This window comes from Pseudopipra pipra, chromosome 3 (genome assembly GCF_036250125.1).
Source record: "Pseudopipra pipra isolate bDixPip1 chromosome 3, bDixPip1.hap1, whole genome shotgun sequence".
In the NCBI taxonomy this organism is placed as follows: domain Eukaryota; kingdom Metazoa; phylum Chordata; class Aves; order Passeriformes; family Pipridae; genus Pseudopipra; species Pseudopipra pipra.
The window spans coordinates 7,882,162-8,024,971 of NC_087551.1; the positions used below are offsets into that span (position 1 = coordinate 7,882,162).

General features: G+C 40.5%; 4 protein-coding genes and 2 long non-coding RNA genes across 9 annotated transcripts; 4 read left to right on the forward strand and 2 right to left on the reverse strand.

The window, feature by feature from the left end:
• Positions 1-5,030: 5,030 nt before the first annotated feature.
• LOC135410813 (uncharacterized) lies at positions 5,031-7,498 on the reverse strand. 2 transcript variants are annotated; one of them, XR_010428885.1, is made up of 3 exons: positions 6,613-7,498; positions 5,446-5,517; positions 5,031-5,316 (listed from the first exon to the last, which is right to left on the reverse strand). It is a non-coding gene; the product is annotated as an uncharacterized LOC135410813 (long non-coding RNA). The 2 variants fall into 2 exon arrangements; XR_010428884.1 differs by having other exon boundaries at positions 5,446-7,498.
• A 65-nt stretch (positions 7,499-7,563) lies between these two features.
• Positions 7,564-47,186, forward strand: PPP3R1 (protein phosphatase 3 regulatory subunit B, alpha). Its single transcript, XM_064647607.1, has 6 exons — positions 7,564-7,870; positions 32,409-32,448; positions 41,017-41,193; positions 42,639-42,698; positions 43,467-43,651; positions 45,021-47,186. Exons 1-6 carry the CDS (start codon positions 7,868-7,870, stop codon positions 45,066-45,068), a joined length of 513 nt encoding a protein of 170 aa, XP_064503677.1. The 5' UTR covers positions 7,564-7,867; the 3' UTR covers positions 45,069-47,186.
• Positions 47,187-48,632: 1,446 nt separating this feature from the next.
• Positions 48,633-53,639, reverse strand: PNO1 (partner of NOB1 homolog). The gene is made up of 7 exons (XM_064647606.1): positions 53,399-53,639; positions 53,143-53,292; positions 51,292-51,375; positions 50,582-50,642; positions 49,996-50,113; positions 49,400-49,470; positions 48,633-48,948 (listed from the first exon to the last, which is right to left on the reverse strand). Exons 1-7 carry the CDS (start codon positions 53,591-53,593, stop codon positions 48,881-48,883), a joined length of 747 nt encoding a protein of 248 aa, XP_064503676.1. The 5' UTR covers positions 53,594-53,639; the 3' UTR covers positions 48,633-48,880.
• Positions 53,640-53,655: 16 nt separating this feature from the next.
• On the forward strand, positions 53,656-60,333 carry DNAAF10 (dynein axonemal assembly factor 10). The gene is made up of 8 exons (XM_064647605.1): positions 53,656-53,882; positions 54,685-54,785; positions 55,827-55,957; positions 56,407-56,508; positions 57,257-57,372; positions 57,724-57,858; positions 58,583-58,680; positions 59,425-60,333. Exons 1-8 carry the CDS (start codon positions 53,691-53,693, stop codon positions 59,630-59,632), a joined length of 1,083 nt encoding a protein of 360 aa, XP_064503675.1. The 5' UTR covers positions 53,656-53,690; the 3' UTR covers positions 59,633-60,333.
• A 15,912-nt stretch (positions 60,334-76,245) lies between these two features.
• On the forward strand, positions 76,246-89,986 carry C1D (C1D nuclear receptor corepressor). Of its 3 annotated transcripts, XM_064647610.1 has the most exons (6): positions 76,246-76,437; positions 77,078-77,249; positions 84,600-84,746; positions 86,034-86,100; positions 86,565-86,620; positions 89,432-89,986. In XM_064647610.1, exons 3-6 carry the CDS (start codon positions 84,600-84,602, stop codon positions 89,606-89,608), a joined length of 447 nt encoding a protein of 148 aa, XP_064503680.1. In that variant the 5' UTR covers positions 76,246-76,437; positions 77,078-77,249; the 3' UTR covers positions 89,609-89,986. The 3 variants fall into 3 exon arrangements, with proteins under 3 accessions (XP_064503680.1, XP_064503678.1, XP_064503679.1); XM_064647608.1 differs by lacking the exon at positions 77,078-77,249; XM_064647609.1 differs by lacking the exons at positions 76,246-76,437; positions 77,078-77,249 and adding an exon at positions 83,542-83,645.
• A 23,738-nt stretch (positions 89,987-113,724) lies between these two features.
• On the forward strand, positions 113,725-130,657 carry LOC135412466 (uncharacterized). Its single transcript, XR_010429662.1, has 4 exons — positions 113,725-114,030; positions 119,954-120,105; positions 129,147-129,308; positions 130,258-130,657. It is a non-coding gene; the product is annotated as an uncharacterized LOC135412466 (long non-coding RNA).
• The last annotated feature ends 12,153 nt before the right edge of the window (positions 130,658-142,810 follow it).

Here is a 142,810-nt window from a genome sequence, read left to right on the forward strand (position 1 = left end):
AGAGAAAAATCTCCATTTCTTTCTTGTGGGAAATTTGTTGTGGGAGAGTTCAGGAACAGCATGATGGATCAGAAGCTGTTGTTAAATTTACTGAAGTTATAAATCCATTCCACATCACAAAGTAGATGGTACTTTGCCAAATAGGTAGGAGGCAGAAGCATCATGACTTACAGTGTACCACAGTAACAAGCTGCACCACATCCCTGGAAAGTGCCCCTTTTAATTAGACAGTTTTCTGCAACGTGAAGGCCCAAAGACTTAAATCACTCAAAATCTTCAGATTAACACATATTAACAGCAAATCCAGCCAGATTATAATTCCTGTTAGGGATTCCCTAACCTCTGTGCCAAGCAAGAGCTCCCAGCAGGTCTAGCGACTCCACACATGCAAAAAAATTTGCAGTATGTTACCTGCTCTTTCTCTAAGGAAGAGAAGGATCAGGAGGCTAAACCTATTTATGATTCCTTGGCTAACCATAACCACAAGTGCAAAACATTCAGTGACAGAATCTATCCCTTCTGGCATTGGGATGAAAGAATAAAACCTAGGAAGCTCAAACACTTGTGATTCAGGACCTGAACCTGCTTTATGTGGACAAATCATGGAATCCCGATCCAGCAGTGTGAGCATAACTTCACTCTTCTACTGAAACTTCACCCACCACTAAAGAGCTGAGGTGATTTTCTAGTCCTGTGCCACACATCCAGAATACCTGAGGACTGCCATGGTAGGAAAAAGGCAGAATCCAATGTTGGTGCAATCACTGACAGACAGGCGCAGTTGACAGATGAGGTACTTTACACCTTGAGAAAAGAATATCACCAAAAATAGTTTTGCCATGTCTAAAGTAGTAAAACCTGCCACAGCTATAAAAACACAGGTAGTATTTTGTATTAGCACCCAATTAGTTCCTTAGAAGTTCTTAGATACTCTTCTGAATTCCCCTAGGAAAAAAAAAATCCTATCCTGTGGTGAACAGACTTAGTTGGCATACAGGGTTATACTCCCTCCTATTTTTCAAATTCAAATGACAAACCTCACAGTCCTCCCAAGAGCCTGCATGGAGCTGAGGCACAGAGTGGAGAATCCCAGATGCACAGTGACTACCTCAGTGCTGTATCATTGCCTCAGCCCAGGGGTCCTTAAATATCTACAGGAATACATATGGTCATGCTGCATCATGTTTTCCTTGAAAGAAAGCTCTAGCAAGCTACTTAATTTTTCATACTGATCCGTGCACTGCAAATCAAAACAGATTACATGAGCACCAAGATCATAGCAGTCAAAGTGTATGGAAAAATGCGCAGCTAAGACGGATGCAATTTAACATACCACAGACAGCATTTGTTAATGCAATTATTTTTCTCTTCCATGGCAACAAAAGGGGTTAATAGACACAGAACCTCACACTAATTAGCTCCTTATAATACATACTGATATGCTAAAAGGTACTCCACATGACAACAACATCTATTTTGATTAGTTTAGAAAGAGTCAGGTATTCAAAATCTGTCCCCAACTCAAACTGTTAGGGGATCAGCAATCAAGCAATTACTCACTTTTCTCTCTGCCACAAGGAAAAGAATGAATAAATTAAGGCCTTTTGGCATTGTTTCCATTCAGACTGTTGTTTCACCATTAAATTATCACTCTAGTTTGCTGCCTGAGTCATCACCTTCAGAATTTGTACTGGCCCAAGACTGAACCAGTCAGCCAACACATGACCAGTGATAAAACAGTAATTCCAGAGATTGTTTCCACAAGATTGGAGTTACATACATTAATAGCTCATTAACAGCCTGGGCAGGCCAATCTCTACAGCCTTAATCAGTTACTGCAGGAAGATAAGAACTTCACAAATCAGACCAATACGTGTTGATCTCTAGCAGAGTTAAGCAAAATAAATAAGCCTTTGCAAGGCTGGTAGAGAAACATATCGGTGAAAAAATCAAACACTATACTTGTACAACACTTGCCTCCAGTTGTTGCAAGGTCTTTGAGCAGTCAGCCCATAACAGCTCCCCAGAACAGATGTCTTCCGAAAAAAAGCAGCCAATTATACCAACCTGCAGCTGGATGCCACCAGGAAATCTTATGAACTGCTAGGCAAATGAGATGACTACATGAAATTATTATGCAAACAGCAGTCTCAACAAAAAAAAAAAAAAGGCAACCTTTTAGTCTCAATCTTTCTTGCAAATTGATTCCATACATTTGTTCTGCAGAGAGCTATCTGATAAAGTGATGATTATAGGCACAGGGTCAAAGACACAGAAAAGATTTTTATCCCCAGTTTGTCTTAGCCAGGGCTGGCAGTAAGTCTAGGAAATCAGAAGGCCACTCTTCATAACACAGTTAAGAAAAAACCAAAAAGTTCCTTGCAATGATTTTCAATTTGTGGCTTCAAGTCCTTGGGGGCTATTAGCTACCACTGAGAGCTGAGAAGAAACAACCCTACAATCAGGTCATTTAATTCACATCACCTTGGTCAGCAAGATCCACAGATCAGAAGCATTTACAACCATTCTCTCAGTAAATGCACCTAACCTAGAGGCAACTGTACATCTTCACCTGCTCTAGCAATTTGAAATCCAGCATCTCACAGTGATGCAAAACGAGCCAGGGTAACTAAAACTCACCCTATTAACCTACAGCTTCACAAGGCTTCTGTGACCCACAGCTTTACTCTGGTCTTTCATTAGACCAGTTTTTTCAGCTGTGCCTTACTGGATATGAAAAGTATCATCTCCCTCTCCTCCCAGGTCTTGGCAATTTATATATGCTCTCACAGATATGCAAAAAATAAGGACAGAGTCCCTTTGATTTCTTTCAAATGAAAAGACAGATATAGGAGTAAGAGAGATACAATGAGATGCACATTATGTTTCCAACCGTTTGTCAGTTCTAGTCAGTATTGTATCTTTAGAATTGCTTATTATTCTACCTGTTATTACAAATGAAACAAGACGAATCAATATGGAATCAATAGGTTTTACAGACATTAAGAGTTCAGGACCTGCACTAATAGGGCAATTCAAACATCCTGAGAAAGGACAATTTTCATTTCTATCTTAAAAGGCTTCCTCTTTTGCTGATAAAGTACAGTTTCCCTTGCCCACTCTAACTGAAAACACTTTCCCTCAAAGCCAGCTCATAAGGGGTTGCTTTCCTTTCTTCCTTTTACAGAATTACAGAAGAATAAGAGTTTGTTTATTTTTAGAAAGCACTACTGGAACACATATGAACACACACATGTGCTTAGAAATCGTGTATTTTTGAGCTTTGTTGCACTGTCCCAGGAATTTACCTGCCTTGCTGGGAAAAGCTGCTTACAGTCTGTTAAGGGTCAGGACAGAAGATTATTTAATTAGGCAGCAGCCCTCACCCTGGGTTAACAGAGAGGTGAATGCTTCATACAAACTGCATCCAGCAAGGTTTGTGAGTAAGGGATGTTTATATGAAGACCAGCACAAGGCAAGACAAAGCAGGATACACTTGGGGGATCAAAGACACGTTATATTAAAAAAAACTTAGAGACAGTTAAGGCTTCACAAATAGCACTTTCAAAGACAAATGCTATGAAAAGAACTGTAGCTGGAACCCAGACACATAAGCAGGCTGTGTCCCATACCTTAGGTGAAGCACATCATTATGGTTAATAACACTGAAGATCCCAAACAGGTACAGGGTTTACATATTTATTTATCTGCAGCTAAATCAGCTTCCAATTACGAGGAGATACAGAAGTTCTATAGAGTGAGAGTGGTAAAATGCTGGAACGGCTTGCCCAGAGAGGTGGTGGATACCCCATCCCTGGAAACGTTCAAGGTCAGATTGGACAGGGCCCTGAGCAATCTGATGTGGTTAAAGGTGTCTATGCTCATGGCAAGGGGATTGGTCTAGGTGGCCTTTAAGGTCCCTTCCAACTCAAACAATTCCATGATGTTATGATCCTAGTTGCAATGGTTGTAACTACGCTGCAGGTGAGCTTTACTAATACCAGAAAGTGACAAAACACAGTGTTGTCTGAAACTTACTCTAAAAAAACCATTCACATATCCATATTTGCAAAAATATTAGAAATACAGATAATATAATGCAAAGTATTAAATGGAAGTCATGGTTTTCTGTAGACTCTTACCTACTAACAAATTTCATCTTTCATTTTTAACTTCTTTAGAAGTCAGATATAAAAGAAAAGCAACTTGGGCACATTCACTCAACAGAAAAGGGAATTAAAACCAAATTAGCTCATCCTTGTACTGCATCTAGAGGTTCAAAACTACCAGCAGTGACATAACAGCACTAAAAGATAAAAAATGTGTTTTCACGTGTTCTCAGCTTTCTCTACTTGGAACACAAAAAGGTAAAAATTAAGGTATTATATTCTTCATTTCTGTTTATTTTATTCTTATTACATTATGCAATAGAAATTGTAGCTGCACACAACTTAGCTGATTTTACTCCAGGTTTACAGCTGCGAGACACAGCTGCAATGACAGAGATGTAAGCAGCAAGACCATTTTACATCAGAATTTCTTTTTCTTTTGGAGATCTTAAGTTATTGTTTTTTGGCTAGAGAATAGCCAGTTTTAGTACAAGCTTTCAGCGAAATCTAGGAATATTTTATTCCTAGATATCTTATCAACTAGATTTTTTTTCCCCAAAAAGAAGAGACATCCTAGCCATCTGTATCTGTTAATAAAACAGGCAGAAAATTCCTTCCCTGGATCAGACTATTTTCTGATGTATAACCTGTCACTGTGGCCAGGCCCAGGTCCTTACTGGAAAGGCCTATTTTGCTGATTTGTTATTAACTTAAAGCTTACACTTATTTTTCAGTGTTTGTTTTGTTTTTTCCCTGTACGAAACCATTCAGTTTCACTAATCACCACCTTCTTCATGTACTTATTTTTGCCAGAGTTTTCTGTGCAGTCTCCCTGATCCACGCTTGGTTCTTCCTGTTCAAGCCTCCCCCCTCCTTGCTGTGCATCAGTTTGGGAACAGAACATTCGTCAGTCATTAACAATTTCTAAGAACTGCTCGTTTATTGCTGTGCTTTGCTTCAATCTTTCAGATGAGAACAACTTCTGATCTGTTCTTGAACTCCACGGTCACCCTTCATTTATCCAGGTTCCTGAGCAGCCATCCATATGGGATATTCCCTATTCATCTTAGCAGTTGTGCATCAGCATTCGATTTCAAGATTTCAGGTTCCTCCATGAACTCTTAAGGTAACCTTTGCTAATCTTAGATCAGCTCAGACTCCCACAAATAGGGCAACAGTGACAAGGCAGTTCCTTTTCCAGAAGGAGCTGAAGGGAGAGGAAATTACCATTTTAGACTGACAAGCTCATGCTCTCAGCTATGGTCCAAAAAAATTAGCCTGGTTTTAAAGCAATAATCCAGTCTTCCCTTCCCCCACAAATTATCTCGTTATTCACCTTGAAGCTGGCAGAATTAATTTGAATTTTCCTGGCAAAGTGTCTAGCTGTTGGAAGCCAAATAGCAAATGCCTGAAAAACAACATCAACATGGTACCAAATCTTCTTTTTGGCAGTTTTAACACAACAATATTTTATATGTAATTATTATTTTCACATCACCACTTCATTTGTCACAGTGTTATGCGCTGTGTCATGGTGCTCCAAAATAAACACATTCAGCAGAGAGAGCACAGAAAGGGAAAAACAGCAAAGGGAATGTGAAATCAATCCATCTTTATTCACTATTTTATTTTATCCTTCACAGAGGTTTTTAAAGGCGTCATTTGGCCTACTTAAAACTTCATAATATATAGAGATCACTCCCCGAGGGTCAGCCTTACTTATGCAAGCAGTTGCATTGCCCTAAATCTTACCTCAAAGGGGTTACTAAGACTACATCTTTAATCTGAGTTTGCATTCAGCTGTATCAGTTGCTTTATTTTTTAGACTGTCCAAGGTACAAAGCACTAACTACTGTCATGAAACCACAAAGATACATGCATACACTTCTAAGAATTATCTCATCCCTGCACAACTCCTTTAGTTTTGTATAATTAACTATTAACAGTACTGAAACACAGTACTCTAAAAATCTGTTAAGTATGGGGGTTGGACTAGATGATCTCCAGAGGTCCCTTCCAACCCTAAATATTCTGTGATTCTGCGATTCTTTACTTAACAGCTTCAAGCCTGGATAGCGTCTTGCAATATAACATTAAAAACCTAAGGAAAATAACAGCCAGGACACAGGGAGAGCAGGCACCTCTCAAAGCTACATTTCCAAAGGCTCCTTGTGCTTGTGCTGAGCTTTCTCCCTGCCAAGATTTTTTTTTTCCCCTTTTGCAGAAAGCAGAAGTCACACGAGGAAGAAAGCTTAAGAAGCAAGGGCTCCGGCAGCACAGCTTATAAAAGTACATATATATATGTGACATAAATATATATACAGCTTATGGCTGAGGGGGACCAGCCTAAGCAGAGGGTGTGTGGGAGAACAAGGACAGCTCTGGCAGCTTTCAGGAGCCTTTCCCCGGGAAGAGGCCCGAAGGAGCAAATGTGACTGTTGTTAACAGCAGTAGCTGTAGTAGAGCAATAAACCTCAGGTTTATTAAGGTGTTTCAGCCTTACTATTCAGAGGTTTATTCTCTGCTCCTTTGTTCATACTTAGGAATCCCCATCCTTGGGGCTTTTCAAGACTTTTCATGCCTTTGCTGTGGCCACACAGTTGCAGCTGACCTGACCCAGGACCGGAAATTGTCACACGATCGATCATTTGTGAAATCATACAGAAAAAACCAAAGTATATATTATCACCCAGAATCAGTTCTGGGTTAGTAGCAAAAAAAAACCCAAATAAAAAACAAAAACCAAAACACCGAAAAAACAAACCAAAACAAACCAAAAAAACTCAGGTTTTTTTTTTTTTTTTTCTGTAGCAACACTCAACACACAAGGCCTTGTAAAGAGGATCTGCCGGCAGCAGAGCAGTCCCTCAAAATGCCTTTTCCTTGCACTCTTATGAAGAGCAGCTGAGGGAGACGGGTTTGTTTAGCCTGGAGAAGAAGAGGAGGCTCAGGAGGGACTTCATACAACAGACTGAAAAGGGGTTGTAGTGAGGTGGGGGCCGGTCTCTTCCACCATGCCTGCAGTGAGAGGACCAGAGGACACGGCCCCAGGCTGAGAGAAGCCAGACAGATTAGACATTAGAAATTCAGATTAGATAGATTCAGATTAGTTATCAGAAAAACAATTTTTCAGTGTTCGGGGTGGCCAGGCATTGGCACAGATTGCCCCAGGGAGGTGGTGAAGTCACCATCCCTGCGGGGTGTTTAAGAGACATCTGGATCTGGCGCTGGGTGATGCGTTTTAGGGGTTGAGTGATTTAGGGACTACAGTGATTTATGGGTTACAGCAGTCGGCAGCGGTACTGGGTTCACGGTTGGACTCGACGACCTTAAAGGTCTCCTGCAACACTGATGATGCGACGATTCCGCCGTTACCCCCCCCTCCGCCATTTTGCCCCCCCCAACCTCCCCCCTTCCCTCGCGGTGACGTCACGGCCCGGCCCCGCCCCGACGCGGCGGAGTGCCCGGATGTGGGAGGCCCCGCCCCCGCCGCCCCGCGCCAGCGCCGCTCGCGCCCCCTCCCTCTCTCCCTGCCTCCCTCCCTCCCTCCGTCCCTCCCTCGCTCGCTCCGTGCGCGGGTCAGCGGAGCCTCTGCCGCAGTGCCGGGATTTGGGAGCGGGGAGCGGGGCCGCCAGCGGGATCGGAGGAGCGGGACCGGGGAGCGGCAACGGCGCCGGCGACGCCGGACGACGCACAGCGAGGGCCGGGGCTCGGCGGATTCATCAGCGGGGGAAGACGCCTGACGCCCACCCGCCGCCATGGTGAGGGACCCTCCTCTCGCTTCCCCCCTCCCTCCCTCCCTCGCTCGCTCTTCCCACCTCCCCCGCTCTCGCCCCGCCGGAATATTCCAGACCGGGCCGGGCGGGCCCCCCACCCCCGCGGCCCCGGCGCTGCCCTGCCCCTGACCCGGCTCCTCCCGCCCCCGGGCCGGCCACGTCCTCCTCGCCGGGCTCCCCTCCCTCCCTCCCGGCGCTCCCCGGGGGCGGGCGCGGCCCCCGCTTGCCCCCGCTTCCCCCCGCCGCCCACGGAGCCCCGCAGCCTTCCCCGCCTCCTGCGTCCGCCGCCCCGGCAGCGCTGGGGCTCGGCCCTTCCCTTCCCCGGCACCCCGGGGGGTTCGCGTTCTCCCCCCCCCCACCACCGGGGGGCTGCACCTCGTCCGCTCTCCAGATGCACCGGGAGCTGTTTGGAAAACGAAACCCCGGTGCCGTGCGGGGGTTGTTTGGCAGCTCCGCGGGGTTCTCCCCCCCCGCCCCCGGTGCAGCAGCAGCGCTGTGCTGTTGGTGTGCAGGGCCCGCAAAGCTGTGAATGCACGTAGCCCACGGGCTGGGTGATGTGCTCTTTAACGGGGATGGTGCTGGGAGCTGGCGCTTCCAAACGGGATGGTTTGAGGTGAGGTATGCCGTGTGTCCAGGTGTGCGAGTGGGACAGTCGCTCTGTTTTTTCGATCATGACGGTTTAAATTTCCCTTTTTACTGCCGTAAAATTTAACCCGGAGATACAGTATGGAGTCCTGTAGTATTTTACGTCGACACTAGGGGTTGTCTCCTGCTTTTCGCCGCTGCCAAGAAATCAACGCCCTTTTTTTTTTTTTTTTAATAAACATTTGTTTTAGCCTAAATTATCCGGTGCCCTGGCTGCAGGAAGACCCTGGCAATATTTTGGTTTTACAGCTGGAGAAGTGCAAGCGGTTTAAATTTTTTTCGTTCTTAACCCTTTCACAGCAAGACCAGCTGTTCATCACATTTCACATTAGACCTCGCAGGGCCTGGGGGTCAAAAATGGGTTTCCTTTTGTTTTTAAGCGGGGCATTGCAGAGTTTCCTTTAAAAATTAAAGTTGTGGCAGAAACTAATGCGCCATGTGCTCAGGCTGTTTATTTGTGTACGCTTTAATATTTGTTAGATGTGCATTCAGAGAGATGTTTTGAAATGTGTAAAGGTTTCGTTCCAGTTGGGAGTGCATTAAGACCATGATTAAAAAACGCTTGTATTTTAAGAACAAGGTATTAATAAAGCTGAGACTTAAAAAGAAAAAGAAATTATTATAATTTAGGCCATGGTTGCAATACTGCTAATTACTGTGAGCGTATAGATCATCATGGACAGTGATCATCTCCCATAGAACAGTTGTGCTCCTCCTGCCAGTAGCTGGGACTTCTGTGAAAATTTTGTTCCCAAAGACTTGCCTGATGAGAGAGACTAACATACACAAAAAGAAGGAAAATGTTGTTTAATCGTGATGCCCGTGTGTGTGTTAATGACTTGTAATGAACTTAACTTTCAGGTACGATTACCTTTGATTAGTTTTTCCCTCCATCCTGTCATTTTTTGGTGGTATAATGTTGATTATTACTTTGTTACTTCATGAATAGTATTTGTGTATGATCCATTGCAATGTGGAAATGCAGATACTGTGAAAAAAAGGTGTGCTGGATATTATCTCTACCAGTAAATGTGCTTGTTTTCTCACAGAAGCATAACAACGCTGGCAGATTTTTCCCTGTGGTTGTATCACTACACTGGTTTGGGTAACACCTGATCTTAGGTGCCTTGTGATCTGAAAACTGACTAAACATTTTAACAAAAACACTCCCAACGTTTCATTTCAGTTGCCATTGTCATTACTCAGTGGATGTTTTCACTGAAAGAGTTCAGTTTTAATGACAGAGTACATCTTGCTTAAACCTTTGTGTTATTAGAACAGAGTAATTTGTTTTTCACAGCTTGGAGCAACATTTCTTCTGTGTTCTTACAGGACCAGAGATCTGACAGTTATGGTAAAAAAAAAGGTGAATGTATTGTTGTGTTCATAGTAGGTGGCTTAAGATAAAAACATCTAGTGAGTCAAAGAATGTAGTTCTGGATGCTTTGGTATAGCCAGTTCTAAAATAATCTGTCAGAGCATACGATGATGAGTCCATTACATAATGCCAGAAGTAATGTTGATAAGCTATTTTTGTCAGAGTTGACTTAGCAAGTTTTTCCTTTGAGTAGTGTTTTCTAGGAAAAGGTAAACAGCACAGACAGAAGATATTAAACAATCTTAGTTTTGGATAGATAAATTGTGTTTTCTTGGGATGGTCTGTGTTCTGGTTCATATCCAGCTCTTGAACTTTACAGTTGTAGTACAGAAGCCACAGAATTCTACAGGAATCACCACAAACATATTACACAGTGCACCCATCTTAGCTACACTATTCCCTTGTTTTGACTCACTTCACTTGAGCAGTAGTGCCTCTGGTGAATTTTCTCCAGCCAGAACTGATTTAACACTGTTCCTAAATTACTGGAGTCAAGAACCACCAAACCATTTTTTTTTTTGCAATAAAACAAAGAAAAAGAACCCCGGAAGACCATCTTAAATAATTGTTTGCTATTTAGCAGGGAGGTTATTAAGTACTTTGATTCTTAGCTGAACAAAAAACTGGTTATTCCGTCACGAAATCATAATTTCACTGCTATCATGACAAATATCTGGATAGTCAGTTCAGTCTTGTAACAGCTGGCAGGAACTGAAAGGCACTCACAGGGTCTGTCTTCCAGCCCACTGATGGGCTTCTGCCACAGGTGGAATAAATGGTCTAGGGTTCAAACTGTGAGGTTCATGTGCAAGTGTGAAGTTTTTTGCAGGCTTATTTAAGCCAGGTAGTTTAATGGAAGATTTTATTTTGGAAGTGATTCTCAGAGGCCAATTTGAATATGCAAGTTTCCTTAACAATGTGATCTAAAAAGGAAGATAGGGCCTGTTGATGCAGAAGGAGAGAGACTTTTTAAAAGTAATTCTATTTTTTTCACCATTTCTGTGGTAGAAGTAGAATTCTGGTTTTATATGATTAAACTATTTAACAATAGGGAGGAATAAAAATTGAGTAGTTGAAGGGAGAATGGTTTGTGGTGGGCATACCTCAGAAACTTCAGTGTGTTCATCATCTAACGAATGCATCTGGCTTAGCAATGAAAGGGAAACTTTAAGGGAGTGAGATTAATAATGTCTAAATTGTGGGTTTTATTCATATCTTAAAGGAGATGGGACTGTCTTCTGTCAATCAGTGCCAAAAAAGGTAGATTCAGTAATTCTGGTATTCCTGAGGAAGCAAGATGAGGCAGAAATGGGCATTTTGTGCCAAACCATTTCTTCGTCTGCTTCTGCCTCCTCACAGTCAAGTTGTAAGGGAACACAGTGGGTCATCTGGTTCAACTTCCCTGCTCAAGCAGGGTCATTCAGATGGTTCTGGAATATCTTCAGTGAGGGAGGCTCCACACCCTCTCTGGACAACCTGTTCCAGTACTCAGTCACCCTCACAGGACAGGAGTTCTTCCTCATATTCAAGTGGAACTTCCTGTGCATCAGTTTCTGCCCTTTGCCTTCTGTCCTGTTGCTTGGCACCACTGAGCAGAGCCTGGACCATCCTCTGAAACCCTCCCTTGAGATACTGATACACATTAGTGAGGTCTCCTCTCAGTCATCTCTTCTAGAGGCTGAACAGGCCCAGTTTCCTCAACCTTTCCTCGTAAGAAAGACACTCAGTCCCTTAATTCTTTGTAGCCTCTGTTGGACCCGCTCCAGATCTGTGTCTCTCTTGTCCTGAGGAACCACCATTTCCATCTTTTGTGTCAGAAAGACCTACAAAAGGTTGAATCCAGCAATGAAGACCTTGCAGCTTTCCTGTAGCTGGCTGTTGAATCAGTGCTCACCTGGCAGTGTTACAGAAGGAATAGCTTTTTTTAATTGTAGGTGTGCTTAATAGTGTTCTCCTACTGTAATTCATAAATTACACTTGCATAAGGTTTTTTCAACATTGCTATGATTTCCCTTCTAGTTAAAAGAATTATTTTGCTTTCCTTCCCCTTTTTTACTGCCTGTGTTTAGCTGTGTTTCACTAAAGAAAATTGTACCCTCTCCTAAAACGTGTTAAGTCTGAATGGTAGTTGAGCATGAAATTCTTATGACTTTGGTTTAATTACGTGAAATGGTGACAGAAAATTGTATTCATAGAAAAATATTTTTTGTGATTTGAGCTAATATATGACTTCTTGAAAGCAATTTTCTCTTAATTTCCTTGCCTTTCCTCTTCCCTCCCAAGCCTGTTCTCCCTGCTCTGTGGAATACCATTTGTGAACTTGTAATTGGGAGAAAAAATGCATTGTGCTGTTCTTTGTTCACTGGTAGCCAGTTCATTTAGTGACACATTTCCCAATTTTCCATCCTTCTCCTCTTCTGGACTATATATTTTCTATTTTCCTGAGCTTGTTTATTCCTTTGTATTCCCTACAGAAAGACCATGGGGGCAAAGGGAGCTGGCTGTTCCCGTGCTTCCTACATGTTGTTTCTTTGCCAGAATCAGCAGAAACAGGGAAGGTGCTACTGTGCAATGTCCTTGTCACGATCAAACTCCTCTGCTTCTGGAGGAGCAAGCACTGTGAGGATGGGGGAGTAAAGACTGAAGTGATGGGGAAGGAATGATGAAAGACATGGATCTACATCAAAAGAGGAATGAAAAGTGTTTGTGCTTAAAGGTCACGCAGTTGGAACCTCTGAGTAGGATGCCATTAGAAAATAGGCATGTTGTTTGACTTGCAGGCCAATGGTAATTAAAATATAAAAAAGTTGGAACTCCTGGAAACAGTAAGAATTTTATTGGCTGACTTGATTATATAAATTACTTAAACATGTTCTTTCTTTCCCAAAGTCTGTAAGAACGTATCTTGCTGTGCTCTTGTGAGCTGGTAAATATTGTCCCTGTTCTGCACATGAAAAAGGATTGAGGTCATGGCAGGGTAATAACTTACCCAGGGTCCCTTTTATTGTTTAGAAGCTAACATTAGGATGTGATACTGGAAATGGATGATGTGTTTGTAGCTCTGAAAAGAAATATGTCTGAATCAAATTAACTGCTACAAATTTTGAGGTCTTGAGCTGTGTATTGTCCATTGGGCTTGGGGCATGGGATGGTGTGCAACCATTAAAAGCTTGGTCACACACTACCTTCTTCCAACAGCTTTGTAACACCGTGTTTGCCACTTAAAGCAACTTCCTTTAGAGATTAGACCTGGAAATGGGCCTTTAATGTCCCATAAAAGCTACTGTTTCTTCTATGTCAGTAGCCTAAAGTAATCTTGACACCAGCAGTGTCAGAAAGATCGGCTGCAGAGATTGCCTTAATGTGCTGAGTGAAGTGGGAAAGACTTGGACACGAACCAAGGTCTTTTAATCTGGAACAGACAGATCTTTCCGTGTACCAGTTCAGGTATTCTGGGGAAATACAGGACTAGAAGCAATATGTTCTGCCTGATGTATAATGTAGCTATATTATTTTGGTCACTGTGTGAAATACTGTATTTCCTTAGTAATACTGAGGTGACTTTAACCAGGGTTAAGCTTAAACTATGGCTTGTCTTCCTATTCAGAGTTGGTTTTTTTTGTTTGTTTGGTTTGGTTTGTTAAGTTTCAGGTGTGTCTAAGAATAAACCCCATGTCTTTCAAGTGAGGTGATTTTTGGAGTGTCCATTCTTTTTAATCTTAACATTTTGTGTAGCTTGAAAGTTTGGGTTTGGTAGCTGTACTTCATTAGGCTTTTTCCACAAACAGAAAGACCACTTTTTGTATATTGCTGCTAGATTGTACCTACCACAGCCACAGGCAATTCAGGTTGTTGATGCTGCAAAACATGCTGGAGACTATATCTGACTCACTTGTAACTTGACAGTCACTTGGCCCTGCTATTGATACTCCCTTCCACAATAAAGGAAGAATCCCTCAGGATATAAATAATCCTTAACTGCATTAAAGAAGTCCAGGAAACCCTTTAAATGCTGTGGATTAAAGGACAACGTTTCTCCTGAACTGCCAGTAAAAATCTTGGCTTCTGAGCTGTAAACAGGTTGTGCCAGTTGGTGAATATTTGCAAAGTCTGTGTTGATGAACGTTTTTAGGCAAACTTAAGGCAAAGAACAGGAACTCCCCCAGTAAGCTGATACTGTGCTTATTCAGCCAGCTTGAAGTCCACAACACTTTATAACATTGTCTAAGTTACGTAAAGTAGAAATTTAAAAAAAAAAAAAATGTGTTAAGGCATTTATTGATGAAATTCTGTCAGAATTTGGGAGGGGCAGGAGAGGAAGGAATGGGATAACAGATAGGAAGCCCAGAAATGAAAGCCAAGGAAGACACTGAGCTACTGGAAAAATAGATTTGGCTGTGATTCTCACAAGAATATAATCCTTGGATCATTTTTAAATGCTGTGGAACTTTTTCTTCCTCCAGTATATTTGTGACAAATATGGAAGTTTTTTACCCTTTATTTTCAGCATCTAGAAGCCACAAGACTATTTTTCTACCTCTTTTCTGTCGTCACCCTGTGAGTAGCCCTCTGTGTATGTTTTCAGGTGTTTTGGTTTTTTGGGATAGGTGGTAAAAACCAAAAAAACTGTTGTTTCACTGCTGAATGTAGGTTCTGAATAGCATCACTGAAGTTGAAAGAAGTCACTTGAATTCCCTCTGGTCAATGATCCTATGACTTGCAGAGAGGACTTTAAAAGGAGTTGTTTTCAGGTTCTTTTTTTTTTTTTTTCAATTGAACTTCATGGATATGATTTCAGCCCTGAACTTGTGAAGGAGAACTCATGTACTCGGCAGGCATGAACAGCTTTTCAGTGCTGTATGTGTAAGATGTTCCCTTGGGGAAGTTTAATTTAGTATTGAGCCACTGCTAACAGGCTTAGCACCTTGGTATCTGAGCAGTCATGGGTCAATTTTGTTGGTAATGCTGAAGTGTCACTTCACAGATTTTTTTAGATTAAAGCTTTATTGAATGTGGATCTGCTAACAAGTCTAGGAAAAAACCCCATGATAAATAGAAGAACTTCTAAACAGCAATAATAAAAATGCTATATGAATAAATAGAATTGATTTTTATATTTGGCTTAAATAGGCTATCTTGGTACTCTAATCACTGTTCTTCATAGGGGTGTCGAGCATAATATCTGTTCTTTACTTATTCTTAAACTTTTTCAGTGATCCTTATAAAAACAGTGTTAGTTTTCCTGAAACATTTTATTCAAAACAGTTTGTTCATTTTAGTAATAAGATTAAAGCGTTTGCATTAGGTACCACTTTTTTTTTTTAAATTTCAGACAGTGCATTGAAAAATCAGATTAATAATACATGTAATTTGTAAAATATGATAGGTTAGTAAGTTTGTAGTCTTGGATATTAGAGTGCACCTCTAGTGTTGGTGCAGCTGAGTTTGCCAAAGGTCAGTTCTGAAAAATTCTCTTTTGAGAGGCCTTGAAAAAAATGGAACAGTGAGTTAGAAGGTGACAAAATGTCCCTTCATGGTGAGAAAACAAAAAGTCATATGAGTAAAAGGGACTAAAACTGAGTGGAAGGAGAAGATGGTGATTTAGGATTTAGGCATTGCATGATGTAGTAATACTTCACTGCTCTGTAGCAGGGGGCAGAGCATCTGAAGATTCCAGGAAAATTGTTTTGAGGGAGAGAGTGTGCACGGGGTTTAGCAGAGGTTTTATCTTGGCTTCTTTCTAAGAGCTGTTGCTCAGCTTCTGTGCAGTGTGTGTGAAGTCCATCCACGTTACCCAGTGTTCCCCAAAGAGCTGTTAAAACTCTTGTTTTAAAATCAGAAGCGTTCTTTGGTTCGCAGTTCGTATTACTGGTGTACAGATGTATGCACATTTATTATCTGCTGCCTTTAAGGTTTGCAAACAGTACCTTTTGGAAAGTATGGCATATGAGGAGATGAGATGAGGAGTAGCAGAAAGATGACGGCCTGTGGTTCAGAGGGCAGGTTGTGTTTACATGCACAGTTGGGGCGGTCTTTGGGGGGTTGGATGCACTTACTTGTATTGTGCCTTGGACTGGAGTCTTGATTGGGAGCAACTGGGAATTATTGCTGGAAGTCACTGGTGCTCTGCAGGGGTGCATCTGCTTGACTTATTTTGGGACCTGCAGACCATATAAGTAGTAGTAATTTTTCTAATGCTGCATTGTGTGTACTTTTATGCTTGCTTTTATGTACATTTATGACTTTAAAAAATTTACAACTCTTCAGGAACAGCTGTTTCTGGTTGTATTGCCAGTTACAGCAATTAATGAGCTTTGACTTCTGTCAGGATGAAGGGATCTTTTCTTTAGCAAGTGCTACGAACCTTTCACTTACAGATGTTGGCAGTATTTTGGTAATGAGATTTTAGATAATTCTTCAAACATTTGACATGATTGTTTATAAGCTACTGAAACTAGGTTGGAATTCTAATTTAATCTTTTGAGTACCCTTTTATTAGCTTGTAACAAAGTGACAGATGTCTCTATTTGATACTCAGTATTTACATTCCTGTATATAAATACAAGAAACAAGTCAGTTCCTGCCCTGAAGAACTTTACCTAAAATATTCTATCTTTTAAATAACATTTGAATATTACTTTATATAACCAACTCCTGAATGGACATCATCTCAGCATTATGATAAGTCAGTAGTTTCTCCATGACACAGGTTATATAAAGAAAACTCTTTCGAGGTTTTGGAATACTCCATAGCAGTGAAAACCTTAATTGAAAGCATTGTGGTATTTTTTATGTTTTACTGTATTTCATTTTGCTTTCCTTTCATTGGGAAGTCTGTGATAATTAGAAGACGTTGGAAATTTGCAATGCATCTTTTTTCAGAAAACCAATTGCTAATTTTTCTGAAGTTCTAGAGTGTTGGCAATTAAGTGTTCACTTAGAATAGAAGCTGGTAATGCCCAGAAGACCTGTTTAATGTTGTGTAAAATTCTTAATATTGTAATTACAGTGGTTTTGATCCCTCTGTATTGTATCAGAGTTTTGGTAGGGCCTGTTTTCAAACCATATGGCTCATCTTTATTCTTTTCTGAATTCTTCATGAATCCTTGAATGGCATAAACTAAACCTGAGTTTGTTAAAATGTCTCAGTTTAATAGGTGGCACCAATAAGTTCTGATTAAGTTATTTTCCTTTAGTAAAAAAACAAAACAAAGAAAATAACTAAGATTAGTGTTAACTATGGTTAAGAATACCAGAGTACAAATAATCTCTATTTTTCAAATTCAGTATCTGTGCAATAATTCCCCTTCAGTACAGTCTGCTTCTTCCTTTGATTTGCACATCTTTCCCAGTTCTGCATCTTTGACACCTTGATTGTTTTCTGTTCTTGTCAGTTTGTGAAATCAAATCCCATTTTTGAACTGTCTTTTCTGTTTTGGGATAACGTGTCATTTTCACAACTCTTCACAATGTTCTTCAACCTCTTTTGTGATGGATCCTGAATGACACTTTGCCTACTTGGTGATCTTTTTTACTGTGCTGTTTCCCCTTTCTCCCCTCTTGTTGTGCAGGCTTAGAACACTCACCTCCTTTCAAACTCATATTTCCCTTTTTCACACTAAGTGATACTGAACTGTTTATAAGTTTGTTACATGGGAAGAAGGGCTGGCAACAGCACCTATTTCTGCAGCCTGTTTGTGCAGTACTGTGTGCTGGCCTATGTGACTTTCCTGTTTTAAGCCCTTGTGGTAGAGCCTGTGTGAACTGCTGGTACTTTCTGAATTGGCACTTAAACTTCCCTGCTCAAGGGTGTTTTAATAAAACTGTTAGTAAACTGTTGTGTGCAGTAGAGCTGCATTGTCTTTCTTTTTCCTCCAGGCCTTCTCAGATTCATTTAAAATACATCTGCAACTGTTCCCAAAGCCTTACCCTTTACACTTAACACGTTACTGAATACACTGGTAAAACCTAAAAACTTAGGATAATCAATTGGTAGAGAAAGATGTACAGGTCATGTTGTTCTTGACTGTTTCCAACCTGCTTCTTGAACAGGAAATTATATTCAACTGCAGTGTAGTCTTTTACACTAAGGAGCATAGTACTGTTATATGTTGCAGCATAATCTGTTAATGTATCTTTGCTGTTTTCTTTCCTCTCTACAGATACCACTTGCAGTGAATCTGCTGTGTCTAAACCCCCTAAAATATGAAGCCATCTAAACTTACTTTCTACCTGTTAGTGATCTTTGCTTGCTCAACTTGGTTAACAGTTTGTGGCAAGGGACCTTTATGAACTACATGAGGAGCAAATACATTAATTAATGCGTTTGTTGGCTGCTGTTGGAGGATAATATGGTCCATTTTATTTCCGTGTACGTTCTCATCTTTTATGTTTGTCTCAGCCTGATACAGATGTGAGATACATCTGATGAGGCACAAGAATCTGTGGCCATTTCTTGCGGAAATTAGGAAGGGGATTTGTTTTCTTCACTTGGGGTTCTGTGACTGCTGTAGCTCCTTTTCTGCATTTTGGAAAACCCTCTTCAAAGAGAAGTTCTCTTACTCCTTTGTAATGCTCACAGCGTTGCAGAAGAGTAGGAGGAGGAAACTAATATAATGATTGGGTTTTTTTCTTGCCTATAGAGTTCAGGCTTTCAGTGTTACGTGTGATCTTATTGGTACAAGCAAATTCAGGAAGTTCAGAAACTTCAAAAGACTGTGCTGTCCTAAGCTTTACTCATTCCTTTTATTTGGAGTGTCACAAATCGTATTTTAAAGAGGTAGTTTTTGATTCTACAGATGTTGATAGCACTTGCTTTTAGCTTTTTGAAGACTACTCAAAAAATAAGTTTAAGTTTGCAAGCATAGTAACAAGTACTGTACCTTTAAGTGACCAGTTTCCACAAATGACTAAAGAGAGAAAAGAAAGCCTGTGTTTTACACTCCTCATCGATCCAGCAGCAGGAGTGCTTGACTGGAAATATTACAGAGAATATAATTCTTTAACTATTTCTGTTAATTTTGCAGGGATATTGAATACCAGTTAACTTGGCAGAGTTTTTACTGGGATTGTTCTGGAGAGCTGTTTGCTGAAGCTCCCTAGTTCTTTTTGGTTTTATAGTACCTGGAAGTACAGAGAATTAAATTGGCCTAATTGAAGGCAGCCTCATGAGAGTGTGTCTATAGATAGCAAATTATATTTCAATATAGCTTTAGGTCATTTAATGTCTTCTTGTAAAGTAACTTTTCTGTTTCTATTTATATGTAGGTCAGCCAGTGATTAATTCTGTTTTGTTGGATGGACCACTCTTCTATTGCTTTGTGTTGAAGTGTTTGGAGCATTGTCTGTTTTCTGGGGAAAATCTGTTTTATTTCCAAATTGTTGCAGAGAAAAGCAGAAGCTGAAAGAGCTTTAATTACCTACTAAATATTTTACCTGCATAATGAATGTTTTGAGTCTTTTGGGTAGTTTTATCTTTCTTCATTTGACAGAGTATGAGATGCTAAATAATAGCTTGAGTATGATCCATTTTAATTCCTGGTGAAAACTGTGCAACTTTGTAGTCCCTCCAGGTTCTCAGTGATGCTTGCATACTTAGTGTTAATGTTTTGAGTGAAGTTTTATTTCCTTTGTTCTGTGTTATTTTACTTTCCAAATCTGAAATTGTTGTTCTTTCACAGGAGTGTGACACAATTTACTGTGTGCAGTTGTTTGGATTTTCTGTGTTCATATTCACCATTGAAGGGAAAAAAAATTCCTTCTTATTAATGAAGTGATTAAATTGGAGAAGACCATAAGTGTCTGATATCCAGTTTATGTCCATCAGTGTCCCAAAGAACAAGATCAGTGTATATGCTTTGTTTTTTGTTTCTCTTTAATATCCTGTTAACTGTAAGTTGATGTAATTTCTTTGTCATTAAGATGTTCACCCTTAACTGTGATAATCCCATGACACCTTAGTCACTTGTTACAAACTTCAGTCACTTTTTATGCTTTCTCCCATACTCTTCAGACAAGCTTTTGCACTACATACTTACCAAGTTGCCTTCTTTGAAATACTCTAAAACTCTTCAATGCTACTTTTGTTATGCATAAAGATTTGTGGTTGTTTTTTGTTTGTTTCAGGTTTGTGGGGTATTTTTTTGTAATTTGTCATTGATATGTCTGTTCCCTTGCAGTCTTTTGTATTTTCTACCTTTCTGTGTACTTAGATTACAAATTTTCTGGACAGCCTGATTTCATTTTCACTGGAGTGGGGTTAGTCCATGTAACAGCACAGTCATGGGGTGGATTGATTTAGAAACTTAATTGCAGTTATCTTTAAAGTTGAGAAGAAAGCTGCTGTTGCCTCCTCCTTAGCTCCAGGAGTTGAATAAACTCCAGTGAAGAGGCTTGTGCAATACATTAACATAAGTGGAACAGATAAATTAGTACCTTGTAAATATTTTGTGACTCCTCCAGAGGCAATGGAGGAGCAACCTGTCTTACCCCAAAGACTTCCCAATGTGAACTCTTGATTACATCAGAACTTACTGTGATTTAGTGGTGGCAGAACTTTATTGTTCCCCTGCTAAAGGCTGAGTTACTTCAGAATCTTCCTGGGAAACTCCTTTCCTTGGCTTTTGGAGAGTTCATTATTCATTTATGCACTTAAAATTACAGGGTTCTGAGAATTTTGGAGAGTGATGCAAGCTTTAGAAATGCAGCTCTGAAGTGATTGCATAAGCAGGCTGGGTTGTTGCCTCTAAAGAGTAGCAGCTGGGAACCGCCAAAAGCAAAATTGTGAATTGTACCTTAGCTCATAAAGTTAACACTTCTGTTCCTGTCACTGCTTTTCTCTGAAGTTTTATTTACAGATTGCTGTGTTTATGCAAGTTTTTGCAGTGAGAGCTCTTATTGTTTTGTATGAGAGCTTGTGGTTTCTCGTACACATGAGATTTTGCTTTTCTCCTTCAAATAAGATTAATTTGTTAGTTTTCTGTATGTGGCACAATCAATTCTCTGCCTCACCTCGTTTTAAAAACTCACTGTGTTTGTCTCTGGCACTGTTTATTTACTCTTGTCTACCTGACATACTGCAAGCTCTATTAGGGAGATCATAAAATAGAACAGAAAATGTGAATAGTCACACCTATTACAGAGGTAACTATTGAGTTAAGTTTAAAGTCATCTCGTTATTTTGGTTTTTATTATGTCTTCCTCAAACTTGTGTGAGGTTGTTTGTGGGGATAGATACGTATCTATGAATGGTATTATCAGTGTATGCTTTGACTTGGCTTCTTCTGTCCTCCAAAGATAGGAAAAAGACTTTGCAGTAAAACTGTTTTTATCTTTGATCGTACTTTCTTCTTAAGCAGCTTGGCAAACTGCTTTCTTTGGTGTTTCTACTGGATCTGTATGTCTTATTCTGTCTTGGATGACAATTTTTTTTTTCTGGGAGACACCTTTTGTTTGTCTGCTGCTAAGTAAATAGTGTTGTGTGTCTGTATATCAAACCAAATATTTTATCATACCTTCAAGATCATGCAAGTTTGGATTTTTGCTGAAAACTCAGCGGTTGTGAATTCAGATAGGAAAAGCTATGGCATTTATGTATATGAATATAAACTATAAAATCCCTGCTGTAACTGGACAAACTTTATGGATTGCTTTTCAGTCCTGAACACTTGAAATTCAAAAAATTAAAAATTTAATTGACTGGGGCTATTCTATTTGAATAAAATATTATACTTGAAATTGGTTTTATGTCTGTGTTTCCTTTAATATTAATAAAGCCAAACAGTGTATTGAAGATAAAGGATGAATCCTCTTATAATTATAGCCTTGATTCCTTTAGTTTTCCTGTCTGGTCGAGTCTTTGGCATCAGTACCCATCTCTGGTTTCAGGTTTGCTTCTTGCTTCATTGGTTTAGGGCTTCCCTATGATATCCTAGAATAGTTACTTGACTGTGATGGCCTTAAGCCATTAATATCTCACATTGGAGGAGCCCCGTGGACAGTGAAGGATTTAAATAAAGCATAGCAGAAGTGACTGGCCAACTGCCAGCCAGGGGACAAGTGGTTTCCCTTAAAATGACTGACAGAGCTTGAGCAGAGGCATGACTGGATTAGATGGTGACTAAGGAGTAAACTGCAGGCTTTTCCTAAGGCTTGTGCAGTCTTTCTTGCCTCCTGAGGTGGATGTGGTAGAACCTGGCGTACATGTTAGAGGGAAGAATCTTCTAAAGAATTATCACTTGTTTTCTCGTGAGCAAATGGAATAAGTATATCCAAAATAAAGATTGTTTTTTTTTAATAAGACTTTCTGTTTTAAATGTGGCAAAGGGAATTTTGACACCTACTCTGCATACTTGCAATGAACAACAATGTCAGAGTGCTGTCACAGCTTTAACCCGACTTGATCTCTACTGTAATCCCAAATCCGGCAATCCCCTTTGCCTTGGTTCATTATCTCTGATGTCTGCAATTTAAATGCCATGTTGAAGAATTAGGTATTAATCTTTTTTTGAGTTCCTTCAGTACTGAAGGTCAGAGTGTTTTCTTTAGAGGCAGGATTAACAAGTTTAGGCTGCTTTGGGGGTAACACATTTAAAACTTGAAATCTTCTCCTTTTTAAGGTAAGTTAAAAGAAGCTGTGTTTAATTTTGTTTTTTTTTCCAGCAGTGCCCTTTTTTGACTACAAAATGCTTGTAGCCTTCCTTGATGTTTGCTGTTGATTAGCATTCAGGTGAGGTATTGAGTTAGAATATTAACAACAGCTGTAAGAACTTTTGTACTTCAATAGTTTTCACTTTTGAGTTAAGATCATACATAACAACTGAGCACTGATACAAGTTAAGTGGTTTTTCAGAACTCTAATAAACTTTACAAGAGATGTAACTGAAAGTGTTGGGCAAAAAGTTATCAGGGGTAAATTTTCAAGGGATAATGATCACACTCATCTGCAGGTACAGGGGAGAACACAGTTTATCCTGTAGGCTCCAGAATGGAGATTGTATTCAAACACGAAGGTGGAACGGAAGAGTGGATTGGCAGTCTTATGTCACTGGTATTAAACAGCTAAGTGGAATTGTAACGGAGATGGTGAGGGGTTGTGGATGTATCATGCTAGAAAGTTGTATCCTCTTGAAAACTGTGCCTGCCAGAAAATGGAAAATTCCTCTACCTCTTCAAAGGAAACCTTGATTGGACAATAATGTGTTAACTAATTACAATGTTTGTTTTTAATCCCAAATGAAACTGGTATGTTTTTTCCAACTCTTTTAGATGATTTTTTTTGTTCAAAGAGAAAAGATTATTAGACTCCTAGAGCATTTGACACTTCAGTTATTACATTTTCTGGGCCATTAAAAACGTACTTCTCGGTTTTTCAACTCCTATGGGATCAAGGTTTGGCTAACGTTTGTGTATGTGAAGAAAAAAGTAGAGGAGAACAGGTTAGCAATCCCTTGGCAAATTAAGATTTGAAAAATTACATTTTTGTGTTAAGGTGCAGGAATTAGATGATGGCAGTTTTCAGTTTCTCTGTATTTGACACTCTTGGTTTAGAATCTTCAACATAGGGAGCTTCAAAGATGGGGCTATAGCTGAGTCAGATAAGTCAAATCATTACTGAAATTTCTAAATGAAATAAAGGAACCTTCCTGCAACCTTTTTTCCTCATGCCCTATGTTTTTTTCCAGTTACCAGTCATAATTGATACATAATAGCCAATATGTCCCAAAACCACTTGGAATAACTTAAAAGCAAGTTCAAAGGGGTTTTTTTTGTTTGTTTTGGTTTTTTTTTTCCTTTGTGTGTGTGGGGTTTTTTGTGTGCTTTTTTTTTTTTTTTTTATTTATTTAGGGTGCATCCTAAAGCTTGGTGACTGTTGAATTCTTTATCTCTGTATAGCCAGGGACCTCTTAACAGCTCAAAGGAAGGTACAAAATAATCATCGAATCATTAAGGTTGGCAAAGCTGTCCAAGATCATCAAGTCCAGCCTTTGAGTGAATCCCACCATGCCCACTAATCCATATTGCAAGATACCGCAAAGTGCCACATCCGTTCGCTTTTTTGAACACTTTCCAGGACAGTGACTCCACCACGTCCCTGGGGAGCCTGTTCCAATGTTTAACCACTCTTTCAGTGAAGAAATTGTTCCTGTTACCTGACTTGGGCCTCCCCTGTGCAACTTGAGGCTGTTTCCCCTATCCCTGGTTGCCTGGGAGAAAAGACTGACCCCCACCTGGCTACAACCTCCTTTCCAGGGGTTGTGTAGAGAGTGATAAGGTCATCCCTGAGCCTCCTTTTCTTCAGGCTAAACAACTCCAGCTCCCTCAAGTGCTCCTCATAGGATTTGTGCTCCATACCCTTCACTAGCTTTGTTGCCCTTCTCTGAACTCGCTCCAGCATCTCGATGCCCTTCTTGAAGTGAGGGGCCCAAAAGTGAGCACAGGATTGCTCGGCGCAGCCTCACCAGTGCTGAGTACAGGTGACAATCACTGCCCTAGTCCCACTGGCCACACCGTTTTTGATACAGGCCAGGATGCCATTGGCCTTTTTTGGCCTCCTGGGCTCATGTTCAGCCACTGTTGACCAGCACCCCCAGGTTCTTTTTCTCTGGGCCACTTTCCAGCCACTCTGCCCCCAGCCTGGAGCGCTGTGTGGAGTTGTTGTGACACAAGTGCAGGGCCCACCTGGCACTTTGCCTTATTGAACCTCACACCATTGGCCCATTGCTCCAGCCTGTCCAGATGCCTCTGCAGAACCTTCCTACCTTCCAGCAGATTGACACTGCCACCCTACTCAGTTTAGTCTGCAAACTGAGGGTGCACTCAATCTTTTCATCCGGATCAGTCACAAAGATATTAAATAGGACCTGCCCCAAAACTGATCCCCAGGGAACACCACTAGTGATCAGCCTTCAGCTGCATGTGACTCCATTCCCCATCACTCTCTGGAGTCGGCCATCCAGACAGTTTTTTACCCAGTGAAGAGTGCACCCATGAGCAGGCAGTGCTTCCAAGAGAACTGGGGAAACAGTGTCAAAGGCTTTGTCTGAAGTCCAGGTAAACAACACCCACAGCCTTTTCCTCATCCACCAGGTGAGTCAGCCTGTCATAGGAAGAGGTGAGGCCGGTCAAGCAGGACCTGCCTGTCATGAACCCCTGCTGACTGGGCCTGATTCCCCTGGTTGTCCTGCATGCACGGTGTCATTGCACCCAAGATAATCTAAGTATCAAGATTTAAGGTCACTGCATAAATTTCATAGTTTGTTCTTGTTGCTATATCTTGTCTTCAGTGACCCAGGAGAAAATAACTATAATCCACTGCTACAATGTACACCTTGTTGCTGGTTGATTAAAGAATTAAAGAAACAAATGGTGGATACTCTTTCATCAAAATGCTGTTCATTCCTTTGTAAGCAGACCATTGCAAGATTTATTTGGTAAAGACCATATTCTGTATTTCTTTTATGACCCAATGCCATTCTGTGAATTCAATATATGATGGAAGTTCTAGCTGTTGGAGTTGTGTTAATAATAAAAATCAGTGATTTTAATAGTAGTTTTTACTCAAAGAAGTGCAGAGGAGCACAGCTCTTTCGTAAAGAAATGCCCGAATCCTTTACTGTCACACTTGTGGTCTGTGCTGCTTGCCTGGTACCATTACTGCTGCTCTTTGTTTTTCTTCCTTGTCTTTTCTTTCCTTATTTATTTACTTTTCTTTAATCCCTTAGTTTTCTGTATAACCTACAAGAATTCCTTGCTTGTTTTTATCCAGTTTAATTCAGTCTGTTGCACGTGTCTGCAACTGAATGTTCACACCAAAGAGTAACAAGGTGTCCAGATTTGACAGTCTAGTGCCAGAAACTATTTTGGACTTTTGGACAGTCAAGTTGGTGGCTATAAAATGTCATGGGATTCTTCCACAGCTTTGGTTGCAGCAATTAATGGAGTATAAGCAGAGCTGAAGTGGTGAACATTGTGTAGTTGTGGAGACTCGATAAATTGTCATCTGAGTTGGATTCAGCTTGTAAGCCTTGCCTCTTAAACTGCTGTCATGCTATCCCTGCTTCAGGGTGAATGGATTTGTTGGTGACCTGGAAATATAATGTAAGACTGGCAAGTGTAGTACAGCATACTGCTAGGAGATATTTAATTTTGGAACTTACTGAATGTGAGGTGGGTGTCAGGCATTTTTATCTATTTCTTTAATTCTTTTTTTAGGTCATGAACTTAGAAATTTAGAAACTAGGCTGAGAATTTGGGGTCAACAATGAAACTGTTGCTGCTCTTAAGTTGCTTGGAACTTCCACAGGCATTCTAATGTTATACTCTCTCATTTCTTGGCTTCACTTAATTCTTTTGCATCACAATATTTTAACATTTGTATGATCGTAAGAAACTGAGAGGTGGACTTATTTTCTTTGTATTTGAGTAGAAGTCTTGTGCTGGAGAGCTGCTAATTCCAAGGAGGAAGTGTTTGGGAGAGTTGCTCTCTCTGTGCCTGAATGCTTCTATGCAGAGTACCTAGTACCTAGTAGTTGCTTTGCATAAAACAATATAGAAGTCACCAAGTTGTTTTAATGTTACTTTCTAAATTTTGGCAGTTTGCACTATTATCAGCTCTTATATTAAGTCCAGTCTTGTTTTTGGGTAACTGTTGGAATATCTCAGTTCTTAGCACATTTCTGTAGTGTCTGTAATAAAAAGCCTAAAGGGTGACTTAATTACTCCATGTCAGACACAAATGCCAAGTTCCCTACTGATCTTATCAATGACATCTCCTTTACAAGTTTCCTTTTGTAATGTATAAATTGGATATTCCTGTTAAATAACTGGAAGATAATCAGTGACATGTTTTTCTTGATTCACAGACTCCTCTTGGGCTGACACAACTTCTCTGTATTGGGTAGTTTGTTTGAGTGTGGGTTTTTTTTTCTTCTAATTAGATTTAACAAAAGAAGGCCAAGTATAAGTATATTAATACTGCTTCTGAACAGGGTAGATAAGTGTTTTTCTTGCTGGTTTTTCCACTCAAATCTTATTCTTGCTTTTCTTGTTTTAAACTGTATTTCTTGTGGTGTCTACAGAAACTTTGGGTATGTCTTTCATCTGTGCTTTGGTAAACTCCTTTTAGGCTTTAATTGTTCTGGTAAGTCACATATGAAATGTATAAATTACAGTAGGTGAGATCTTGCACATTTTTGTGACCAACATTAATTCAGAAATTCTAATAATAAAGTGTCTTAAAGCCTCCTGGGCTTTGTGTGAAATTCATTTTAAACCAGTGTGGATGCATCTCTGGATCTGTCTGTGACATGCTCTATTCATGCAAAAGTGTTGTAGAGCTTGTTAACATATATCATCCTTTCTAGTTTGCCAACTTGCCTGCTGTTTGTTGATGAAGGATACAGTGCCAGCCTCTGACAGCCAAAGCTCTACTAACACATTAAACAATGATCATTTAAAAAAAACCCAAAACCAAACTCTTCACCAAGCTGGCAGTTCCTCATTGTTAAAGCTTTGTGAAAATGGCAATACATGGAAAATGAGCTCATAGGAGGACGAGAAGGAGGAAGAATTCTCTGCAACAGGTAATTTTCATCAATCATTAATTTTGGTGGTATGGGAAAGAATGAGAAAAGATGGGGAAGCATTTGGTGTGTTTGTGGAACAGGGAGAAGGGTCTTATGCATAGGCTCTTCTTAAATATTGACTGCCAGCTTCTTCCATCTCTTCTTAACACTTCCATTCTCTTCTAGTTGTAGAAGTGGATGATGGAAACCAGCTTTTTGTGTAACTTGAGAGTTGAGCTGATTATCTTGATAATACCCCCAGCTGACATGGCTTGGTTAACTGCTTCACTTGCCCCCTGTAGTTTCTTATTTGTGATAACAAAGATAATTAGTAAGGTAGAAGGTGTAGGAGCAGATGCACAAAGCACAACATACAAGAGTTGCTGACACCCCATGAGATGCTCCTGCACCAAATACACAAATGCAGAAACATCTGGTGCAGAGGTGTGACAAGGCAGTTTGCATGTTTAAGGCCATTTACAAGGATGAGCTATGTCACTGCAGAAAGTAAATCTTGGACAGCTACTGTACATGTACTCAACAGATTAAAGACCACTCTTACCCCTTGTTGAATTAATTCATTGTCTGGCTGTGGAAACAAATAGGAATCTTTGAAACAATGTAACTTTTTAAGCTGTCCAGGAGTTAATTTTCATTTGTAGTCACTCGCAAACCCCCACTGGAGAACTAAATTTGAGATTAGTCCTAAGGTGACATTGTGGCTTGCTGGCATTCAAACACAATTTCTGCTTATATAAAAGCAGAAAACTAATTAAAGACTGACACTGTAAGTCTCTGAACTACTGACCAAAAGATGTGCATCATGCACAAAAGTAACATACAATCAAACAGACCTAGAAACAGTGTTCTACTAATGTGTGCTGAAGAAGTGCTTTGCAGTGGCATGTCTTACTGTGTACAAGCTGTTCTGTATAAGCAGCTTCAGCTAAGAATTGAGACTCTGTTGCTAATTTTGCTAATTGCTAATTTCCTCTTTTATTTTCTATCCACAGATCATGTCTTTCACTAAGAGGAAACTTGTCAAGATAATTGCCCTTAACTATCATACCTTGGAGGAGCACGTACAAAACTGATCTTAAGAAGAGAGAGTGTTTCATATTTGAAATAACTGCCAGGGAAAGAAAAATCAAGAAACACATTTTTGAGGATAAACTACAGAAGAAATAAAGACTTAAGTCTGTTAAGAGGCTATCTTTAATCAGTCAAAAGGCACAGCTGGTGAAAGGAGAAAAGAGTACTCAGTTGAGAAGAAAATTGCAAGGAACACTTTTGTTCTTAAAGGAGCACAATACGTGTCATGTAGACTTCTGAACTACTTTAGTGATGTGTTCTGACTTCTCTCGGGGAAACAGGTGTTCCTGCAGTATTCAGAACTGGGTCAGCCTTCTGTTAGTAAGTTCTGGCCTGTTCCTTGATCTGTGTTTATTTCTGTCTACAAGTTGTGATTTTGTGGCTGTTTAAGCAGGAATAACTCATAGGGCTCAAACAGCATGCAAGAAAATTGCAAGATTATTCTAAAAGGATAAGGCTGTTCAAAGTATCTGTAGTGTTCCATCCCCTTGTTCTAATGGGGCAGGTGGAGAGAAGAGCAGCAGTCTGGTGGTGATGCCCAGATGCCGCTGAGGAAGGCGTGTTTTACACTAGGCGTAGGTGCCGAGTAAATCTCTTGTGGAGTGTTGACTCTGTAAAAGCTGCATTTCTTCAACGAACCATGTGTCACTCATTTCTAAATGTGCTGATATGCTGTATAGGAGAGGATAATCTCACTTTGTGTGAGGTATACTAAATGTATCTGGTAGGAAACACTAATATTATAATGAGGTTTTAAAACTGACGATCTTATGGGTTGTATCAGAACCTTGTTACTCTTGTATAAATCAACTACTTTATCAGAGATAAAATGACATCTTCGGACATTTTACAGTGGCTTTTGTCTTTATAAATGAGTATCATTATCTGAAAACTATAAATAAAGTTTCAGTGCAGTGTTATTTTACTGAATAAGGTGTATAATTATGGTTATGTTTTGCAGTAACTGTCAAATTCTGTTAGTGCGTCTAATCACTGTGGTATTTTTCAGCATTCTTTAGAATGCCGTCTCATCCTAGTGTTAAACTTGGGTAATTCTTTTTATTAAAACTGTTCAGATGAAAATGTGTACCTGGTTTCTTTCCCTTTTCTTAAAGGGCTCTTTAGGTACTTGATGAAGTCTTGTAGCTGTGCTTCCCTCCCTGCTTTCATACCATGTTAATGTGGTTATAGCTCTAACCTTCCATTTTACTTATTCCCTACTACTCTTAAACAATTCTTTTTTCTTAAGCAACAAAGTGCTCAGCCTACTTAGTGCTTGTGTTTCAGGGCTTCTGTCTCATGTGTACACAGACTGATTGTATTTGGGGACAAGTGACCTTCTTGTACAGGTGCTCAGAATATGATGAAAAATTCCTGCCCCCAAGACTAAATAATTCATCATCATCTCTGAAGATCAAGGCTTTGGTATAGAGCAACACCTTTGTGTTTGTCCGGGTCACAGCTGTGCAAACAGGAATCTTGGCATGAATAGCTCAGATATCTGCACCAAAAAAACCTGCAACCAGCAGCTTTTTAAGTTTTAGTAGACTTCTGGATCCTCTTGTCAAGATGAAAATTCAGCACATCAGTGCCAGGTAACTACTTTTTAAAATACTTTAAGTACTATATGGCAAATATGGAATAATAATGTAATTTTTACATTGTCACTTACTAGATTTTTCTGCTTTTTTAGGTATCCAAGATCCAGCCCTGGATAGGTAAGTATTCTTAACACTTTTTTTTAGCAGTAACTTATTTCACAGAAAAGCTAAGCTGAAGTTTATTTCACTTTTTTCTCTGCTCTCCAAATATTTTTTAGACTACTCCATTTACATAACTTGATTATGGCTTAGCATGTGCATCTAGATGCATAGTGAGGCTCCTTATAAATGTTACACTTAGTTCATGAACTGAAAATGATTCCCTTTTTTTTCATTTTTTCCTGCTCAGTTTTCAAAAGCATTTTATGTTTCTTTAGGCAGATTGATTGATTACTAGAAATTAACTTTTCCCAACACCTGAACAAGGATGTAAATGCCCAGAACAGTCTTCTAATGTAATTATGATTGTTTATTTGTGTGCATGTGCATAAATGCACTGGTTTTAATTCAACTTTCTCCTTTAATTTGCAGCCTTCCAGTCTGGTGTTTTTCTTGCCTCTTCATGACCTCGTGTCTTGAGCAGCCTAGCTGGATCCCCTGGTTCCTGTTTCTTTTTGTTTCAAAATTCTGCTTTTCCCCCGTTTTAAATCCCCTACCCTTTCATATTCATATACAGACACTTGCCTTTTGCTGTCTGTTTTGGTCTTTGCTGTTTTTCCTGAGACTTTGGTTGGGTTCCATCCAAGATTTTCCATGTGACACTGTTCTCCTGGATTCCCTGCAGAATACCTCAGTCATGCTTCTGAATTTTTAGGGACCTGATGGTCCTCATCTACGTTTCTTATTCTGCTACTTTGTCTTGCTCTGAGTAGGCATTGGGGAAGAAGTTAAGGCTATATCTGTTACTGCTCTTCTTATAAAGGAAATGCATGAACTTTTTTAAAGAAGCTACAGAGCTTGTGGATTGTGGGGGATAAGCAAAGTGAAAGTGTACTGGAGGTAAAAAAAATGCTAACCCCCTCCCCCCCCAGCAACACATCTCCTCTCAGACATGTTTAGATTCACGAGATGTTTGTTCTGCCCCTCTCTGACCTAATTAGGAAATGCAGCCTCATGCTTCCAGGCTAAATGTAGTTCTTCCTTTTTTTTCCTCTTCTGTCAAGTAATCTCTATTTCTGTTCTTCAATTTTGTATTATTTTGATGAGCAAGTGCTCAGCTGTGGAATCCCTTGTGCCCTACACTGTGAGAGAATCACTGCTGAATAGAACGTGTCTTAGACTCATCTGAAATATGTTTTGTTTTCTTGTGTAAAACACTCCCTTAAAAAGATTTTTTTTTGAAATGGTTATGAATCCCTTCAGTTATCTGGTCACTCCCTTGCTAATGGTTTCAAACAAGTCATTAAGTATGTGTGTATTGTGATCTCTGGCTCGAAGTGAACCATTTGGGGGAAAACAGCAACTTTTAGTGTCTTTTGGCGTTCATGTGTCGGCAGTTCATGTTGATTTCAGTGTGTGCAAATTTCAAGTGTTGGTACTCTCAAAGTTTTAATTTTTTGTGCTATTGCTGCGTTGTAGTTTAGCAAGGATTAAAAATCGTAGTTTGACTTTCCATTCGGCTACAAAACAGGAACATATTAACATAGTACATTACAAAAATAATTAAATGTAAAGCAGTCATGTCGGAATTTCTGGTCATGTAAAACACCTCTTTTGCTTCGTTCTTCCTGTGTGAATCCTTTTTGGGGGGAATGGGCATGTGGCTCAGGGGAAAAAATATACTACACTTTTCTTCTGGTAATTGAGTAAGATTTGTCATCGGAATTCATAAGGACATGTCTGTTTTTATGTAGAAAATAAAATAGTAAAGCAGGCTTTGTCACATTTTGAAATTAAATATTTTTAAGTTCAAAAGTAGCATTTGCTCAGTATATAAATGTTTGGTTTTTTGAGTTTAGAATATGGGATTGAAGTTCTTACTGTAATTGTGTGCACTGACATTTTCATGGGAATTCTCATCTGGGAGATCTCTCAATGGTTTCATATTTCTTTGTATGTTTTGGTAACATAGATCTATCCAAATAAAACACTGTCCATGGTTGGTGGGTCTAAAAGATATATCTTTTAAGAACAATGTAACTTGTATTGCCCGAGACCTTTACGGTGCTGAAACTTTAAATAGTTCCTCAGAGCTAATTTGGGAATAATTGCAACTTTGTTCTGTTTTTCTTGTTGTGTTTCAGGGAAATGAGGCAAGCTACCCCTTGGAAATGTGCTCACACTGTAAGTTTTTTTTGCTTGCTAACATTGTAATGTTAGATGGAGATGGATATGTACAGCTGTCATGTATGTTATGCAGTTTATTTACTAACTGAAAGAGTAAAAGGGTTAAAGATACCTTTGGAAATGATACAGCTTTTGCTGTTTCATTGTAAACTCAAAAATCAGTCCATCTTTAAAATAAAAATCACTTAAAGTGTTTTTTTTTGGTTGTTTTTTTTTGTTGTTTAGTTTTGTTTGGTTTTTGTTTGTTTGTTTTGCTTTTTGGTTTTTTTTGTTTTGTTTTTTTTTTTCCCATTAGAATATGAAACAAACTTCTGATAGTTCTGATGTCTGTAGGGTGAAGTGTTATAACTGGTAATTTCAACCCCTGGGGCTTTTCCATCAGTCCTGGTGCCAGTTCCTCAGAGATGCGGAGCAGCTCGTGTTGCAGTCAGTACTGTGTTAGCAGTGAAGTATGTTGTAGGGTGCCTAAACTGGCTTTGTGCCCTGAGAGGAGAGAGAGGTTGAGACTAAAAGAGCAGTTTTTTCCTGTGTATGCTTGCAGCCAGGCAGGTGGGTGAGAAGCCACTTAGTGTTACTTGCTTTTGGCCACGTGAGAATAAAAGTTCATTGCTCCCTCTCAAGGGGTTTAGTCTACCCTGTAAAAATAACAAAGTATTTCTTGCCTAAGGCTGACCAAAGAAAGGGTTGTCTTGTGAAATGTCCCTGTGGTGTTGTGCTAAGGGCACCTATTCTTAGCTGCTTTTTCTTCAGCCCTAAAACATGTGTAGACCTGTGTATGCATCTTATTGGACCACTTGATAAAATTCCTCATCTTGGGTGAATCGGATTTTGTTTTTAAACAGGGAAATTCAAGATAGGGACTGTTTCCTAGATTGGTTTCACAGTGTTCGTCATAACTGACCTCAAACCATTACATGAAATAAATAATCACTGGGGAATCTTTGTCTAAATACATTTTTTCAGAGAAAGGAGGCTTTAGCTGGTAATTTGTGAGTCCTCTATGCCTAATACATATAATTTGAGTCATCAGTTTGTAAACACTTGAGAATCTTTGTCCACAGCAGTGCATGGCTGTGATATGCTCCCAGTATTACTATTTTGTTAAATATGGATATGTGATTGGAGTTTCATTTTTGATGAAGACTTCTGTAATGTTTTCATATGTATCAATCTTAGATTACTGCTCCATTGGTTTCTGAAGAGGGTTTTTTTTTTCAGCTAGTCATGTCTCTATCAGAGTTCTAAGTAGTGTGTTGCCATCATTAACTTCTGATTCTAGACCAAGCTGTATTTGTTGGTAGCAACTGGCAGCCTAAAGGTTTATTACTGAGCTTGTTTACCTCTATTTATTGCAGAAAAAGTGAGGATTTTTGCATTATATCTGTGGTTAAAATGTGTGTTGAGTATATGGTTGTTTAGATCATGGGAGAAATCAGAAATGTATTTATGCTGTTTGCATGGTGGCATTGGTTTGTAACCTCTGCCTGGTGGTGCACTTGCTGCTTTGGTGTCTTATTTTATAAGAATAATTTTGTGTTTAAATTACATGAAGCAAATTCAGGATACCACGCAGAGGATGCACACCGTTGAATAGTCAAGTATATTCTTTATCCTTTTATTTTTAAAACATTAGTTCTTTTCAGTGGGTGAATTAGTGTTGTTGGATTCCTTAACATGGTTTATTTTTGTGTCTCTGCTGTGCCATGTCCCAGAAATTACTAAAAACCTAGTGCCGTTTGACATGGTGAAAATTTGATGTTAAATTTGATGTCAAATTATCCACAAGCAAATTTTATCATAACAAAAAAGATGTGGAGAAAACTACTTTGTAGTAGAGTAAAAAATACTTCACAGTATAGTATTTTTTGTATAAACACTATATTGTAGTGTGGTTTGATTTTTAGGGTGAGGAGACTAGTATCTCTTTTCTAACTTAGGAAATTGTAAATGACACATCTGAAGTCATGAAAAGGATTAGGCCAGCTGTGTGTAAGCATATACAAGACAAGTGGTTGAATGTGTTCTCAAGGGCGTCATCTTTTTGAAATCCGATCTCCAAGACTGAAATGGCTGACTTGGTTGCTGCTCTGAAACGTTATATTCGTGAATCAGATGAGACTGTAGATAGGGGTGAGAGTTTTGCTGAAGGTCTGTTTTATTTTGAGATCTCTGCAATCCATTCTTATGAGAAGAAATTAACCTGGAAACATTTAAAATTTATTTCAGAACATGTTTTATTTACAAAAAATATTTCCCCCAACACCTTAGCAATATTCTTGTTTATAATGATCTCATGTTTGAAGAATACGTGGAAATTGGGCTCTCTGTGACCACACTCTGGTCTGGTTTTTGTTAGTTAAAACTTTGAGCCAGTATTTTAAGAGTATCTGAAAAATCAGCTTTTTAAATAGAGGTTTAAACATTTAGGTAAACACTTAGATTCTAGAAGTGCTCAACACCTCCTTCCTAAGAGATGTACAGCCTTTCCAATAGGGTCTGAAGCCTTTGCAGATGACTCTGTGTGTGTTGTGTACTCTGCAGCAAAAGATGCACCGTGTTTCTTAATACATAAACAGTTATCCTGTTAAAGCATCACTTGAATGCAGTTGATTTCAGAGGTCTGTATTTTTATGGATGCCCCATCCCCTGGAAGTGTTCAAGGCCAGGCTGGATGGGGCTCTGAGCAACCATGGCAGGGGAGTTGGAACTAGAGGATCTTTAAGGTGCTTTCCAACCCAAACCATTTTATAATTCCGTGATTTTTAAGGTATCCTTTACTTTTGACTCTCACATTAATAGGAAGCTAGTTTTCTACCTTTACGTTGACTAGAAAAAATATCATTAAATTTTTCTTTCAGACTACATTCTTCAACATAGAGCACACTGAAATTGGCTTTTAATGAAGCTTTTTGAGTTGCTGCTTGAATGGTTTTTAGAATCCTATCTGAGCATCAGTTATGTGCATAGCAATTTGAAACAATTATTTTAAAACATAACAGATCATCCTCTGCTGTTGTGTTGGGGGAAGGAGTGGGGTACTCAGTGTAGACCAGCATATTAGAAAGTGAACAACTGGGGGATAAAACTCCTGCACTAAAGTGGGAGTTAGGCAGAACACTTGCATGTAGTTTCTTGGAAGCACTGGAGTCCTTACATTTTAACCTGATTCATCACATTTTTAGATGTATGCAAATGAATTCAAGATACGAAGCAGGTGTTGGCTCTAGAATTTTAATACTTGGATGAAAGAGGAATGAATCTTTTGAAATTACCAATAGCTCTTTAGCAAAAATTTCTTAAAACTGGAAGTGTTTAACCCTCCCACACACCCCTTTTGTTAATTTACAAGGTGAAGGAAACTCAGAATTGATTAGAAAAAAAACATAAACAATTCCGTGTGTTTTAAAACAGTGAATAATTTAATGTTTCAACAGGGCTACCAGCAAGGCCTTTTAAAGAAAACCACTTAGCAGCTATTATTTCCAGCCACGTGTTAAGTTTGTGAGCTCAGGCATCAGTGCCGAGCTGATGGGATACTGTCCCATTCCACGGAAAAGCGTAGGAAGCACAGAGCCAAGTGTCAGCTGGTGAGCACAGCACAAAAAAGGCCAACTCGAGTGGGAGGGAGGGGAGCACTCACTGCGGCCAGAGCTCGGGGCAGCTCCGACCTCGGGGATGAGTCACCGGCAAACTCTGCCTCAAACAATGTAAACGAAGCTTGATCCTCCTCATTCTGCTCCGTGGTGTTATCGCCCCTTTTACCCAACCACGGGTTTGGACTGCCTTGGATTTCCCTAGTGTTTTCATCTCTGTCCTGTTCTCCTGAGCTTGTCTTGTGAAATTCTGTCTGCTACTGCCACCATCAGTCCTTCCAGCTCAGAAACCTTCCCTGGATCTGAACTATGTCGTGCATTTCCAGCAGAGCTTGAGGGTGTTTGTGTGGGCACTGGGTTCTCTGCAAGGAGCCTGCAGAGAAGAAGGAAAGTCTATTTTGTTCATACACTGGAAATTTAATTCAGTGCTCTGTTCTTCGGTGAGAGCTATGTGGAATTTTAAGCAAGTCTGTTGATAAATACCAAAGAAAAAGAGGTCTTGTAAAAAGAGGCACATCCATCATAGATGAAGACTCTTGTATATATGCGCATTCTGGGAGATAATCTCAACAAAAAATGAAGAGGATATTATTGAAATCTGCTGGTATACATAAATTTATACTGTTTTCCTTTTAAAAAGCCAAAGGAGAACAAAGAAACAAACACTAAATCCCAGAAATCCTACATAGTTTTTAGGTAAATTCAGCCTAAGCAGGGGGAGTCAGCAGAAATAAAGGCTGTGAACTGAAGGAAGAATAGACAGAAACTATGCAAATTTAAGTCATGTTGTACTGTAATGCATTCATCCCTTATTTTATATTCATATTCTTTCATTTCTTTAAGCTGTTTTATGAAGACAAAGATACTACTGAAATACAATTTTTTTTTCAAGTGTATAAGCTTTTTAAAATTCAGCTTGTGGAAAGGATTTAACAGTAGGTGAGGTGCTTGCAATATATTTAAGGAAAATAATTAAATTCTGATACGAAATCCTCAGGCAGTCAGTTATGAAACACTGCATCTGCAGATGTTTATCCATATATGTTCATTATGAACAGAGGTTTTTATGCTCACGAACTATTAAAGAAATTTTTCCTATTCCTGTAATTACTTTGCTTTTTCATTATTTCCTCCTCCAAGTACTGTCATCCGTGGTGTGTCATTTGCCAGAGACAAAACATTGGAAGAGTTTGCTGTTTGGTCAGCTTTTGGCAGAGATACTAATTTTTTCAGTACTGCTCTTTGACTTGTTTTTTTCCCCCTCCCCAAGAGTAGAACCTCTCTCAGTAGAACCTCTCCAGTGCAGGCAAACCCTTTGCTTGAACGTTTCAAGGTTTGGAATGAGAAATTTATAATCCCCTTTCCAGTAGAAACTGCTGCTAAATATCTATACTTGGACTGTGTGTCACAGTTGAACTGGTACAAGCTATGAAATTGGATGTGTGTATATGTGGACAAAGAGTAATTAACATTTTCAAAGTATCAGGACTCTTTACTTTCCTAATTTAGGCAACTGTTGCTTTGTTAGTTCAGCAGAACATTAAACATTCTTGAGAAATATTCTTACATGCCTCTCCAACCTCTTCCCCTTCTCGTCATCTGATTCTTATCTTTATCATCTGTGATCTTGAAGGCCCTGACTGCAGTCTTTAGAACAAAAAAATAAATCCGTATTTTATCTGCTTTTAAGTGTTGCTGGTTCTTAAATTTAAGTACCTGGCTAATTGCAAATGCAAGGCTGGTTAACCCAGCAGTGGTTCTTGTGCCCTGCAGATGTTGGCAGAGATTGTCCGAGTAGCATTGATTGTTATCATTGCGTGTGTCGGATCAGTTTCTGAATGTCCAAATAAAATGTTCTTTTTTAAAATTCATATTGGTAGGTCCTGCTAGAGATAACGTTAGCTCAAGATAAAATACCTTCCTGACAACAGTTCGTTTTCTTAGCACATCTTGTGGGGGAGATCTTGTGATGGCAGAGTTGGTCTTGTCTATCTTTTGTGCCAGCTCATGCCAATTTAAACTGTAGCAGTGTTCGAGTGACTTGTATGTTTGATAATTAGCTCCACTTCGTAGCAGGACATTGACAGAACTCTGGGTCTCACTTTGAGTCTTTGCTTATATATTTGTGAGGAAAAATAGCATGGACTTGAGCTCCCAAAGCAGGAAATATAACTGGTGTTGTGAAATAAAACTTGCTTTAATGCTGCTTCTGGGTTGTGAGAAAATGATGCAATCTAATGACTGCTAGTCTGCAGCCCTGCCTCAGGCAGCTGCTTCTTTACATCCTGATTTGTAAAAATATCATTGCTGTGTTTTGATGTTTAGGATTTTTTTCAGTGTAATTTAGAAATGTTTCAGAACTTGCAGTTTATTAACTCATTTGCTTTTGTGACAAGGGGGAAAGGATCCAGCTGTGTTAATGCTTCTGTCATTTTTCTGCATTGTGACTTTGTGAAATTGAAGAACAATGAAGTATTTCAGGTTGCTTAGGAGGCTTTAGCACTGACTGAAATGGAAAGATTTAGTCTTTCTATTAATATTGGAAGTGAGATTCCACTGATTTGGTAGGAGGATGACAGTGCATTATATACACCATAGGCACTACTACCAGTTTGCTGTTTAGTTTTTTTAAAATGAAGTAATATAGGTATAAATTATATTTATTCATACACTCATTTTACATTGGAAAATGTGCTTACAAATGTAGTGTAACAAGCCACCCTTGATATTTTTATGCTTTTGCAAGTGCTTGTGCTATGAGGATTTTTTTAGGATATCAACTCTTCCTATGGGAGTTGCAAGCCTGGAGCAGAGCTTGCAGTAAGATTGGTTCTCCCTTTCACAGCTTGACAAGGTGCTGGCTTTGCATAAAACTGGGATAGGTCCCCTAACTGTCCAGTGGCAGGACTGGGAGTGAGGGTGGATAGAGCCTACCAGTGCCAAGATTGACTCCATTTAGTTTCAGGAGTTTGAGGAAGAATGGAAACAAAGGAGTTTCTGTGAGCAGAAGCAAAAGTTGGCAAATACCTTCAGTGTATCTGCGAGAGGAAGCATTTTGTGCTGTTGGAACTCCTAAAATTGCCAGTGGAACTCTGCTTTGCCACTCCCTTTTAATACTGCCTTCTGTTAGTCACATGATTATGTTCTACATGCAGGTCACCATGTGGTGCTCCAGCTCCTCCCGTGTGATCCGGAGGGTTCCTGTGTAGCTGAGCAATGTGCTTTTGCCCCTGCAGTGTTGTGCTGCTCAGGGCACACCTTCAGTCATGTTCGAGGCTTCTGAGCAAACTGGGGCTACAAGGGAAGTTTCACTGCAGTTGAGAGGTTAATTAATTGAAATAGCACACTGGGAACTGAGGAAAGCAGGTGATGTTTAGTCTTATTTTTATAGCCCTAGAGGCAGAATCAGATCTGTCACTTGCTGGCACAGCAAAGGGAAGATTGTTCTGGGACTATCGACCCTTTTTTGCCCTCTGCCTCTGCAGTTGCAAGCCTGACTTGACTGCAGAATGTCAGAATTTACTACTCAGGCAAAATAAGTCTTGACAGAAAATCATGTGCTTCTGGACTTGGTGTGCTCTCTGCCTTTCATTCTGCAGTAGTGCAGTTGAGAGGATCTCTGGATTTGCATCTCATTCGTTTTAGACAAGGATATCAAGGAATTGAAATGAAGCTGGTTACTGTTTTGGTCTTTGAATCGGCTGCGGTTTCCAAACATCCAGCTCTGCATCTTGGCTGACCTTATGTAGAAAGACTCAGAGCTGTTTGGCTTTATGCAAAAGCCTAAGAAGGTATTAATGTGACGTGAAGTGGATCAGGTGGTGGTATGTGCCTTGTAGAAGTGAAGATACAATTTTTGTTACTATTGGACCAAAAACACTAAATGGAGCTAAGAAATATTGAGGAGGCCGCTCATATTAGGGAGAAAATTGGTCGGGGGAGTTTGCCAGCCTGGAGTTCTGTGAGGTGTGTTTGCTGTGGTTTGCTGTGTGCTGGTCTCTTCCTAGGGCTTCCTAAGGACCTCAGTTCCTCCTTCATAGCCAAACATGGTGAGCAACAGCTGAACTAACTTGAGTCTCATAAATCAAGCTGCTGATAGGATATTTTCAGGTTGTTATGGGTAAAGTTTTTCAAGCTTTTCAGCAGCAGCAAAGTACAAGATTGGTTTTGGTTGTTTTTACGGATTCACAAATTTAGTGTATCCCTGGCAAAATCAGACGTGTAGAGTACTGGGTGTATGGTTGAACTGAGATTCTCCATAAATTTGAAGAGGATAGATGAAGAGGTAGTGCTGCAGAACCTGAATTTACTTTAATTTCTGAGACAAAAAAATAACTGTATGCAGGTCATGGCTGCAGGTGTATCTGTTTCCTGTTTAAGATGGAGAGAAAAAAATATCTTAGGCCAGTCAGAGGGATATTTTGAGTAGGTGAGTCAACTGGTCAACAGTGGGAATGTGTTAGCGAGCTCAACTTATCACATAACCCAGGAAATCTCACATTTGCTGTGCTGAAGAAGCACTGGTTTTGCCTAATAAGTTGAATATAATTGTCTTTCTAACATCTTATGTTAGTCTAGTGTAAAGGTAATGCTAGCTCCTTCAGAGAATACTCATTCTCTTCTTTAATTTCTTCTGTTATTTGTAAGAGCTGTCTGATTAAGAACTTGCTAAGCATCCTAAATCCTTCAAAATGTTGTGTCAGCATGTGGTATTCAGTGAGTCACAGGGCTAACTGTATTATGGCTGGTGCAGGGAGGAAAAAAGGTAAGGCTTATTTAAAATAAAATGGTAAGGCTTGTGTTTGTCTTCAGAATTTTATGTTATCTTTACTGCCTTCCATGAGAGTGTTTAATAGCTGTAATAAAGTAGGAGAAAATCTTGTAGGAAAGCAATGAAACATGTGTTGTGTTTAACTGCTAAGGTTTACTGAAGCCTTTCTGAGAATAAGTGTGGGGTTGTTTTTCGTTTCAGTTGATGCTGATGAGATAAAACGACTAGGAAAGAGGTTTAAGAAGCTTGATTTGGACAACTCTGGTTCTCTGAGCGTGGAAGAGTTCATGTCTTTACCTGAATTGCAACAGAACCCGTTAGTACAGCGAGTAATAGATATATTTGACACGGATGGCAATGGAGAAGTGGACTTCAAAGGTAAGGCACAGTGCTCTGTGACAGGGGGTGGCACTTTAGCAGAACCTCCTGGAGCTTCAGAACACTCCAGTTTTTCTTCAGCTGAGAAAGGAGGGGTGAAGAAAACTTATTAATCAAAATAAGGTGCTAATTCCTAGTGGAACTAAATACCAGTAAAACTAGTTTCTCTGGTGCATTAGGGCACTCCTGAATGAACTGCTTGAAAGAGCAGATTGTATAGTAATAGCTTTCAAGGTCATGCTGATTTAGGGCTACTCATTAAATATCTCTTAAAGTGCTTTAGTTCAGACTCTTAATTGTGATGCTATCTGAAAAAGGTGGGGCAGGCTGTGTAAGTGGTGTGTCTGTGCATTAGTTGTACTTATCCAAATGAAATCTGTCCTTAGTTGGAGCATTTAGAAAATAGAAAGGGGCCCAGATTTTTCTGTTCATGCTTCTTTTATAGGATTCTTTTTAGGTAGATCTTAAAACACTTCAAGTAAAAAAACAAAAGTTTTGATTTCGTACATTGCTCAAAATTTTAGACTTAATTTAAATATTCATGATTAAAAGGGCCAGCAGGTTATAATTTTCATTACTAGTTTGTTAAAACAGCCTCTGACCCTTAGAAGTGATAATATTTGTAACTTGTATTCAAGCTGATACTCGGTATCTCTTGTTGCATATGACTGGAAAAAATAAATTTCTTGAGTTTTTTTTAATTGCAGAAAGTTCTTTAATCTCATTTATAGTGACAGGCTGACATTTTAAATAAAATATTAACATAAAAGAGCTGCTAACCTTTGCAAACCCCCTCAGATTTCTATAGGGATTAACTACAGGGTAACTGGAATGTTGAGTTTTGATCAAAAGCAGTCATTGTGGTATGGAACTATTCAAAATCTCCTTGTGAAAAAATAAGCAGTGATGAAAGATGATGCTTTATTGTCTGTGACATTGAGCTGTGATTAATACAATTATCAAGAGCTGCTCTTCTTGGGAGGGAACAGGAAGTTGTCAAAATCAATTTTCTTTTTACCCTATTTCTTAGAGGAAAGTATTTTTTAACCTATTTCTTGTAGAGCAGTTTTCAATTTTAATGTAATTCTTTTAGTTGGGAAACCAGTCTTGAGAGGAGCTGTACAATTAAAATCCCCGATGGAGTGGATTTAGTAGAGAACTTGGAGTTTTCTGTCAGCTTCTTTTGTCAAAGTCCAGCAACAAAATTACTGAAATCCTGGTGTAACCAAGTCTATTCAGTGAACACAGTATTTCATTTGGGGTACTTCCCACTAAAGAATATTAAAGTATCAAAGTATGTGGACACTTAGGTGTCACAAGGTAGACAATATTTTGAAGATTTTATGGTAATTCTTTGAACAATTTCTAAAAATTTCTGAATATTGATTTCCTTGATTTATTAAATAATACACTTTTTTTATACATGTTTTTCTTGCATTATGTAGAATTTATAGAAGGAGTCTCCCAGTTCAGTGTCAAAGGAGATAAAGAACAGAAGTTGAGGTGTAAGTATTTTAATTTTTCCTTAACAAAAATTTTTTGATCCTCAAAAAATATACTTGTTAGTTAAGACTGAGAAATCATCAAATCCAGATTCTTGTAAAGAGTGGGAAATCTTGAAGATAGACTGTAAGATTTTTGCACAGTTTGTAATTTTTTTTGTGTGGAGATTTGCCACACTCTTTTCTGCAGGGAAGGTTGGAGGAGGTTGCCTTTTGATGAACTTTCAGTAACTGAAGTTGCTTCCTGTTTAAAAAAGAAAAAATTAATTTAAGAATAGCTTGGTACAGACTTTTGTGAACTATATGCTTTGCTTTATGGGGCCTAAGAATAATATTCCATTTTTTGCTACTACAGTAGAAGAGCATTAAATTGATGTTTTAGAACTGCATCTCAGGACCCAAACTTTTGGAGTGGAAAAGGGGTAGGTTCAGTCATACATGTAGCTTCCAATAACTAAGACTGAAATGTTTAAAAATAAATCCAGTCTTGATGCCAAATTGTTTGCAGCAAAGTAACCAGGTAGGATTTTGATTCATCTGTTTCCTGGAAGGTTGTAATTTTTTTCTACTTGCAAATGAGTTGCTGCCTGAGTGCTTTACTTGTGGTGGTGGAGATTTTCCTGTTTGATTTTAATGGAATCCTTGTACTGCTGGTGCCTAAAACAATTTCATTTGATATTTCTGAAGTGAGTATATTGCTCTTTTCTGACCACATTTGTCAGTGAATGTTTTTATATATATATGTTTTTATTTTTTTTTTTATTTCTGCAGTTGCTTTTCGCATTTATGATATGGACAAAGATGGCTATATCTCAAACGGGGAGCTCTTCCAGGTGCTGAAGATGATGGTTGGGAACAATCTCAAAGACACTCAGTTACAGCAAATTGTAGATAAAACCATAATTAATGCAGATAAGGATGGTGATGGAAGAATATCCTTTGAAGAATTCTGTGCTGTAAGTAACTTCTAAAGAAAACTTGTGTCATTTACAGGGAGAGGAACCCCTCAACTGCTGCTCCTGAAAAAGGGCAGACAGTTGAAAGGTGCATTTTAAGAACTTTGGGGTTTACAGAGCAGAATGCATGAATGTACCACTTGAGACTTGAAATGGTTGATTTTCACCCATGTGGTATATTTATTTAATTATTTGACAGCAAGTTTTAAATTCTTTCTTCAGAAAAAGGAAATGAATCTTGAACATTTGAAAATTGCAACGAGTGTTTAGACATTAATTTGAAATTAATGTTAATGAACATACATCTGGTAACACAGTTTGGGAATTGCTTTTTTTCCTACTCTTTGAATTTACAACTTCAGTTCAAACATAACTTTTTCATACTCAGTGTGAGTTCTAAAAAAAGAGGGGGGGAAATCTGCCATCCCCCCAACTATTAAAGTGAAAGGCTTCTATTGTTTGCATGTTTGAGGTCTTTTTAAGTTATTCTTGTGACATCATGTAAAAAACACATAGTCATCTGCAAAGATTTCAGAGTCACAGCCTGCAGAGGCCTGGATTACTGCATTATCTGTTTTCTTGCACTGGGCTGTTGTCTTTCAGCCATCCATCAAGTGATGTTGCCTTTTCTTTTGTCCTTTGGCTTCTGCCCAGGCTTCCTGTCTTGTGCTACCATTAGATTTTCCTCTTCCTTTGAATTTCATCAGTTTTTGTTGACCTGACAAGAGGCTTTTCACTTTTACAATCTCTTATCCTCTTGTTCTTGCATTTTACCTCCTCTGAACTTTGTGCCATCTGTCTGCAAAAATACATTTTATACATTTTCATTTATTGCATTTGGCAGATACCATTTGGCTTTTGAGTTTTGTTCACACATTGTAAGAAGTTCCTCTGACATGGCACCTTTCCTTCTCCCTTTGCATTGCATGGATCACACCCTCATGAACACTGGTTATTTTTTTCTGGGTGTGTGCAGTTCTGTCAGAAATCCTGCTGCTGTTCCTATGACCCTTTGCTACTCATGGAAGGGTGCACAGTTTTACAGGGAGTTTTAGAAGTCAAGTGAGCATTTTATTTAACATGCAGAAAAACAGTGCATGGTCAGAATATGAGCTGAGGAGGAATGCCAAAATGGTGTCATTTACACTGGTTTTCAGGCCTTTGAGTGTGTAAATTGTGCTAATATGGAACGACCTTGGTTTGTACATAATTCATTTCTGTCCCTCACAGTACTTGTGAAATGTAAATCAGTGTGGAGAGGCCAGGGAAGTACTGTCATTATGATTGACCTGAATGCATCTATTGAATGTGTTCTTTGTACCTTGCTAACTTTCAATTCTCATGTCTCTGAACCTTATTTTTCTCCCAGGTTGTAGGAGGCCTAGATATCCACAAAAAGATGGTTGTAGACGTGTGACTCTGTAGGGCACCACCCAACACTTTTGCTTTCTTCTCCATCTCTGAAGATCTGCTCCAGACGTCCAGCAATGCTCTCTGTGTATTTAAATGGAAGTATTTTTCTCTGTGAAGCCACATTTTCCAACATGAGCCTCATGAAGCCAACTAAGTGTTATTGAACTTTTATTCTCTCAATAACTCAGTGTAGCACTTTAAAGTCTGAAGGACAGCAAAGATGGAAAGAGCATATCAGTGTGGCGGAGAAAGGGAAGGGGTTGGCTTTTTAATTTATTTTTCTTCATCTTTTATAACAAGGAAATATCTATCTATATATATATATGTGTGTGTGTATTTATATATAGATATATATGTAGCTTTCTATATGTAGTAGCTAGGTGGGCTTTAATTTAATATACTTGATTCAGAAACAAAACTAGAGTACAAAGTGCCAAGCAGAATATTAACAGTTCAATATATGGATATACATCCTTACTTTTATTTCACACAGTTTTATATATATAGTAGAAGAATGTAAAATTTTAACTGGGTGTTAGGTCAACTCTTTTCCTTTCCTGTGACTGTTCAGATGTTTCTATATATTGACTGGCTGACAAAGCATTGCTTCTTATTAAATCACCTTAAGTACTTTTTTTTTTTTTTGTAACACAGGAGACTAAGTTTATTTATACCTGTTAATATATTACCAGGGACTGTGTCTCTTTGCTAAATAACTTAGTACAGTTCTACTTAATATGAGAATATAGTTTAATGCTACTGCCAAGAACTAGTCCTCGTGTGCATATAGTGACTGCGGAATGCTTTGATGGCCCTTAAGCTCCATCACCCAGGAATTGGGAGCAGTTACAGCTGTCCTGAAGCCAAGGCACATCTGCTGTTCTGGGTTCAGTTTAGATACAGCTGCTCAAGTTGTTAGATGCATTCATGATTTTCTCTTGTGCTTAGCTTAAATGAAATTAGGATCAACATAACTGTGCAGGATTCCCACCTACTTATTTTATACAGTACTTAGATTATAAAATGTTCTTGCCATTTAAATTCTGTTGTTTCAACCATGATAGTTTCCCCCTTGCATTTAAAAAAATACTACAGGTAGCATAAATAACTGGTAATATTTTATATATATATGTATATAGGATTCATACAGGGGGGAAATCTTGTTAACCTATGCCATAGAGGAGGAAAACTTCACACTATCTAAATTTATACCTCTTGCAGTTCTCCAGTCCTTTGCCTGGAGAATGTTTTTCTTTTCTAGATTTGTCCATATCATAATTTGTAACGGAAGGTAACTTGATATATTTGTGTGATATAAAAGTAGCGAGCCATGTTTTACAACTTTATATCATCCCTTCCCTTTTCTGCAGTGGTACTATTGGCTGGAAGAAAAACATTTGCTAGATTTTTTTAGAACAGTACATCTTTCCTGTATAGTAGTTTTTCTATTAAAAAAAAATTGTTTTATAATGAGCAGTGGAAAGTGCAGGTTGTCTGAACCTCTTCAATCGAGCACCTGTCTGCCATAGCTGTTCCTTCAACTGAGTGCTGCACATCATGGGCTCTGTCTGTGAGAGAGAAATCCAGGTGCTTGGTGTCCTTGCATGACATGAAGTTTTGCATGTAGATCGATTTGAAATGTTCCTCTTGTTTACATAATTTGCATAATTTAAAAGATAATGTTGCCAAACTTTGGTAAATGTTAATGTTCAAAACAAAAATCTCCACTACATGTAACTTTTTTCTTCCTCTGGATCAGTACGTGGTTTATAATCCCAGCCAGTGGTTGTATCTGTTCCAGTGTCAATTGCCATGTGCTCTGCTTCAAGGGGGAACTAGTCTTTTGTGAATTTTTTGTACATAAGTATTTGTTACAAACATTTTAGCAAATGCTTTCAATTTCTCTTGCTTGTGCATATCTTGGCTGGCATTATAGAAATTAGTGCTAATGTTATTTCCTTAGGGGGACTGGAAGGGGAGGGATGAAGTTTTTTTTAGTTTGTGTGGGGAAAAATGATTTATGTTGAATGTTTAGTTTTTCCTCTGCATGCTACATCATATGTTGTGGGAACTATAAGAACCTTCATACTATATGAATACAAAATAAAATATTTGAACCTTGGCTGGGGTGCTTCAGTACTTACACAACCTTTCCTGTTCACCTTAAAGCAGCTCTGCACACTGATCTAAGGAGAACTTGTTCACAGTTTTTTGTCTACTCTTCCATTGTGAAGATTTACTGAAAAACTCTACAGGGTGCACAGTCCACTGAACACTTCCAGGATTTATTTCAGTGTTTCAAGGCCACTTACATTTTGGGGTTTTTCAAAGGCACATCGTTCTCTTTGGTAAGTGTCCAAACTGGATGAAAAACTTTGAAATCCTTGTGGTAAGTGGAAGGTGGCTTAAAAAACAAAACAAACCCACCCTAACATTAATGAAATGGAGAACAAAAGGCAGCTTCTTTCTCAGGGAAAGGTCTGAGCCTTGTGCTGGTGACACCAGCCCTCCCTGTAGGGGTATGTCATTCCTGGAAGCTCTGCTGTGCTCTTTGGGGTGCAGGTGTTTGGGCCTTCTGAGTGCTGCCCTCTCTTTTCTGCTGATTTGGGTTGGGATCAATATGCACCTGATTTAGGATAAGCAATAATTTTTGTGTGTTCTTGCCTTACTCTCCCTCATCTTTCAAGCTAATTGAGGTAAATGCAGATGATGAACAGAAGATGTGCTGACCAGGTGTGCACACCTGGAGCTGCTCTCCCCTTTACAGCTTGGACTGCTGAGCACTATATATTTAGGTAACTCAGCAAGTCTTAAATCTGTTGGCAGCTGAAGACTTGAATCAATTTGGCTGTAGTTATAATGCCATACTGCAAAGTGCTGCTCTGGAAACTCGGACATTGAGTGAAATGCTGACTCAGTTTGCTTGTGTGTGATAATCTCATTTCAGTTTTTGTTTTCATTGCCAAGCCTGAACTGAATTATTTTGCAAGAGACTTGGCAACAAGGCTGGCAGGCAGTTAGAAGAAAAGGGCCCATTTTTAAGTCATACTGGGACTGGCCTCTCTAATCTCTCCCTCTATTCTTGTGTGCATTTGGTATTTTAAGGAGGAGGAGATACAGGACTTTCCAGTTGTTTGTGCTCTGGTACACTGGCAAGTACTAAAGGTAGTGGCTCTTGGCTTCACTAGGCTGTCCTTACAGATCATTTTCAGGAGAATTATAAAATTTATATATGTGCAGATTCAGGATGAAGTGCAAATACCTTATTTACCTCTGTGTCTTACTCTTTCCATGTGATGCACTGTTCCAGCAGCAGCAGCAGAGACTTGGTGGGCAGCCTGCCATTGAACTCTGCATTCCAGTTGACTCTTCCTTTTTCCAGGAGGATACCAAACTGTGATGCGTGGATTTAAACACTTAACTGTGCCGATTCCTTTAGGCTCAAAACATGAAACTCAAAGGCTTTCTGAAGTTCTGACAGCAGCCTCTTAAAACTTTGACGTTCTGAAAATCCGTAATGAAGCGTGTTTTTGTTGGAGGCTGTTCAAGTAAAATCATGTACTCGTGCTTTTGATATGGACACAACCAACTTAAAATACCTTTTAATAATTATACAGAGACATTGTGTATGTTCAAATCACACCACATGTCTGAAGGCAGTCAGACTGCAAAAACAGTCCCATTTTTCTTCTGGGCTTCCAAATCCAGCAGAAGAGCTGTGGCTTCTGTAGCTCCATGCCTCTCATGTGCCCTGGAAGCAGAACTCCTGTGTGTCCAGGAACCTGGACTCCCAGCCCCAGTCCTTGGTGGTGCAGCTTAGAACCTCTCGGCTGCTCTGCTGGCCACTGCCCTAATATTGCCATAAACCTTGGAAGGAGGACTTCCTGCAGAAGAAAGGACAAATCCAGTCAGCAAACAAGATGATCCATGTCACAAAAATGAATGTTTTGCTCTCACATGTGTGCTAAAAGCAGAGAACTAAGCCCAAGGGGGAGAAGGATGGTCAAGGTCAGTCACCCTGACTTACTGCAGGTGCTGTCAGGGTGAGTTGTCCCCTTTGGCTTTCAAAGCCCCTCAGGGAATGCTGCAGCTACATCAAAAGGCAGAACATCTTTCTGCCCCACGGAGAGGGTTTTGGAGCCAGAACAAAGCCCTGGACTCCTCACTTCCCCCCTCCAAAACTTTCTCTTAAGTGCATCAAGCCAACTGCCAGCAAAGGACCTGCTCCAAGTGCAGGTGCGGACAGGCCAGGGAGAAGGTAAGAGCCACAAAGCAGTTTCTCAAAATGCAAGATCTATTTATATGTAGTGGAGAAGATTAGATAAGAGGACTTACCTAAAATTAGATTGCAGATTGCTGTTCGTGCCATTTTAATGTTCTGAAAAGATCCCAAAATATGAATTTTTCTGTAAAAAGCAAAGTAGCCTTAAGTTAATGAAAAAAACCCTCTGTGATTAGAGAGTTAACAGAGAGTTGGAGGTGAGAGATGAATGTGAAATTCTGTATCAGTGGACTAGTTCCTTTTCTACACTTGTAAACAGTAAAAAACCCCAACTGAAGCCCAGAAAATCTACAACGTAAGACCTGTGCTCCTCCAAATCCTTTTAAAATAGATTTTACAATTTGGAAATTTAACAGTGTAGCAGCTTCAGGAGGAAAACGTTGCTGGGTTGGTGAGTTCAACTTTGATTATTCGTAAGAAGGAATTCTTACACTGTGGGGAATGACTGAATTCTAAGTGTGCTGGTGGCTGTCATTCTCATAACAAAAGGTCAAATAAATACTTGTGTTCATTAAAAATAGCACTTAATTTTTCTTACTGCTGCTCTGCAACAGTTCTAAAAAATCCAAGTTATCTTTGTTCCTGGCAGGGGACACAGATGAGCTGAGGGATTGTGTTTTGACCAGGAGGAAGTTGAGTCTGTACTTACTGGTCAGCGAGAACGATGCGTGTCCTGGTTACGTTTTCTATGGTGAATTTGGTTTTTCCACCTTTCCCTGCTATTCTCCCTATTGCTCTTGACAGATGATCTCCTTTCAAAGGTTTGACTGAAACGAGAATAACATGCCCAGGGTAACAGCAGGGTGCATATCCCTGTAATCCTCCCCTTGGTCAAGTTACTGGAAACAACTCAGGACAAGTAATACAGAAAGAGCTTCACTGGTGAATACAGATCCATCCAGATTTTACTTTTGGTGACCAGCAGTGCAAACTGCATCCAGTGCTACCTGACTGTGAGGTCTCTGGCATCCAAGAGAAATTCTCCTGCAGAACAGCAGTGGAAGGCATTCCATTGCACCTCAGATTGAGGAAACAGAGCCAAAGCACACCCAGTTAACAGTGGGTGTTATGAAATGAAGTAGATAGGATTCAGATTCTGCTCTACAAAGAACTCCAAGGAACTCTGGTAATACATGACATAATAGATGTTTCTGGTTTTCCTGATCTGTGAGGGCAAGTGACACAAGTAGAGCAGAGGCACACACAACTGGAATACTGCAGCAGCAACTACTCACCATCTGTAACTTCAAATGACTCTAGAAAAAGATCATCTAATCTGATGAGAGCAAGAGCATCCTAAAAGAGCAAGAGATTTGTTATTAGCACGAGTGCTTCACTACCATAGAGTTTAAAGCAGATGTTCTCTTTTTACATATGAACAAATGACATCAGTTGTATTTCTCCAATTCATCTATCAAATAATAGCTAAAGTTAAATCCACTGCTTTTTCAACAGCCACGTAAGTATTTCTGTCTAGACAACCCCACCCATGCTTGGATGCCCCTGCATTCACCCCAACCTCACCTGTGCTAGTGAAGCCAGTACAGGTCTAGGACAAGGAGCAGCCCCTACAACACTGCAAAAACTGGGTTTCTTTTCTCTAAGTAAAGTCCGAGTTTTGCACAGACTGCAGGTTATTGGCTTGGATTAAGACAAAATGAACAGTCTTGATCTGTGCAGAGCACCTCAGAGCCAGATTATGGCACCGTGCTGTTTTACACAAGCTAAATATGTCCCCTGTTTCATAATTTTGTGTTGTTACAAGGTTACTTTTTTATCCTGCATTACCTTAAGAAACTTGATGTCCACTCCAGTCACAACTTCAAACAAATTTATTTCTAGAAAACCACCCAAGGATTTTTTTTCTTTCTGTAATTTGCAGAGGCCAAAGACATCATGGTAGCAAACTGAAGCAATCTCGCAACCAAGCTGTTGGGAGACTCACCTCTACTTGAAACCCAAGTATAAATGCTTTCACAAAATCAGCTGCTTTTGTCAGGGCACTGAGATCCTTTGTCTCTTGACAAGTCTGCAAGACAAGAAGTTGTGTGTGCAAATTAAGACCAGACAAGCTAGAATCAGGACTTGAAAAATCTGAGGGATACAGACTAATCATAAAAAAACCCCTACATGCAGTTAATTCGATTAATTCAATTCAGTTAATTGTGTTTTACTGGAAGACACAAGTAATATGCTTTGTGTTTTTTTATCATGTTCACCCACAACAAGATGAATGTATCAACTACCCCAGCCTGTGCTTGGAGGGGAGAGAACAGAGAAGGTGCTGAAAATTCCCCCGCTCCACTGAGAACCCTTTTTATTGAGAAAACCCAAACCTACATGAACTGAACCGCAACAGAGAACTGCAGAAAAAAAGAGAAGGATGATAATGGCAGGAGAGTTATTCTAATGATAATATTCTAAAGATGCCTTAGCAGGTAAATGAAACACATTTCAAAGTTTTAAATCGTCATGGTGGATACGGGCAAAACGAAATCTGCTTGATCAAGAACAAAATTAGTCTTGCTTCTCGCCACATTTCGTATCAAAAAGTGGTGTTAAAATCCCAGGTTTTGCTTCTGCACAGTTATTGAGTGGAACTGCAGGAGTTCTGCTTCTCCCTCCCTTTTCCTTTAAGTTATTTCTTGGAAGTTTAAATAAGGTATAGTTCTGTCATCTTTCCTCTAGTGGTAAGATTTCAAGATTAGGAAGCAAAATTCCTGTTGGTGTCTGTACTTTCAGTATTGAAAGATCTCGTATGTTGACATGGTTGATTCAGTGAGTCTTATGTCAAAGCTTTGGATCTACACTTAAAAACCGCTAGTTTGAATATTCCTGAGAAAGAGTAAGAAAAAAGAATGAGCATCTACAACATTTGCAGGTCTGTGTTGGTATCTGTGCCCTAAAGTATTCCAGTGCAATCCCTTAAAGAAAAATTATAAGCAATCAAATACTATGGGCTCTTTTTGTCTGCCACAAACAAAGGCATTAGAAGATTTTGTGGCCCCTCAAAAGAGGGGGGCAAAATTGACAGGTAAGCATTAAGTAGCCTTAAATAGCTGGAAAACATTTCATTCTAAAATCCTATCTAACACATAGATTAAAATTTTTCCTTAATGCTACAGTAGATAATTTTCTCCTATAAAAAACTGAACACTCCTCCAGTTTATACTGGCCCCTTCTGGAGCAGATTTACACTTTTGGATTTTACTTGCATTAACTACTTGTTCTGAACAACAACTGCCAGATTTCATCCCCTGTGAGGGTCTTCTGGGTAGGTGAAACCACACAGTTTCCATTTTTCCAAGCATTATCTGGGATTAGGGACACTTCTCTAGTCTTTCATCTGTGGAACAAGAAGGAATGATGTCGAACATGAGAGGTCCCGCCTTTCAGGAGTCAGAATCACAGAATGTTAAGGGATTGGAATGGATCTTAAAAATCACCTCGTTCCAACCCCCTTGCCATGGGCAGGGACACCTCCTGCTAGACCAGGTTGCTCAGTGCCCCATCCAACCTGTATTTGAACACTTCCAGGGATGGGGCATCCACAACAACCCTGGGCAACCTATTCCAGTGTTTCCCCACCCCCAGAGTAAAAAGTTTCTTCCTGGTATCTAACCTAAATTTCTCCAGTTTGTACCCATTCCCCTTATCCTGTCACTACGGTTCCTGATGGAGTCCCTCCCCAGCTTCCCTGTAGGCCCCTCCAGATGCGGGGAGGGTGCTATGAGATCTCTGCACAACCTTCTCTTCTACTTAGCGGGGAAGGCAGGAGGAAGGGGGCTCCCTTTACCCTGATCTCGACGTTCCTCGTTTTCAGGTTGAACCTGATCTGAAGCTGCAGATGCTCCACGATGGGCGTGAATATCTTCATCCAGTTCTCCTTGAGCGGCGTGTACCTGTTGGCGGGCACGGGGATCTTCCTCAGCTCGCCCTTCCCGACCTTCCGGGGGCGGGGGGGGAAAACAGAGAGAGAGAGAGAGAGACAGAATTAGGCGGAGGAGGCGGGAGCACCCCGAGAACCGGCGTTCCCCCGTCGCCCCGCGTACCCCGAGCGCCTCGGCGGGCACGGGAGGGAAGGCGGGCCGCTTGCTGGGCCGCGGCCCCGCAGTGTCCATGGGAGCCCCCGCCGCGTCCACGGGAGCCCCCGCCGGCTCCTCGCCGCCCGCCCGCCGCTTCCTCCGCCTCCGCCGGGACACGACGCTGGTGAAGCCGCCGGCCGGGGCCGCCGCCTCGGTCTCCATGTCCGCCCGCGGTCCCACCACGTGGTGCCGCCGCCGCCGGAAGGGGCCGGCGGGCGCTGCCCCCGCATCCGCCGGGGAGCGGCCGCGGCGGGGAGGGATGTCGGCGGCGCCGGCGCTGGAGCGGCCGCAGGTGGTGTCGCACGCCCAGCAGGCGCTGAGCTACACCGTGTTCGACTGCAAGTGGGTGCCCCGCAGCGCCCGCCTGCTGTGCCTGGGCAGCGCCGCCCGCGGCACCGGCCTCGTCCAGCTGTACGAGCTGCGAGGGGCCCGCCTGGAGCTGCTGCGGGAGGTGAGCGCGGGACACCCCCCGGGAACGGCTTGTCCTGGGCCAGGGGACAAATCCCGAGGCTGGTTTGCCTGTTAAACGTGGTGATCCCGCGATGTCCCGTCTCTCCTGTCGCTAAGGAGTGACCTTATCGCTCTCTACGAGTCCCTGACAGGAGGTGGTAGCCGGTGGGGTTCCGGCTCTTTTCCCGGGCAACCAGCGACGGGACGAGAGGACAGAGGCTTAAGCTGGGCCAGGGGAGGTTTAGGTTGGACATTAGGGGGAATTTTTTCACAGAACGGGTGATTGGACATTGGAATGGGCTGCCCAGGGAGGTGGTGGAGTCGCCGTCCCTGGAGGTGGTTAAGGAAAGACTGGATGTGGCACTCGGTGCCAGGGTCTGGTTGACATGGGGGTGTTCAGTCACAGGTTGGACTCGATGATCTTGGGTTGCATTATAGGTTACAGGGCTGTGTTTGGGGTGTGTCGGGGTTTTTTTGTTTGTGTTTTCCCCTCAGACTGACCTTCGAGCATTGGCTCATTCTCAGGGGTAGCAGCACCTCAGGCGCATAAGGCCCCACCAGGCCACAAGCAAACAAATTGTTGTTCTTCAGGACCAGTAAACTGGACTCTCTGCTTTCCTGTGCACAAGGAAATAAACTCAAAATGTAGTTTACCTTTGATAGCATTTTGATAGTATTTTGCACCAAATATCCCATGTGTGTTTCACTGACACCTACCCCTGTGGACTCCCGAGAGCTGCGTCATCTGTGGGTTTGTGTTGCCTTTTCCATGTGCTGACACAGACGTTTCCTTCCTTTAAAAGATCGAAAAGCCCAAACCTATAAAATGTGGAACTTTTGGAGCTACATCTCTGCAGCAAAGATACTTAGCTACAGGAGATTTCGATGGAAACCTTAACATATGGTAAGCGTGGATGTTCTCTGGAAGCTTTTTCACTTGGTGTTGTGTTTGTCTGCCTGAACGGAGGTTTCTGTGCCTGGCTTTTGTGTGAGATGCTCTCCCTGCTGCCTGTGGTTGGGACCCAGTGTAAGCTTCACTGGCTACTGTATTTGGACCGTGCCTGTTTTCTAAAAACAACGTGAATTCTGCAAAGTGTTTAATTCAGTGCTGCTTCACTCCCATCTTTTGTGTGCAGCTACAAAAACCTGTTAAAATTCTGTGAGGTCCTCCTCTGAAAAGAGGCTTTTGAGTGGATATACAAATACAAACAACAGGTTGTGTTCAAGCTAAATTTGATGTCTAGATTAAATATATGTTTTTAATCTTGAAGTTCTGAATGTTTTTTCAGGTCCCTGAATGATTTGTGTAATTAATTTTTAGGTAAATTGATTATCAAATAAAGTAATAGTGTCAAAAGGGGATTATTTTATTATCATTATTATTATATTTCCCTTGTCATGGAATTATCAATTCTTGTTGGAATAGCACGAATGACACGGAGTAGTCACTAGTGGAAATGTAAAATAAAATTCTGAAGGATTCTCAAAGAATGAGAATCAGTGGGAAAGAACCATGAAAACCATGTCTGGATACAGTATTCACCTGAAGTTGAAGACCAGTAGTCAGAGCTAGGTGGGGATCAGTGAATCAGGTCGTTTTACAGCCTTACTGAAAGTAGAGCTAATTGGAGTATTTTGATCTGTAGTGTGATTCATTTTTAGTCCAGCATAAAAACTGAGTCTGAAGGGTTGCTCTGGTGAATCCCTCAACTGCCTTTACAAACAGGGAAGTCCAGAACTGAGCAAAACTTTTCAGACCAGTCCAAAACAGTAGCCAAAGAAGGAATAAACAAAGACACGTGGTTCTTAATGGTGATATCCATATTTTCTTCTCACTGTTAGTCTGAGCTTGTATGATTTATGCTCAAGTTTCCTCTCATTTTTATACAAATCCTGAGTGTCAAGGAAAATGCCATATTATCTGTTCTTTTTCTTTCTTGCCTAGGAATTTAGAAGCTCCTGAAATACCAGTGTATTCTGTGAAAGGTCATAAGGAAATCATAAACAGTATAGATGGTGTAGGTGGCTTAGGAATTGGGGAAGGTGCACCAGAAATTGTGACTGGCAGTCGAGATGGTGAGTTAGTGAACTCTGCAAGTCTTCTCAGTTCCTCTGAGCCTGTGAGCTCTGATGGCAGGGCACAATCTGCCATCTGAACTAGTTACAACCTGTTGCAACTAGTTCTTCATACACTGTCTTTTGAATCTTCCTTGGGACAAATTTTCTCTCTTTTAGAAGCTGTAGACAAGCACAATACGCTATTGTCACTGAGGTTGGGGCAGAAGGAATACAAAGCAGAATAAATGCAAAATATCAGCTAGAGAAAATACATCCTTAAGAAATGCTTTCACTTTATTTCTGTTTGGTTTTGTGGTTCTTTCTTGTATCCACTAAACACAGTCAGGCTTTCTGGAATTGAAAGGGTTTTTGAATGATCAGGCTGAAAAGCAAAGGGCTTTCCAGGGAAAATGAACACAGTGTGACAGTGTATCCCTAACACAAAATCCATTGTCCTTCTTTACCAGGAACTGTGAAGGTGTGGGACCCGAGGCAGAAAGACACTCCTGTGGCTAATATGGAACCTGTACAGGGGGAGAGCAAAAGAGACTGCTGGACAGTGGCATTTGGTAATTGGTCAGATTATGATCGTTCCTCTCTCTAATATGACTGGGCTTTGATGATTATCAGTGTATTTCAGGATGTTATGGAATAGTTTATTTTGTGTAGATGCATAAGTAGCAGAGTTTGCTTTTCAACATTGCCAAATTTCTATGGGTTTTATGTTGGGGTTTTTTCAAAATAAGCTGGTTTTGTGGCAGTTTGGTTTTGGAATCATTCTCTAATCACCTTTGGTCACCATTTGCGGTTGGACTCGATCATCTTGAAGGTCTTTTCCAACCTAAATGTTTCATTGATTCTGTGGTTTCACAGATAAGCTGTGCAAGCTTTATTTTTAAGCCTAGGAATGTAAAAATAGTATATCGAGCTGTGTTTTTCTGAAGGAGCGTAAATGTTGCCATGCACGGGAAACACATCACTGCTGTAGTGTAGTTCCAACTGCCAAACATTAAGGCATTAAGTTATGAGAAGATCCTTGAAGCTTAAAAGCTAATTAAAGAAAACAGCAATGCCTGATGTGAACTCTGCATTTTTTTTTTGGGCAGAACAAGCTCCTTGTGTCTTACACAGGATTTTTCTATACCCTCAGCTTTGAAAACCATCCAGTTCCTGAAATCTTAATATCCCAATAGCCATTTTTTAAGTTATTTATTTATTTTGCGTAAATATAAGTTGAAATTGCAGGCTTGGTACTTCTGAAGTTTACAGGCTAAAGGGGAGTTTGTGCTTTCTGGTTAATTCTTTCTCTGTGTCCAGGCAATGCTTACAACCAAGAGGAACGTGTTGTATGTGCTGGATACGACAACGGGGACATTAAATTGTTTGATTTAAAATCCATGTCACTGCGGTGGGAGACCAACATTAAGAATGGGGTAAGGAAACCATAAAAGTGTTTTTTTCATTCCATCTTCTATGCAGGATGGAAAAATTAAAAGGACTCTGTGTGAAACTTACCCAGAAGATGTTTCTGCTGAGATTGCACCAAGAAGTAATTTTCTTTAAGTTAAAAAAAATTGTACACCTCAAATTCTTGGTCAGGAGAGGATGGGGCATTTTTTCAGTGGATTCATGTGTTCAGATGGATTTGTTATTTTCAAATTGGTGGGCATGTCATTGTAGGAATAACGAATTATTAGTGTATATTAACAAATAACAAAACACCAATTTTTTTTTTTAGCAATGGCTAAATTTGAAGAGTGAACCTGTCTTTTTTATATTGCCAGGTTTGCAGTGTGGAGTTTGACAGAAAAGACATAAATATGAACAAGCTGGTGGCCACATCGCTTGAGGGAAAATTCCATGTTTTTGATATGAGAACTCAGCATCCAACCAAAGGTTTTGCTTCTGTTTCAGAGAAGGTATGGGGAGACAGAGGATTTCTTAATAAGAAACAAACTTCCTGAACATATGCTGTCAAAGTACTTCAGGTGTAGTACAGATGGGTAATAAATACCCAGATTACTTTATAAAAGAGTTTTGGGGTTTTTTTTGTAGTAGTTAGTGAACAAAGTCTGATGATAATTAGAGAAAAGGCACTTTTTTGGTGAAGTTTTTTTTTTTTATATAGAAAAAGCTGAGTTTCAACGTAATATCTTTAATCATCTGTACCATCACTCAAAGCAGATAAGTTGTTGGAAGTGCTTTGATTCTGAATCACAGAATGTTTTTACTGAATTAGTGTTTGTAATAATTAAAATGTGAAAATGGAATTTGTCCTTCATTTAGTGCATTTAAGCTTTTCCTTGTGGATGTTTACAGACAGATGGGCGTTAAATCAGAGCACGTGTGCTGGGGTTTTTCCTAAGTGATTTCTGTTGCTGCATGATCTTGCTGAGCCTTGGATGAGGTTTAAATTTGAACTGTAGACTGTTTGTTGTGTTTGCACAGTGTTTGCAGTGCATTCCCTTCCAGTAATGATTTTAAGAGATGTCAGACAGTTAAATTAACCATCCACCATGAGAAGGCTGGGCTCTCTTTATAAAAGTGATCTCTGTTTTAAGATTCTATACCTTTTCCTGTGGAGTTCATCACTAAATTACTTCTGTACACTGCTAATTTTAATTATTTTTTTTTTTTTATTAGGCACAAAAATCTACCATATGGCAGGTCAGGCACCTGCCACAGAACAGAGATATATTTATGACAAGTGGAGGATCTGGGAGCCTTCATCTCTGGAAATAGTAAGTGATCATTTCTCCAGCTGGGAATAAGAAACCAACCACTTAATGTTTTAAGAAGGAATCTTTCTGAAAATGATGAGTGGGGTCCTGCTTCCAACCTCAGAATATGTAGTTAAAATTATTGCTTAAAAATGCAGTAGAAAGGGTGATTTCAGTGTCAGAACTTGATCTGGAATCTTGAATTAATCCCTAAGAGAATGTGACAGCACAGATAAATTTTGCCCTTGTCAGTAGTCTTAACATAATGAAAATCTAATTATATCCTTGGTTAACAAGGTGATAAATGGAAGAAAATGGGCTTCTTAAAATTCACATACAGTAGCAGTTATGGCTGAAAAGAATATTGAAAGCCTGGACTTTTAATGATTCTTATGTTTACATCTTCTTACTTTACATGGAAAAATAATTTCATCATACTAAACACAGTGAAGGAGGTGCGTTAAGTTTCAGAGTGATAGTTGAGGTGAACTTTTCCTGCCTGTGGCAAAAGCCAAATGGTTAAAAAATGAAGGGCTATTGGAGAGAGGTGTCAGGATTAAAAACTTCCTGCTCCCTTTTTTTCTTTCATGAAATACCCAGTAAATATGCAGTGTGGGTATAGCTGGATATAGTGATTGTTCATTATTTATAATGACAGACATTTATTTGCCTTATCTGTAGAACAGGAAATAAGGAGGATAAATGGTGTGTTTGTATCAGTAAATTCTAAGCACATGTGTTTGTTTTTGTTTTTCCCATTGGCAGTGAGTACCCGGCTCAGCGCTCCAAGAAGGATTCGGAAGGAGCCGAGATGGGGGTGGCAGGGTCTGTCAGTCTCTTGCAGAACGTGACTCTGTCAACACAGCCCATCTCCAGCCTGGACTGGAGCCCTGACAAAAAGGGACTGTGTGTTTGTGGGGCCTTTGACCAAACTGTGAGGGTGCTGATAGTTACAAAGCTTAACAAAATTTGACAGCAAAACTACAGTTTCTGACAAGAAAGCAGCAGAGTTTGCAGGCTGTAAATATGGGATGGGGAGCCCTTCTGTTTCTAATTTAATTTCTCCCTTAATAAAACTGGATTCAAGAAATAGAAACCAGATCTTTCTATTGAAAGTTCAGATATGTGCAGTTAAGAGTTGTTTGACTGATTGTGCTGCGATGACTTGAAGTTGCCTGGGCACAAAACTTTTACCTTCTAGAAATGTGAATTTACACTGAAAGTAAAATGTGCCTTTGTGTTAATGCGACTCTGTAATTTCAGAGTTCACTTTAGTTTGTGTTCAGTTTATCCATAGTGCAAATCTCTTCACTCTTGTTAAATGGTTTGGCTTTTTTATATATAGTATTGCCCATGTGCATTCATGCAATGGGAACTACTGTATAGTCCCTCAGAGAAACTCCTTGTGTTATTGGATTTATTAATTAGAATGTTTGTTAAAGTGACTTAGGATTCTTTAATACACTAGAGAAATTACAACAAATGCTGAAATTAAACTTGTGTTTAATGGAGTAAGCTTTTTATTGAAGTTCATACAGGAATTAAACTATCGAGGAAAATGCACTGTTTTATTATTTTAGTTTGGTTTCATAATAAGTTTTTATGTTCTGTTGTTTTTACCTCTGTTTGCAACTTGGTATTCTACAAATAAAGTTATACGGAGTGTTGTCTTAATATGAACAAAGTATATTATTCAAACATACAGAGATTTAGAGAAGGAATGTATTTGCATTTGTATTTCCCTCCATGAAAAATTTTAAAAGGTAGCAAGAGTACTGTCTTTTTAATTTTTATGGAGTCAGTATTTCTTCAAAACCCAGTTTTGGGTTTTTTGGTTTTTGTTTATTATTTACTGTAGTTTTATTGTTACTGCAGTTATAACTCCTGTTACTTCTCTGCAATGTGTTTCTTTTCTGATTTTACCAGTGTCTGCTGTTGCCAGTTCTTTTTATCAGGCACAGCCAGTTACTGTCCTCTATTTGTGGATGTAGGGTGTGAGCTTTCTTAATTTCAGCAAATTTTATTTGTCACTTCTTGGTCTGGCACTAGCTTTCAGCTGACTTGTAGGTGCATATGCAAGTTTCAGATAAAAGTATTTATTTCTGAAACCAGATTGTGATGGAAAAGCGTTGGCTTTGTCCTGGTTAATAACAGAAAAGGCCCTGTGTGGCCATTTGCAGAGAAGCTGTTTCCTCAGGTTTGGTATCTGACAAATTCTGTCTGTCTCTGCAGTTTGCTGAGGACTGATGAGTTCTCTAGTGCAGCAAGTCCTGTGCTAGAGGGTGAGGCAGGTCTGAAAGGTCCTAATGTGCCAGTGGATCCAAACTGGGCCTTGCTGCGCTTCTGTGCTACTGCTGCAAGCTTTCTTACAATAAGAAATTGCAGCTTTCCAAAAAATCTAGAAATGTTTCCCTTCCAAATAACAGCTTGTGTCACAAAAATGATACTTGCTAAATCACAGTTTAAGAGGGAAACGAGATGCAAATTTCCCTGTGTATCGCCAGTCAGCTCTGTTGTGGAGAGCATGAGGTGACAAGCTTTGGACAGAGAGACTTCAGATGTTTTCTCTCATCTAAGATTGCAGCTAAATACAAGTGTGATAAAGTTGTCCTTACTAACTCCTGGCTATCTTAGTTGATTAAACCAACTGAGGAAAAAGAGGCACCTGTCGGTAGAAAAGTTTCACAAGCTGTTAAACCTTAAACCTTGTGGAACAGAGAAATCCTTCGTGCCTGTGTAGCAGACAGTGGGCAGGAGGAAAATTGTAGTAGACCGTAAACCCAATGTGTCTGTGGAAGTCCATGGTTGTAGCAGGTCACTCTGCTCCAGCTTGCCTTCCAGTTTAGATTCTTATATCTCAGATTTAGCAAGGGCCAGCAAGGATGAAAACACAGGGAATATAGGCTAAATATTTAGTGGAAGACAGAGATTTATGAGATCCAGCTGTCTTCCCTAAGACTTGATGGTTTGCTTTCAAGTGTCATATTTAGTATGTGATTTTTTTTTTCCTTCCCTGACCCAAGTAATCCCATCTGCTTTTGTGCATAGTGTAATGCTGAGAGCATATTCTGAAATTATTTTAAATGTTGTCCCTCTTAGGGTGCATCCCAGCAGGAGGGAATGGGGGGAACCATTGCTCTGCAATGCAATCTGGTGTGGAGTTCAAAGAATCAATTCAAGTGCTTTGAGTCTAAAATGCACCGTTCAAAGACGACCTCCATGAGCTTTGTGCTGTAAATAAAATATACTCACTGAAAGGTGGGCTAGGCAGTGGAAATCAGTAGAAATATGGTTTCTCTCTTTAATAGTAACAGAATCAAGCACAGAGGGATGAAAAAGCTCTCAGTGTAGGTACCTCTGAGGGAAGATAAAGACCTCTTGAGTTCAGGACTGGGCTCTTGGTGCTATTTTTATGTACTTGTCCTGCAGCAAAAATATCCCTTCCTTATACACACAACACCAGGGAGATCTCCTAGTGAGCCTACGTGATGGGGATACAGATCAGAGCAAGAACTAATGAACAGCATTTCTTAAAGCTCCGTGGGCCTCAGAAAGATGAAATGTGTGTTACCTCTGTGTACTTAATTTTGGGATTCATTTTGTTTCTTGTTTTGAAAATGAAGGAACATTTCCCTCGTGAGTAGCTGATTTCATGAAAATACCTGACAGTTTGCGTGGCAGGAGCTTGCAAAAAGCCAAGAGAGCTGGGGGGAAGCACAGATGGAAGGTAGTGCTGTCCTTGTTCATTAAAGGTAAGTGGCTGTATCTCTGTACCTAGAGAATGAGAGACAGTCAGTGACTGAAGAGAAGAGCTGTTGCTAGTGCCTGTACTGTGCATTATCTCCTCAGCAGATTGGATTTCTGCTTCTTGCAGGCTAAACAAGAAAGTTAAGCAGACCAAAAGCTGCCTGTGGCAGCCTTGCCTGCTCTATTTATAGTCCTTCCCCCTCTTGCTGAAGACTGGCACCTTGCCTCTGCAGCCTGGAGGCTGAAGAGCTGAAGTGTGTTCTAAATAAAATCATAATGCATCAGAGATGTAACGCACAGGGGCCAAATCCTCTGTGACGCAGCAACCGGGAGAGCTCTGGAAAACCCCTGCCTCGCCCAGGGCCAGGGAATGGAATGTGCTACCCAGTTTGGAGTGACCACATTGAACAAGTGTATCTGCTTGGCAGCTGTCGCTTGTTTCCTGTGCAAAACATCCCTGTGTGCTCATGGAAGAGAAAAATCTGTTTATGGGCAAGGCTGCAGCCAGAATATAAGTACGTGTTTGTGCTTTTTGGGGGGGGCTTTTGTTTGGTTTTGTTTTTTGTTTTTGTTTTTTTGGTTTGGTTTAGGTGGTTGGTTTGTTTGTTTTCTTTTTTCTTTGTGTTTTTGTTTTTGTTTTTGTTTTTTGTTTTGTTTTTTTTGTTTTGTTTTGTTAGCCAGGTGTTGTCCAAATCCCCGACTACTACAAATCAGGTTTGTTTGCTGGTGTTTTGGTTTTTTTTTTCCACATCAATATAGTTACTTTTAATTTCACCTTTTGTACTTGTCCTTGGAAATTGCAGCCCTCCCAGGTTTCTGCACATGTATGTAGTCAGTGTTTGGCCCACAATATATAGTTTTCATCGCCAAAAAAAAAAAAAAGTAATTTAGAGCTTAGCCATGACTTGGATTGAATTTTAAGCAAAGTAAGGCAAGTTATAACTCTGTATGGGAAACTACAATATGGTGCCCTCACCTCTCCACAACCACCGATTCTGTTAGGGACATTATGGAACTGGTGCACAGAAGGAAGACAGGGAATTGCATAGAAAAAGAAAGACATCTGTTCTCCAGAGCTAGCAGATACAGCTTGTCGATACAGTTCAGCTCATCTTCTCTAAATTATTGCCATCAAGTAGATATGATAGCAAACAGGGATTGTTTGGCTAAGATGACTAATTTATAAGTAAGAAGCTATTAACTTGTGGCCTGCATATTCATCACTATAATGAAGATGTCTAAAGTTGGTATTGACAAACTGCCAGAAAAATACATTGATTTACTACTTTTTCTCCTATTATTAAGCCTGCATTTTCTTACTCCTGATGCTGTTACTGCTGAATTTTCAATAGTCTGCACTCTTGAGCAGAACAACTGCCCACTCCTCAAAGGATGTCCAGACCACAGTCTGTATGTTTAGCGTGCATTTAAAGCCTTTGTGCACGCAAAATATTTTGTAGTAGCAAACCCAAGTCCCAGTACTTTGGGCAAGGGCAGCTGTTGACTCAGGCAGGAGCCAAGAGCTGAATCCCTTGGAGTGCAGTGTAAAGCTGTGGGACTGCCCGTGGCAGTGCAGGTTCAGCCCAGAGGAAAGACCAGGTGGGATTTCTGTGGAACTGGGCCAGAGCTATTTGGCAACTTGGTGACGGCCTTGGCCATAGAACGCTTCCATTCTTTGCTGGTCTTTTTGGGAGGACCTGCTTCCCACAGCACATCCTGCCCTTGCAATTGTACAGCGTCATCCACACAGGACACTGGAAGTGGGTCAGCGTTGCTTGATGGCTGAAAGAGTATCCGGGGTCTCAAGGGCAGTGAGGATCTGCCCTATGCTCTGGCCTACCTCCTCCTCAGCCACCAATGAAGCAATTGGCAGGGAAGTTTTGCAGGATCCTGTGGAAAAGGGGATCACAGCAGAGTATCTCTTCCCTGTAATACGCTTCATTGTGGCAGGAGGCCACCCAAGGCTGATAGACTCTGTATTACACCCTGACCTTCTTCTGGGGTGTCCCTGTATGTTAGGGAGTGTTTTGATTGTCTGGAGCTTAATGATTGGGATGATGAGGTTAAGCCTTTATGGGTAAGAACTGGGAGAAGGCCCACCCACAAGGCAGATATCCTGGTGGGAGTCTGTTATCCAGAATGAAGAGGCAGATGAAATATTCCATAAGCAGCTGGGAGAAGTCTCACAAGTGTTACTCCTTGTTCTTATGGGGGACTTCCCAGACATCTGCTGGAAATACAATACAGCAGAGAGGAAACAGTTGAGAAGGTTCCTGAAGTGTGTGGCTGAACAAAGAGCTTTGACTGGAACTCAGTATAAAAAAAGAGAGATTCTGACCTGTGGAAGAAGGAGCAGGCAAATCAAGAGGACTACAAGGATTTCATGAGGTTATGCAGGGAGAAAATTAGAAGGGCCAAAGCCCAGCTGGAACTTAACTTGGCTACTGCCAGACAATAAAAAATCCTTCTATAAATACATTAACAAAAAATGGAGGGCTAAGGAGAATCTCCATCCCTTATTGGATGCCAGAGGAATCACAGTGACAAAGGATGACGATAAAGGCTGAGGTACTTAATGTCTTTTTTGCCTCAGTCTTTAGTAGAAGACCACAAGTCTTACAAGGAGTAGCTGAGGGTACTGGGGTTGTTTAACCTGAAGAAGGCCCAGGGGAGACCTTATTGCTTTCTGCAACTACCTGAAAGGAGGTTGTAGTGAGATGAAGGCTGGCTTCTCTCAGGTAACAAGCAATAGGACAAGAGGAAATGGCCTCAAGTTGTGCCAGGTGAGGTTTAGATTCTATATTAGGAAAAATTTCCTTATGGAAAGGATGGTCAGGCATTGGAACAAGCTGCCCAAGGAAGTGGTGGAGTCCCTGGATGTATTTAAAGGACATGTAGATGTGGTGCTTGGGGACATGGTTTAGTGGTGGTAGACTTGGCAGTGTTGGGTTAATGGTTGGACTCAACGATTTTCAAGGTCTTTTCCATCCTAAACAATGGTATGATTACATGATTCTTAAGCATGGCAGTGAAGCTGAATATTTTTTCTCACTATGAAAAGCCCATCAGCAACATAAATAAAACAAGCACAGGCAAACTCCCCTAGGTGGCTTGGGATTTTAAGGTTATGAAAATTTAAGACATTCTCTGAAGCCAGAGGATGTGTGGCTTGCAGAATGGCAGTAAGGCCCACAGGACTGCACAGCAATCAAGACCTGATGGAACCTTTTCCTGTGGCAGTGGCTCAGAAATAGTAGCTCAACCTGTTTACAGATTGCATTGTATCAGTTGCCCACTGTCAGACTGACTGTTACAGCCTTGCAGCTGAAATTACTTTTTTTTTTTCAAGTAAATTATTAGTTAAGTCTCCACGTCCCTGCTGCTTCCAGTTCTTTCTTTTACAGGAGGAGGCTGCTTACATTAAAACCCACCAATGGCAAAATTTGTGTTACCTAAAACATCAAGGACCTGATTTTTTTGTGGGAACATTTGCATCAGCACAAAATGCTTCTTTATCCTTACTTTGCACAGACGTGTGACACAAACCTTGAGTTGTTCGTGGGATTGCTGGGAAGGCTAAGGGAGTTGTCCCTTCTTGCCTCCATCCCTGTGTCACAAAGCATAGTGGAACCTTGCACCTCTTCTTCTGCTGTTGTAGCTGTTTCTGGCTCTCATTATCCTGGCATGTTGCTCCAGCCTGTCCTACATCTGTCTGACAGGAATTTATTCAACACTAGCTATGTCCTCAGTGTACTAAAGAATTTTTCCTCCTCCTCTCTTCATTTTTTGTCTTTTGCTTATTGTTTCATGTTTCTGGAAGAGAGATAATCTTCCTAGGAGTATTCCCAGCTTGGAGCACTGTCGAGGACCAGGAATCGGAATGGGAACAATTCCGGAAATGGAAAAATATGTACAGCGGTTGAATGGACTTTACACATTGTGTGTTTCCCCCGAATTTGTATCTTCCAGCCATGCCCAGGCTTGCTCACCTCCCCGCTCCTCTGTGTTCTCTGCCGATTGGCTGGAGAAGCTGCAGCAGGAGACAGCCCCCATTTGCCCTTTCCTCCCTTTTTCCCACGGCCCAATCCTGGTTTGTCCCCCTGCCTGTCTGTCTCCTGCTCCACCCTATGTTCTGGCCCTTTCCCTCTGGATAAAAACCCCGCGTGCGCGCTGGATTAAATATTCTACCTGCACCCCACCTTTGTGTCCGGGATCCGTGTTATGTCGCGGTCCCATTCCCCTCCCCATTTCGGACTGCGACAGATGGCGTCCACCGTCGGGCAGAAAAGGTTTTTACCTTAAGAAAACCTCTCCCACGCCACAAAGGGCTCAGACAGCGCTGAGAGAAGCGTTTTCGTCTCGCTGGTCCTTCCCGGTAGAACCCCAGATTACGGCAGGATAGCCGCCGCACCGAGAAAGGTGAGCTCCGGGAAAAACCTCTAATCCCATCTCCCACCCTCACAAAATAATTTCGCAATGGGCCTCTCGCTATCTACCTCTCAAAAATTCGTGTACCGCAAGCTTAAAGACTTTATTTTGGAAAATGGACACCCTTTAGACAAAAAATCCTCAAAATCTCTTGCTAAATGGCTTGAAAACAGAGGGGAAGCAGTCTCCGACAGCATGTCCCTGAAAGACTGGGAGAAAATTGGATACAATATCTGGAGAGCGAAAGAGAGGGGAGATAAAACGGCTACTGAAGCGTTAATTGCTTGGAGATTGATTTTGATGGTGCTACAACATCAAATAACCAGTCCCAATGAAAATCTCCAAGAATCTGAACAAAAATCCAAGCCCCCACCCCAAAAAATGGACAAGCCCCGAAGGTCCCGGAGCGGCGGGGGGGCGGGGGAGAGCGCGGACGGCGGGAGGGTGAAACAAAGCACAGAATACCGACATCATGGCGTAGGCGAGCTGAGCGGCCTCGTGGGCGAAACCCAGGAGAGCAGGGAGCGCGCGCAGCGTGGAGAAACGGCGTGCAAAGATTTCGCGCGTCTCCCGCCGGCACCGCCCCCCAGCCCGCCCGGGGAAGCTCGGCCGGCACCGCCCCCCAGCCCGCCTTCGCGTCCGCCCCCCTACGCCCCCGGCACGACCACGGACCCTCCCACCAGAACGCCCTCTCCCTCCAGCGCCGCCTCTACCCCCACGTCATCACCCTCCCGGGGTAGACGGAAACTAAGGAGCAGGGCCAGGGGCTCTTCCGACGATAACACCGGGGAAGATAGCCGCGCCCATGAAGCCTCTGTTACCGAGGCTCCCGGTAGTTGCAGGATGACAAATAACTCTCTTCCATGCAACGATATTTGGAAAGCTTTCCGGACAGAAGCCGCACAGGCTAACGATGCCGAGTTTTTAAAAGCCTTTCCAATATACCTAGAGGAAGGCCATGCCCCTCAGTGGCGTCCGGTGTCTTATACTATGTTAAAGGACATCAAAAAAGCGATTGTAGAGTACGGTTTAGGCTCACCTTATACTGTTGGACTTTTTGAATCATTTTTTCTCGCCTGCCGGTTAATACCATATGATATCAAAGCGGTAATTAATGGACTGCTATCCACCGTGCAGGCATCCGTTTTTGAAGCAGAATGGAAACGCCTTATAGTTAAATATGTTAATGAGAAAATGGAGAGGCATGGTATTCCTGTAAGCAATGCTATTGATATGCTGTATGGAGAAGGTAACTATGCCAGCCGACAAGACCAGGCTCTTGTGGATTTAAAATACTTAGATATTACAAAAGATCTGGCAATGGAGGCCTTTAAAAAGGTTGCTGATGCATATGTCCAAACACCCTCCTTCACCCTAATTCATCAGGGCTCAGCAGAACCTTTTGTGGACTTTATAACCCGGCTAAAAGAAGCTATAGCACGGCAAGTCCAGCAAAAGGAAAGCCAAGACATTCTGTTTAATAAACTTGTGATTGAAAAGGCTAACGAAGATTGCCAACAAGCCTTAAAAATGCTAAAGGATCCTACACTCCTGGAGATGATAGAGGCCTGTAAGAATGTGGGGTCTAATTCTCATAAAGCAAGACTAATAGCTGAAGCTTTAGCTGGACCACAAACCTGTTTTCACTGTGGGGAGACAGGACATATTAAAAAGAACTGCGCACGATTAACTACAAAGACTGAGCTTCCCAAGACGCCGTGCAAACGATGTGGAAAGGGCAGACACTGGACTAAAGATTGCCGCTCTCTTACTAACATTTATGGACAACTGCTACCCCCGAAAAGGTCACCAGACTTAAGAAGAAAAGTGACTTTTAATTCAATGCCAGATCTTAAACAGTGCACCTGTGAGCTGTCAAGAAACAAGGCAGCACCCCCTCAACTGCGTTCCATCCTGCGTAGCCCATCCCTTCAGCAAGTGCCAAGAAACCACAGCAATCCCTGCAGTTCCCTTATCATGTGATCCCAATCCTAAATTCTCCCTTCTAACATGTTCTGCTTACTTTCCAGGATCGCGTAGTCCACAGAAGACCACTATCACTAAGCTTTTAGACACCATGGAGCAGTGGCATCTCAGGCTGGAAACAATTTTAGGGGGGGAGTCACTCAGCAAATGCAGCTGTCCACTTGTTTTGAAATTTTGCTTTCTCTGTTTGTTTTGTTACTAACTATTTCTTGTGTCACAGCATGCTGCAGGAAAACCATCACAAAAAATATCTTTTTAGCCGTGCCTCATTCAAACAACAGAGGGCGAGATGTCGAGGACCAGGAATCGGAATGGGAACAATTCCGGAAATGGAAAAATATGTACAGCGGTTGAATGGACTTTACACATTGTGTGTTTCCCCCGAATTTGTATCTTCCAGCCATGCCCAGGCTTGCTCACCTCCCCGCTCCTCTGTGTTCTCTGCCGATTGGCTGGAGAAGCTGCAGCAGGAGACAGCCCCCATTTGCCCTTTCCTCCCTTTTTCCCACGGCCCAATCCTGGTTTGTCCCCCTGCCTGTCTGTCTCCTGCTCCACCCTATGTTCTGGCCCTTTCCCTCTGGATAAAAACCCCGCGTGCGCGCTGGATTAAATATTCTACCTGCACCCCACCTTTGTGTCCGGGATCCGTGTTATGTCGCGGTCCCATTCCCCTCCCCATTTCGGACTGCGACAGAGCACCATGAGGCTCAGGTTTAGACGCAGCACTGCAGCAACAATGAAAAACAGCAGTAAAAGTCAGGTGCAGGTAATGAAATCCGTTCAGTTCAGTTGCATTCCACACTAAACCATTTCATTTTTGGTCATCAGTCTTCCTGCAGGGATGACAGAAACTCTCCTTTATGTTTCTTTCTGGCATAGCTCAACCAGGCAGGACTTTGTGGCCTGTTCAGCAGATGTGAGGGACAGACACTCCTGCCTTGCAGAAGTGTGTGGTGGCACAGGCCTGTGGCATCTTCATATCCAGCAGCGTTTTCCCTTCCTGACATTCACATTCCCTTCCTCCCACCTCCTTCTGTTGCAGAGTGTATAAGAAACACAAGAGCAGCCACACTGGATTAGGCAAAAGACTCTTCCAGTCCCTTATCCTGCCTTTTCAGGGGCCACGTGCAGATAAATAAATATTAACAAAAGCCCCTCTGAAATGACAACTACAATTTGGGCCTTAAGTTTAATTTACTACTAAAGTTGTTCTAGGCTTCCTGCTGAAACAAAGTTGGAATATAAAATACATGGTTCTATTGAATTTATGCACAGAAGTTATCAAGTGAGACCAGTAGAATGCTAATGCATTTAAAAATAAACCTCAATTTCTAATACAATTTACTTCTACAATCTTAGTAAGAGAGACAGCTGTAAAAAAATTAAAGCTTTACATACTAATTAGAAGAAATGCAATCTTAGAACAGTATCAGAACAAATACTCTACACATGGTAGATTGCTTTCAATTTATTTCTATAATTTCCATATATAAATGCATATAACCTGATATATAGGGAATAAAGCCTTGTATGTTTAGTAACCAGATATGGTACCCAGCACTTCCCCACATCCTGTCATTTAATCTAGTTGGCATGAACACAAGCTCTTTTGATCTGTACTAACTATCACTATCTCAGTGTAGATCTCATCCTCCCTATCTATGTTAAAAAAGCTTTAATCAGAGGGTTTAAGCCAGTCTTATTGAATTATATTATTTTTCCTCCCTAAAACAAAGCTCCATCAAGCTCAGTTTCCCTCTTTCCATGTACTTTTACATCTGTATTTTGATTAGAAATGTTATGTTTTCATAAGAAAAAAGACTCTGTGTTTAGCAGGTTTAAAGCCATTCTAATTTAATTTGAGTGCAGAAAAAAAGGTATTTCCAGAGCATTTTAACTGAAAGGTGAGTCTAAGTTCACCTGGGCTTAGGCATCCACATGTGTTGTCCCTAAATTCAGCAAACTGTATCACAGCATGGAAAATTTTGGATGTTACACTTCTTTTCCACTGTCTTAATGTCACTGCTACAGGTTTTTTAGTTCCTGAAGATGTAAGAAATCCCTTTGGGTTAGCCTTGAGACTCTCTTCCCCTTCTTACTCTGTAGGTAAGAGAAACAAACCTGGCAGCCAGATACCTTGGTCTCTCCTCCTGGGCTCACCATCTGCATCACAATAAATCACCCTAAAATCTCCATCCCTGCCCTCCCTCCCTGCACATGTCTGGTCTCAGCAGAATTCAGGCAGAGGCATAAATTACCACAAAAATGGCATCGAGCCAGGCAGCTGCCTGTCACTGTCCTTTTAGGAATGTTTGCCTTCTGATTTACCACAGGAAACATCTTCCACCGAGGGGGGCAAGTCCACATCAGCCGGCAGGTACTGGCGAGCAGATGGAGGATGCTCGTGCTTCGGCTCACTCCTGCTACACCCTCTTCTGGCAGCTTGCTGGTCTGCCCACACATCGGGATTGCAAATTCATCAGATGACACTGCAAAGAAATGGGCCCTCACAAACACAAAGCTCCTGCCCCAGAATGCCCAAGGTGGCTGAGACCCTTCAGACACAAGTGTGCTACACCCACTAACAGCTCTCAAACTGGTCAGCTCGCCCTGACCTGGGATTTTAAAAGGTACTGTTTCATACTCTGCTTTTACCTGTACTTTGGCCATAACTTGATTTTAAACATGCTAGGCCAAGAACTGTCACGAAACAGTTTGTAGCTCAGGTGACGCAGGTGCAGACTAACTCTTGAAACAGTTTAAAATGTGATGCTGCACAAGTTTAGACACTTTAAACATAAGCTACAGACCGACCAGAGGTAAAACAAAATTTCTCAGTGTAGTCTCAAGACAGTGTAGCTATACTCTCATTGACTTAATCCCTTGTAAATCTGCATTGGTTTAGCATTTTCAACATGGTTGCTGAATCTCTAGAGGTTTAAGACAGAGACTGACAGACTAAAAGGGAATGTTCTCTGTGTTTGGATGTACTGGCTTCCCAGTAATTGCTAGAAAGGGCTTATGGTGGACACCTGATAAAAGTGTCTACTTAGAAAGGCTGAATTATTTAATGAAGTGTCTCTGATGCTCTCATTTAGACCCACATTAGAAGGCCAAAAGGAGCGATTAGTGTCAGAGGAAGCTGGACTTGCAGACAAAGCAATTCTAGTGCTTTATTTTCTCCCTTAGGATGACTACAGATGCTTATTGCAACCACCTTTTGCTTTTGGTCTGGTTTAGAGTCTGCATTTTTATCCTGCTAATGATTTATTAACCCTTTTGTTAAAAGTAGCTTCTAGCAACCTGCCTTATATTCCCACCATATTCACAGCATTTTTTAAAAATTTACCTTGTCTTCTACATGAGCATCTCCCAAAGCTTTTTCAGTGGCACTATTTCTGGGAGTTGGAGTAGCCACAACTGGTCTGTGCATCACGCTTTGCATGATCCAGGCTGTATAATGATTCCAGTGAGGTCAAGACTACAGGATTTGGCCTCCGTATCTGCTCCACAAAGAACATTAACTCCTCAGGAGTCATTATATAGTATGTACAGTGAATGAGATACATCATAATAAAGCAGTAATTAAGTTAAAGATGCCTGTCACTTTGACTACTTTGGAGAAAATATTCAGGGTTGTTTTTCTGTTGGTTTGGGAATGATAGAGAAAAATCAATAATCATTCAGAGGCCTCTCAAATGAAATGGCTTCCATTAAGTACCAGATGGCAATATAGCTTTTCTTGGATAGATTTTTGTATAGATATCCATATATAAAATAATAATATATTTTCAGAGTGGCACCAGCACAAACCAATTGAATTACATGAGCTGTATCTCAATCAGATTTTGGCTGGGATAAATGCAAATTCTTAACTCCTCGCTCTCTGCTCTTGAAAGCCAAACAATCAGTACAGCCATTTTAAGCAGAAAATGAATGCTTATATACCTAATAATCCCCTGAGTGAACTGTCTCAAGAAATTCCAAGACTTGTGGTACCAGTGTAGGAACTCCAGTTAACTGAACAAAAGTATAAATCTGTAGTAGTCTGGAGCCAGTGGTAGCACATCTATAACAAATGTAAACCAGTAGAAGGAGACAGAGCCACACTGTATGATCAAGAAATACCGAGTACAACCTGTACTGCATTAATGCTTTACATGGTTACAATCTTCTGCAAACAGAGTTGGCTGAATCTGAACATTGATCAGCATGTGTTGCATTTTCCTTTGATCTTGTAATTGAAACAAAATATTGGGTTTAGGAAATAAGACTCTGGCAACAATTCCTACCTAACATTCGGTAAATCAATTAGTCTATCAGCTTCCCTCCCTGTATTTCCCAACCTGTGACATGTGAATACTGAGGTAAGAATGAACTAAACATATGTTAAGTGTTCTAACATCCTTGTAGGCACTTGGTGCACTGGAACTGCAAAGTATTATTTTATTTATGAGTGCAGGTCTTGCTAATTCTCTGCTACCCTTCAGGCTTGCATTTCTGACTTTTTTTGGGAAAAAAAAAATCTCCTAAATTCCCTTTTACCTACACTGCATAATTCTGTAGTTATACTAGAAAAAATGAACATGAGAAAATAACTAAGAATGTGTTTTTTGAAAATAAGAAATGGTTATGAAAATTCAGCTAAATGTATTGTTATTACCCTAAAATATTAGCAGAGAGTAGGGATGTTATTCCCTACCCCAGTGATTCTACTATCTGTATGTGTGTCCCACATACAGCTGAAAGGTTCTTAAATAATCCCTATGTTTGCTGCTTTCATAAATACTCTGTTATAAATACATATATATATATTTGTATTGCCTTTTCAGCCCTTTTTGGTTGAAACTGAGAACCTAAACCTCCAAATCTCCTGGAGGAAAAGGAGACCGACAAGATGTAAACAAGTAACTACTCCATCTGAAGATCTTTAGATATGCTTCCAACTGGGAGTAGGGAGACTCTTATTTGCAGTTCATACTGATTCAATTAGAACAACACAGGATAGCACTCAGATGTAAGCCAGCTTATTAAAAGGAAGCTCACTTTTGCAGCATTTTAAATTGCACTGAAGGTGCAGGGAGGTGCACTGAAGCTAGACAAGACCCCAAACTTCTACTCCTGTTCCCTTCACAAACACACTTCCACTTTCCCCAGCCTCGTCCTTCTCCAGGCTGGACCTGTTCTTCTCTTCCTCTAGAAACCCTGATACTGAGCAAGCCAGCTCAGCACATTCCCTTCAGGCAACCAGCCACGACTTAATCAGCCACATACACACTCCTGCATAACCTACAGTTGAGAGCAGGCCCTCTTCCCTGAAGCATTCCAGTGATCTTATCTTGATCTGCCTTGGAGGAGACAGGCTGCAGACTTGAGCTACAAGAAGCTTCAAACAAGACTGTTTGAATAGAAAGGAGGTGGAAAAAGGTCTTTGGCAAGTAATGGCAGTATTTTTGATGCAGATACTGACTTCTGTTTCACTATTTATCAGAATGTAAATATGTAAAAAGCAGATCTTATCTTTGGGAGCCACAGATGTGTTGGTACCATCATCCAGTCAGCCAGCTCTCGCAGTGGAACACTATTACTCCACTGCGTTTTGAACCTGGATTTATTTGCTGAAATCTTATAGAATTATAGAATAGTTTGGGTTGGAAGGGACCTTAAAGATCATTTAATTCCAACCCCCCTGCCATAGGCAGGGACGCCTTCCACCAGACCAGCCTGCTGAGAGCCCCATCCAACCCGGCCTTGAACACTTCCAGGGATGGGGCACCCAGAGCTTCTCTGGGCAACCTGTGCCTCACAACCCTCACAGTCAAGAATTTCTTCCTAATATCCAATCTGAACCCACTGTCTGTCAGTTTGAATCCATTCCCCATTGTTCTCTCACCCCATGTCCATGCAAACAGTCCCTCTCCATCCTTCTCTTAGGCTCCCTTCAGGTACTGGAAGGCCACAGTTAGGTCACCCCTAAGCCTTCTCTTCTCCAGGCTCAACAATCCCAGTTCCCTCATAGGAGAGGTGCTCCGTCCCTCTAATCATATTGGTGGCCTCCTCTGGACTTGAGGAGAAACACAGTGGAAAACACAACCATTAGAAACCGACCCTCACTCGAGGGTGAGGCGAAGATGTGGAGCCTCAGGCAGGAACAGGCACTGATCCGCTGGAATGCCCCCGTGTGATGGCTGGGATTTGGGTACCATCTAAACTCAGTTTGTGCCTCCCTTTTTCCAGGAAGCAATTGGGAATGCGGAACAGCTGGAGACGTGTTGTGCCAGCTGTTTACCTCCTCTACCCAGAGGAGATGGCTGCTGGAAAGCATGTTTTCTGCCTCAAAAGAGCACTGTAGAATCCCAGAAGACAAGGGGCTAATGTGTATGTCTTAAACACTGATAACTGGATGGGTTTGGAGCCAACTGAATCATCAGTTCTGGGGCAAACATCCTTGTTGTAGTTCCTAGAGATAAGCACAACACGGTACAGCCCGAGTGCAGGAATGAGGCCAGAAGTGGGCATGGACTGTAGGGGGGATCAAGACACCTCAAGATCCCCAAAGCCCTCTGCCTCATTTCCAGAAAGGTCTGAAACAATGGACTGTGCATGGTAAATAATTTGCCTAGAAAGCGAGAAACCTCTTCAGGGCAGAGAAACTTGTCCTTATAAAGCAACTCCCACCAAAGCTGGGCAGTGTCCCCCAGGGCCCTGGACATCCTATCAGCTGGATCGACACTGGAACCAGGACTAGGACTGATTTATCTTTCTTTTTTTTCTTTTCTTTTTTTTCCCCCTTTTCTATTCTCCTTTTTTATTTTTCTTTTGCTTTTATTTTTCTCTTTTTCTTTTTTTTTTATTCCTTTTTCCTTGTCCTTTTCCTTTTCCCATCCTTTTCCCTTTCCTTTTTTTTTTCTTTTCTTCTTTTTCTTCAAGGGTTGGACTTGATGATCTCAGAGGTCCCCTCCAACCCGGCTGATTCTATGATTCTTTTTTCCTCTCTCTCATTTTCTTTCTTTTTTTCTCTCCCCCCCCAACTCATCTTTCTTTCTTTCCCTTTCTTTTCTTTTTCTTTCCTTTTCTTCCTTTTTTTCTCCCCCCTCTTTAATTCATCTTTCTTTCTCTCTCTCTCTTTCTTTTCTTTTTCTTTCCTTTTCTTTTCTTCTCTTTTTTCTCCCCCCTCTTTAATTCATCTTTCTTTCTCTCTCTCTCTTTCTTTTCTTTTTCTTTCCTTTTCTTTTCTTCTCTTTTTTCTCCTCCCTCTTTAATTCATCTTTCTTTCTCTCTCTCTCTCTGCCCCCGCTCCCTCCCCATCAATCCACCTCCTCCTCCCTTCCCTTTCGTCCCATCCCGTTATCCCAGCAGCACTGCCGTGCGCTTATACCGTAGCTCAGGGACTGACTTACACCGATTTCCGCGCCAAGCGTATAATTTTCTGACTGTTCGCGGACCCTCCGACCGCTGTCACCCTATTTACGAACCTCCGGCTCTCCCTTCCCCTCTCGGGTGGCTCGTCACATCCCTCCCCTTTCCCGTATCCCGGTCCCGCCCCGTGGCGTCACCGCCGGGCGCCGGCGCCGCTCCCGCCCCGCTGCCGCTGCTCCCGAGTGTCCCACGCCCCAGGTAAGAGCGGGGAGAGACCCCCGTGTGTGTGTCCCCGGGAGCCTCCCGGGGTCTTAGGGCTTTCCCGAGGCCTTGGCAAAGAGGGAAGCGCGTTGTCGGGAGTCGGGGCCGCTGGTGGCCGCGCACAAGGGGGGGACACGCGGTGTGCGCTGCTGGTGTTGGCTGCGGGCGTAATGAACGCAGCTTATGGAGTGGTTTGGGTTGGAAGGGTTGCCTCAAAGGTCATCCCGTTCCAACCCCCCCGCCATGGGCAGGGACACCTTCCCCTATGCCAGGTTGCACAGAGCCCCATCCAACCTGGCCTTGATTGTTCAGTGCACGTGGCATTACATGGCTTGACATGTTCTAATGCATGACTTGGTTACATATCCATGAAAAAGAGAATATGGACTATAGGCTTTGCTTACATACCCATGAAAAAGAGAATATGGACTATAGGCTTTGCTTACATACCCATGAAAAAGAGAATATGGACTATAGGCTTTGCTTACATACCCATGAAAAAGAGAATATGGACTATAGGCTTTGCTTACATACCCATGAAAAAGAGAATATGGACTATAGGCTTTGATTACATATCTACGAAAAAGAGAATGTGGAATACTGGCTTTTTTATATATATATTTTTTTTTTTTTTTAGGCTGTGCTGTAGGCAGTAAATTGTTTTATTCCTGTTAAAAAGGGGCTTGAGGAGCCTTGAGAACTTGTTAGCTGTTGTAAGAGGAGTGTTTGTTTCAAGGACAAGATACAGTTTGCATGTACAGGCCGTGGCTAAAGTAGTTCAGCAGCACTCTTTTTCCCTTAACAGAAAGGTAGGTGGTACTTAAAACTACTAAGCTCGAGTACTTTGTAACAAAATAGGTCTTGTTCCAGTTCTCTCATGTTGCTGAAAGGGTGAAAATGTTGCCTTCCTTACACTTTGTAACAGCTTTCTAAAGCTTAGAAGGGACTTTGGCTTGCAAATTAAAATTTACATTACGCCAGTTTAAAGGCCTAATTTCTGAGACAAACAAAAATGGAATATCTGGGTTGTAAAATCAAAATTGAAAGGTGTCTGGCACATTTCTTGGTTTTAAAAATATAAAATAACAATGTAAAATACCTGGATATTGCTTATCCCATGGGAGTGTGATCCTTGCTAAAGAAATTAGAAAATGCTCAACACAAGCCTCTACTCCAGAATGTAAGAAACTTGAAAGTAATTGATAGAATTTTTAGGCTTCCCGTTAGAAATGCAGTGCAGAAGTCACACAAACCTTTCAGATAAGTGCCTTTTCTCTTTGAAGTGGTTTAAGATTTTCAGGATCACTTTAGAATCGTCTGTGATCTGCTTTTCCTATAAATAATTAAACAGTGCACTGGAATGGTACTGGCCATCACAGCTTCTGGTACATGTTGCAGCATCAGAGCTGAAAAAGGCAGCTGAGAAAGAAGAAATGCAGGTCACTGCTTGAGTGGTGAGAGGGAAGCTTGATATTGTTAACTTGAAAGATGGTGCCAAGGGGATGGGATAACAGACTATGAAAGATTTGAGGTCGCAGACTTGATTACCTCTATCTGAGCTCTTTATTTTCACTGTAACCTTTTCTCCATCCTTCATGCAGGCTTGCTGTGAGGCTTTCTGCAGGGCCTCGGGGTATGTGACACGCTTAGTTATGCCATCACACAGTATTTCCCATTTCTCTAGAAGTTGCATCATGTTATCAGCTCTTAAATTCTGTTTAGAGGACAGTTAGAAAAGATTTTGGCCTTTTTTTTCTTGCATTAGTGAGATAAGTTCTAAGAAGACAACGCTTAGAACACAACATCCCACAGTTACTGTGTTATGTTCAACCAAAAAAATGGGTAAATATGCTTTTAATAGTGTCAGAGTCTTGTTAGCACAGTCAAATAGCAAACAGCCAAAATACATTGAGGTCACTGTTCAAAACTGTACAGAGAGGTGCTGCACAAAATGCAAGTAGAGGAAATTGAATTCTGATAGAAGGAAGTGCTTTTTCATGCATTTTAGAACCGGTGGCTAAAGGAAACAAAGCAAGTGGTCAACAGTTTAAAAGAAATAAAAAACTCCTTGGCTTTAATTCTAGATATTCGTGGTGCTGATACTAGTGGAGAGTGGCAGTAAATTTTAGAAGAGGTTGTAAAGTCTGTGGTTTGGAGCATACAGGAGCTGCAGACTGGAGGCAGGCTCTTTCCTGTTCACTGCAAGTTTGGTAGGACAGAAGTATTCAGTGTTGATTGCTGTCCCCACTGTGTGTAAACTGCTTTGTCCAAGGAGACCATCTTTTGCTGTATGAGAACTTGGTAGCTTCAGTGCAACCAAAAGTGTGTGTTTTAAAGACCAGTTTAGACATACAAATTTAGCATCACTTTAGAGCCCCAGCCTTGAACTGAGCTGTGGCAGCATAGTTCTGAGTGTGAGAGCTTTTGTGAAAACCTCTCAGGAAGGAGTGTTCTGGACATACCTAAAGAAAGATGGTTTTATCATTGTACTTAACTGATGGGGGTACTGGCAGGTTGGAGCTGAACAAGAGCAGGTTATATTGGTTTTGTTCAGAAGAGGAAACGACTTTGCCATCAAAGATGTGGAATTTAGGACAGCTGATTGCAGAGAGTAAAAATGTTTTATGAATTGTGAGGATCAAGCTGAAGGTTTACATCAGGGATGGTCTGTGTGGATATAGATGGGGTTGTGGTGAATGTGGGTTGCTTGAGCCAAGCTGAGATGACTGTTTTCTCATGTGGTATCTGCCACGGGCTGAAGTGTAAGAGAGCCTCATAAATATTATCCCCTCCCTTTAAATTTTAATCTCCTTTTAAGACAGATCAGAATAAATTTGCAAATCCTTTGAAGCTCAAGAGATTTTTTTCTCAGAGGCGTCACCAAGAGCCCGATGGCTGTGAGCTGCTTTGTAGGATGGCTCTGTGCAGGTGTTGGTGCTGGATCCTGGCTTTGAAGGAAGGGTTAAAAATGATTGCTCAGCTGTTACCCATTTGTAGTATAGTGCAAATTGTGCACTGGCTTACTGCCATGGCTTGAGTTGGGATATTTTTAAGGGGATCAAGGTAAGCCTGTTGGTGTGCGCTTGATATTTCATGGTAGGCCCTTTTACTTCTGGCATGGAAATCTTTCTTGCAAACAAGATTGTGAGTTGGTGTTGCAAGAGAGCTCTAACTGTACTAGATGTGCTCTCCAGCTGCCCCAAGCTGGCTTGAAAGGCATTAATAGCAAAACAGATCTGTAGGCACCATGATGACCAGTGGGCAAGTAATTATTTATTATCAGCAGTAATACTAAGGAGTGTCTGTCACAGATGAGAGCCTTTTGTACTTAGAGTCTTGCAAGCATGGATTTCTCTGCCCAAAAGAGGTTTGTGGCCAAAGAACTTAGTCATGGTCTCCAGTAGCTTTAAAATTAGGATGCTGGTTGTTCTGTTCTACATCCACAGCAGTGAACTACAGTGTTAGAGCAGAAGGGACACCTTTGCTGTGCTTGCACATCCACTGTATTCACTGCAGGCTGTGAGTCAGAACTCACAAGAGGGAGAACAGTGCCAGTTTTCAGGAGCTGACAGATTTGATTTGTCTTATTGATGTTGCTAATGTGTTTGTTTTGAATTTGAGAGCGGGTTTTATATGCCCTGAGCAAAAGGTTTTGGGTTGGTTTTGGTTTTGGTTTTCTCTGTGTAATTTGTAAATATCCATGGGAAGAAGGAAAGTCTGATCTGATTTTTGTTAGGTGAATAATCAGAAAAAACCAAAAGATCTGAGCTCAGAGAGAAGGCCTTCTAGTGCTTAGGGAATATGTAAGAATAAACATGAAGTGTGAAGTGAGTTGCAGTATTTAGAACACCAAATTACTTCTGTCTTTTGTACATGTTACAAAATATTCCAAATACACAAGTTTTATCCTGAACTTGCAATTTTAATGCCAGTTGAAAGCCATGTGCATGACACTAACACTGAGCATGTTTTAATTGTCTTTAGGGGTTTCCTATTGCCATGTTGACAGATGCATGTAGCTTCCACTACTTTCCCCATTTATCTTCAGCAAAATCTCTCATAGAGGTACCCAGGGCCTAATTAGAGTTTATGTCTTTCAGTATGACAGAGTTTAGCTGTGGGAGTGGGCAGGAAGGGAAGTTTGGTTTTGCTTTTTAAGCCAGCTGGCAATTACTTTCTAAGGCTCGTGTTAAAGCACGAGATATATTAAAAAATATTCATAAAAGCCACGTGCTTTTATGCAGTTTCTCTTTTTCCTTTACTTACCTTTGTATGCCAGTCATGGGTGTGGTTTCCTTAAAAGAAGCCTGCAGTTCTTTTCGTTCTTCTGGAAGATAAATGTAAAGATGGGCAGTTTTGCTAGTTGTATTGTGCACAACCATCTGTATTTTGTTTGTTTTTATTTAAAATTCCTTAATACAGCATTGAACCTGGTTGTATCTTAGATCAATAGCCACATTAATACTGCAGCAAACTGCTTTTGATTGTCACCTGTTTGGTCTTCTTTATATAGACTGCAGAAGATGACATATTTTCTCTTTTTCCTTTTCATATTTGTGACTTTTCTGTGGTTCATTAATAATGTCCATCTCTTCCCTTTTTGTGGTTCCAGTGTATTACTTGCTTTGGTTTATATGTTTATTCATATGTTGACTGCAAAGAAAACAAGGTGTTAATTGTTTTCTAAGCATAAGTTTACGTAAATGTTTCTGAATAAATGAGAATTTATTTAGAATCTTTCAGAAATATAAGTATATCCAGAAATTTTCTACCTGTGTGGGAACTCATTTTGTAAAACATTTTTTGAAAGACCTAAATGCAATGCATAAATTTTCTCATGAAAATGCTTTACCTTTGCAATGTAAAGTCCTTTTTTCCCCTCAAATATATATTTTTGGGTTTTTTTCCCCAAGAACTACATGGCAGTTTTTGAGCTCAGGGTTAAAAGGCAAAGTTGTTTCTGGTAGATTGATGTTATGAAGTCAGACCACATTTTTCATCACTGTTTTTTTGCCCTTAACCAAAGTAGGCCTCTTCTCTCTTATGTTTATGGGTTGTGAACTTTCCTTTGCATTCTCATAGTGAAAGATCTTGTAAAGTATTACTTTTGGGCACAAAACCACAGCTTATGTGTTCTGCATCTTAAGTGTTACTGCTTGATAATGAAAATGCTGTGTTATTTCCTTTAGAATTCCTTATTGTTCACATGCTTACTCAGCAAGATTTTGTTACTTCTTTTATCTGAACATTTCTACTACTGTTAATTTTTAAAGTGGGATCTCTGTGCCAAATAAAATCTGCTTGAAAATCAGTAAATTCAAAACAGAAAACCTGTCCAGTAAACATCAACTTCAGGAACTGACTTAAATATTTGCTTGTTTGAAATACATGGAGAAACATTTGAAAAGGTTTGAGGAAGGTTTTGTTAGTGGTTTAATAACCGAGACGTAACTACTGAGGGCAGTATAGCCTTTAGGTGTGTTTAGAGAATCACTGAGGTGGTCTCAGTTCCTCCCATCCTTGGCTTTGTCATTCTGCAGGTGTGACTGTGCAACCTGTGTATTAATTTTGGCAGAAACAACTTTGTGGAGTTTCCGGTGTACACGTTTTCTAATGTAGTGTAATTTTACTCTTGTTGGTTTAATGTTATCAGAATTATTTTAGGCTGCCTTACTGTTGGCATGCGCCAGCACTGTAACATATCCTGCTTGGAGATTAGCAATGCTGAAACAACAGTGTAATGAAAAGAGAGAGGTCCCTACACAGCAGGAGTAGGAACTTGCTGGTTCCTGTTGAAATGAACAGAAAACACAAATTCAACAAGTTCTTCCTCCTCCCTGGGCAGAAGGAATGGACTTATCAATGAAGTCCATTGAAGTCCAATGCATGTTTTTCCCTTTCCTTGCTAATTGACAGTGTCAAATGAATACTTTGTGATATGAGGACAAACTTAATTTTGTCTGGTTCATAAGACAACAATCAGTGCAAAATGTATTTTGAAGTGTATCTGTTATCTTTCCTTTTATCTTCCTGTTCTTCTGTCTTATTCTTTAGGTCTTGCTTAGTCCAAAAAGAATATCAAATATCCTCTAGTGACTTTATTCTTACAACTGCTGTAAAACAGCTCAAGTTAGTTTTGATAACACATTCCTGCTACAGGCTTTTGTTGGTTGTTTTTTTATTCTTGCTGGTGCTGGATACACTGATAAAGGGAGTGAGTAAAGTTGGAATTTATCACTATGTTCATGCCTGTCCATCAAATTAAGACCATAGCAGGTCTGCTGCAGTGATGGTAAACTCTGCAGATTATTCTTGGATTGGATTACACCTCTCTCCCTCTATGTGTAAGCGTAGGAAATGTGTATGGACAGACACCTTCTGACCAAACTTAACTGTACTAATAACTGGAAAAATCTAGTTTCTTTTGTAGCTTTGAGGGTTTTTTTTAATGATGTATCATATGACTAAAAGTTAACAACAAACATTGTTTCTGAACCCTTTTAATCAGCCTAACAAGGGTGATTATAGAGCAGGTGCCCCGGAGAGAATTAAACACAGTGTTATCTTAAATGTCAGAAATAATTGTAGTGGTATTTTGCCTTTCTGTGGGCAGCATCTTGTAGGTCCAGGTCAGCTTTCTTGCTTAGGTGTGCTGCAGCTGACTGAAATATTATTTACATGTGTGGATTACATGCAGGGGTAGGGAGGGGACCTTCCAGTAGTTGTGGTTGGTGTTGTGATTCTGTACTCAGTCTGAAAACCAGCTCTGACCAGGATGAACAGTTATGCAGCTGAGTAGGGTTGTAATTCTTAACTATGCAAGCAACAGCAGTGAAACTGGGCTTGTTAATTGGCTGATCATATTTCTGGAATCACACTGGTGTGGTTGAAACTGGAGTTGCAGACAGGCTTGAGTAGGTCCACGCTGGTTTTTCTCCCAACCTTATTCCTTTTTGACTCCAAGAGGCAATATAAATAAAAAGCCTCTCTCACACATACCATGCTCTTACCAGGAAAAGGGAAAGATAAAATTGTTATCTAAGACAAACTCCAGTGATTTGACAGCTGTTTGCACTGACCACAGGGCTTTTGTGTTCATAGATAAAGTGCAACCTCTCCAGTTCCTGCTCCTGCCCTCTGTACTCAGCAGCTGGGGAGTGGGATTATCACACTCATCCTAAGGAGGAAAGACTGAAGTGATCCAGGTGCTCCCACTGTTCTTGATGCAGCTCACCAAAGGGGCAGGAAAATTGCATATTTCTTCTCTTCTTTCCTTAGAACATTCCAAAAGTTGTTGCTCAATCACAGAAGTCGTAGAAAATAACATAGCCCTAAGTAACATTAAATCCCAAAGATAATACGTGATTTATGATTTGAGAGGAATTAAAGAATAAGCCAGCAGGTGGCTTGGCAGTAACCAGTGCCATGGTACTATAACTGCTGGGATCAAAAAAGGGCTACTTTGAGATTTTTCGCATCTTATTTCCCAGTTGCTGTGCACTGATGTGTCTACAAGATATCCAGAGTATCCTGAAATCCCAGAATTAGCTCAGCTCTGTTACGGGTAGAGTTATATTGCAGATTATAATACCCCATAGAGAATTCAGAAAACTGGATACAGGGTTCACAAGAAGAATTTTTTTTGACCGACTGCTAAATTTAGCATTGGGAGATGTAACTGACCCTGACATAACTGGTGCTGAATAACCACTGTAAAGCTGAAGTAATGTCTGTTCCTAAGACAGGCTGAAGCCATATCCCTGTTTGGTTGTTGTGTTTTTTTTGGTTTTTTTTTTTCTGGTGTCCTGCCTGTTGCTTGGTGTAGCTCTTTATGTAGTGTGATTTATAGAGCACTTCTTTTAAACAAGCAACTAATTCCTTTCTATCACAGGCCATAAAAGCTACATGCTGTTTTGGGACCATTGCAAGAATAGGTACTACAGTCATGTCATTTGTAGTGCTCCTTCGTGCCATTTTGCAGAGCAGTCAGGAGATATCCCTGAAATTACAGGACCTTTTAACTGTGTCACTGTTGACATAACTTGCTAGAACTCTTCACAAGTAGGCATTTCTTATAATGTTTAATGAATAAATGTTAATGCTTTTGACTCTGTAGGTGCCTAATGAAAAGGATTATTGGTTTTGTTTCCTCTTTTCAGATGGAAATGTCAGAGGATGATAATAGTTCAGAAGAATACCCCACTGAAATTCATGATTATCTCGCAGCATTTGAAAAATCTCTTGGTTCTGTAGATGAGATGCTGAAGACAATGATGTCCATTTCCAGGAGTGAGCTTCTGCAAAAGGTAAATAATCTTCCTTTTGAAAACCTTTTCCTTGTTAATACAGGAATACTTGGGAACCTGAACTGAAATAAAATGGTCTGTTGGGTTTTCAGTAACAAATATGACACTTCCTACCCTTGATACGTACTATTTGAAACTCTTACATTTCTAAGATATCCAAATAGTCTCACAAATTAAACACTGAAACACATGCTAGTAAGTGATGATCTTACCAGTGAGTCATTTAGGTAGAGGACATTCTGGCTTATTCCTGACCTTCCTTGAAGTGCATGTAGAGTGCTCTTTGATAATGGAGAGGGCACTCACATTTTTGTCTCAGACTTCCTTGCAACAAACTTTAATGGAACTTTGTGTACCCGGGGGGATATAAAGGTGACCTGACAGCAGTGAGGATTGATCTGATTCTGGAAGTCTAGACTTGCAGAGCCTGAGCTGTCTCCTCTAGGTATGTTATAAGCATAAGTCTCTAAAATGTGGCTTTTTATCAGGGCATAAAGGTACTGCCTGAGAACTTCATACAAACCTCTCTTATCTTTTAACATTTAAAGCCTAACATGTAATTTCTTTCTGTAGGGCAAGAAAAAGCCAGCCCATGAGGGAGCTTCTTTATCCTAAGAGGATTTCTTAAACAAATAAATTATGAAGAAAACAGTCTTGAGAACACAGATCTTTTGACAGTATCCATGTTAGAACTAGTGAGCTGTACAATGATGTTATCAGAGTTTCTGGAAATCCTGTAGGACTGAAATAATAAATTGACTTTGACAGTCAAGGGGAAAAAAAAAAACCCTCATTACCTTTATTCTTCCTTTGCTTTACATCCCTAAATATTCCAGCATGCACTGAACACACAATATAGTGCTAACATTCATTCATTGTATATTCACATTTGAGTTTTTCAGCAATCTTAAGACTTTTTTTTTTTTTTCCCTTCCATTGATAGCAACAGCTATTTTTAATTAAATTATAGTGGAAAACCAGGGACTTATTTCTGACTATGGGAATAGTAGTCCAAGAGCTACATGCCAAGAGATTTTTTTTTCTTTTGGTTGTGTGGGACTGTGACATTTAAAATCAGACTGGGAAAATTACAGAATACTTGGAGAGGAGAGGATGGTTCTGTGGTGGCATGGAAGTAGGCGTAAACATGGTGTCAGGGAACTTGTGCAAAAATGTGATCCTTCTGTGTGTATTTTTTGACTAATATATTCACAATTATAAAAATCTGTGCATACCTTACTTAAAAATGTGCAAATGTGGTGCTCTTTTTTTTTTTTTTCATTCTAGTTAGATCCTCTTGAGCAAGCAAAGCTGGATTTGGTTTCGGTGTACACGTTGAATTCCATGTTCTGGGGTAAGTATGTGGTAGGAGGAAAGACTGGTATTTATGATTGCTATCTGAACACTTAGACAGCTGCAAACATTAAATAATCATGTTTTAGCCAAATAATTAAAAACTTGTGGTTACCCTGTGGACCCACATTATTGCCATCCGTAAGGTAAATGATGTTGAAACTCCAAATCAAAAATCTATATTTAGAAAAGCTGACTTTGTACATGCATGAAGATGTTTCTGTTTTTTAGTGGCAACCTTTTCTGTCCTTTTAAGGGCAGAAAGTTTAATCATGTTAGTTGTTCAGGGGGTTTTTAGCTGCAACATTTGATGATAACAGTTTGCCAGATACTTAACAACATAGTTAACTTCAATTCTTAGTAATGATTTTATGTGGAAACTGCAGTTTTCCTATGTGACTGCTTGACTGGGCCCTCAGTCATGACAGACTTCAGTTTCAAAAAAATCATGTTTTTTTCTTGTAGTATACTTGGCTACTCAAGGAATCAATCCAAAGGAACATCCAGTGAAACAAGAACTGGTAAGTTCTTTACACTGCATGCATCTTGCTCAGGACATTTAGCCCGTATAGAAGTTAAGAAATGTTTATATCTACATTTAATATTGATATGTTGCTATAATAGCATACATATGCTACATGGTGTTATATAACTATTTATGTACCCTGCTGGGCTCTCTAAATTAAGAAAGTAATATTTTTAGTTCCAAACAGTACTGTTTAAAGTAAAGTTGTAGGGTCTGCTGAAATGAGAAAAAAACAAGATGATGAATGATATCATCTTATCTTGTCTTTTTTTCCACCTTTGTTTAAGAATTGGGTTCTGAACAGAGCAGCTTTTCACTTGTATCTGTTAAATGGAAAAATGCTACATGTCTGATAATAATTTATAACTTCCAGTATGGCATTTTTTTCTTATAAATACTTGGAATCATGTTAATCTCTGAGGCTGCCTGTTCTTACTTTTGTATGACTCTAAAAGTAGAGTGTGGTTGATTTACTGGCGGAGACGGGAAAGAGCCCCCCTCCCCCTTCCAAGTCCTCCATTAATTCATTTTCTCAGCAGTAAAGAATCCAGTTCAGCAACAAAGCTAAAAGCTTTTTTGGCACCAGTTGTATGTGTATTGTCCAGTAACTCTGCATTAGTGACATATTTACAACGTATAATAAATCTTTTAGGTTTGTCTTTATGTTCCATTTAGATGCATGACTACGGTACAGAAGGCCGGCTATCTCGAAAATTCTGCTGACTTAAAATATCAAATCATTTTAGCCTGAAGAAAAAATAGAAATCAAAACTTCTCGCTACCCATTTTAATTCCTGTGTAAATGGAAATATTAAATCCAGGCCATCGTGAAATACTCACCTTAAATGTAATCCTTACATAACCAGTGGAATGGGAGATAGGGCTGCAAAATGTGGAAAGCCAGCCTGAATAACAAGAATATTTCTATTTTTAATTTTGTGAGGTTTTCAGTAGTCTAGACTGTATCATCTTAAAAAAAAATACATCAGTTAATATTTCATGAGCTTTCAGTCAGTTTCTTGTTCCTCCTATGTTATATAGTGTCTGAATATTTTGTTAATTTAATGATACTAAAAAATTTTATCTCTTCTGCTGTGGATATTTTATGCTGGTATTTTACTTCACAACTGCCAGTCTTTTTTAACTCCAAAGAATGAGTGAATTATCACAGCCTAGATTCTTATCCAGCTCTCTTTTCCTTTTGCAAGCCTCAAGGTGAATGAATGCACATTCCTTCCTTCCAAGAGCATTGTGATGTTCTTATTCATGTGGAAAGGGAATTAAAAAAGAGTGTTCTGTCAGGATTCTTTTGTTTTTAGAATTGCTCTCCTTGTGTACATACAGGAATTCAAACTGTATTAATAAAACTCACATTCAGGCTATCAGAATTCATTTCTTTTGTCACACTGACATTTTTTCAGCTCCTTTTTCCCATGTTGATACATGCAGGTTTGCCATCTGTTCTCATTAGCCATCTCAGCCACCAAAGAAATATTACAGTCGATCATGATTTCAGACCTTGTAAAGCTCTCCTCATTAAAGCTGTGTTTTTGCTACAGACAGGGAGGCCAGGTTTTTGACAGTTGCTTATAATGGTCACTGAACACTTGAAAATCAGATTCTGTAGTGTAGGTCTTGTAGCTTTTGTTCCAGATCCAAAGAGGTGGCAATGGCTGTGTGAGAAATGTGTGGGTTACAGATCAACATTTATTTTAGCAGTAGCCATAAATGTTCTGTTAATCCACATTTATAAATCAGGTATCAGGTAAAGGGCTACATATCTGTGTAGATATATGTTACTGTTGTTTGTATTACATTAACACCTGAAGGCCCTATACTTGAAGGCTATATTAGGCTAAATATGTGGACATGAAATCAAAAGTCAACCAAACTGTTAAATATTTTACTGAGTTACTGTAAGTGTCCTCTCTACTCAGTGAAGAGAAGCAGGCACTTAACAGAGGGGGATTTCCATCTTAGAGGGGTTAGTTTTCTCTAATTTTCTTTATTTATTTCAGAAGTAGATGAGGATGAGTAGGCACAGAAATGAGATTGTTAAACTGGGAGGGTATACTTGGGTGGGGCTGAGTCCAAGCCATGTGTTGTTCAAAAAAACTCCACATAGACACCAAATGACTGTGGTGGGCAAAGATGGCAAGAAAGTATCCCCTTGATTTATGGAATGGCAGTGGAAACAGGCTGTTTCTGTTATTTATGGTCATAAAAGAAGCTTCTGGTACAGCTGGAAATTCTTCAGGCTGCCTTATATAAGTTCATTGGTAAGTCCCCTTGACCATTTCAGGATCTTAAGCCATAGACTTCTGCGTGGTTGTGTGTGTAATGCTTGTAACATCTTTCTGACTTTGCTTGGACATGGTGAATGTATTTTTTTTTTTTGTGACGGTAGGCAGTATATTTCATCTATAAATCTGTCATATCTAAATATTATTTTGCCATCTTTATGTCGTCCAAACTGAGTTCAGTAATTTATTTTCTAACTTTGCTTGCAAGAACAGTTCTCATTTCAGTGTAGATTAGATGCAGAGTCTTCATGTCTGTAGGACACTGTGTTCCTGTTACAGTGGATGTCATGCAGGTATGGTAGATACCTGTGATGGACAGTTTGCTAAAGGGGATATCTCAAGTTTGCAAAGAGCCTGGTATATTTATTTAAATGATACTATTCTTCTAGGTATTATAGAAGTGTACAGTGTGGAGAACTTTTACGCATTAATTCATTTTAGCTGCAGTCTTGGAAGAATGGTTTGAAATATACTTTTCCTTTTTCTTTTTTTTTTCTCCCTAGGAGAGAATAAGAACATACATGAACAAGGTCAAAGAAATAACAGACAAGAAAAAGGCATCCAGACTCGATAAAGGAGCTGCTTCTAGATTTGTAAAAAATGCACTTTGGGAACCAAATGCAGAAAATGAACATAGTTCCAAAACTCCTGCTAAAGGAAAAAAGAGAAAGAAGGACTAAATCTTGGTTTTATATAAATTAGAGACACCTAGTACTTATTTTTAATTGCTTTGCATACTGCATGCACCTCACAGAGGTGCTGTATAACAGATTAAGTTACACTTAAGAATTTTACAGGACTGTATTTTGTCCAGAACACTTGTCACTGAGGCAATTGCATTGAATGTGTATCTAAAAGTGCCACTGGATGCATGTTTGAGTGACATCTCATTACCCAAATGATAAAGACCTGACATACACTTGCTGGTAATAAATACTAGTGATGTTTTGCTTATAATACCTGTGATTTACATTTTTTTTTTTACTACTGAATGATTTATTGACACTTTTTTATATGTCCTTAATCTCCTGAATATTAAAATGTTTCAAACAATGCTATCCTGTCTGTGGTGTTTATGAAAGAGCATTGTGTGAAATGCTGTGTTTGTAGAGTTTTGTAAGGTTTATTCACTGTGTTTAACTGTTTCCTTTTCAGCTTCTGAACTTGAACTTATGCCATATTCCCTTACTTCTGTTCCCTGTGAGAAAACAGAGCTTCAGGGGCCACAGGCAGACAGCCTGGATTCCACTCCAAGCCCCCATGTCTAGTCAATGGAAAAATTAGATATCCCCTAAGGGCAGTTTGTAGGGTCCAAAAAAAGGAGCAGGCTGGGGACAGCTATTAGGAAACAGCACATGCAGGAACTTGGTTGGAATTTTGGCTGCAGTGCTCATCCCTTACTGCTGATGCTCTGAGAAATGTGCTCTGAGGTGGTAGAGTGTGGTCATCCATTGGTGTTTCTCAAATCTTTGTCAAGGAAAGTGTCCTCTGGTGCAGTAAAAACCACTGCTCTTTCTTGCAAACACTGTATTTTTCCTCAAAGTGTGAAGCTTAGCCCTTTAGGAAAGGAGGTGTGATAGGTGGGTTTAGTTCTCAATACACTGCAATGCAAAGCTCAATTATCTGCCTAAAAGCTGCTTGACAATTAGCAGTACCCTTATGATGGAAAAATAAAACAGTTTAGTTCACAAAAATGCAGTTTGGGTAGCAGTCCACAAAAGTGGTTTGGAAATGCTAAAGACTAAATGATGAGAACAAAGAATCCAGTATAGCTGCAAGCTGGATGATGTGCAGTGGATGGTTACTGTCCTCACAGCATTGTACTGCAGCTGTGCAGTGCAGAATGTGGACTGAGTTGAATTGGGTACTAAAATGAAGGTTCTTCTCTCCCTGATTATCTAAAAATGTATATTTGAAAGTAAAAGTTCATTGGCAAGTTTATTAAACGCATAGCATGTCTCTAGAATTTACATGTTCCTGTTTATGATAAACTCTGAATAAATAGCAATTCCTTCAATGCAGCTAACAAGAGAACTGAATTGTATATATTTTGATGTAGGTACATAACCTCGCTGCCTCAAATCCACAGGACTTCTTAAGTGAGTATATGTCAAAAGCCCATAAACATTCACCAGTGGAAAGTTAAAATGAGAATGCATTATTTCTCCAGGTTAATGTCATGGATATGCCAAACAAAAAAGCTGCTCTACTTGGGAGTCTCTTTTTTTTTTTTTTTTTTTTTTTTTTTTTTGTGCAATTAAGGTTAAAAATGCAAAAGGCCCAAAGTGTGTTCTTCACCAAAGATGGCACACTTGGGTAAAACAATTCTTCTCTTGGTATGGTCAGTAGGTTGGGACAGAGTTTATTTGGAAGTCTGTTAGTCCTGTCTTGTACCCCTTTCAAACTGCAAATGGCAGCCTTCGACTATTATAAATAGACTTCTATTGTAAATATCTATTTTTTTTTATTTATTATCTTGATAATCTTCTGTTATAAATAGACTTCTGGGCTTGCTGTGAAGGTAGAGGTCTGCATGTGCAAAGCATGAGGTTCAAAACGCTAATCTCAAACCCATCAATTTAAAAAAAAAATAGAAGGAAAGCCAAGTGTTCTTTGGACTAAGGGGGAAAACAGTAGGATAGAAGTGGCCTAAAGTGGCACAAACCCCAGAGCACTTTAATATAGAAATTTTCTGGGAGATAACATCCTCTGCTTCGAGAGGCATTGTCTTGAGGAAATGAGTAGCTCAGTATTTACGCACAGAGCTGTTAATTAAAAGGGGATTGAAGGGCATTTCCATTACATGATTTTCCTCTTAAGCTTCAATTACAGCTTTTGTTTTAAAAGGATAATTTCTGAAAAGGATCATAATTCATTGTCCGGTAAAGTACACAGGTTTCACTGGTAAATGTTTAAACAAGAATAATGCAAAGCTATTAGCTAAGACTTACTGAGGTGGAAGTCCATCTGGAATAATTAATTATATACAGGTATTTGACATTTGTAATAGGGCAGTTTAAGTAGATATAACAAAAGCAATTTTGTACACATTTTTGTTTTTTTTAAGACTCGCATAATTCAGTGTGGCTGTTCATAGCCTGGATTTGTGGCTTTGCTTTTCTGACACAAAACAACCTAAACACCCACAAACTAAGAATTGTCACCATGTGCTTGTTATTCACTAACAGCCCTATTAGAAAGAGGCTTGAAATACAAGATCGTGAATTCTAAGTGTTATTTACATCACCGAAGTGATTATTTGGTTAAAGATTTTGTTTTGATACAGGCATTTAATGGGTAACCTGTTCTTGGAACTTTTCTTGCTCTCTAGTCTTTGTACCAAGGAACTGATGAGGTTGTCAAGAGCATGTGAAGTTATCAGCTGTGACTAGAATCTGATATGAGGTTGGATGGGGAATTTTCCAAGCTTACAAGAAAAAACACTTCAGAAGAGAAATGAAAATGCAACTCAAGACTTTAAATCCCACTAGTATTAGTGGCAAATAACTGCATAAAAATAGCAATTTGGCATTAACTGTCCTAGCCATATAAAGAGATTTTTTACTGTAACAAAATGTGTATCTTTGATGTGAGAAACTAGGTGTTCTCCCAGCTGTGTAAAGCTTCTGCAGATCTACTCCTAGAAAACATCTCTCTGACAGAGAGTTTACTGTGGCTGTAAACAAAGGAAGAATTTTACTAGGACTTAAATTCCCACCCTTATAAATACTAGCCGTGGCTTAGGAAGTCAACATATCAATGGTGCTCATTTTTACTCCTTCAGTATTTTTATTACTGGAGAACTGCATCCCTAGGAGTGGATGTTTTATTAAGTCATCCTGTTTTTTCCTGGCCTTGAAAATCAATGCTAGCATGAAGCTTTGTCAAAAAACTACTAGTGTTGCAGTTTTATTGAAAATCTCCTCAAACTTATTTATCTGGAATGATAAAAGCTGAACAAACAAAATTCTCTCACAATTCAGAATTTTCTTGGGTTTAAGACTGAAATTCGTTTTTTAACTGCAGGGCTGAGACCATGACAATTGTAAAGGAAAATCCTTTACAAGGATGTTTTTCATAGTAAATGACATACTCAGCAATTGATGAAGACCTGGTTCTGCAGCCCTAGAAGAGACCTAGATCAAGGCTTCTACTGGATATTGGCCACAGGAAGGCTTTTGGAGGTCATGAACAGCAAAGTCCAGTCTGTAACTGGAAGCACAGGTGGAGTTATATTGGTGTACGTGGCATTTGTGGCATAGGGTTCCTTCTGGCAAGGTCTCACTGAACTTTTGACTCAATTCATGCAGATTCTCCTCTATTGCAAGCAACATAAAAAACCCCAAACCCTTATACCTAGGAAAAAAAATTCCCCTGTTTAGCATTGCTGTAAGCTGGCTGGCATATGTGCCAAGCTTTCCATAAAAAATGAAAGAGCTTGGTCAGAATGTAATTTCTTCTTTCATAAGACGTGGCTGGCTAGTAATGTAGAGCTGCTTTAGGGAGTTGAAGTGTAAGGAAACTACAGCAAAATTTTTGATGCAATTCAGAAGTTGGAAAGAACTTCAGCTACACAGTGGCATGCAAATCAGAATGCAACTGGAGGAATTATCATGAAGCTTCACAGAAATGTTCTACTTCTCCAAAAGGGAAAGTCTGACAAACTTTAAACCAAAGAAACTGATTGCATCCCAAATGTGGACAGGGCAGGTTATTCCTTTGTCATAAACTGACATGTAAAGATGCTAAAACAGGGCATTATTAGTTTATGTTATTATTTATGTTTCTTAGTTAGACATTCGCTTGCCAGTGATTAAAAAAAAGAGGTGTTAGGCTACGGCAGTTATGGGGAAATAATACCGAAAATAAATACAATCTGTCATTTTAGAATCCCACGTGACACATATTAGGAAAAAAATGCATTTAAGTTCTGCAGTGTGACTATAATTTTTGGTCTTAATTTGGTTTGAGTGATATTTATTGCAGAAAGTTTAAAGAAGTCCACAAGGATGCTTTTGTTTGGCAGAGCACTCTTAGCATCCTTAGCATTAGTGGTTGGTTGTTTTTTTTTTCCTTCAGTTTCTGCTTTCCAATATGATGCACTTGTAATGTCTCACTGATAGAACTAACAGTTTACCTTTTTACTGACTTTTAACCTTCCCTGCAGGAGAAGATTGTGGATCTATGGAATACTGGATCTATGGAGTGCTGGTGATCTGAGAAGCAGACCTTGAACTGCTCAGTTTTCATCAGCTGTACCAAAGGGAAAAGAGCAAAAGCTTGTTTTTACTACTAAGCTGAGTGAATATGGTGTGGAAATCTTGTAATGGCAAGGTATCAATTTGTAAAGTGATATATTTCAGAGGGGATACTAAATCTGACTGTGAATAAAAAGCTTTATAAATGGAACATTTAAGAGGCTATCTTTTACTTTTCAGTGTGGGGTTGCCTTGACATGCATCATTTCAATTTGGCAGCCCCAGCAAATGGATGGAAGCAATTCAGTATGATAATTCAGTATTGCCAAGAGGCTTCTTCTCAGTCTAGTGTGGACACGTTCCATGGGCAAATTTAAAGTCTATATTAAGTGATAGAAAATGGATCTAATTCAGCTCTATACATTGAGACAGTCTTGGTATCAAAGGTACCTAGGCAGCATATCCAAAGTATATGAACAACAAAATAATTTCCAAGCTAAGCATCACCTCCAATTCATGGTGCATAGCAATGCTCCAGAATAGGCAGAACAGAAGTGAAACTCAGCTGCACTTGCAAATTTACTCTTTTATAGTAGTAATTCTAGGGGCAAATTCTTAGCTGCTGTTAGAGAGTTTGTTAAAGTAAATGAGCAGCTGCTGAGTTCTGCAAGGGAAAAAGTTCTTTGAAAGAGCAATAGTCTTTGATATTCTCTCATTTGATATGAATGCTCATTTTCATGAATATGTTGTAGCATTTGTTTTCTAGAATGCTTATATTTTCATTGTCACTTGAGTGTTTTTTTGCTCTCATGGGAACAAATTAGTCATTGTTTAAAGTCACAAAGTTCCTGTCCCCATTATTAAAAGGTGAGAAGGAGAAATGCCTACTAACAAACACTGGCAAGTTGCATAGCATAAACAATCTTTTTAATTTGTTGCCCTGGGCTGACAAACCTACTTCCCAAGTCACACACAAGACAAAACACGTTTTCTCCTGCGAAGTTTCCATGGAGAGAGTGTTTCCTGAAGGCAGTTGATGGCACGGGGTGCTGGCTGTGGATGTGCACATTACACATCCACCCATGTGTTACAGGTCTGGTTGTCAGGAAGTTCTTCTCTCAGTGTGTAACAGAATACAAAGTGCATGTTGCTGAAATGCTATTGTTGGACACTCTGTGTAACATCACAAGATTAACTGTCTTTGCTTTAAGTCAGTTTAACTCTTGAGTTCATTAAGGCCACAGTAGCAAAAACCAGCGCGAGAGAACTGAGAATTTGGCTTTTTGTAGGTATGAATGTCTTTATGTAACAAAACCAGCACTAAAATATTTACTTCTAGTGAAATCTACTTGTCTGTTAGTTAAAGTCCACTTCCTCCCTGCTTTGACAGTGTTTGTTAAGCTTTGTTTACCTTTTATTATATACAGGGCTTACCACTGATACTTCCACGTAGTGCCTCAACTTCTTATGGCAATGTCCTCTTCCCAGATGTTTGTAATTTTGCCAGCTTTTAACTACTTGTATTGGACTTTTTCATGTTTGGTCTCTGCCATGGCTGAATTCCCCACCCCCTGGAAAGGTTGAGCAGTTCTTACAGTTGTTGGAGAACATGGCTTGTAAAGTATAGGCCACACTGAAATGTTAGCTAAAACCTCTGACCATGTTTTTCAAAAGATTGTAACTCTCCTTCATTGAGGTAAATATATGAAATGCATTGTAAGGAGGTTAAAAAGAGAAGTTATCCCAGTGAAAATCTATCCAGATTAGGGCTCTGGAGAAACCTCAGAAACTGCATGGTAGATACTGGCCCTTAATGGGCTTGTGTTCCAGTTTTCCCGTGCATGGTCATCAGCATTACTGAGCTCCAAGCAAAGTTTTGAAGCCACAAATTGCTTGGGGAGGAATATGGGCTTTGCAGTTAAAGTCCAATTTATCTCAGATGATGACAGGGCTCTGTAACATTCTATCTTTGCAGAATTGCAGATCTAGTACAACTTTGAAATTTTTAACAGCATCGTTTTACTGTGGCTTTATATGGATATCAGATTTTTAAATGGTTAATGTAGACAAAGGATGCTTCTATGCTTATCTGATTCATTTACATTATAATCATACAGTTAATTCACTATGGCACCTTCCTAAGAGGTAACTCTAGTGTGAGTGTACCTCTTTTCAATGTTTAAGTATGGGGAATGTATTTAATTTTTGTCGCAACTCAAATCATAAAGAAGGTTACAGTTGTCATACTGAGTTTCTTTATTTGTTTTTTGTAAAAGGAGATGTGGTTTGGAGTTTTTTTTGAAGTTGTGGAGCTCTTCCATGTTTGAGCTGGTAAAATGAAGTCTGGCCAATTTAACATTTTCTTTTTAATAGATATTCTTGGGATTTGTGGAATGAATTATCCTATTTTCTGGAAGACGCTCAGATCATTAAAGACTAAGAATTCGACCTCATTCCTTATATATAAAATTATACAGAAGAATTTTGGTAGATGAGTAATTTCTGGGCATAGGCTAATATTTCTAGATGTACCTGTACTTTTTCCTGAAGCCAGGACAAACTGCCCAGATTGAGACTTGGCCCACTTAAAAAAATTAACAGGAACAACATAATCTTGGATTTTTTTTTTTTTTGTCTTCTCCCACTTAGGTGAAGTTGTACTACCAGAACAATTAAGGGACAGATTTTGCCCTTGGATTTTCTTGCACAGGTTTTCAGATGGCCAAGAGGCCGGATTCTGACATTAGCTACAGTGACTTCTGACGTGCAGAGAGTTTCCTGATGCCATGGCACTTAGATTCCCATAGCAAAAAGCCAAGATATAATTGAGCCAAGCCTTCAGTTAATGCATAGTGGTAAGATCATCTGGTCCGAAAAGAATTTAAGGTTCTGAGTCATTTAAGGCAAAGCCTGCCTTGCGTAGCCTGTGGCCTCAGGAACCTCAGTGGTCATTACCTCAGCTGGCAAAGATTAGTAACAATTTACTCTATTCAAGCATCTGAACTCCAGTCCCACCAACAGCAGGGGAAAAAAAAAAAAAAAACCCAACAAAAACTCTGAAAGCTGATTCTCAGCTGGTGTTAACTAAAGTGACTTTGCTGGCAGTGTGTGTTAACACATCTGTGGTCCCCATGTTGCTAAAATATCTGAATATTTCTTTGACGTAACTGCAGAACGCATCTTAGAGCTTAGGTTTTGAAAAGCATCTGGAAAATGAAACAACCAACCATGAGCTTAGAAGTTTGCCATTTTTCCTTCTTTAGTGTATCTGATACTTCATTTATTTTATTTATTTTTTATTTATTTATTTTAGCTTACTTGTATAAGTCTTAAGCTTTTTTTTGCAGTTTGATTACAGCACAACAGAGAAGGCGTGTAAATCCCCATGTTTAATCACCTTTGTGCTTAAAGGCCATTTCATCTCTTTTTCAGTCTTTGAGCTGCTTTTCCTATATTCTCCATCAACATAATTCAAGCAGTTGGCTCTACTTCTGCCTCTGAAATTGGGTTGAATGAAAGAAATACTGCCAGAAATTCTTCAGGGCTTCTCACAGCTTTGTGCTTCTCGGGCACATCTGTGTGATATTACCTAAATGACAGTAATTGCTACAAAAACAAGATGTATTAAAATGGAAAACATCTTATAGTAGGTTAAATTAGTTTAAATTAAAAGCAAAGGTGAACAGCATATATACCCCTTGAAACCAACATGAATTTCTGGGCTCCTTTGGATTATCTGCTCTCAGTAGTCTTCCCCAGCACTCTCCCCAGAGTCCTCTGCACCCCTCCAGACTGGGCAGCATTCCTGCCCCAAAACCATCCGTCCACAACAACACAGATGTTTGCTCCTGAAACCACTTAAACTCAGCAAGAAGTGTTTGGTGGTGCTGCCTGAGGGGGCACCTCACCTCACCTCACCTGAGCAGGCCTGTCAGGTGCTGTGTTTGCCTCCAAGCATATATTGACCTGTCTTTAAGTTCCTCTACAGGAAAAACTGCAATGAAAAAAAATTTACTTTTCCTGGCACTTATATCTATATTAAGCACACCTGTGCCACTGAGTGGAGGAGCAGCAGCTCAGTGTGGAGGCAGAGGGGGGCCATGTTACTCAGGAAATGGATTTAATGCTTGAGGAGCCCCTTCCTCACAGTGTCTATTTAGATGTGCTGTGTTGTAGTATTGCATATTTGTTATTTCCCCTGCTTCCCGTTTTTTTTTTGTTTCCCCAGTTTATGCCATGGATGGGAGTGCTGTCCAGGCTGCTCAGGGTGGCTTTGCTGGGGACCACCCTGTGGTGGCGGCTGTCGCCTCCCTGTCCCTGCAGGCAGGGGCTGAGGGGAAAACTGGGAGAGGAAAACGAGAAAGCAGATTGAGACGAAGCCTTTGGCTCATGGCATCAGCTCCGGGTGCTTTCGGCACATTTGAGCCGTCCTGTTTCTTTTCCACGTGGTGGCAGCAAAGGAGCATCAAAGACGCAGCGGTGAGAAGAGCTTTTATTTTAAAGTCTTAGAAATCTGCTCCTGAGGTTCTGTGGGGGAAAAAAAAAAAAAGACCCCGCACGGAAAAAGAGCCCAAGCTCTCAGAACCTTTAAAAATGCAGAAATACTGAATTTCTGAGACAAGTGAATCTGCAGCAACACCCATCAGGTGAAAAATGCTGCTTTTCTTACCTTACTTCTTTTAAACAAGCCTGTGTAGTAGAATGCACCACGTCTTTTGATTTTGGCAGATTTTAGCAGCTTTTTTATGAGCAACCAGTTAAATTTCCATATGCTCTGCTTACTTTCTGTCTGATTTCCTGGAGAGGTTTTAAAAATGGTGTGTGTGTATGTATGTGTGTCTACATATACACATAATGTAATGTAATCCCTGTAAGATTGGAAAGTAATACATTGACTTCTAAATTCAGCTGAGTTTATAGACCTGTTTCTACTCTCACTTACACCTGTTTTATACTCGTGGAAGGCTGCTAATGTGGATAGGTTTGCTACTGATTTACAGTGGTGGAAGCAAGAAGCGGATTAGGTCCTTCATCTTCCCCTCAGGATCCTGAGAGATGGCAAATACTGAGCAGAAAAGGGCAGCGTTTCTCAAGTGCACACTGGAGGACAGGACCTCAGCTCGTGCAAGGAGCTGTGCTCTGTGGACTCTAAAGTCTTTGGATTTATTTAGGAATTAGCCGATGCACCAGTAGGGCTAAGCAGATGTTGACTTGTCTTCCCCGGCCCGATGTGTCATGCTGGGCATGTTTTTTGAGGTGAACACATCTGTGCAATGTCCTATCCAGATCAGAATTGAGTCCTTCCCTGTGGGAGGGAAAACATGATCAAGGGCTGCAGCTTTGCCCACAAAAAGTAGGTGTTCTTCTGTTAATGGAATGATGTTGGTTTTCACCAGTAAAGGATGGTAGCCCCAAATACCTCCTTTTTTAAATGACTTTATCTGGGAAGTTTTTTTGAGGCAAGGTCTAATTTTCATGGTATTTACTGTCTGCTTAGCATCTGGTCACTGATGACTTTCATGTCTGTGCTTAAACTAGCGAGCAAGTGCATCATATGTCCAAGATATTTGTGTGTTAAGTCTTCAATATTACTTTCACTTACACCACTGTAAATCTTGGATAGCCTGACTGATTCCTGTGGATTTACACCACAGAAAAATAATAAGGCATTAGCAAAGACTTATTTTAGGGGCTTCCTTAGACCTGAAGTTTGATTCTGTTTTTTTATAAATCAGGGTTGACTATAATGAAATCATCAGTATTATGTGGTTGTGAAGTCCTGATAGGGGCAACAGACCTTGTGTTATGTTTTGCATTCCTTGAGCAAAACTTCTGGTGATTCACCCCTCCTGCCCCAGTTTCTCTACTGAATTTAGGAGTAATGCAAAGTCAAGTCCTTTCACTTCAGTCACAGCCCATTGATCCACGTAGTTACTCACATATTGGTCATTCTTTTTTTCTCTCTAGAATTTCAGCAGAATGAGTCTCTTTGAAGCTTTTGCTCCTGAATCAACCTATTGGTATAACATTACACTGGCCAAGTCCCAAGACAAATTCCCTGTTTCTGTCTTGGAGTGTGACTACAAAATAGTCAGCTCCCAGAAGAAACCCTGTAAAGAATGAATCTGGTTGCCAAACCCTTTAGCTCTTTTTTTTATTATTACTCTTCTTTGTTTTTGTTGTTGTGGTTTGGTTTGTTGTTGTTTTGTTTTGTTTTTCTCTTTTCCTTATTTTTATTAGAGGGAAAACAGATTCTTATGCATATCCATTGAGGAAAAAAAAAGGATTTTTACCCTTTCTCCTCTTCCCTTTTCTTCATAAACAATTTGTTTAGACCTGTCCTGCTTCCTATAACGCTCCTGAGTAATACTGTAAAGGGCATCAGTGTAACAATTAAGATGGATTTCAGGATAGGGACATGATGTCCTCCACTAGACAACCATGTTGTCCAGAATTCATTAGAGTTGTGTAGTCCTGTTAAAAAATCCTGTCAACATCCTTGACTGGTAAGGTTTGTTGGACCCAAAAATATTGTTCCAGAGTTGTATTCCTGTATTTAAGCTGGAATAATAATATCTTGATATATATCTTTCTTATTTCAAGTCAAAATGTGCCCCTGAGCAACTTAAAAGCCTTTTGTTCATGTGTTGAAGTACTGCTTTAGTTTAAATAGAAACCCCAGTTTTGCTCCAACTGAATCAACTTTTTCCTCATTTTGATCCATTGCAATGTCTGTTAATCCTGGGTTTGCTTTGTGATGGAGAGATTAGGACTACAACTGGTAGAAACTGCTCTGTAGGTGCTGAAAATACCATACTAGCACATCTTAAGTCCCGAGCAAAATTCCCAGTGACTTTGGCTTGGGTTTTGCCATCATAAGTTTCAAAATCCTTCTGTCTCCTGGATCTGGAGGTGAATCTCTGCCTTGAATGGAGAACTTAATTTACCTTTCTATTTTGTAGTGAGTGCTATTTTCAGTTAGTGAAAGAAGTCATTGGACTTTTCAATCTCAGCAGAAAGGCTGAGTAAGAAGAAGGAAACTTGAGTGAACACTGGATCGGGCCCATCTTCATGAGTGATTGGAAGAAAGAGCAAAATTAAAGAACAAAATTTTTCTTGAATGAGGCAAATTGCCAAAGGGGAATAGCCGTTTGCCTTCTCATGAATGTTACAAAGTGACACTTTGCAGTGTTTTATCTACAGGTGCAGAGACCTAACCCTCCCAAACCCCCAAGCCCTCCTGGAAAAACAGCAAAAAAACCCTCCTGGCCTTGGATTCCAGCCAGTGACAGAGAAAATAGAACTGGGAAAAGAAAATATTAACTCTTTTTACTCTGTTTCCCTGAAAGAGCAGGTAGGCTCAGTTCTGCCTTGTGAGGGTAAGTCCCTCCAGCCCCATGGTGCCCCAGCAGCAGCCTGTACAAAGAGCACAGGTTGTTTTTTGTTTTCCACAGTCCCTATGAGGCCACTGTTACTATTGTTGTCTACCATAGACAGACATGGAAAATTTTTTAAATTTTATTAAATTAAATCCATTAAGGAAAGATTGGCAGCAGCAGTTGAATTGATATAATTTTGATTATAAGTTTATTATGCCTTGACGATGGATGAGTCAAGGAAACAGACATTTTTCATGACAGCATCAGGTTAACTTGCTGGTTGTAGTGAAAATATAATTTTGCAGCTGTCTTCAGTGTTTATGGCAGTGAGGCCTTTCAGTTTTAAGCTGTAAGTGCTGCTCATATCGCTGCTGGCTGAAGGAGCATTATATTGAATTATGCCAGCTACAGATGTGGACCTTTATGTGTGGGGCCATGTTGCAGATGGAACAATCTTGAATGGCAAAGTTATGTTTTTCAGCAACATTTTAGCCAAGTTTGAGCTGAAAAGATAAAGCACCATCAACTTAAAAACAGTGCCTTAAGAAGCCTGAACCTTTTGGCCTAAAGGATGGAACATCTCCCTGCATAGATCCGTCCTACAATGTAATGGGACCCACACAGTTGTTTGAAGGGCGAGAGGAAATAATTTAGATGATCTCCCGTGTGAGGGGAGGGAAATGATTGTTCATGTCAGAGGTGGTGTTTTTGCTGTGGTGGCTTTACTGATGCTGTGATTTTAGGGGAACTATATTAAACTTTGGCCATAGTGATAGATGTTGATCAATGTAATCCAGGCCTTAGTATTGTTCATGTAAGTGTAGCGAAGGCACGGCTTTTACTCGTGACACATCTCATTTGCATTGTGTTTCTTAATGTCTGTGTAGTCAGTGCGTGTTAGAGACTTCTCCACTTCCCTGTGTACAATTGTGAAGCACTTTCTTTTTGAGAGAATGAGAGCTGTTTGTCCTTGCTCCAGCTTTGTTCAAGGACTGTCAAAACGTGTCAGAAACAAGGTGAGAGAAGGTAATGTTTGTATGCTGCTAGACCACCTAGAGTTGCCTTCTGGCTGCTCTTGCTTCTCCTGTGCTGTGCTTCATCCCTAACCTGTCCTTTTGTACTGCCTATGGATATTGTTTCATTGTCTGAGGGTATGTCCTCTCACCAGCAGTCACCAAACTGTCAGTGTACTCCTCTGAAAACTGAAAGCTGTAAAGAAGTCCTTTGTGGCCCTCCTGGTTCTGACATTTTGTTTCCACTCTTCAGATGCATCCTACTGTGTTGGGCTCTTGGTTGTGATTCAAAAATCGGCAGGAACCCATTTCTTTTTCTGTTGGCTTTGGTTGGTGAGTATGGAAAATCATTTTGCTCCTATGAGTGGCATTTTTAGGCTCCTGAGGGTGAGGATAGTTGGTCACCAGAGCAGGGTCTTGAAACAGAGTATTATGTTGTCCTAGATTTGAAGGAGGGTAAAGCTTATTTTCTATGCAAATAACAGAATAGTTATCTTAAGTTTTAATTTAATTGGCTACTAAAAGTGACAGCTTTTTACTGTCATTCACAGAAGGGGTAGGATTGCTAGATCAAGTAACTTCTATCCACGTGTCATTTTGTCCACATGTTGCAAGAGAAAACTCAGCACATGTGGTTAGATGCAAGATTTATCATTATTAATTTATACTGTTCCCCTTTTTTCTTTTGTTTCCCTTTTTTCTTATTAAGAAACACAAGCCCATCATCCTAACAAGAAAATCTGGTTGATGTTTTTTGGGGATGAAGGGCAACAATCCTGTTCTAAAGTGGTCAGTAGAGATGATGTGAGGAGGTTTATCCAGAGCTCCTCAATGACTCTCTCGTAAAGGCAGGACCCCACTGCAGAGCAAGTAGTCACAGTTTCACTAATTTCAGACAAAGAGTTGTTGGGCTTCTCCAGATGATCCTCCAGATTCAGCCAATTGCTCTTTTTCTGTAAAGACTGACCATTTTACAGGGCTTCCTTTCCCAGATTATTGCTTAAAGATCACAAAAGATGTAATATTAACAAGAACATTAAAAATAATAAAGTAAAAAACTCAAGAAATACAAAGGAATGGAATGCATAACCCCTCCTTTTCCTCAGTATTTACCCTGGAGCGTTCCCCTCGGAGATCATCCTATAATGTCAGCTCTGTTTACTCCTTGAGTAAATGTCTGGTGTCACTTTAATAAATCAGATGAACTCTGCTCAGACAGATATGAAGCCTGTCATTTGATCATTAAGATTATTTACTATAGGGTATGTAGCTGAAATACAATAGTAATACAGACACACAATCTTAAACTCCTAAACAGAGCAAAATTAATGGATGAAGGCTGCCATAGTATGTTTTAAGGTAAAAGGATGTTGACATAAATCAATCAATACCTAGTTTAGATCATTGTGGTGGTGTTTGATTCCAAACCCTCTGAGCCAATCCAAAATAGTACTGCCTGTTTTAAGTAAATCAGCACAATACTTAGGACTAATTTTTATGGGCCATCTGTACATGACAGGCTGCTTTCAGATATTTTTTCCAAATGCTATGAGATGTAACTTCCAGCTCCCACAGCAGTGTAGGCAGTAAGAGTCTTAAGTGTGGGCGTGTTTACAATAGCAAAGCTGTGCTTTTACCCATGGAGTTTGCTTTCCTTGGGGAATAGCAACATGATGTTGCCACATTATCACCTGCATTTCTTTGTCTCTCTACATGGGTGGTTTACATTTTGTTAAATTCATTTGCACCTTCACAATTAAAGTGCTCGCAAGGCCAATATGTCCTTGGTTGGCCGCAGAGGTTGTAGTTAGGGAATATTAAAATTTTGGTTGCTTCTTGTGTTCGAGATGCAAATAGCTTTTCATCGCACTTATGAGTGTTGCCAGCATGATTCCTTGAGAAGCCAACAAACACCGACAGAGACCTGGCAGCTTTAGGACTTTGCAGTTCACGCAGCTTAATCCTGATTGAATTCCTCTGTGGCTGACCAAGGTCAAGAGCAAGAGAAAGGCTCTGATATCTAAACGTGTAATGAGACGGCATAGAGGGCCAGCCCTCATTCTGAGGGAGAATCTACAGGTGTTTTCTGACAGTGTCCTGTATAAGCTGTGATATGGTGTGCACCCTCATATTGTTCAGAGGGGACAGTTTAACTGTGAAGGGCTGTGGTGTGCCTGATAACTTCTTCAGGATGAGCTTGAGTGGAGATTGATAGACTAGTGTGTCCAGTTTAAGAGCCAGACTCTCTGCTCTTGCTCTAGGCAGGCTCTACCTCTGGCCAGGCAAAAGAAGGCCCTGCCTGCTTATTACAAGTGTTTCTCTCCCCAACCAGGAATACCTTACAACTTTCACCATGTGATCCTCAGGTCCTCCAAAACAGCCTGGAGAAGTAAGTGTAAAACTGGGGTGAATGCTCTCTTGCTCCCTAGACTTTTTGGGAGGTCACTGGTGTGCAGTTAATGCCCTCAGGAGCTGAATTTCACCAAGGATCTGCTGCCTGAAAAACCTTGCACACTTGTGGGATCCAATTGCAGACCTCGGAACAAGCTGTATTAAGTTTCACAAGTCTTGCTCAAAGTTTTGAGCCCTGATGTAACAGAGCTGTTAAAAATGTGCTTAGTTTTATACAGATGAGTAATCCCCACCTCTCCTTCCACAAGAGCAGTGAGAAGTGCTATTACTCAGGGCAGCAGAAGTCACAGTGAGCAAAACACTGACGTGTGTTCCACAAAGAGCTGTTTTGTGAGCCCTTCTCTACCAGCACCACAAACTGGAGTCCTCAAATGTCTGTAATACACATGATTCGAATGGGGTTTGGTTGTAACTAAGCTAAGGCAGATTGGGGAGAAAAGAATCCTATTTGGAAAGAAAGCACCTGAGGTGTTATGTCCTACGTTCTTCTGTTGACATTTTCCTGTTTGCAAAACCTCACAGTTTGATTTGTTGATCCCATGAAATCATCAAGGGACTGAAATAAAATACCTGGAAAGATTGTTTGACATGAAAGCAGATTGTGTGAAATGTGCTGGACCACTCTGCTAGTCACTTGAAACAGTAAAAAATTAAATAAATACAAGAGAGAAAAAGTGATGGGGAAATGACACAACGAGCAATGGGAAATACCATTCTAAATTTGTGTGGCCCAGGATCTCTAATGATAGGCTTTTATCCCATTACATCTAATTGACATAGAACTTTATCATTAACAAATTGAGAAGTATTTACTCCCTGAAATATTTGGGACATTATAGTGACTTTCTTTTCATGATAGACTGTTGAAAGGACTATTATGGCCTGGCTCACATGTAACCTGGGAAAATGATCCAGCAATCTTCAAAGTTAATGAAATGTCATTTGTCATAGGCTTTGCAGGTGTGACTGTTTCTATGTTATAATACATGATGGAGTAAGTGGCTGGATTGCGGGCCTGTTGCCAAGCATAATGCACATTCTGTGAGTGTCACTGGTGCAGCATTGCATAAATCTTACTAAGGCTTGAAATGCATGATCCTTCTCTTCTAAGGTCAAGCAAAACTATTCCACAACTTAATTTAGCCCCGCTGTCTCTGCAGTCAAAATGGTAACATTCAACATTGGCTTTTCAGTGTCCCCCTTTGAAGGGTTAATTTTGGAGTGTTTGATTTTTTAATTTTATTTTTTATATTTAATTTTATATTTTATTATTGAATTATATTTAATTTTATATTTTTAATTTCATTTTATATTTTTATATTTTTCCCTCCCCCCACTCCCAAGGATGGAATGAACTGGCTGTAAGAGAGTGTTTCCTGAGCAAGAAATGTTTTGGTTCACTCCCAGGCCTTTGCACCACGTCAGAGCAGAAGAGATGGCATTTCTTCTAGCTGGGGATAGGAAAAATTCCCAGATGGCCAAGAGTAGCTGTATCAGGACTATTACTGGGATACTGCAAAGGTTGAGATAAAAAAGCTGCTGAAGTAACTTGCATAGAGCAATGTGCCGTTTGCCAGAGCCCTAATTACAACAAATAGTGGCGTGTTCTTTTTCAGTGCCAGATGTTTAGCTGGGGTAAATCACTGACTGTAAATATTGGAGAGATGCAAGAGGGAAAAAAAGTATCCATCCCCCTTCAGTTTGTCTCGTTAAAGATTTAGGTTGTTATTTCTTGAAAATTATGTTTTCACGTGGTTACTGTTTGGATTTGTTATCTGTACTTGCTCTCTCTGATGGAGCAACGAAGCAGAACAATGGAGAAGGGTAGGGCTGATACTCTTGTGCACCATGTTGTGAATTGTCTAGTCAATTATGCCCAAGCCTTAAAATCTTCCAAGCCTGAAGTGCCTAACACACTTGCTTAAACATCCAATCTGAGGTACCTGGAATAGGCCAGTTCATAGAGAAACCTGGAAATGCTCTTATGCTTTTGCTTATTTCTGCTACTGCACATTTATGTCCCTCTGTATGATGCTGACTCTCACAAATCTTGCTTTAATAACCTCTTTGAAGGAACAAGCTAGAGCACGGGTCTACCTTTACCTTATAGGGAGACAAGTGAAAAAAAACCCTCTTTTTTTTTTTTTTTTTTTTTGGCTTTCTAGTCCTATTTGCCTATTCTTTAAGAATCTCAGGCTGCAATAAAAATGAAAAAGTTACAAAATATGTCCTCTGTGCCCCCTCACCTTCCTCCATCATTGGTGCTGAGATCAAATTTCAAAAGAATTCTAGAAGCATATTGAATTTCAGGTTTTGTTTTCCCATAGCAGTGATTCTGGCCAAAAAGCTTTTTAATCAAAAGAACCAACTGTAACCTTGTTAATAACTAAGAAAACAATGGCCAAAAGGAAAAGACTTGCCAAAAGCTACAAGTCATTTTCGTTGGCAGAATAATTGGTAGATCGTTATTTTGGTTGAAAACAATGTGATTTGTATTTCTAATTTTGTGAAATTACTTAATTAATAACACATGGGCAGCAATGTTGATTGCAGAGTGGCTCTTGACAGAGGACACTTTTAAAGCAATGTTATGGGGGCAAAGGTAGGATTATGCAATAGTTGAGCAAATAAGGCCATGACTGGTGTTCAACAGATGACTCTACCCGTCTTGGGAAGCCATAAATTGTTATGGTATCCTTGACATTGAAACACAAGTCATTGTTAAAAGGGCAGCAGGATATATCCATGAGCATTGGATCATCAGTAGATGCAAACTGGGTTAATTCCACTTGGGATGGCAAGTAGCATGTTAGAGGAGGATGCTACTGCATGGGAACAGGTGAGAAAGTACTTGGAGGGGAATTCTATATATACCCACAGAAAAGAAGTCTAGGAAAGGATGCTGGTTCTGCAGGAGCTGTGATGTTGTTCAAGTTGTGCAAATATTTAGGCTGGCTTAGGCTTTAGTATTTGTGTGTGTGTGTGTTTGTGGGCAGAGAATGTGGGAGCATGAGGGGAGGAGGAAAGTCTGGAGTTACAGCACTTGCCTGTAAGAAACCTGCGATTCACAAGAAAAAAAAATACGAATTAATACCTTTGTTAAAGGTGTAAAATGGCAACCCTTAAAACTGTCCCTGCTGCTTCTCAGTGGGTACCTTTCTTGCACTGGTTACTGGCTGTCATGGGACTGAATGTACAGGGCAACTTTCCTCTTACTTGTTGTTCCTTTTGTGTAATCTGCCTTTCCCTGAGCAAACCAGCTCACAGTGAGTGTGGGATGGAAAGGGTGGGAGGAAAGGAAGCAGGATACTGTAGTTTTACTTCTGCTGAAACCTTAAAACCACCAAGAAACTTGCTGTGATTATCCAGAACATTGTGGCTCTCGGGATGCCTATGAGTGCTTGTCTGCTATGTTATGCACAGTACTTGATTAACTATTGTCTCACACTGATGAAGGAGGTTGTTCTGTTCATGATTCAGCTCCTCTTCACATCCTCTTTTCTGTAAACCTCTTCTTTTTTCATTATATGATCATAATTATTTCCTTTTTGTAGAGTGCATAGCCTAACACCTATGTACATTGAGTGCCAGGGCTTGAAACCATAATAAGCCAAATGCTCACCTTAGAAGCCATTATTCCAGTCATTACAACACCGTTCATTCCTCTAGAGGACATTAACATTTGAAAATGTGTCAACTAGAGTATGAAATTTATCATGATCATGAACCACCTGCCAACTCATTAAAATACAACATACTGATTTCCTGTACTCAAGTATTAATCTGATGCTTTACAGCCATATATATTTTTAAGTCATTTTAGCTTCTAGCAAATTGTTTTTGAAGGCCAAAGCAGTGTGTTCTGATGTGGGAGAGATGAAGTAAAGAGCCAAATGTGTGGTCAAAGTGCTGCTTAAAAAGGCTCAATCAGCAATGCAAGTAACAGCAAAACCACTAGAACTGAGGCAAAAAGGAGAGGAAGAGATCCTAAAAACTTCTTTATATAGTTAAGGAGTAGTTTTAAAACATTCATTCTCTTACTTTAAGAAAAAATATATTGGAAGATGAACTATTTTGCAAGAATGGAAGTGGGTTAAAGCTGGAAAGAGTTTCAGAATACCACCCTGCTAAAGGTCTGAAAATTCCTGATAAATTTTCCTGTAAGCGAGGGCTCACACTTCAGCTCAAGGTGTGATATAGAAGTTGGTGGTTCTGCCTATTTTTCAGCAAAACATTTCTTATAATGGTAATAATTCTGGTATTGGAATGAAAAGCTTTTTCAGGATGTGAACAAACCCCATATTCAAAAATGGCTAAAGCATGCAACGACTTTTACTGGCAAAGTTAGACTCCCTGAAGATATCTTATAATGTTTTTGTTAGTACAAAAAGATCCACTCAACAGATGATGTTGCCAAATTGTGCCTTCTAGGGTGTTTTAGATATTAAAATGTGCTCTGCAGTGTTACAAGGCCGAGAGAAAGTGTTCCTCAGTTCGAAGTTGGAATTTACATCTCAACTGAATCCTCTTCCCCTACCTTGCAGTTTCCAAACTAATTTTGCTACTTGATTTGCCACACTTCTCAATGTGCCAAAGGCCTTGATACGAAAGAAACATTTGCAGAGGGGTATATTAAATCCCGAGTGGTTAATTATTTGCTGTAATTGTGATCTCAGCTCTATGCTTTGCTTTTTCATTGCAGTAATTTCTGGTTTTTAAAAAAAAAAAAAAGTAAGAAATATGCACAAAACTGTGATGAAAATGAATATTTGGTCTTGCCTTCAGTAGGTCTGCTCTAAGGAGTTAAAATAAGTCTTAGGCCTACAGCTTCAAACTGATGCTTAAGGAGCTGAATGAGCCCAGGCTGCTGCTTTGCTGTTGACTTCTGCTCAAATCCATGGTTTTCTCCAGAACACTTTTTTAATTCTTCAGGAAGAGAGAGAGATTGAGGGAATAATTAATGCAAACAGACAGACAGAGCTGTGCAGAAGAGTTAATGGAAAGGCAGTGGCAGGAAGAAGGGGGAGAGGGGAAAATAATTCCTTTCTTCACTGTGTAAAAAGGCGAAACCTTAAAACCTCTTATTAGGGGAAAAAAAAAAGGATCACAGTTTAAAATAGCTTCCTAAACAGAACTTTGCAACAAAAGCTGAATTTATAAAGGCTGGCTAGATGTTGTATGTGTGTTACAGACGTGAGGCTCGTGTTGCAAGCCCCCAAGCCGAAGGGGTGAGCCTTGCTTTGCCTTGGTGCTGTTGGAGGTGGGAGCTGCCGGCTGTAACCGCTGCAAGTGTTCCGTGTGGTCCAACTGGTGGCCTGCAGGCCAGCTCCAGGCTTCTGCTCTGATCCATCCAGCCCACCAGCCTCTTCCCTGGAGGAGATGGGGAACAGCTGTTTCGAGCTACGACCGTCCGCTCCAGCGGCTGAGCCTGTCCCCCAACACAAAGAGCTGCTGCTGTTGACAGGAGGGGGCTGTGTGTTTTGGGGGCAGATGAGGAATAAGTTGCTACCGAGGGGCAGACGTCCAGGGGATTTTACCCAGCATTGTGGGCTCCATCGTGTCACAGTCCGTGGCGGTGCCTTGTTTCTGGTGGTGTGTGGAAGGCCTTGAGGCAGCTCTTGCTGTGGTGGGGGAGGGAGAGGCTGGCCACTGCTGGGGAGGGAGAGGCAGGATGCAACCCATGGTGAGGAAGGCGGGAGGGGAAATTATAAACCCAAATCCATCCACCACAGCTGCTGAGGTTAGACCACCCTGTGCTATCTACAATGGCAGGGTTCAGAAAGGAGTGTGTGTGTGCCCAGCATGCATCCATTAGAGATGCTCTGGCCTTGTGTTCTCTGAGAAAGAGTAGCTCTGGCAGACAGGAGCACAGTGTTCTTGTCCTCAGACTAAGTGTCCTGGCTGCCTCTTACATGAGAGGAACATGTGCTACCCACGCTGGTTCAGAAGCTCTTGGCCCTCCTTGTGTCAGCTTGTGCCCCACTGAATTCCAACAAAAAGGCATTTGGAAAATCTCGTGTGGGAAACATGCAGAAATGGGTAGCCCCAGCAAGGAGGTGAGACAAGGAGACGAAAATCCTGCCTGGCCTTCCTGGCAAGCTATGTGAATCAGTTATAACCTGACCTTGTTTAGGGTGTGTGAGGAAGGGCAATAATGTGTTGCCGTGAGGATAAACAGCAGCCAGAACTCAGGACAGAATTTGAAGTAAAAAGTCTGAAGTAGAACAGTGTAATTTTTTATTCCTTGCTTTGTATGGCCACATTTGCACATACAGGGAACAGAACAGAACAGAAAACCTTTTTTCCCTGAGTCCCACTCAGGAATATGTACCTGACAGTGCAGGCAATTTGTGCTTTTTCCAGGGATGTTACTGGCTGTTGGTTTCTTCTTCCCCCAGGGGTGTCACAAGGCCAGCGGAGTGATGAAGCCACAGATATATACAAAATGTGCCTCAGATCTGCTTCAGGATTTGTTTATATTATTATCGAGTCATTTTGTTTGGTTAATTATCATATATGAGTTCATTCTCTGCTCTTCACCAAACATATCAGTTTTGCAGCCTGCCACCTATAAGTTTTATAGCAGGTAAGACATGACTCCTGGGTCCAGACTCCTTGCAAGCACATTGAAGGCTCCATCTACCCTAGTAGCAGTGAAAGGATGGTTTGGCAATGCATGATTCTGCTCTCAAATGTCCACTGTGAGCTAGAGTTAATCCCCTAGTGAAGTTATACCTGCAGTGTAAGCTGTGCATGGGCTATGAGGGCCAGATCTCCTATATCCTATAGGAAGATAGTTTATGAAGGGGTTTCTGGTTTCCCTGCTTTGGAAGGGGATAAGGAATCCTGCTGTTAATGACTGCTGTCTGAGCCCTACTAAATTATACCTGCTTATCTAAGTGCAGCAGGAAGGCTTCGTTCTTTGCTGGTGCAATAACTGGGAATGAATGACTTAAGTTGCCTGCGCTTATTTGAAAGATCACTTGCCTTCATGCAAAAAGCCTTCTGCTGGATTCCAACCCTTTCTGCTCCAAATATTGCTGTAGAACAGAGATTCTGATTTTCTCCTTGCCTGGTGCTATATGCAGGCCATGAGCAGGGGGAGTGAAGCTCAGTACTAGGTGTACTACTCCCAGGTGCACAACACTGCAGTGGAAGCACTGAAGTCACAGACAAAACACCTGGCTCTATTTTTGAAGCTGTTTTGCCCAATCCTGAGACAGCTTGGGGTATGTAAAATAATAGTGGGCGATGCCTGAAGGTCACAGCATGTGAGGTAATATCAGTGCTGGTATTTCTTGTCTGAGTTTATGCAGACTACACTGGTTTGTAGCTACCAGATCCTGTTCTCAGGAGCTAACATAAAGTACTCCATGTACCACATATAACTGCATAAACAGGTTTACAGAGAAGCCCTGTAAACACACAGCTGGCAGAGATCTGTGTTGGTATCACTCACTACTTTGCAGTGCCACCACTGAACTCTCCTGGCTCCATCCCAGGTTAGTGAACCCAGTCAAACAGAAGAATCCCACCAAAATGTCTGCAAGGGACTTTTGACATTATTCTTTCACTGCTGTCTGTTTGGGGTGTGTGGAAAATTTCTTCAGCTCAGAAGAATGACATAGTGTAATGTGATAACAAGCCCTGTGAAGGTTATCAGTGATATAATCAAATCTATCTGTGGGACAAAGACCCTCACTGTACAGCTAATTAAAACTTGTTTCTTCTCTGCCTGTTCCTGTTTCGTGGCTATTATTTAGAACTGAGCTGCAAGGCACTGGAGTGGAAAGTCAGCTCTCAATATTTTAAGACTAGCTCTGTCCAAAACCTTGTACTGAAAGAAATCACATACTATTTTTTTTTTTTTTTTGGTGGGCTACATGAGTGGCAGATTGTGAACCCATTTGCAGGTAATTTTTCTCTGCCCATAAAATCAGTTACAAGACAGGCATTTGAAAAAAAAAAACAAACAAAACCAACTCAACAAAACAAAACAAAAAACATCCCCCCAAAAAACCAAAATAAAACAAAGAAACCCAAAACAAAAACCAAACAACCAAAAAAACCCCAAGCAAGCAACCAAACAACTCTCAAACCAAACCAACTAAAAAAAACACCACTAAAACCCAAAACTTGTCCTTTTTAACTTTCTTTGAGCTGATCAGATTATTGCAATGGCAATATTTAAGCTTTATCTTGTCCCATAATAGAATGTGCAGCTGGATCTCAAATCAATCCCCAGCATTGATTTTTTGCTTATTAGAATATTTTTTTTTTTTCTCCTTCCCTTAGTGTCAACACATCTAGTTCGAAAAAGGGCCAGGTACAGGACAGGAGACTGGTGACTTTTGAGGCCAAGCTCTGTGAAGATAATTCCTGTAATTCTTGTAATGAAGGTAAATCTTGTGATTTCAGTGGCATTATGGAACAGCATATGGGATGCAACGTTGTTCCATGTTTGGTGCAAAGAGGAGATCAACACCTGTCACCAGCATGTGAGCAATCCTTCCTGGTGCAGCCCTGCTGTGACTTTTGTTCCCAGAAGCAGGACTTGTGCAGCCCAGTGAGGTGACAGCCAGCCACACAGTCACTGCTGGAGTAGGATTGGCCTGTGAATGGTACCAGTAATAGCATTTGTACCATAGAAATACCAGGGGCCTCTTGCCCTGCTATTCTAGGCATGGCACATATGTAAAGCAAGAGTCACACGAGGCCCCCCAAGGCATGCAAAGGCTGATGGAGAGTCCTGGGAAAGTGAAGGGCTGCTCAAGGTCACGCAGCAGGTTGGTGGCTCAGCTGGGAGTAGAATTTGAAGAGGAAACTGTGCTGCTATGGCAGCTCCCCTGCTGAATTTCTTGAAGACAGGATTTTTCCTTTAGACCTAGAGATTGCTCTGCTTATTAAACTGCCTCAGCAAGACAGCTTTGTCTTGGGACCTGTTGAGTGGTTTCTCCTTTTCTGCATAAGGAATGGATTGCACGTGTATGGATTGCATCTGCTAATTCCTGGTTTGTACTTCAGTGATGGATTCCCAAGGCCTGTGCTGTGCTGGTCCTCAAAGGGGATGGTATCATTCTTCTTTACAATGTAAATTCAGGTAATGGCATAGGCAAATCTTTCCTTCTGAGCTGATAGGAAAGGAGTGTGAGGTACATATGTTTTCTTTTGCCAGCTGCTGTCGATGTTAGAAATGTCAAGTTCTATTGGTGTGACATTTTTGACAGATAAACCCCTGTATTCTTTGCCATTCCCTGCTTCCTCTTCCACTGTGTGGTTTCACACCATGAGCTGTTGATGGTACCTTTCTGTTGTGTTGCTTCTGGTGTGTTTTCCATGGTTTTGTGATCTGAGAGGAAGTAGCAGAGATAAAAGGTTGGAATTTGAGAGCTTTCTCTTGACTCACCTAAAGCCAGAAGAGATTGACATTGAATAAGACCACATACTATGCAATATGAGTAGTGATTCCTGCATGAGGCCTGTGACTTCTGGGATACAGCATTTAGATACCTTTTTGGGCAGACATTCAGCTCTATTTCAGTGCCTCCAGGAGCTGGAGAAGTCACTGTGTCCCTACGTACCAGCGTAGGAACTCTAATGGCCTACTTTCCCTTTTTAGAAATAGTCACCCTTCATGTCTCTGAACTTGCGTGGCTTTGGCTCCTGGCCACTAGACCTTGTCATGCCTTTTCCACTAGATTAATGAGACCTTTAGTACAAGAAATATTCCCTTTGTAAGCAGTGATCACATCTTATGATACATTTAATAGAGTCCAGTTCCAATTTTCTTGCCATAAGTTAAAAGCCCTTGGCTCAACTTCCAGAAGTGTGCAACTCCTGCTTTTCAAGGTGGGGATAGTGATACTCAGGGTCTTGCCTCACTGTTTTCTATCATGTGTTTGTTTTGCAACCTGTTTTATGGCAAGGACATTTTCCTTACGATCACTTTGCAGAGTTCCTGGCCCATGAGATCTTGGGCTGGGAATTTGACGCAGTTACTGAGATACAAGTAACACATTCAAAATAAATACATTCTAACTCAGACCTTGCAATGTTCCCCTCAAGTTTTTTATACCCCTTCAGTTAAGAAAATAGCGCATTCCCACAGTGCTACTCAACTTGAATTAAAAAATCATAATATAAATCATACTTTTATGAATAATTTAATTTCTAGGAAATGCATTAGGGAAACCCCTTCAGATAAGGTTCCAAATTTGCAATAGTAATGATCTGAGAGGAAGGAATTGTTTGCCATGAAGTAAATTATGCATTAGAGGAGCCTTTTAATATTCTTATTTAACACCTAATATTGATATATTCATTGATCTGCAGAAGCTGTAGTACTGTGATATGCAAATAATTTAAAACTATAATTAAATTGAGTAGTATGTACAAGCCCCAAGATTTGTGACAAAATGTATGTGTATGTATAGTCTTCAATTTCCTGGTGTCTCCATTCTGCAGTGACCGACGCTATTTTAAGAACAAAAGAAACTTCTCTGGGTGTAGAGATTACAGTAAACAGAGTCATTTGGCTGTTAGCCTGGGAGAGCTGCAGATGATGCATAGCTTCCATTTGCTCTTTTTAAATAAATCAGCTTATGGTTTGGCCAAGCATACACAGAAAGGCTTGGAAAGAAGGGCATCCTTCACACCTTTTGCATTCTCTGGCCAGATGAGGACTGCTTGGTCAGGATGAAAAGAGAAGTTGGTGGTACCATACAGGATACGGGCAGCTGGATTTTCATCAGTGTTCAACAGGCAGCAGTTTCCATGGAATTGTTGGCTCTGAATTGTTTGCTGTATGGCATTTTCAGTGGTATTTTTCAAACGGGCAAAGGCCAAAGACTTTTTTGTTTAAAAAAACGTTACCAGCTAAAATGCTTGGATGCTGAAAGTTGTGGAAGATTTGCCCTTCTGCTGAGGTACCTAAACAGGAGCCATTCTCCAAAAAATGCTGTCATCCTGGAAACACCTAGAAGAAAGAACAGGAAACTCTGCAGAATGCACTGCAGGCCCTTGGGGGGAGCGTCCTAATACATCCACATTTCCCTGTGGGTCTGGCAGGGAGCAGGCCCCATGACTTTCCACAGGGCAGCATGTGACAGTGGATATGGCAAATCCATTCAGGGCACAGCTGCTGCTTCTGTTTGGTTTTTCCCAGAGTACAGTTCCAGGTTGCCCAGATCTCTGAAGCAGTGTTGATATCACTGCAGCAGAGAGTCTGCTCTGGGTGGATTTGTGCCATTTTCATGGGTTTTTTTTGCCAAACTGCACCCAGCTTTCCTTGCCATTCCTTGCCCCAGCATTTAGGAGAATGTCTATGGTTGTCTAACCCCAGTATCACATAACTCCTGATGATCCCTCAGCTATGTGGGCTACCACTTCAGATTTTTTCTCTTCTGTTGTAGATAGAGGGGAAAACCAGACAAGGTGCAGGCAATCTCAGGTTTGTGGGCAGGAGTAATTTGTTATTGGTTTTAATATAATGTGGAGGAGAGGATAGGAAGGCAAGCTTTTGCTGGCTTCTTTTGGTTTGAACTGAGAAATCAGAGCACTAATCCAATGACTCTCTGAACCTCATTCCTCTCACAGCTCCCCCAGCATATCCAAGGGAAGTGTGGCAGACTCTGCCTGCATTCTGCTCTGTAATGATTCATGGCAAAAGCTCAAGATACCTCTGCTTTTGGTTCTTGATTCAAGTGCAGCATTTACGGCTGAGTTTGCTTGTAAAAAAAGCTATGCCTTTAAAGGTTATTTTGAGGACTTCTTTTTGAAGCAGAGATATTACAAGAGTATCTTGGAGAGTTTCAGGGCTCTCTTTCAAACTTGGTTTATTGTAAGGCAAACAATAAATGAGTTTGAATCCAACTAATCCTTTTCAGTTTGTATCTGAATTGAGACCAACAAGCTACCTCAGTGAAATTAAATACAGATTCCTTTCTTGACCTAACTTCTGTTATGAAGAAATCTGATTAAAAAAACAAGTAAAGTAAAATCAGGAAGAAAAGGATGTCTTTGTCACAATGTTTGCCCAGAACTCAGGTCCACTTGGGATATTGCTTAACCTCTAAGTTGGAATATTTGTTCACAAGTAGACAGTTTAGGTGGAATTTCCTTTCATTTGTCATTTTGTGTTAGTCATTCATGCTGTTTAGAGGTTGCACAGAGTATTGTATCATCCCTAGGGTCCTGTTTTATGAGTTCACTAAAATTAGCTTGGGGAGTTTCCCAGCCAAAAACTAGAGCTGAAAGCCAGGGTCCCTTGAAGGAACACGATAATGAATAGGGAAGGATAACCTTTCATCTGCAGCTTGCATTTCTAATCCATGGGACTTTTAATTTTTTTTTTTTTTTAAATTTTCTTTCCTCAAGCTTTTCTCCTCCTTTCCCCTCACACACCTGTGTGAGCCCTGGTTTGAAGTGATCCACATGAACTACAGACCACAGTTACCCTTCCAGATGCACCATGCCTGTGGTTCAGATTTTGGGGTGGGCGGGAGATGGGAAGAAAGAGGAAAACACAACAAAACCCAGCAGTGTTGGAAAGCAGTTTTCCTGCTCAGTTCCGTTGCGATGGCTCAACATACCCTCAATAAACGAGACAAGGAAAAGCTGTTCTTTGTGCATAGGGTAGGCTGGGAGCTTGTCAGTGCAGCAACCCTGGTCTCCTCTAGTTTTGAACTCTTTACCCAGAGGACAGATGCTGAGAGCAGAGCAGGTGACCACCCCAAGAATGGGATCAAGTCCTTGTAACTGCTTGCAGTAAATTTCTGTTTACCTCTTTGTAATGGTTTTGTGAATCAGAGAAAGATGGTTGATGTAGTGATAGAAGTGAAGCAGGAGAAATGGTTGAGGTCATCAGACTTGTTGGGGAAGGACTGTTAGATCGCTGGGTGGGTTGGCTGTATGAGGCATAATGGGAAATTTAGTGACATAAGAATATCTTTTCAGTCTTTAGCGATCACCTTGTTGAGAAGTTTTAGTTTTCAGGGTGATATTTTGAAGGTCATTTGTAGACTGAGCATCCTGGAGAATCAGGGCTGAGAGGTCAGTGGTGGAGTGGCTGTAGTACGTGAAGCTAATGTTACTGTTAGCTTGTTGGGTTTGTTTTCTAATTCACCGGGATTTAATCCTGGTAAGTTGTTTTTGTTTGGTTTTGCCTGCATGATTGCCTTTTTCAACAACAGGAAAACTCTTTTTTGCGGAGAATTTTATTACAGAAGAGACTTTTTGTATGGGAAACTTTCTCCTCTCTTTTAGTGTGAGGGCTGATTAACGAATTTAAAAATAAAGATGGAGTTTTGTATGGGTGGTGAGATGAATCACTGTATGGGAGAGAGGCTAAAAAGTGCCAAGGGATTCTGGAGCATCATCAGCAATGAAAGTTGCTGAACTTCTTTCTTCTTATTATTAGAATTTCTGACTTGTAATTTGATTCTTCTGGCCCCCAGAGGACTCCAGGCTTTGGAGAGATTTGTTCTCAGAAGCAGAAGATGGTGATGGAAGTGATGAGTACTTTCACCAGTGTCTGAGTGATTCATGTGAGCTGATAGCTGGGTAGCTTTTGCCTTGGAGATGACAATGTGTCCTCCTAGAAGCAGAAATAAAACTCTTCATTGTAGTATTACTATATCCAATAGGATAGATTTTATTTTGAAGTATTTCTTTTCAGATTGTCTTTTAAGAACAGAACAAAAATTTCCTGGGTTTAGAATATTTTTTTGTCTGAAAAACATGATTTTTTTACTGTCTTTTGTTTTGCTTCTTGAATGTTTCTTTGCGGGCATTTGCTGTCTTGCAGTATCTTGCAATATGATAAGCTTTGTAGTGTGGGAATGAAAACTCAAATGCACTTCATCCTTGAATTCAGCATTGCTGGGGCAGCAGTGTTTTCATGGGCAGAAAAGGAGGCTGATTTAAACGTCTCAAGAAGTGAAAATTAAAGGCATATCATGCTCATATCAAAATCTGAAGAGAAAATGAATATTCTCACAGGAGTCTTACATACCTATGATACATGGGCAGTTTTGTTTGGGATTTTGAATGTTGTTTTGAGGTTTTTTTGAGGAGTATGCATCTTCCTTTCCTCATCAGGCCTTTTATTAACACTGTTTTTTACTGTGAATGTCATATGAGCAGACTTTCTGCCTATCCTGGTTAATTTTCACAATGGCTTTGCAAGGCTGAACAAGCATAATTATAGGGCTTTAAAAGCTCCTTTTCAGGTTAGACTTTGGAACAGTGTCAGCCCTAATGTTCACACTGTGAGAAGGAGGTCTGGCTTGGAAATGGTCCCAGGAACACCCACGCCTCAGGCTGATGGGAGTCAGACCTGTTATTTTGGTGCCAATATTGGTCACCTGAGGCACTCTCTGCACTAGTTTAAAATAATAAATTACTTTCTTAGTGCTATGCTGCAGTGATCATCTTAAAAGAATGAGAGAACTTAGTGGAACACCAAGTGATAATCCAGTCTATTAGAACAAAATAGCCTGAAAGAAAATCATGACATGGGGGAATGGATCGGAATTCTTCTCATGAAATGACTTACGACCATAGCTAGAACACCCAGCTTGGTATCTTATTAAGTTTTGTTCCCTGCAAAATTCCCAGATCCTTGAATTTTTGAATTAGTATTGTATGTTATAATTAAATTTCACTGCTATTCAGGATTCTGGGACAGTATGGACTCTTTGCTAGAGAAAAATTATTTTCTTCTGGACCCTTCTGCTTTTGAACAACTCAGAACTCATAGCTCTGTTTCCCTAAAGAATTTGTATTTATCCATGGGAATAAAGTACAAGTTATACGTTCTAAGCAAAGCTTTATATTCTTCCCAGCTATAAAAACAACTTGTTTGTTAATAACCTGAATTATGGAAGGAAGAAGAACATGAAAATGAGATTCTTGGTTTGGTTACAAGGTCTTTGTTTATAAACTCACTGGGTATTTTGATTTTAATTGTTGGGAATGTGGATGCTATTTGATGTAAGTGAGCATGTGTTTATTTTGTTTTATAGTATGCCCTGTATTGACAATTAGAAAAAGCTGTGCTAAAATTAAAAATGGAGGAAAGGACCTTGATCTTCACACAGCAGTACTGAAGTTAGAGCTGTTAGTAACAAATCGAATAAAATCCATGCTACCAAGAGAAGAGAGTATGCTCATTTTGGTAAGTTGAACTGCACCTATTCATTGTTTGATGCCAACTTTACTATTTATCCTACGCCTGCATACAAGAATTACCAGTGTATATACATACACTAACACTAAATTTTATTATCTGTGAAGCTGGTCTGTTTATCTATGTGAGCCAGGCCAGGACTCTGGTTTTTGCTCAACAGTTTCAAAAACAGGAAGCAACAGATAATTCTGGTTCTTTCTGTAGACCAAATTCTTTTCCAAGAATAAAGTGAAGAATGTCTATAATTTTTGCAGATTATACCTTCTGTTGTACTCTGCAAGGAATATTTTTCTATTATCGCTACAGGAAAAAGTAGATTATTAGACTACAGATGTCTGAATTGCTTCAAAAGCCCAAGTCTGTTTTCTTTGTTACAAATGTTTGTTACTTGGTTTTTTTTTCTTTGAAAAAAATATCAAGTGGAGGGGGGTAAACAACAGGAAGAATGTTGACGAGGTATTCATGAACTAATCTGCCCGGAGAGCTTTGAATTACTGCTTCTTGACAAAGTTAAAACCTTTCAAATACTGAACAGTCTAGGGAAGTAATTCTGCAGTGATTTTAAACCAGCTGCTCTTTTTTTTTCTTTTTTACCATTTTCTAATACCGATTAGATATGAATAGATATTATTATTCTAATATAGACTGATGAGATGCAGTAAATGGACCTAAATATTTCAGTACCTGGTTAATACCTTGGCCCCTGGGATGGTCTCTTACACCCAGCCTGCACTCTAAGGAGGTGATGTATTGTCAGGACTGGGTGTGAGAGGGGAAGTGAGAAGGCCTGCTTTCTGTTCCTCACTCTGTCACTGAGCTGTTTGGTGAACTAAGAGTAGTTGTTTAGTTTCCTTGTGCTTGTGAGAAATTCAGGAGAAAATCTTGCGTGTTAGAGGCATGTAATACCTATTTAATATTTATGCAAACAAATTTGTCCAGAGCTGTCATCTGCTTGCATTTGCAGTACCTAAAGAGTTTTCTGCTGGAAATTGGGACTGGGTATGTTTAAAGCTATTGCTGATACTTTGAATTTGTGTAAGCAAAATCTTTGCAAGGAACAATAGCTGCAACTGCTCTTATGGGATCAGCGAGTCCTATCACAGCTATTTAATACTACGTACATAACAGTTTAGGTAAAACAGTTAAAAATGTAGTAATCTGAAATGAGAGCAGGATTTAAACTTGTAGCTCAGAATCTCGTGTTCTAGATGTGGCTTTAATGCCAACAATCAGGCAACTCTCTTGAAAGTGCAAGGGGATCCCAAGGATCCCTGTGATTCAGGAATTTGGTTTGACCTCTCTTGTAAAAGATGGTGTCTGAGCATCCCCTACTATTCTTTTGATGTGGCTGATCAGAAGAGAGCCCCATGTACAGAACAAATGACCCTCTTCCCCCCCCAACCCCATGCCTGTTTTCTCAGCTGACACTCGACCAGACCTGAACCTGTGTAGCTTGTGAGCTTTGGAGGGATAAAAGGACAAATAACGCTGTAGGGAGAGGAAGCAGGTCAGATTTTTTTAACTCTAGCATTGCTGTTGCTTTACTGGTTTTGAAATCTTAACCTAATGTAAGAAGAGTAAATCATTGTAGAACTGAGGCAAAAGAAGGGATTTACAGCCCAAGGCGACTCAAATGCAAACCACGAGGAACTTCAGCACAAAGTCTGCCAAAGAGTTCTATAGTCTGTTTCCAAGGCAGGGGGGGTGGGTATTTTTTTGTTACGCAGTTCCCATGGCTATTTGACTTGATCAAAATCAAATCACATGTTAGCAGTAACAACTCAAGAGGTAGGTCGTTGGTGAAGAAAACACTGGAGAAAATGAATGCTTTCACAAGATTGATGCATCTTCTCCATCTTCTGCCTCCCAACTGAGCACACTCGTTAATCTGCTTAGATGATCAAAAACAAGAGAAGACAGAGAATTGCAGCCCTTCCCAAACCCAGAGAAAAAGGGGGTGGGAGGAAAAAAAAAAATCCCAAGTCATCATGAATGACAACCCAAGCAAAAAGCCAACATTTTTGCCTCTGGCAGTGAGGCAGGTTTTGTGAGCTTTTTCCCTTCCCCTGGCCTTAAACTAAACAAATAAATGAGTGCATTAACCAGCCTTCTTAACAAGGACTAGGAAGGTGTTGGCTGTAATAATATCCCCCCTTCACCTAGAGCAGAGGTTCTATTCTGTTTCCTTTCACATATATGGCAAAGGTCAGCTATTGAGAGTGACTTGTCGTTGCTACTGTGAGCGTGTGTCTCTCTATTATTGGCTACTACTCTTTCAGTCCCAAATGTTTATTTTCTTTTTTTTTTTTAAACCTTCAGGAACCCGAGCTTATTGGGAGAGAAAATATATCAAAAAGAAGGAATCCACAAACAAGGTCGAAAGCACAAATAAAGATGGAGAGAGAAATGGAAAGGGGAGGAGAAAAAAGGAGGGGGGGATCAGTCCAATTTTCTTTGGAGACATACGGCATTGTTGGTGCTGTCTGGCAGTGTTCCAGGGCTTCAATTGAAAGTGAATTTCTTTTATTGAATTCCATCCAGAGATATCATAACCTCAAAAGGCTACTATTACCCAGAGGGTTTCAGATGAAACCATCTGAGCGTGACTTTTGAAATGCAAGAAGTCACAATTGTCATTTGACAACATGGGACCTGTCAAGGCCCCTCTTTCCAGACAGAGAAATCGTTTACGTAATACATCCACCCACCCTATTGAGGTGAAAATGCTTCCATTGCAGGCCTTTTTGCCTCAGCAGGTGCAGAGTCAAAACAACAACAGCAACAACAACAACAACAATAATAATAATAACAATAATAAAAATAATAATAGCAGCCCTGGTGAACTCCACAAAACCATCCTGTGCCTTGACAAGCAAACAGTATTTAAACATCAGCTTTTTGAATGTGCATTGTAGGCAGTGAAAGACCTGTAGGTTTCAATGAAGCAGGTTACTCCTCCTGTGGTGATAAGCATAATAACCCAGAAATGGACTAGTAAATCAAAGACCGAGGTGTTGGAGAGAGAGATTAAAGGAAATGCAGCCACAAACCTCAGCTTTCCCTGATGATGGTAAGATTGAAACTCAGCTGCAGCTGGCAGGAATCATTGTCACATACCTTTGCCCTTCAGTGGATGAGGTGACGTGACTGTGAAAGCTTGACGATGAGTGGCATCCTTCCTTTGGGCCCTGGAGGGGAACAGGTTGTTGGGAGTCTTACCAGAGATATCTGAAGTTAATTGCTAGTTTGGCAATTTTGACTGGTCTCCACAGTTGTTATAATAGTGTGTGTGCATCCATATTTTCTTTTGGCTGCAGAGAGGCTCTCTGTGTGTAGAGCCCAAGGTGGAGTTGTAGTGATAATCCCACACTTACTAGGATGTTTTGATGTGAGAGGAATCAATGTATGGGATGTATAGTGCATGTCTTTTACAGAGGAAAAGAGGAACTAGCAAAAAATCAGCAGTTGTGTTTAGATACAGGCTCCACTCACAGACTGTCTGTCAAGAGGGTGAAGAAGTCTGTAGTGAAAAGGGGGGGGAAGTCAGAAAGCATGCAGTAGGCAGGCTGCATAAAACATCTGGGGGAGGCAAATGGAAATAAATTTGACAAAGATCTGGTTAGAAGAAAAATACATAGAAGTGGCACATGGGAGAAACTGATTGAAAACCCAAATGGAGGACAGCATTTTCCTTGTGTATGGACACAACACAGCATGCTTGGAGGGGTTGAGGGGAGCTCTGGTTGACAGTGATGCAGCAGTGGACAAGCTGGTTCAGAAATCTCTTGGGAGCAGTTTGAAGCTGGTGACCAAAAAAGTCAAACTCACTATGTGGGTGAGAAGGTAAATGTCACTTATGATTCACTGCTCAGCAAAATCCCAAGTGGAGCTGAAAATACCTTTCAAAAAATGCCTTCAGTCTCATGCCTTTCTAGGAGAAAAAAAAAAAAAAAAGGAAAGAAAAGGGAGAGTAAATGAAACATTTGTCTTACATTTGTCTTCAAGCAGGAGAGACAAGATGTAGGTGTGATAGTGATCAGTTTGAATTCCTCAATACACCCACGAGTACTTACTTGTAAGTTTTGTGTAACAGAGTGTGAGATCAAGGGGAGAAGTTTAGTTGATGAACACTTCATGGAACAAAGTATTTCAGACCACATGTAGAACAGCCTGGTGAGTGTCAGATGAGTGTAGATATGTGGTGGAATAAAGAATGTTGTGTGGAAAACAACATTAAGTCTTAGAGGATGATAACATCCTGAAGTCCTCAAAAGTCAAAATCTTTTTTTTTTTTTTACATGCAAGGCAGAAAACAAACTGAGGAGTAGCTTTACTAGGCAGGGAGTACCTGAAGGAGAAGATGGTACAAAGAAGAGCATGAGTATATTTACCTGTCAGCAGAGAGCCTTTTATTGTAGAACTACTGTGTATTGAAGTGTATTCTTGATATAAAGCTTTAAAGTGTACTCCTTGAAAATTTTAGTGTGAAGGAAATTGTGCTGGCAAACCAGCAAGTGGAAGATAAAAAAGCAAGCAATACTCTGGTTATTTGCCAAATTAAAAGGGGATAGTTGGAAAAGAACATCTGAGGTTTGGGAAATCTAATGAGACTTTTCCTATAAGACCAGAAAAAAACTTAAAGGAAATCATAAAAATGACATGCTCTGGGGATCTGTTGGCAGACCTCTCCCCAGCATTGTATTCTCTATCTAGACACTGATAATTTATCAGTCTGCTTGGGACTGGCCCTCTACTCCAGGTCATTCAGAAGCATCAAACAGAAAACACAGGAGAATGCTATGCAGGAAAAAAATGCCCTTAAGCAGTTGCAGATTACTGATGGTAAAATGCCCCCATATTTTAGGACTCCATTAAGGACCTTTGGAACAAAGCCTTCTTTAAGACCATTGCAGACAAAGAACTGATGTCTGCTCTCTGTAACTAGAGCGGTGCAAAGGCTGTGACAGAACTGCACAGCGAGAGGCTTCCTGGGAGAAAAAGCTTATATTTCATAATGCTGAGTAGGTTTTTGAATTCTAAGTGGAGAAACATATTGATGAGCCCTCTAGTAAACTCTGCAAAATCCAGTTCTGTTGGAAGTCAATCAGTATACAAGATACAATAGCATATGGAGCAGATGTTGGAGTTCTGCTGCAAGAAGAATACTAATTCTGGATATGTGCCTGATCCAGATGTCCTTTCATAAAAACAAGAGTTTGCAGCTATCATCTTGGAAGCCATAGTAAATCCATAAACATAACATGCAACAACTGCAGAAATGTATTTGTGGCAAATTTGCAAGGCATTGTTGCTCTTTTACTCCACCTTTGAGTGAGCATAATTTCATTGATCATGTCTTTTCTTCTGTCAGGAGAGGAGATCAGGACATTGATATTCTCTTCTAATTAGTGAAAACAATCGTATCACAGTTGCAGTGAACTATAAGAGCTGGGCAATGAAAGTGTTCTTAGAAATCTGAGAGGGTGAGTTTGTGCAAAAGAGAGCTATTGCCAAAGTCTACCTGTTTCTCAGGGAGGAAACATTTTATTTTTCATGGTAATTTGGAATATGAAGATCCATGGTTTTATTTTTGGGAAGTATCTCCTCATCAACAATAGGAAAAGGTATTATGACAGAGAATGAGTCAACTTATTTTAGTGACTGGTACAAGTTTGCTGCTGTGGGCTGGGAGCCTGCAGGTGTCAGGCATAAAAGTCCCACTGAGGTTCTCTCTTTCCTGTCTTCATACACTGAGAGTTGTTGGAATTCATAAATACACTATTTATTTGTGGTGTACTTTCTCACCCTCCCCCCCTACATTATGTCAGGCTGTTGCAATCAAACATGATCTCTGAACATGTTTCTGAACAAAAGGATTCCCGGCAGAAGTAAAGTGATATTTTCCTATCATGTTAATTATTATCAGGATACTAATTTATATATTTTCCAGGTCAAGACGTGTGAGGTGTAATCTGTCAGTGGTGTAGTAGTTGAAAACTGAAACATCATGAGGCACTGCAGTAGTTTGGGTGAACTCAAATAACTATATCTATCTTGAAACTGAATAGTTTTGTTTTGATTGTCCTAAAAGAAAGGAATGATAATTTCTTGAATGCAAATTTAATTTTTTTTTTCAGAAAATACTTGTTTCACTTGAAGGACTTTTACTTAGAAAATTCCAACCCACATGAGTGCAACATGATTAAATCTTGGACTCAATGTTAATAAAGCTAGTAGTGTTTGTTGTGATCTTATTTTACCAGATGATCCAAAATAACATCTGTAGCATCTCACCAGGTGCTTGCTGTAGTTCTAGCTACTAGGAGTTATACTCTAGTTCAAGTGCTCTCTGCAGGAAGTGCTTCAAAAGAGGAAGGAAGAAACTAAGTATGGGACAGGTCACTAATTGGAATGAACCTGGCTGCTTATTTCTTGTCTGACAGGGCTGGCATGGAAATGTCTGTGGAGTTTCTTGATTGATCAGTCATGGCTAAATGAGTGTAACTGTTCCTGGTGGCAGCGGTGGATTTGTGTGATGCATTTCTCCCCTTCAGATTTTAGAAACTAATTTATACCCAGAGGTGAGAATGAAACTCTTAATTTTGGAACTTTTAAAACTAAGAAAGAACACACTGATTGGTCACTATCCTTACAAATATTTCATCAGTGTACCTGTGTATTTCTTGATACCTTCCCATGCAATTTTGGGGTAGTTTGTGCATAGAAACACTCTCCTACATTACAGGACAAAATGCTTCGATGTCACTGCATTGAGAACAGCAGGAATTTTTTCCACCCTGTTGATTCTGTATAAACTCCTGTTTAGTGTAATATCTTGCAGGACAAAAGGAAATATGTGGGAGATTCCCACATTTCTGAGTGAATTTAGTTGGGTACTTAACTTTCTGAGCAAAGAGTTCAGAGACTTGGTAAAGGAAATATAATTTGAAACTGATGGTTTTGCTTACACAAGAATCTCTCTTGTGCTGCAATAGAGGGATTTACTCACCCTTGGGAATCAACACAGCAGGTGTCAGCCTTCAAAAGTGAGAGAGGACTGGAGGACTGATGCTTTGAAATACTGGTACTTAATTTTTTTTCTGTTGGAATTAGGTTGAGCTGATGTATTTTGATCTATGTCAGAGCCTCTTTGCTATAAAGGGTTGGGTTGCTGGGTTGCAGCAAAATGTAAAGGAGGGAGGTAAATCTCATGACCGGTATTGTGCTGGTACCCTTTCTGTGTTCTAAGAGAGATATCCTGGTCCTCTCTTAGCAAAATTACAAAGTGGTTTCATTAATTCCTTTTCATCACCACTGAGCTTCAATACAACAGGGAAATGTGGGTTTGGTTCTGATTTTTTAATTTTTCTTTCAAAAAATAGAGAGCAACACCTGCTGTCAAAAAGAGTGCGTGAAAGTGCAGTGACAAAGGATATCTGAAAATGTTGTGTTAATTCTTCTTGTCTGGTGGAAATTCATATTGAGGCAATCTTCAGGTAAAACAATTCAGCGGGAAGGGTGGTCCTCACAATGAGAAGGGCACTCTTAAAGCCAGGCCTGCATGAGCCATCAGACAGAGCCAGGAGACACGGCTCCGCACTGAGTAACACATGTTGAGATCTGAGAAAACAGGACTCACACGGAGTTTCATGGCAGCAGGTTACTCAGCTCATTTGATCATAATTCAAGCCATTTGTGTAACTAATGATGCTCTCAGATGTTTGGCAGAATAAACTAATCAGCCATTTAACAGCAGCACAGCTTCTTTGTGGCTCGACGCGGATCCGAGGGATTCTGCCGCAGCCGAAGACGCCGCTCCTCTCTCTGCCCTTGCATTTTCCTTGGCTGTGTGGTTCAGTAACCTTTCAGCAGACCTGTCTATATAACAAGTAGTTCAACAGGAAGAAAGGACGTGCTTGGGAAAAGGCATTCTTGATCAACTGCTGCACATCTGGTTTAAAGTCTTTCTGGTGAGGCAGTGCACCGAGTCAGCATGTGTTCTGCTAGGTCTGAAACGGTGTGAATCGAAGGGGCTCATGGATGAATGACCCCTTGTGTGGTTTGCAGGTTTTGTAAGTCTCTCATGCTAATCCAAGGCCACTTCAGGTTAAACAATCACACAGAAGTTGCCTGAAAGATGAACCTGATGATATAGTAGATGGTTTTCAGTTTTTATATTTCAATCCCTCTTCTATTTTTTTTCCTTAGGGGAGGACTGATGAGACCTACTGGCCCTTAATAGTATGGTATTATAGCCCAGATCCTTTGCTGTTATTAGAAGGTGCAGCTCTGTGGATGTTAGTGCAGCTGCACCAGTTCATATTAGTAAGGAATATTGTGCCTGATGCATTTATAAACCAGATTTCTTGCTGTACTTAGAGAAGAGCTAAGCCTCTGAAACTAGCTCTAAAGGTGAAAACTTACCAATTTTATAAGGGGCACAATCCTATCAATAAACCACTGAGCAGGTTGAAGGAGGCTCAGGAAAATGGCCATTATAGAGAAGATTTTTTTTGCTTTTTAACATTTGTGTTGTAGGTCTGAAATACTGAAAACAGTATTTACAGTAATGCTGATACTCACCAGAACTGCAAAACCGTCATATTAGTGCTGTGCAAGTCCACATGTTGTAACAATGTGTTACCTTGTCCCTGGAACAAAATCACAGGTACAGTTATGACAACTTTGGATGACAGGAAGATTGCTTTAAAGAGGAACAATTATCTGGGTGACTAATTCACCAAGGAAGCAAATCTGTCCTTTTGGGGGATGGATTTTCTTAATTTCTAGTTTTAAAAGCTTCATTTAAGTTTTGGTGCAATATATTTGATACAAAAAGAGCAGTGTGTTTCCAATAGAATTAATATCCTCAAAAGTTTCTTTCTGACTGCTGTTTATGCTGAAAACAGAGGATAGGATTATTTATTTATCCTTTTGTTTGGTCTCTGATATACTTGTTGAGGGATAGCTGCCTGAAGAGCCCAGGTATAGTTTGCATACTAATAATTTCTTGTAATTGATCTTTTCAGCTTTCTTCATGCGCCGTGGAAGGTTGTCAGCTGCTTCTTTGAAGTTAACTAATGATCATGCAAGCTGTGAATCTGCAGTGGGAGCCAGGATCTCCCTGGTGCTGTAGCAGCACAGCTTCCACGTGCTGGCTCTCTCCTGTTACCTCGTGTGGTGTTATTCAGGTGAGCTTGGAGGCAGAAGGTTTTAATTGCCATATTTATCTTGGGGGTCAGGCCAGTGCACAGATATTCCCCAAAATGGAGGAAAAACCAAAACAATATTCTTTTGTCCTTTGTGTCAAAAGCTGGCATATTGGCCACACAACTAGCTGGTGTTCCTCTACGTAATTTGCACTGAGAGGCTTAAAAAGTCCAAAATTGGGCATAGCATCCTCTTTCTCACTTGAATATTCACAGCCGTGTTCAAGTAGATGAAAACTGCATACAGGAGGGGCTGTACTGGCGTCTGTGAGAATCTTTCTGTTGACCTGGCTGGAGCTTTGGATTGACTTTTAGACTCAGCCTGTACAGTCAGATACTTGTACAGGATGAGTCTTTTTTTCTTGTTTCCCTTCCCCTCACTCTGCCAGTATTTGTCTCCAATAAAACTTCATGTGCCAGCTTTTGAATAGATCAGCCTGTCTTTATTTCTTCTTTATTTTTCCTTTTTATCTCTGTTTCTTTGCTCTTGTCTGTAAGTACTACAGCAGAGCTCTTTTCTCTGCTCTAGTCACCCTTAACCCATAAAATAAACTACTTTTAAAAGGGTGGGGAAGAAACAATAATAGATGGTCTAATAAAAGATACTGTCTCTCCCTACAAGCCTTTTTTCACTTCAAGACAATACAGCACTGTGATAAAATAAACTGCTCTTGCCATATGTTTTGCTGAAGAATCCCTCCCCCTTTCCCAAGAGGTGACACAGTCGTGGTAATGTTGAATTTGGTATAACTGAAGACTGACCTTTAGAGCTCTTAGTTTGGAAAACGATCATTCTGGGATGTTCCTGTAAGTATTCTTTACTGACAGCCAAGACAATTTCAGTGAGAGAGGAGTGAAAATATATATGTATACGTTTATTTTACTCACGTCATCAACAAAACACTGTTGTGGTCTTGCTTGCTTTTCCCAGGTCCCTTATTCATCTGGAATAGATCTTGCTGAGGCAGAAAGAGACCGTGGGAGGACGTTTGAGAGGAAAAGGAGTTGTGTGGTTTCCTCATCACTCTTGCTGTTAAGCTGAAGCTGTGTTTGCATCTGGTTCATACCTAATGTGTCACTACCACCATGTGAGAGCAGCACCTCCATGGCAGTTGATTTGGGTTCTAGAGCCAGGTTGCCATAGCACACTGGGTTTTTTCTTTCCTTTCCCCCCCCTCTTTCTAAGAATAAACTTCAGGTTGGGAAAACAGTGTTTTGTTTTGTTTTTAATTTTATTTTTAGTTGTGTATTCATAGCAGGTAAGAAATCCATTTATCAATCAGAGCAGGAACAAGGCTTGCAATTTTAATACCTGTAAGCAGCCAAGGTATGCTCTCTGCATTTGTCAGTCAGTGTTTAACTAGACTTGCTAATATTTATTGAATTCCTGTTTTCTATTGCATCTCAGCTCTGATGTATTAAATAACACTTGATTAAAAGCATATTTTCAGAGGGAATACTTTCTAAATCAATAAGCTACCTGGGAACATTGGTTACTTTTAATCATAGTTCATCCTTACATGTATTGGGCTACTACTGAAGGTCAGTGAAAACATCTGTAAACTCCCTAGGCTAGAATTTAACACAGTGCTCTCTCCTGCTGCGTCTAGCACAGGTGTCTTTGTGTGGCCAGTAGTCTAGCACCAGCATATAAGGTCTGTTCTGCCTGCTAATACGATACTTTTATTAGCTGTCACCATGCTGAAACAAACCTCAGACCTTTGTGGTCCCAGGTACCTTTGCCTGTGACACTTGAGGCCAGGTATTCCAAGGACCTCTGTACTTACTGCCAGGCCTGAGCTGCTGCGAAATTTGAACCTGCCAGCTGGGCTTCCTGGGTTCCCCCTTCTCAGCACTGGTAAGGAAAACACACTGGCAGAGAATATGGGAAACAAGAACCTTATATACTGAAGGATAACGGTGGACAAAGGGTTAATTTTCATAGTACTGTAAGCCTTGAGTCTTAAAAACGTCTTGTAATGCCAGGGGAAGGATTTAAATTGTGAAAAAGAAAAAAAAAATTACTCTGATTTTTAACAGTCATTTACATGTTGCTATTTGCTTTTCACAGAGTCCTGTTTTTGTTAGTTAGACACTTGGGGCTGGGGAGCATCATCTATGACAATAGAACTGTCCAGTAGTGTCTTGTGAAAACTGTTACATGACTAAGCTTGAATACTGTTTTCCTGTTCTTCCTTCTGCAGATCTGAAAGAAAGATTTATTTCTTTTTTCCTTAGGAAATGGGCTTTTTTCAGGGCAAAATTGTATGTATTCTTCAACTACTGCAGGAATCCTACTAGCTGCCTCCCTTGCCTAGTTGTACTACCTTAGCCCTGATGATAGATTCGAAGTTATACAAGCCTCTGGCATCGATGCAGTCTGTTCTTAAAAAGTCATATTGTATGAGGGTCACTATTCTCAAAAGGGAACGAGAACAATCCATTTTCATATAAGAAACAAACAAACTTACATGTGTCTTTGAACAGTTGCTAGATATTTACTGAATAGTCTATCACAGCCAATCTGAAGTGTTTTCAAACCACATCCATCAAACCTTACTGCCAAATGTGTAGAAACTATGAGAAAAAAAGCCCTACAAACAACTGGATTTGGAAAAAACAAGGGTCACCAAGATTATGATCATTTGGGGCTTTCTTCCTTCTCCCTGTAATTAGCCAATTTGTTACTTTTGCTTCCTTTTTTCCTCCTTATTTAGTGCATTTTTTCCTGTCTGCACCGGGATTTTCTTCTTTTCTTCCAGTGTGATACTGCTGACACTGGCCTGTGGTGATTCTGGGCTTTTCTGGCACTGCTCACTGAGATAAAAAGCGACAGCCCGGGAGCCCCCATCGTGTGCTCCAGAGCTTTCAGCCTGTAGCACGGAGCAGTATATCAAACACCAGCAGGCCAACCCCTTTTTGTTGCATTAGCCAGTCAAGCATTTTGTGCTGCTGAATGTCATCTTATTTAACATTTTGTTAAACAACTTCTAAAGGTCTTAACAATATGACAGATGGGCCATTGAATGGATGCTTTAATGGCTAAGCATTAGTTTGCTTTGGTTTGATAGTGTTTATTGTTAGTTAAGTACTGTTTAAATAAATCAATCTTTCCCCTCTCTTTTTTTACAATGCAGACACATTCAAGAGAGGGTTTTATTCTTCTTGTGGTGGGTGTGTGTTTCATTCTGTCATGCAGACATGATATATGGTGGTCTCATTTCCAGTCAGTCTCTGCCTCATAGGATGTGACTCCAAGCTCTAGGTCGTGTCTGTAAAGGTTAAGGCGTGTCTTGAGGATTCTGCCTAGAGGATACTAGAGCTACTAAGAAGATAACCTATGGCAAAGTATAATTTGCAATTGCATTTTTTGGTAACCTTCTTTCATGATACAAACTTCCTTGCAATCTGTCCTGCCTCTGAACTTAATTTCTTAACCCTTTAACCCTGACTGTTGTTACAGCTGAGTCCATGTGAAGATAATGTTCCTTCCAAAGATGAGAAATCCAAATAATGCTGCAGAGCTACGGCTATTTTGCAGCTTGCAGAAGTAGTTGAAGTTGCTGATTTTGCTTTAGCAAAGAGCCTGCACAAGCAGTAGATGTTTTCAAGTCTTGGAGAGGAGTCACCAAGGTAGGAAACGCAAGCAGTGTGCCTCCCCCTCTTTTTCTAACAACACATGTTAATGTCAAACACCTGTCAGGATTAGTCGGGTGCTTGAGTACCAATATGGGCAGTCTGTTTCCAGAATCTAGGAGAAAAAGATACAAGAGATTAATCTAAGAGTCAGATATTTAGTGTGGCTATTGATATTTAGCTTGTTTTGGATTTCTGGGGAATACTAAGATGACTGTGGCATTCCAAAATATAGAAAGCCTTTATTTATTCCTGAGAAAACTGTGAATTTTTGTCTTTGATCAAAATATTGGTCTGTGATGGTCATTACAAGTCCAGTTTTGGAGGAGCAGGTGACACTTCTGGTGTTTTGACCAAATTCTAATTCCAGTAAACACATTTTGCCTGTCTCTGACACGTTTATTCTTCATTTCATCGATCACTCATCATTTCATTCTTCATTTACATCCACAACTGGGGAAGGAAATACAGGTCTGTTTCTGAGGCAGTGGCCTTAGGTGATGCCATTTGCCCATAATTTTTGAGCATCAGCTCTTCACTGGGCAAGTGAGAGCCAATTTACATATTTGGTTTGTGAGGCAGGGTATCTGGCTTATTAAGTGTCTACACAATTTGTAATTTAATGGTGTCCTGATCTCACTTCAAGCATTCAGGCATTTTTGAGAGACCAATAGCGGTAATACATTTGTTCTCATTAATTTGCAGACTGTTTTTTTTTTTTCTTTTCCTTTTTTTTTTTTTAAATAACTCCATCTCCCAAACTTTCAAAACAGTGATCTGAAATAACAAAGTGTTACAGATGAGGTCTTCTGATTATTGCCCTTTAAAGCTTTTTTCACATGGCCAGGCTTCACAAAAACCCATTTTACTCAAAGAAATTAGGTTTCTGGTTAGCAGGAGCCCTAAATAGACATGAATTACAGGAACGTCCTTTGAAACCCCACACAGTACTTGTTTCATTAAATCCCATGAAGCGACCTTAATTTAGTGAAACACTGGATAGGTTGTTCTTTTAACCTATTAGCACTTTGGCCAGTCCCATAAACCATATTCATGGATGATTCCATCAAGAAGGACAACAGTGGGATTAATATTATTTCAGGATACAGTAAATGCCACAATGATGAAGCTGTTTAAGATCTGGTGCTCACTGTGTCACACTGAATGCATTGACATTTACTCTGCTATCACTTCATTTCCAATATTCCTTCCAAATCAGCCGATGCTAATGTTTCAGTGTGTGTGCAGAATACAATTCCATCAGGGCTAGGGACGAGGAGAAATGAGCTTAAAGCAAGTGCCTTCTCCCTTTTTCACTCTGCCCCCTCCCTCCCTACTCCCATCCCAGCATGGCAAATGGCTTATCTGTTGTGGCTTTGTGCATAGCTGGGAAAGAGCAAGCACAGAGGTGGAAATGTGACAAAATCAGGGCCTTGTGCTGCATAGAGTCAGCATGGTCAGCCCACCTGTGATCAGGTACACGAGCTGCTTCAACTGCAAGTTTCTTGACCCAAGAGTGGAGGGGTAGAGCCCATTTACCCACAGAAGGGAGCATGGAAAAGAATAATCTTTTTTTCCACAGGACAAGGATGCCACCCACTCCCTCACCTTGCCTCCTACACATGATGCTGTCTTCTGTAAAAGCAACAAATTCTGCCTAGTTACAGACCCCTTCACCACTGTACTTCATCTCTTGAAGTCTTTAATATCTTTCCTCCTCAGCAGCTCTGGAAAGTCAGCAGAGGGCCTTATCCCCTTTTGCAAGCTGAGGACTCAAAGGGGATTTCAGCTGTAGTTCAGTGGAGAGAAACACACTGTTCTAGTGAGATCCCTGTGGGAGCCAAACTGCTCTGACTCAATCCATGTAGGAGCCTCTCTTTTTACACTGACAGAAAAACAGGATCCCAAATTGCCTCACAGGTGTTTGCACGGGAAACCGGCTACAGGAGAGGGGTTTGAATGCAAGTTTTCCTAGTCTCAGTCTATCCAAGTGACATTCCTTGATGTATCTGAGAGGAAAAAAGGTAGAGAGGAGCTGGGAGAGAGCTTGGCATGGTGCATGACTGATGTGGCTGCTGTCAGCCACGCTGTGTGGCATCAGAGGGTCAGTTTGGTCTCTTCTGGGCAATCCAGCTACAGACTAGAACAGATTTTGAAGGAGTCTACTTGGTTTTCCCTTGTGTGAAAATGATGGACAGAAAATACAAAATACAGAGAAAGAGATACAAGTCTTTTTGGTCTAGGTTAGGCAAACCATTATGGAGGATTTGAGGAAAGGCAATGCTTGTACTTGCATAAATAGGAAGCGTGCCGGACTGTGCTCTATGTGGTGGAAATTAACATGTCTATCTGGGTAATGTTTCTTTTCACTGGTTATTTTTGATGATTCAGTAAAGGTAACTGGGTAGTTGACTGCATTTTACTTGCAGTTATAGCAAGTATAAACCCCCTCATGAGCCAATATTTGAGTATCTGTGACAGTAACTCAGTCTTCCCTTGAATATTTTCTAGAGGTTCAGAGACAGGTGTGTTTTAATCATATTGCATTACTCCTCTGGTTTTACTGGAACAGTGTTGGATCAGGTTAGATAAATATCTGAGCTGCTGGGACAAAAAGCTGTCAAGGATGGTTTAAACGTATTTTTACTGCATTTCAAGGCATAAGCATGGACTAACTTAAGCATTATACTTCCGTAATTTTATGAAGCAAAAGGTGTGCTAAACCCACAGGTCACTGCTGGGCCTTGTTGAAGCCTCCTGCAAATGAGTTTACCCCTCAAAGCTTGCTGATGGGAAGGTAAGGTCTGTTAGGTCACCCACCTGTTCTGGCCTTTTAATGCCTAGGGAGTAGAGGTGACATGTACAAACTTGCCTGGAACAGGACCTGGGGAGGGACCACAGGCAGTGGCAGAACATGGTCTGGGTTGAAATCTCCACAAATAGATGATGGCACACAGTGTATTGAAAACTTCAGCCCTGTTTTTGTAGGGTGTCAGCCAGAATCCTCTGTCAGAATTTGTGTAATTCTGTTGTATCACCAAAGAAACTAAATGCTAATATCCTGTGACTGATGCTGTTGACACCTTTGTATTCCATTTGGAAAAAGATGGCATATTGCATTTGGAAGGCTTCCATTGCATCCTGAGAACTCAAGAAAATCAGATGCCATTAGCAGGAAGTGCTAAAATCATAAATTGTAAACCCAGACAGACCCTTTCTTCATAGAACAGAAATGTACCATTGAAATATATTGAACTGTATTGGCCCTCAGTATTTCAATAAAGGGTTTTATCCCCTTTTCACAAAAGGAAGTTATTCAGCTAACCACAGAAAATGAATAGATTTCAGAGTCCACGTAAACAGAAATCTATGAATTTGCCCTGCATTTTACCAAAGTGTTTGGAGTCCTGTAAGCTCTGTTTCTCTCTGTTACAGTCAATCTTTGCAGTACAGGTCTTCAAAGGTTGCATTACAGCTATTTTGAAAGGGAAGCTGGTGTTTAATTTGCTGTTTGTGGCAGGAGTCTGGAGAAGGATTTTGGTGGGGCAGTGGTGAAGAAAAGGCATATCAGGCCTAGGTCCTGGAGAGAAGCCAGAAGATAGATAAGGTGACCTCTCTTGACCCTGATGTCTGTGATGCTGTGCTTGTACTAGGCTTTGAGCTCCCTTGCTGGGTACCAGAACTTCTAAGCTATTGTTAAGCTGGGAGCTGAAACATGATTCTTCTGCCAAAACTCTGCCTCTGTCCCATTTTGCAGGGGTCTGGGTGCTGAAAGATGACACGCATAATTTAAGATATCTGATTTCAAAGTGGAGAAATTATATTAGACTGCATGAAAAACATTTTCCTGTGATGGTTTCATAGCCTTTCTTACTGAGAGCATGGGAATGCTTCAAAACAAAAATATACTTTGAAAAGATGGTTTGCATCATCAGTATTTCTTGTTAGGAATTCTCAGGAATATCCCAGCTGTAAGTGCTGACAGATCTAATCCTCCGTGTTTTATATGAGCAGAGGAAATCATTGTAGTTCTACCAGACCACAGAGGCCTCATGATATGACTGAAATTCAGGTGTCTGCAGGGGACTTTTAATAAACCCGGTCCTGGCAGTGAAGTTTGCCTGTGGCTTTGGGTCCTTTACTTAATCCCTCTGACTCAGTTTCCTCATCTGCAAGACAAACCTCGGAATACCCTCCGTGAATGCCATTGGCAAAATCAACAGTTACCCACAGTTATTTCCTTGTTTAAGTACAGGAAGATGGTCAGACTTTTGAACCACCACCATGTGGTTCTTTTTTAAAGGTTTTTCAGCTTTCAACTCCTGCCTTTCCCAACACATTTAGCACTGAAAGCTCTGCTGTGTCCTTTGCTGTGCAAGGTTTTCACCTTTACCAACAGTGTTTTTGATTTATTGCAACATCAAATGATCCAGCGTACTTCAATCACCTGCCATATTTTCTGTGTTATCAGCTCAATTTTGAGTTATTTAATATGGACAGTTTGCTGGATGCTCAGTGATTTTGTGAAAACCTTGTGATAATTGAAAGGAACAGGATCATCCTCGTAAAGGTGCCTGAGATTTGTTGGTAAAACAAAAGGAGTAAATTTTCTGAGAGCCAGACCAGCCGTGCTTACACTTACTGTCAGCAGCCAGCAGTATGGGACATCAGTTCCATATCTTTAGTGTGTGACTGCAAAATTTCAATACCTGATTTCAATAGAACTTCTAAAATAGAAAGGCAGCGGAAGGAAAGGATTTGTTTCATCTTGAAAGGATGGGCCTTGGAGAACAGCTTGGGAGGTTTTTTTATTTTTATAAAAAGTAGCATTGTACCAGTTTAATGGAATCTTGCAAGCTTGACCATTTTATGAACACATGTTATAAAGAATTTATTGGCTTTTAGTTCCATATTGTGTAGTGATATTTGCATTGCATTACTGTAGTATTAGATTCCGCAGTGACCTATTAATCCAAAATTGAGGTTAGGACGGCCTTTTTATAAAATAAACAATAGCTTAGTCAGTTGGAAGTGTCAGGAAAATTCAGTGGGGTAAAGGGAAGTAATTTTTTCAAAGTCCAGAAGTCCCTACGTGAGTGTCAGCATCTAACATTAGTTCCTTCCTTTAAGTGCCTGAGTCACACGGCCCTGTCAAATGACTCCGTGGGCACTTTTATAAGGGCACTCCAACACTGAGGTGCTGAAAAATAGTTTGAAATCAAAACAAAAGTCTTTGGTGTCTTTTCAAGAGCTTGAAAGGCAGCCAGGGACTTTTCAGCAAAGCAGCATGTTACTGTATTAACACCAGAAAAATAATAGTGTTGACTGCAACAGGGAAGTCTGTGCAGGGCATGCTCCAGAGGCCAGCTCTTGTCCAACAAGCGTGTTAGACACCTTACAAAGTCGATATGATTTCTTTTCTGGGAATATACTAATTTCTATTAATTTTTGCTGATTTATGCTGGATAAAATTACTTTTCTTCCTCCTCTATTGCTAGCATAAACTTTACTCTGCGTGAGATCATTGGCTTGTGACAGGTACTCACAAAACTACAGTGAGCACTGTTGGTAGCTGTGCCTCTGTCAGCCTCCTCACCAGCCAGCTTCCTTCATGGGTTGTAGGACAATACTGGATCAGCTAAAGAGGATTACAAAAGACAGGCAATCAAATTGCAGCTTGGCAGTACTGTAAAGCACAACAATTTGCCTGTGTCCCTTAAAAAGGGTGAGGTACCTCTGCACTGCCTGTGTCTTGAGGCAAAAGAAAGAGAAGAAATGCTGCATCAGGCAGAAATTTGCTTTTGGGCAGAGAATCTCCAAGTGCTTGCTCTTACCCTGGAATCAGTCCTCATGCTTTTTCAGAGCAATTGAGAAAGACTCCTGCTAATTTTGAGGGGCTTATGTCCAAAGCAGTTATAATTCAGTTGACCACAATGAGAAACAGTTGAGCATTCTGCAAGTACCTGACCTGTGTTTTCCAGTTATTTTGTTACCGATGTGTAGACACTGCATTTTTGGTTTAGATCTTGACAATTTTTGTCTTCCTAAACTTGACTCCAGTTGTCAAGTCTAGGACCACTGATGCCAGTGTAGTTCTTAGCCTGAATAAGAACTGCTTGAAAGATCCCTTTTACAATGCCAAACCAAAGTCCTTGTTTTCAGGAGGTCAGTTGACCCCATCGTCTCACTCCTCTTAACCAGTAGCCCCACTGGCTGTCCTGGGTCTCTTTCTGGTTTCCAACCACTCTCTGTCAAAGTCAGTCCATACATTCTGCTGATTACATCATGTTTAGCTGCAGAGGTGCATCCCCCTAGAATGGGAATGGTTTGTTTTACAGAGAGGAAACAGGATGATTTCCTGCGTGAGACACCCTGAGGATTAATGGGTCTGTCAAGATCCGCAATCGGCGGCTTAGCGGGGCTGACACATGAAAGGACCGCGGTGCCACGTGAACCACCTTCGGGCTCGAAACTGTTTCTGTAGTTCAGTCCCAGAGAGCTGAATGTACATGAACTCAGAATTCAATTACTTCCTCTTCAGCCCCAGTAGAGGTCCATTTGCATGCCAGGAGAGACCATTGCTGAGCAAGAACATAACGCTGCCCTCGCGGGGAAAGACACACATCTGTCCTCCAAAGCCTGCATGCTTGGCTGGAAAACTTCAAAGGTTGTTGTTTACTGCATGAAGAACCTGTAGTTCTCACCAGTATGTCACACAATATTTTTGAAAGCTCTTCTCATACTTTCTCAAGACTTGGGGGTAGATCCTAGTCCCGCATGGGCTGATGAAAGAAACAATCAGTAGGGTAGAAACAATCCCTGGGGAATTTTCAGGGTGAAAGGACAAAGGGTAAAGCAGGATGGATGTTTTTGAGTTCTCTATTTTTCAGAAAGCAGCCTCTTGGGGGTCAAACCTTTGCTTAGGCACAGTTTCCTATTACCAGTCCTTGAATGGAGGAGAAAAAAAAAATCCCAAAGAAAAATGATCTACAGATAGATAATAATCTTTCCTTCAATAACCACACATCTTTCACTTTACCAGTTGGAGGAAAAACTGTAGACTACCTTTATAGCATTGAAGGAGATTAATAATGTCTACACCATTCTTTTGGCTACAGCATGTAGTGAGCAGAGACAGGGGTGGTTTATTTTGCAGCTATAACTCCACTGTAGGCTGCAGGGAAGGGAGGGGTGCCCTGCTTCTGAATTTTGCCCTAAAACTGCTGTATCTCTGGCTTGTCCAGTATGTTAAGCTGAAGCAAAAGCCTTTCAGTGAAAAGAAATCTTTTACATATTTTGAATGTTTAGTGATGTTTCATTTAAACAGTCTCCTTCCTCTGTTTCTTTTGCTCGATGATTTCCATTTTGTGCATCCTTTCTTGGTCTCCATGCCTGGATGAAAGCTCAGCCTGCTTGTCTTTGTAGGGAGACTGGCCAGGATAACCTGTAAGCCAGTGATTTCTACAGTGCAACTCCAGTTTGGGTATTTTTTTCCCTAGTGGTATTGAAAATCTGAAGGGAACTGTCGCAGTGAAACCTACCTGGGCTGTTCCTTCCAGTCTAGGATGTGATTTACCCTGTCAGCCCCAGAGGCTTACAACCTATCTTTTGACTGCAGGTAGCTCCTATGGCTTTCAGTAAGAATTACCCATAGCACAAAACAGGACCTCAAAAAGTTGTTGTTAATCACTTGCCCACAAACCTCTGAAATGAAACCACAGTCCAGCTGTAAAGGTTTCCTTTTTCCTGAGATGGGCTAGCGAATTTGAAAGGTGCTGCCTTGGATCTGTTTTTCTTTTGGCTCTCCTTTCACCCTGAGTTTTATTTGTATTTCCCCCTGTGGTGCTGACAGGATAATAATATTGTAACATTGTCACATCTGGTTAGGGAGAGGGGCAGGAGGAGGAGGAAATGAGGAACTCTCCTCTGAACTAACCTCAAGTCTACTCTATAAACAAATGAACACAGGAAACTCTGCAGTGAGTGGGCCACAACCTCCCCCCCAGCTGCAGGGGGATTGTGCCTTGCCTTTTTTGCACACCCAGTGATCTCATTAACTTCAGTGAACTCCAGAGACCCTGGTACATGAAGATTCAGAAAGTCAGTGCTAATGAAACCTTTCATCTACTGTCTTTTTCCCCCCTGAAGTCAGTGGGAGACTTGGATGCTCGAGAATGTCTGTTCATTTCTGAACATTGGGGTAGTTACCTTTTCTAATCTCTCAGGTCACTCATTTGTACCCCTGCAGGTTCCCAGGACCCTTCTAGATGACCTCTGGAAATGGGGCTCTCATTCTAAAATAAGCAAGGTGGGACAACAGTAATAATTTATTTTTATTTTGTTTAAACAAAAAAAAAAAAAATCTATGAACAATGACAAAATTCTCAAGAGTGATCACTAATTATTATTTGCCACGTGTTAAATCGACGTTGAAAATAAGACAGAAGTTTCCAAACTGCCAAAACCAAGCCTCAAGTTTTGTGGTAAGTGCCCAGGCACAATAAATGGGATATCTTTTGCTTTCAATGCTGCAAAAAAGACACCAGAGTGAAAAAGTTTTTTTTATTCCTGGCAATAAAAATGGATAAAAAAAAAGTATCAGAACCCCTTTCCCCACTCATTCTTAGGACTCAAAAACTATTGCCTGCTTGTATGACCCTTTCTGCTCTGCAGTTGGGTAAAACCCTTCCATGAACTGCAGAGTGATTCCAAGCCTATTTTTGGCCCCACTAATCTTGAAAATGCGGCTTCATGACACAGAGCCCGAGCTGGCTAGCCAGATCCGTGCTCCTGCTGGCAGCTTGGGTTCAGTCCCTCTGAGCTCTGTTGCCAGGCTCCCATTTAGTCAGGTAGCAGATCAGGCTGTGTGATGTTAGCAGCAAGTTTCCCTATCTGAGAAGCTCTTCATCTTCTTGATGGGTTTTTTGGTGTGTGCATGTGTATTCGTAAGTGTGAGTGCAGCAGATATGCTCTCTCTTTTTCTTCCCCCTACCCCCCTTCTCCAAGCCCCAGCTCTCTCTCTGCTGTGGTTGGGAAGCCCTTTATGGCAGCTCCTTTCTCTTTGCAGATGTAGTAGGGTTATGCAGCAAGATGAAATGCCTCTGCTGTCAGGGAGCCAGCCCAGCTGGGTAGCATCAGGTTACTGATGGCATGAAAATGCACTGCTTATATCATCCTCAGGCTGAAGAATTGCATTCAGGTGTTGCACACCAGTTTTGAATAAATATGGGGGCACATGGGGAAAGATCTGTAAAGCATCTGGTATTCACCCCTCTTCTGTGTTTTCTTCTTGGTTTTCTTTTTTTTTTTTTTCCTATGTTTGTTTTTGTTTTGTTGAGAGGCTAAATTGTATGCTCTGAGTATGAGAAAAGGAAGAGAGAGTTTTTATCTTCTTCCAATACTTTTATTCCTTTTTTTTTTTTCTAAGGGGGACTCCCTCTGTAGCTCCAGCAGAGTGGGACTGTGGTGACAAGACACAAAGCTCCTTATCAAAGAGGTTCAACAAAGCTCTGTTGAACCTCTTCTGGGCAAACCAAGTACTTGGCCTGGGTCTCTATTGAGGATGGAGCTATCCTAGGATGTGTTGGTGGGGACTGAAAGGAGAGCAAAACATGAGAAGGAATGTTGTAGGGACACAAGATTTCTGCCTATGCTTACTGAAGATTAATGAAGATCCAGGGAATCTGAAGAGTTATGAGCCTTTTTTTCAGAAGGAAGGAAACCTTCCTCCTTCGTACAGAAATGTGCAGAAGTTCACAAACGTAATAGTGGGGGCTTGATCCTGCATTTCATTCCTTCTAGGTTTTTTTTTTTTCATGTTCAGGAAAATGTATTATTTTTTTTTCCCC

Coding starts and splice junctions, on each gene's coding strand:
- PPP3R1 (XM_064647607.1), top strand. Junction 32,449..41,016: donor CTTGGAAATGTGCTCACACT/GTAAGTTTTTTT, acceptor TTTTCGTTTCAG/TTGATGCTGATGAGATAAAA. Junction 41,194..42,638: donor TGGAGAAGTGGACTTCAAAG/GTAAGGCACAGT, acceptor TGCATTATGTAG/AATTTATAGAAGGAGTCTCC.
- PNO1 (XM_064647606.1), bottom strand. CDS start 53,593: ATGGAGACCGAGGCGGCGGCCCCGGCCGGCGGCTTCACCAGCGTCGTG. Junction 51,376..53,142: donor CGAGGAACGTCGAGATCAGG/GTAAAGGGAGCC, acceptor CTTGTCTTGCAG/ACTTGTCAAGAGACAAAGGA. Junction 49,471..49,995: donor CGCATCGTTCTCGCTGACCA/GTAAGTACAGAC, acceptor TGCTTTTTACAG/AAAAATTCATATTTTGGGAT.
- DNAAF10 (XM_064647605.1), top strand. CDS start 53,691: ATGTCGGCGGCGCCGGCGCTGGAGCGGCCGCAGGTGGTGTCGCACGCC. Junction 55,958..56,406: donor TGTGACTGGCAGTCGAGATG/GTGAGTTAGTGA, acceptor CTTCTTTACCAG/GAACTGTGAAGGTGTGGGAC. Junction 57,373..57,723: donor AGACCAACATTAAGAATGGG/GTAAGGAAACCA, acceptor TTATATTGCCAG/GTTTGCAGTGTGGAGTTTGA.
- C1D (XM_064647610.1), top strand. CDS start 84,600: ATGGAAATGTCAGAGGATGATAATAGTTCAGAAGAATACCCCACTGAA. Junction 86,101..86,564: donor GTTGAATTCCATGTTCTGGG/GTAAGTATGTGG, acceptor TTTTTCTTGTAG/TATACTTGGCTACTCAAGGA. Junction 86,621..89,431: donor ATCCAGTGAAACAAGAACTG/GTAAGTTCTTTA, acceptor TTTTCTCCCTAG/GAGAGAATAAGAACATACAT.